The 144,179-nt window shown below is 33.8% G+C and overlaps 8 protein-coding genes across 10 annotated transcripts; 6 read left to right on the top strand and 2 right to left on the bottom strand.

Annotated features, from left to right (window-relative positions):
* The first annotated feature begins 8,442 nt into the window (after window positions 1-8,442).
* On the top strand, window positions 8,443-13,540 carry LOC105963220 (putative transcription factor KAN2). Its single transcript, XM_088818698.1, has 6 exons — window positions 8,443-9,615; window positions 9,733-9,809; window positions 10,671-10,716; window positions 10,819-10,972; window positions 12,427-12,493; window positions 13,058-13,540. The coding sequence occupies exons 1-6, from the start codon at window positions 8,958-8,960 to the stop codon at window positions 13,190-13,192; spliced, it is 1,137 nt and encodes a 378-aa protein (XP_088674824.1). The 5' UTR covers window positions 8,443-8,957; the 3' UTR covers window positions 13,193-13,540.
* Window positions 13,541-42,881: 29,341 nt separating this feature from the next.
* LOC105964708 (uncharacterized) lies at window positions 42,882-46,084 on the top strand. Of its 2 annotated transcripts, none has more exons than XM_012989223.2 (5): window positions 42,882-43,051; window positions 43,148-43,263; window positions 44,254-44,831; window positions 45,406-45,511; window positions 45,662-46,084. In XM_012989223.2, exons 1-5 carry the CDS (start codon window positions 42,977-42,979, stop codon window positions 45,717-45,719), a joined length of 933 nt encoding a protein of 310 aa, XP_012844677.2. In that variant the 5' UTR covers window positions 42,882-42,976; the 3' UTR covers window positions 45,720-46,084. The 2 variants fall into 2 exon arrangements, with proteins under 2 accessions (XP_012844677.2, XP_012844669.2); XM_012989215.2 differs by having other exon boundaries at window positions 43,145-43,263.
* A 2,729-nt stretch (window positions 46,085-48,813) lies between these two features.
* LOC148770479 (uncharacterized) lies at window positions 48,814-50,169 on the bottom strand. The gene is made up of 3 exons (XM_088818321.1): window positions 49,816-50,169; window positions 49,544-49,745; window positions 48,814-49,420 (listed from the first exon to the last, which is right to left on the bottom strand). Exons 1-3 carry the CDS (start codon window positions 50,167-50,169, stop codon window positions 48,897-48,899), a joined length of 1,080 nt encoding a protein of 359 aa, XP_088674447.1. The 3' UTR covers window positions 48,814-48,896.
* A 1,460-nt stretch (window positions 50,170-51,629) lies between these two features.
* Window positions 51,630-55,335, top strand: LOC105964502 (dolichyl-diphosphooligosaccharide--protein glycosyltransferase subunit DAD1). The gene is made up of 5 exons (XM_012989015.2): window positions 51,630-51,979; window positions 52,071-52,118; window positions 54,287-54,374; window positions 54,489-54,532; window positions 54,985-55,335. The coding sequence occupies exons 1-5, from the start codon at window positions 51,893-51,895 to the stop codon at window positions 55,066-55,068; spliced, it is 351 nt and encodes a 116-aa protein (XP_012844469.2). The 5' UTR covers window positions 51,630-51,892; the 3' UTR covers window positions 55,069-55,335.
* A 2,588-nt stretch (window positions 55,336-57,923) lies between these two features.
* Window positions 57,924-124,696, top strand: LOC105963211 (glycerol-3-phosphate acyltransferase ATS12, chloroplastic). 2 transcript variants are annotated; one of them, XM_012987599.2, is made up of 13 exons: window positions 57,924-58,387; window positions 60,429-60,526; window positions 62,325-62,411; window positions 62,528-62,625; window positions 63,428-63,485; window positions 64,044-64,145; window positions 64,243-64,304; window positions 64,399-64,509; window positions 65,769-65,847; window positions 66,181-66,300; window positions 66,376-66,489; window positions 67,249-67,413; window positions 67,618-67,885. In XM_012987599.2, exons 1-12 carry the CDS (start codon window positions 58,075-58,077, stop codon window positions 67,381-67,383), a joined length of 1,377 nt encoding a protein of 458 aa, XP_012843053.1. In that variant the 5' UTR covers window positions 57,924-58,074; the 3' UTR covers window positions 67,384-67,413; window positions 67,618-67,885. The 2 variants fall into 2 exon arrangements, with proteins under 2 accessions (XP_012843053.1, XP_088674821.1); XM_088818695.1 differs by lacking the exon at window positions 67,618-67,885 and adding an exon at window positions 124,464-124,696 and having other exon boundaries at window positions 57,943-58,387.
* Window positions 75,058-76,476, bottom strand: LOC105964484 (polyadenylate-binding protein RBP47C'). Its single transcript, XM_088818694.1, has 3 exons — window positions 75,870-76,476; window positions 75,511-75,801; window positions 75,058-75,421 (listed from the first exon to the last, which is right to left on the bottom strand). Exons 1-3 carry the CDS (start codon window positions 76,062-76,064, stop codon window positions 75,107-75,109), a joined length of 801 nt encoding a protein of 266 aa, XP_088674820.1. The 5' UTR covers window positions 76,065-76,476; the 3' UTR covers window positions 75,058-75,106.
* LOC105964493 (uncharacterized) lies at window positions 118,927-120,480 on the top strand. The gene is made up of 5 exons (XM_088818696.1): window positions 118,927-119,096; window positions 119,162-119,467; window positions 119,558-119,857; window positions 119,966-120,179; window positions 120,294-120,480. Exons 1-5 carry the CDS (start codon window positions 118,953-118,955, stop codon window positions 120,374-120,376), a joined length of 1,047 nt encoding a protein of 348 aa, XP_088674822.1. The 5' UTR covers window positions 118,927-118,952; the 3' UTR covers window positions 120,377-120,480.
* LOC148770478 (glycerol-3-phosphate acyltransferase, chloroplastic-like) lies at window positions 120,703-124,265 on the top strand. The gene is made up of 10 exons (XM_088818320.1): window positions 120,703-120,762; window positions 121,138-121,172; window positions 121,238-121,295; window positions 121,977-122,078; window positions 122,175-122,236; window positions 122,330-122,440; window positions 122,606-122,684; window positions 123,020-123,139; window positions 123,227-123,340; window positions 124,099-124,265. Exons 1-10 carry the CDS (start codon window positions 120,703-120,705, stop codon window positions 124,231-124,233), a joined length of 876 nt encoding a protein of 291 aa, XP_088674446.1. The 3' UTR covers window positions 124,234-124,265.
* Window positions 124,697-144,179: the final 19,483 nt, after the last annotated feature.

Below are 144,179 nucleotides of genomic sequence, written 5' to 3'. Positions count from 1 at the left end.
AATGCTATCTAAAAATAAATACATAGTGGTATTTGCTAATTTATTTATAACAGAGGGAATCGCACAATTCTAATTTTCAGAGGGCACTAAATACAATTCACTCTATATTATTGATTTAATCTAATTCAAATCACAAAAGTGTGGCTAAACAATTTATAATTATTATGTATTAGTCTTGTGCACGTGACTCACTCCTGTAAATAATATTATTATTTGGAGTTAATTGCAAATATCTCCCTTGTGAAATCTCTAATTGTCAAATACTCCGTAAGTTATATAAATTAAAAAAAAAAGAAAAAAAAAACAACAACAACAAACAAACAAACAGCTCCTCCTTGTATTACATGTTTCGAAGCTCACCCCACTCATTGCATTTCTAATCGTTGACCGTAACGGTGAAAGTCTGATGGAACGGATCGTAATTTACCTTTTCGGAAAATTTCTAATTTTTTTCGCAAGTTCAAAACTAATTTCAATCCTAAAATTTTCAGAATCTAGAAATTATTCCAATTCCAAAGGCTATAGAAATTTTGGAATTTCGAAAATTACATGAGTTTTAACATTGTTAAAAACTTCGGGAATGTTCATAATTTTTTTTTAAATAAGAACACCCACTTTCATAAATATGGGAGAATTATATTTATGGTCCCTCATGTTTGGCCTAATTCCACTTTTGGTCCCCATTGTTCCAAAGTGAACAAAGTTCATCCCCAAAGTTCAGTTTTAAACACTTTCCCGTCACATGTCCGTTATCAAGTAACATAAAATACTATTTTTGAGGTTAAAATTGAACTTTATAACTTTTTTGGGATGAAAAATAATTAAAAAATTAATAATAAAAAAAAAATTAACTAAACAAATTATTTGTAAAAATTAAAAACTCTCTGACACCATAAAAACAAATCCCCAAACTCAAAACTCCACAGAAACCAACCACGAAAAAAAAATCCCAAATCGAAAAAAAATTAATTAAAATATTTTTTAGGCTGCAAAATAATTAGAAATTTAAAATATACTACTTATAATTAATTTTTTAATAATATTAAGTATAAATGAATTTCTAATTACTTTCCAACCCAAAATATTTTTAATTGTTTTTTTTTTCAGTTTGGAAAATTGTTTTTTTTTTTTTCTTTTTTGGGGCAAATGACAAATAGGTCCATGACAAGAGACTTAAATGCACATATGTTCAGGTAAAAAGCAGTCTTGCAAATAAATCCATCCCCATAGCTTTTGTCTAAAATATTCTTCATAGTATAAGTTTCATCAACTCCATCCATTATATTATAACTTTACTAATACTGCACATTAACCCCGGATTTTAATAAATATATCACATTAACCTCCATTTTCATAATTTTTTTAATTTTCTTTTTTTAGAAAATAATTTTTGTTCTGAAAAAAAAATTCCGTTCAGATTGCGGCATTGGTTGTGCGGTTCTCCAGCGTTGACTTTTTTTCTTTCTTTTTTTTTCTTTCTTTTTTTTCTTTTTCTTTTTGCGAACTATTTTTATCCTGAATTTTTTTCCCAGCCGGTCTCCGACGTTGACTTCTTTTTTCTTAAAAAAAATTATTTTAATTAATACTACTGTCTTGGCTGCTAAATTACTGTCTTCAACATTAATTTAACTCTCAGAGACAGTAATTTAATTATCTGAGACAGTAATTTTACTGTTTCCGGCGCTGACTTTTTTTTATTTTCTTTTCTCTCTAAATTACTGTCTTAAGAACAAAATCATTGTCTGAAATAGTAATATGGAATACCAAAACAATAATATTACTAATATTATAAACAGTAATATTGTTAATATTACAGTAATATTATTGCATGAGACAATAATATTACGGTCGAAGACAGCAAAATCGCAGGCCAAGACGATAAAATTAATTAATACAGTTAAATGAATGTCTCCGATAGTAATTTAGCAGCCAATACAGTAATTTTAATTAAACTAATTTTTTTAAGGAAAAAAATTGATAAAAAAAAAACTCAACGCCGGATCAAAATTGAAATAAGGGTCAGAATTGATTAATTGGTGAAATTGGGCTAAATTGAAATGTAAATCATGAAATTGGAGTTGAATTAAGTTTCAAGGAATTGAAGGTAATTCTTTTACATACAAAAGAGTTTTCCTTATTTGCAAATAAGTTTGAATGAGCTCAAATTATTTTTAAAGACAAAAAAATTGAATACCTTTTTTTAGTTAAGTGCCCTTGTCATAAGCCTCTTTGCCATTAACCCAAAAACTTTATCGGTCGTGTTTCGATTAATAGTTGTTTAACTAGTTTATTTAGAATTATTTATTAGAATATGACTATAGTTATTTGTTTTATACAGTAAATGTAATTATCTTTCTTAGCTTGTCTGACAGAGGATACGGGGGTTTTCTTGTCTTTAAATAATTTTCTTGTGTTATTATTGGTTAGTTTTTCAAACTTGCATTTTCCATAGTAATTGCTAATTTTCATAGCAAATTAGCAATTAGTGATCATCTACTCAACCACTTAAAAATTGATGGGCTTTCAGTTTCTACCCGGTCCATTTAAATTAGCTTGGGCCTGCTCACATGCTTCTTACATATATATTACATGTCTCCACAAAGTACTCTTCTACTAGACATATTACAAGAATAATTGTATTGAAGTATAGAATTATAAATAATAAATATTGAAGAGAGCTAAATATAGAATCTTGGCCACCCGTTTAAAATCGATCCGACAGGTCACGGTTCAATTCCGGGTCGACTCGCACATTTTGAGAATCTTTAAGTGTTTTTTCTTTTTTTGAAAATCCGATCGTTGCATATTTATTTGAACCAACTGTTATACAGTAAGGTTTCGGTTCCAGCTAACCAACCCGTTGACACTAGGCCGGCTCCGGTTTGAACCAAAACCGTGGTCATGTCTAGGCATTAATTATTAGATGTAGGCTAACTATGTACCCATAAACAATAGAGGGTTTTGGTTGACTGGTTGGCCTTCCTGTGAATGTAAAAAGTGGGAGGCCCTTAGTTCCACCTATTTCTAAAGACGATTTTTGCCAAAACTGCATTCAACATTTCCCATTCTACGTTCTAACATTTATGGTTATGTATTTAGCAGTGAAGATTTGTTTTTTTCCTTTTTTCCTTTTTTTTTTTTATAAAAATCTGTTTGTTTATTTTGTTATTTTTTATATGTATATCTTTTTATTAATATTTTTTTTAATAGTTTTATTTTATTGTACTGAAAATTACTACATGTAATTGCAGTAAACTCTAGGTCATTGGTAGTAATGTTCTTTCTTTTTACTCCATTTTTTTAGTCGATCAATTATGTACACACACAAATATCAACGCTTATACAAAAGAAATCCATAAACACCAATAACAGAAATTCACAATTTAAATATTTATATCATAAGTCAACTCATAACCAACAAATACAAGTCGAAAGAAACAATTACATGCATATGTTACCACATGTTACTATATGTTATTAGTAATATATAGTAATGTGTAGTAATGTACACAATTTGCAGAACACTGTAACTTGAAGCAGATGTCAAAATCATTAAATTCGTCTACAACTTCAACCAAATTTTTTGACACCTTCAAGGAGAGGATCAATGGCTTCCATTAAACTACAATTGCAAAATCCAAACCAAAAAAAAGTGCAAATTAACAAAATTGAAGAAACATAAAAACACTAGAAAATCGACAAACGCTAAGAAAATGCTACGTATTTTAGACCAAACGGCCAATGACTCCTCACCCCAAGTGCCTCCTACCAAAACCCTAGTCGCCGCTAACCACCCAAGGTTCCGCGCTCGCAATGTAAAAAATTATACAAATAAATCAGACAATAAAAAAAATGAACGAACAGAATATAGATCTCAACGATGGGTAGCCCGTCAAATTCTGACTGTTGGAACACAAATTACACTTTCGGCAAGACCCACTATCGTCGAAAACAACTGTAAAATGATTGCAGAGATCCAAACTGTATGAAATCATTACCAAAAGAAAGAGCTCGACGAGAGAAATATAACGGCAGTTAAACCATCAAATTTCGACCACCGGAGAAAGAGTTATGACTTCAGGAAGCAACATCGCCGATTGGAAATGGGGGCGGAATTTTTATCTGAGAGTTGAAGTTGTCAGTTGGCTAGGGTTTAAATTGATTTTAAAATGACATTTTAGGTACTTCAAAGTGGTCAGCAGATATCCCAAATCAATATCAAAATGGAGGGTATGCACCAGGATATAATATCCTTCGTGATTATTTCAAAATATTTTCCATATGAGAGGATCCATCAAATAATCGCTTATGTTATTATCTTTTTGTGGTTAATTCGTAAATGTTCATTTGATTTGCAACATATTTTATTTATTTTCAATATCTTCGATTTTCTTATGTCATTTATATTTGCAATATTTATCTACAATATCTTTTTTTCTTCATATTTTAGCTTAAGATTACTTTTTGTTCACTTTCATTTTGACCACTAAACATAAATTTGTAATAATGAAATTCAAAGATAAAAAATGAAGTTAATTTCTACTTTTATCGAATAAAAACTATGAAATATTAATCTGAAAATTAGTTACTACATAAATGTTTATTTCCTTAATCAAATAAAGAAAAATCTGGTGATATATTTGATTATTTACTTAATCAAATAAAAAAAATATATATATATGAATGAAAATGATAATTTCCATTGGTTTTGGAGTCTTTGATGGAATTCCAGTTCAAAATCATTCGACTCATCAGCCACATCATCGACTTTATTTTTAATCTATTTATTTTTATATATTAATTATCAACTCATTCAACCAATTATTGAATTATCCGTTATAGTAGGTCATTGAACCAAAAAACTCAAATTTTGTATAGAATTAATATTATGATTTTTGAATGTGGTGGACTAAGTCTCTCAACTAGTAAACTTACAGGACTAAAACATTCATTTTGTCTTTTATTATTTATATAATTTTGTAGTATTAACTAAATATTATTTATTAATTGACTTGATCTCACTTTGCACCCTTGAAATATAGTCTTTTTGGCACTTACCCTCGAAAAAATAATAGTGTTTTGCACCGTCAAAATAAAATAAATCATGCACAGGAAATAAATTTCTAAGCTAATGAAGGTAATTTAATATTTTTACTCATATTTTTTAGGATGCCATATATCAAACCAATTCTTTTATCAATCCTTCAAGCCAATTTGAAAACTAAAAACAACATATTTGAAAATTATATTATTTTTCAAAGAGAAAATCCTCTCATAATATATTTTGTCATATTTGGAGGTGAACTAATAAGGTTTAATTCCACTTTGCACCCTTAAAATGTAGTATATGGTTAATGACTTAATTCTATTTTGCCTCCCCTACTGTTGTTAATTATGAATATATCACTTATCTTCTCAAAATTTCCTTGTTTAACCTTTTTTTTTTTTTGAAAACCAGACATCTTATTTGGCCACATTGGCCAGGATTGGAGGAAGGTACGAACCCTCATTACAAATACTGCTAAACGACGACTTAGTTATCGTATGAGCAAGATGGTTGCCCGATCGTTTAACAAATTGAAAATTAACCCTATCAAAAGAAGATGCAATAATTAAACACTCTTCTATAAAAGCACCGATTGAAGACGAAGCAAAATCTATCTTATTAAGCGCGTCAATAATCATGAGATTATCCCTTTCAATAATAATCCTTGACCAATCCTTTTCCCGCGCCATGACCATCGCTTTTAGTGCTGCATGCGCCTCACTCTCTACCGCTTTCACTCTCCCGTGAAATCTCTCCGACTTCCATCCGATACACTGGCCTTCCCCATCTCGAGCAACGATGCCAGTATAATAACAGCTGCCCCCTAGCGGTAAAGAAGAATCAAAATTAATCTTAATAAATCCATTTGGTGGGGGTTTCCAGTGTGCTGGGTGTTGGGTCTCCATATTCAGCCGGTGTCGTAAATGAGCAAGTTGGTATGTGTGAAGATAATCAGCCCCCCATTGCACCAATTGAGTTGAAGGGATGATATGCTCCCCATTTCTTTTCTTATTTCGATTTTCCGAGGCCTTCCACACAATGATCATAGCCAACGTAAACCATTGTGTGTTAAGTTTCTCCCGCGTGGTTTCCAGCCAACTCCCCAACGACGTAATGGTTCCAAAGCGAGAAAGAGAAAAAGGGCTTGAACACCACACTGTATTCATACCACGACAATTCAAAACCACATGCAAGATAGTCTCTGGTTCTTTGCCACAGCTTGTGCACACCGGAGAACGAATGATTTTCCGACGAAATAGTTCGGCACTAGTAGGGAGGATGTTGGAGCACATTCTCCATAGGAAAATACGATTTTTTTGGGGAATTTGTATCTGCCATAATTCCTTCCATTCCATTGCTATTGTCCCGTTACTTGACGCCGCATTCTGGACCCTAGGATTGCCCAGCATACTTCCTCTAGCTAATAGATTATGATAGCATGAGTTAACCGTAAACTTACCCGAATTCGAGAAATGCCAAATCCATCTATCTTCCGCCAACGAACTTCCAATCGGGATTGAACAAATTCTTTCGTGATCGATTGGCCATAAAACTTTTTCGATCATTTATTTGTTCCAAAAACTTTCTCCTGGGACGAGCAGATCCGCAACCGTATTTGGGTAGACCGAATCAATAGGCCTCTATGTAATGATTTTGAAACTCCCGTCGTCTTGAATCCATGGGTCCGCCCATATAGATGTACCTTCACCATTGCCGATTCTTTTTCGTAGTCCCATGGCCAAAGAGTTTCGGACTTGCCAAATGCATCGCCATGTATTTGAAGGTCGTGTCCCGATCGCAGCTATAGCCAGATTTTGTTTAACCTTTGTACTCATCATTTTTCACTTCACTCTTTTGTAATATTGTTATACCATTTTACGGTTTCATGAATAACACATTTTTATTTTTTCCTCATAAATGTTCTTCTTGATTAAATAATACTTAGTATTCATTAAATGAAATGCTATTTGCGGTCACAAAATTGCTATTCGCGGTTTATAACAAAACCCCCCAAAACTTTTAAAAATATCCAAAAACCCCCCAAAACTGCAAATAGCAAAACAAAAACAAAAATTCGAAAATTCGAAATCAAGCTTGAAGAAGGGTTGGGCTTCGATTTTTTGATGTAATTTCGACTCTTTTATGTGTAATATGCATTGGGTAGGTCGATTACGGAACCAATTTCATGTTAAAAAGCCATACAAATCGATTTGTAGGGCTTTTTTTTCGCAAAAAAATGTTCGAACGCCCAAGATGGGCGCCCAAGGCGTGTACGAACGCCCGTTCCCCGGCGTTCGTACACGCCTTGGGGGCCCATCTTGGGCGTTCGAACATTTAAAAAAAAAAAAAAAAAAAATTGCACTGGACGCCCAACTCGGGCGCCCAAATGCAGCTTGCACGCCCAACTTGGGCGTGCAGTGCATGAATGGGCGCCCAAGTTGGGCTTTTACGCGTTTTGGGGGGGTTTTTGGATTTTTTTTGGGAAGTTTTGGGGTTTTAGTGAAATAAAGTGTTTTTTGGGGGGTTTTGTTATAAACCGCAAATAGCAATTTTCAAACCGCAAAAAGCAATTCCCTTAATTAATTAATCATTTAAAATTTCATTCGGTTTTTTAAGATTCAAAACGTATCTTACTTTATATTATTGGCGAATAAATAAATAGAAGTTTCGATTTCCATCAATTCGGATCGAAAAAAAATCAATTTTGCATGGAACAAGTTTTTTCATTTTATTTACCAAAGTTTCAATATTCGATTCAATTTTCTTTTGGTACGGATGAAATTAGTTTTCCACTTTCTAAAACAAAAGAATTCGTAAATTGACAATTTTTCGATCAAATTCATTCGATTTACACCCATACATACAATCAATAAATCAAGCTCGTATGGTGTTTTCGTACAGGGAATTGAATAGTGTGGCGGATCTTTTGGCCAAACGAGGAACTACTATGCAACCGAATGAATTGTTGCATTTTGAAACTTGCCCTGAATTTATTCAGGATATTTTGTATAAAGACTTATCCTCTGTATTTTTCCGTTGTACTACAAAACCCTGTAACCGTACTATGCTTTTGACTATGTAATATATATGTAATGTTTTTTCTGTTAAAAAAAAATCAATTCCTTTATTGAAAGAAGATATTTGTAAGAAATATTATTTTTTTTATTCACAAGAAAACCCGCAACCACTCGAATTAGACTGGGTACACTTTGTTCTCACGTAACAGCTCGAAAACCGCACACGAGATGTGTATCACATTAATAACTAAGCTAGCAGTACGTTGACCGAGCTCGACCTAGAAAATATTGGCAAATAAATTCAAACCGAAATCGAAATAACACCACCCTCTCATAGGTTGAGTTGTTAAGAGACACAAATGCATACATTAAAAGCTTACACTAAAATTTCCTTTTCTTCACCAAAAGCATACATGAAAAAAGGAAGGAGTAAAAAGAAAATCAAAGTCTCAAAAATTATTTACTTTTCCTTTCCTATCTTTCCCACAACCAGAAAAAAAGTATTGCCACCCCACCCCCCCTCACCCCCACCCCCACCCCCACCCCCTCCAAATAGCTCTTCAAAGTGTCACTTTCTCACATATACTTCACACAAAAGAAACACCCATTCACTTCATATACTGTTTACTTCTCTCTCATCTCTCTCTCATCTCTCTCATCTCAAATCTCTTCAAGAATTCAACCACCTCTCTCTTTCTCTCTCTAGCTTCTCTCTCTCTCTAAATTCTTCCATCAAACCCCATCTAAAAGGGTGAAGAAAGAATTAGAAGAAGCCCACAACTTATAATTCAGTTCAAGAATTCTCTAAACAAGTTTATTACAACCCTAAAAAAACAAATACAATTCACAGAAGAGAGGGTTTACAGTTTACAGGCACACTAATTAATTAATTAATGGAGTTATTTCCAGCACATCCAGACCTTTCTCTGCAAATCAGCCCACCAAACAACGCTAGTAGTAAACCCTCTCCGCCGTCGTCTTCAACCGGCTGGAGAAGAACTTCCGATCAAGATGAGGTGGTCGATATGGCCTTCTGGCGGAGAGCTCTCGATTCAAGAAACTCCACCGCCATCGCCACCGCCAAGCCTCCTCCACCGGCCAACAACTCTAATTACTATTATTCCGACCGCCCATCCCCTTCTTCTTCCTCCTCAAATCAGTACTTCCACCGCCACCTCCTCCACGGCGGCGCGGGTTTCCTCCGGCAAGGGCTCTCCGCCGGGGAAGAGCTCGGTTTCTTGAGGCCGATTAGAGGGGTCCCGGTGTACCAAAACCCTCCTTCTTTCCCGTTCGCCACCGCCGCCGCCCACCACCACCATCACCATCATCAGCAGCAGCATAATCTGGAAGCGCCGCCGCCGCAGTTGATGGCGGGGGCCTCCGGCGGCGGAGGTATGAATCACATCAACACCTCCGCCGGAGTGCTGATGCGGTCGAGGCTGCTGTCGAGGTTTCCGGTAAAACGGAGTATGCGGGCCCCACGGATGCGGTGGACCACCACTCTACATGCTCGTTTTGTCCATGCCGTCGAGCTCTTGGGCGGCCATGAAAGTAATTATTAACCTTCCTCCATACGTATATATACATATACATACATATATACATACACATACATATATACATACACATTTGTTCATCACTTTCTGATGTTTGTATATATATGTATAGGAGCTACGCCAAAGTCAGTTCTTGAGCTAATGGATGTGAAAGATCTCACCTTGGCACATGTTAAATCCCATTTACAGGTAAATCACCATTTTCGCACTTTTATTTTCTTTTTATTTATTAATTAATTTTATATTTTTCAATTTATCCAATCACCTAAAATAATTATAAGCCATGAAGAATTGTTAGTAATTAATTAATTAATTACAGTCGTTTTTATTTTAATTGACATTACGAAATCAAGAATTTGAAACATATATACACATAATTATTTCAAATTCCAATGCTTTTTTTTCTTGGAGAGATGGGACTCATTTATGTGTGTGTATGAGAGAGAGAGAGAGAGAGAGAGAGAGAGAGAGAGAGAGAGAGAGAGAGAGAGAGAGAGAGAGAGAGAGAGAGAGAGAGAGAGAGAGAGAGAGAGAGAGAGAGAGAGAGAGAGAGAGAGAGAGAGAGAGAGAGAGAGAGAGAGAGAGAGAGAGAGAGAGAGAGAGAGACGGACAAACAATATAGCCAAAAAAACGAAGTAATAATAGACCTATCTTCCTGAAGAAATGGCTAGAAAAGAAAGACAAAAGTACAAAAAACACTATCATTACACAATCATATGCAAACCATGTTTGTGTTAATTAAGAGAGAAAACCCTTTTCTTCATCTGCCAAATTAATTCAAAACCCATGTTTAATTAATTAATTAATTTAACCTCCAAAAAGCAGACATGTATACATACATACATACATGCATGTGTATTATGCATGCATACATGGCATCTTCTTCAGTACTCTTCTTCTTTTTGTACGTTTTGACTTTTGACTAATATATATCCTACCTTTAGCGCGAGTCTATATGTATATATGTATGTATATATATATATATATATATGTATGCATGTATGTATATGTGACTAATATTGGCATGCATGATTTTGTGCTTTTTGGCAGATGTATCGGACAGTGAAGTCAACTGACAGAGCTCCAGCTAATTCAGGTTTATTTTTGATATATTTTTCCATTTTTTATTTTATTTTTATTTTTTGTAATTTCCTCATCTTTTAATAAGCTCTAATATATTGGAAATTATGTTAATTAGGACAATCGGACGTTTACGAAAACGGGTCTTCAGGCGACACATCGGACGATTTCCTGTTCGACATTCAAAACATGCAGAAATCCGATCAAATTAAGGGAAGACAAATCAATATTGATCAAGATGAATTTCATGGCATGTGGAGCAATTCATCAAGGTACCAAATTTAATTAATTATTTTATTCTTTTGTGCATTTCAAAATATATATATATATATATATATATATATATATATATATATATATATATATATATATATATATATAGCCTTTAATTTGAATTTAGTGTTAAAGTGGATAAAGTTAATGACATTTAATCACCCCTTTACATGTAGTCTTTATCGATCGACATAATTTGTTTTTTCTCTCTTGCTCGTTGGATTTTCTATCGTAGTTGGTACTCGACTCGTATTTAGTTTCACAAACACGTACACACCGTATATATATATATTTAGGGACTAGTGAATTTTTCACACATTCATAGTTCGAGCTCGGTTCACTAATTCTTACTTAATTATTTTGGCTTCAAAAGTCGTTTTACGTCGAAAAAATTGGTTATATATATATATATATATATATATATATATATATATATATATATATATATATATATACACACACACACATACACGAATGGTTTCCAAAGTATACATAAGATAATATTTAACTTTTCATTCTTGAAAATGTGTAGGTACTCTTTATATATATATATATATATATATATATATATATATATATATATATATGAACTTTTTATGTGAAAACCTAGCTAGAAAGAACTACTTAGGCAGGTAGCTAGACCTGGTGAACCCCATTGAACAGGGGCAGCATTAATCATGTCACAATAATTTAGATTTATGGTTGGTGGTAGAATTTAAAGAATTATTAATAAAGAAAAAGCTATATTTATAATTATATATAGACTTTGAATATTCAAAACTCCAATAATTTAAAATGAATTAATTATAGTAATTCATTGAAAGGAGCTGAGGGGAGGGACAAATAATTCACATATTCAACCATACTAGTAATTACGAATTAAATGAAACAGCATAAAAAGAAGTGGATTGAATATGACTGCGGAGTAAGTAATTAAATTAATTAATGTAATAATAAATTGCACATCTTCCAAGATAATTATTTGATTTCTTTGAATTCTTAATGATAAAATCCTTTTGGTTCGGATCTTGTGGGAAGCAGTGACGGAGCCAGAATTTTAAGTTCGAGAGGATCGAATGCATTTAAAAAAATTAAATTCGGAAAGATCGTAATTTGAGAAATGTTGGGGGTTACGGCCCCCGTTTGCTTTATACTGGCTCCGCCACTGCGTGGGAAGCTATTTGAATATAATGGGGCCTAATTAAGAAAACTTACTCTCAAAGCTTGACATTTTAGATGTGGAATTATTTAATATGGAATAATTTTGAGACTTTTTTGCTTTGTTAATTTATAAAAAAGTAATCAATTGTCACATGGGTGGGTTTCACTTTATTTTTTATTTATTTTTTTCTGTAGCAGAATAGAATATAATATATAATATATATTATATAGTGCGCATGGTTTATTGGTTTATTCTGTCAAAATTATATATTTGGTTCTGATTTTGTTGCAGTGGTGAAGCTGCAGCTTGGTTGCATGGAAGACCAAACGACTCTGAAAGGAACGTACAATCTCTTGAGGTACAACTTTTTGAACGTGAAATTACTAAAATACCCCTACACCCTCTTTCAAAATTCTTTCCCATGTCAATAATATAGTGTACTTTCATGCTTGTACATATATATATACACACATTGGATATATGTATATATATGGTGAATAAAGTGTTAATCTTTTCTGAGTATCTCTATATATACAAAAGTAGAGGGAGCCTTTTTGCACACACACAGAGTGTGTGTGTGTGTGTGTGTGGAATTAAAAGTCAAGTAAAAGTAAGGAAAAGATGATCTTGAAAATGTAAAATTACACCATACATAATGCATGTGTGTACCACGTACTTGATAAATCATGGTGTGTGTGTGTGTACTATTGTGTGATATATATAAATATATGTATTTTATGTATGCAATAATATTTATTCAGTTAAACCTCAACAAATTAATAGAATCAGGACTAGCAAAATTTTCTTAATTTAGCGAAATATTAAGTCATCGAACTAGTAGTTTAATATGTTTTCACTGAGTCAGGACTGCAATAAATTATTATTTTTAGTAATTAATTTATCGATGTTGTACTGGATGCAGAAGGAAACGGGAGAAAAATGCACAAGTTATGAGAGAATATCATCAGATGTGAGTTCATCAAGTATAGTAGAGACAAATATCAACCCTAAGAAGAAGAAGCCTAATTTGGAGTTCACTCTTGGAATAATTATTTAATTAAATAATTAATTAATTTCTGACTGAAGAGGAATCAGGTTCCCACTGAGGAAATATGAAATTAAAGGGGTGAAAAGGAAAGGAGAAAAGTAAAGGAGGGCTAAAAAGAAAGACAAAGAGACAAGAAAGACAGAAAGCAATATACAAAAGTGAGAAGGGCTCTCTCTCTCTCTAGGCAGCTATGAAAAAAAGAGATTGTGCTTTGCTTTCTATTCAACTTAGTATACTATATTTTTCTCCTAGGTATATATATCATCACAAAGAAATTAATTATGTATTTCTTTTTATTTGTATTATCTTCTTGTATTATTATTATTATTATTATTATTATTATTATTATTATTATTATTATTATTATTATTATTATTATTATTATTTAGTGAAGAGAGATTAAAAGGGAAAGACAAGATTTCATAAGTTATTTAGAGGATCTTATATATATTATATATATATATATATATATATATATATATATATATATATATATATATATATATATATATATATATATATATATAATACAGATATCTTCATAGTTACGCATTGTTTGTAGGTCACATGGTTGAGCCATGGTTTACCCTTTAAATTGTACTCAAAAGAGAAATATGCTTTATACTTTTCTGAACCCTAAAAAAAGGCGAAACAAAATGTACCAATATATCATGGACTGGTAATTTGGTAAAGGAACTGAAAAAAAAATAAAAAAAAAAAAAGGGTACGAACGAACCAAATAATTATATATTAGAAAAATGGCTTTTTATTATGATTTTTTTTTTTGGCTAAATTAAAAAGCTATTACAAAAGATATTTTTTACTATGGAACAATCTGGGAGTCGTAGTAAGTGTTAGGATTTGTCGTACTAAAAAAATATTTGCTACGGCCGTCTGCCGTATCAAAGTTTTTGTCACGCTCGTAACTGCTACGGGGCAATTCGTAACAAATGTATAGCAAAAGTCTTTTGCTATAAATTTGATATCTTTTGCTACGATTAATGGTCGCAGAAGCCATTATTTCTACTAGTGACATGAGATTCCAAAAAATATGTACAATATGAAGTGATTTAATTCCAATATTATCTACATGAATTAAATTCATTTTTGCGGTAGACATCTTCAGCAAAAATTGCACTCTATCGAATTGTTTAAGATTTTCTTTTTTTTTTTCCTTCTTATTATTGTTTATGCTTTCATTTATTTGTATAGAACTCAAGAAAGGCTAAATTTGATATATATTAAATTTTATCGGAACCTATGTGGGGATTGTTGAACTGATTCGTGAGATTTATACAAAGGATATTTTCAGTTGTTTCTTCTGTTTAGTTTGACTGAATTAAAGTCAGATTGAAAAAATTCTTATGGATCAACTAATTACAATTGCAATAGAAGAAAAGTTGAGTCAAGCATTATATGTATATACCAAACGTGTGTTTTAACCTTAATAAGTTTAATCTAAAGTTTTTCTTTTTTTTCTTATACTATCACAAATAAGCTTGTACCATGTTTTTCACATAATGTCAGGATTGGAATGTACTGTGTTACATATCATTGCAAGTTGCAACTATAGCCGGTACTAAATTTGGACTTGGATATAAATCAAAAGGAATTAAAATGCTCTACTTTTAGCCAATATTTTCATAACCGGACGGATATAGAACCGGACGACCATTTGGGTCATGGGTTTATATGGGATTTTTTTTAATATGCCATTATTTTATTAATTTTAATATTTTAAAAATATTATTTTCTATATATATATTTTTAATATCTCACTTATTATTTTCACTTTTATTTCCTTCACCTCACTTTTTATTATATTTTACTGCTTATACTCTATATTTTTCCATTTTTATTCTTCAAATCCGGCAATCGGCCACCCCTATTCAATCACCCATGATCATATCCGACAATCATTTGACCACTGATCATGACTAGATCCGGCCACCCACTACAATTCTGTGAAGGTTCGAGACGTTTCGGCCAAAAACCGGGTTCTTTGACTGACTCGTCGGTTGTCGGGTTTTACTCGGTCGAACCGGATTTTGGCCATTTGACCACGGTTTTTGATTTTTCCCGTTTTAGATGTCAGACCGGACCACTTTATTGCCGGGTCACGGTCGAACCGGTCCGACCGGCAACATTGCTTTTAGCTTATATGAATTTAAATTGTCCACTTATTTAAATAAAAGAAATTACAGTAATTGACATTATATCTGGAGTCTGAAATAAAATTGCTTACCAAAACTAACAGTAATCGTGACGAAGAAGTGCACAACTTAGGTATATTAATAAGCAAACAACTTAGTTAAAATAAACTGAAGACAAACGAAAATAAGAATAGATGCATTCCACAATACATACACAACTTATACAGACAATCTAGAAAACTTATTTACATGGCATAGTTACATTAATGAACTTATGAACACAAGTTTAGCAAAAAAAAAACATGTATTTCATCTATTTTTAGTTTTTTACTATGAAATTTGGGCTAATTATATATATTAGACAACTTAGAAAGCTTATTTGCATAGTTTAATTACACAACTTAGTTACATTGATGAGCAAAAATTTAGTTAAAATAAACTAAAGATAAAATTAAATCTATGGTGCCTACATCACCAGCAACATTGCCATCACAAGCACCAAACAATTCTTCATATTTTTCCATTTTGGTTTCCATGATTATTAGGTGACGGCGGATGGGAATGAGTGTGACCAAAATTGTATGCGTTTACGTATGTGTTTATGTAGCTATGTGCAGAGGCAAACCCATGGTTTTTTTCTTGGGGACTAGAATATGGGGTTAATCAAGAATTTTTTTTTTTATGGACTAAAGTGTATAATATTGAAAGTTTGGAAGTGAAAATGCATTAACTAATACATAAATAACTAATAAAAATAAAAAGAAATTGTTAAAAAATTTCTTTTTGGGGGGCGGGGCCACCCCATGGGTAGGCCCCTGGGTACATGATTCTGTATGTGTGTAAATATGTGGTTGTGTGGCAGAGCTTAGGCGATAGCAGCGCGGGAGCAGGGATGGAACAGATTTAATGAAGTGCAATGAGATTGGATGGAATCTGATGGATTGCAGCCAAAATAGACGGAATAAAAACGAGACTGAAGAATAAATAACTTTTAGCAAATTACTAAAATTCGATAATTCTAATCTGAAAGAGTATTAGTGTCCATATATATTTAGTAAATTACCCTATTATATGTAATGTACTTTCGAACTAAAGTTGAATTTGAGACATCCATTGGCACATGGGAATATTGACCAAATAGAATTTGGCAATATAATGGTCAAAATTGCCAACACAAAAGGGTCAATGCTTTCAAATGTATACCTAATTCATTAACTTTTCATGTTTTATTCTTGGAATTTTGATATGCCGCTTTAAAACCCAAAAATAGGTTTCAATTTTGCAACATACCAAAAATGACTTTAATTTATACGAATTTATTGGTAGCCATATTCTTGTACAACTTAACCTAGACCCTTAATCATATATGTGGATACTAGTGAAAGTAACGAGCATTATCCCGATAAAATAAATCAGGTGTAGCATCTCATAAACCGTTACTATCACGAGTCTTTTATTAATAGGGTAAATTACAACCACCTTCTTGAAGTATGGTCAACTTACGAAAACCCCCTCTTGTTTGGATAATTACAACCACCTCTCAACTCCTCAAATTTAGTGGAATCTTTGAGATTATATGGAATATTATCACTTTTGTACCCGTTTTATCCTATTCGAACTCCACATTTTGAAGCAAGATGATCATAATATGTGTTTTTTGGCATGTATATATCAGATTGTGGTGCATCAGAAACTGTATTTTTACACAAACGAGTACAAACTAGAGCACATTCCACGAAATCTATATGATTATGTTGAATTTGACAGGATGAGGGTGGAAGTGTAAGAAAAAATCATAGTTGAGGGGTAGATGTAATTATCCAAACAAGAGGGGTTTTTTTGTAAATTGACCATACATCGGGGTGTTTGTAATTTACCCTTTTCTAATAATAAGTTACCAAGCATAATAAAAGGACTACTAAAAAGTAAAAAGTTTTTACAAAAATAATTAATTTACAAAAAAAAATTATAATATACCTCTATTATTTTTGGAATATTCAATTTTGACGAAAATTCAAATAGTGGTTTAATCAGAGTTTTGACCCAGAAATAATAAATTTGGTGAAATTCACAGAGCAACACATTTACTCCACTTTCCATTTCCATTACTAACTCTACAGTGATTTATTTCAATTCTTTTCTTACACCCAAAAAGCAAAGCAAATGCATGTGGTTTGGTCTACGTACAAGAGAGTAAAAATTTAGACTGAACGAGTAGCGATACTAGTACTACTGTTACGTACTTCACACTTCAGTACTGCAGAGAAGAGAGAGAGAGAGAGAGGAGAGAGAAAAAAGTCAGCAACAGTAGTAAGAATGTCAAATTATTAAGCTATCATTACACTATCATTAACACTGGGCCCCACTGACCCTGACACGTGGCGCGATCGCGATGGAACCGCAGAATGGGACAAGAACCGTCAGATCTGATTGTGGACAGCGACTTATGATCGAGTGTGACTTTTTTTTCTATTTTTTATTGTTTTTTTTTTTATTTAATTTTTTTTTTCCTTGAATGTAATAAAGTAATTCTTTTGCAGTGAGATTGAGTAGCTCGAGGCACTTTTTGCATGGAGAAAGAAAGCTGAGGTTTTAAGTGGGCCCCAAAACCTATTTTAATGAAGCAAAAAAAATAAAGGAATGCGTTGAAAATAATGCTCCTTTGCAGGGTAAAGTTTTTATTTTTTGGTCCTTGGAGTTTTCACTATCTTCATTGTGATGCAATATTTTTCAGACAATTTCCATTTGGGTCCTTACTTTTTATTTATTTATCATTTTTAGAAGTCTAATGCCATTTTTTTTTTTCAATTTTACCTTCATTAATTGTGGACTGAAAAATGAGTATGTGATTAAAGAGAGAAACGTGTCATGATATTTAATATTGATGAAAATTAATTTGTATTAATGGTAAATGGAATTTTATTTATTTATTTATGTACCATTAAACGATAGACGAAAAATAAAGGAATCAGAACTGGAGAACAAGTAACTATCCTTCGTATTATATTTTATATGGAAAAAAAAAATCAATTTGGACATGCACATAAAAGAAAACACACACATTTATAATATAATATAATATAGTATTAAAATAATCTTCTACCTTAAACAAGTTGCATCAGTAGCTCTCACTTAACCTAGAAATTCCTTTAACAATATGATAAATACATTCATTAATGTGTCTCTTTTATTAATCTTTTTTAAGTTATCCCCCGGGTTGCCGGGCCCGGTTTGTATTTCAATATAAATATATGTTTAGTTTAAATTAGTTATAGACTTATAGTAGATACTAGATACACATTAAACTAATAAATTAGTGATAAATGTCATGAGAATAACAAATGCTACAATACCTTGTAAATTAAAGTTTAATTAGTAGCTGCTGCAAATTTTCTGTAAATGATGATTTGTTACTTCCTCCGTTCTTAATTAACTGTAGTTTTTAACTTTGCACAAGTAGTAAGAATCTCAATAAATGTGTATTGATTTTAGGGTCGGGGGAAAAACTCATTAGAAAGACTAAAATAATCTTAGAGGGTGTTCGGGTAAACTTATTTTAAACAGCTGATAAGCTCTTACGTCTGATAAGATGTTTTAAGGGTTGATAAGCTGTTACATCTTATTTTTATGATTAATTTTTAAAGTGTTTGGATGATGAGCTTATTTCCTATTTTTACTCATTATAAGATCGTAAATAAAAATGTGGGGTAGAAGTACTTTTTAAAAAAGATCTTATTTGCTCTCCAACAGCTTATTTAAAAAAAAATTAAGATCTTTTCTTAAAAAGTTACCAAACACTTTGGAAGAGCTTATAACCTCTAAAATATCTTATAAGTTCCTTTTAACATCTTATAAGCTTAGCCAAACACCTCCTTAATCGTTTAATGATATGATAAAATAGAGTTAATACTTAGAGTTGAGTTAATCAGGTTAAAACAATAAACAATGCAGTAATGAAAATCTAAAATAACATATAATATGAAACATTCTTTTTGAAAGACTGATCATTTAATGATGTGATAAGAGAAGAGTTAATACTTAGAATTGAACTAAAAAGATTGAAACATAAAAATTCACATTCACGCAGTATTGAAAATCTAAACCGACGGATCATTTAAATATATTTTTTTTAAATACAGTTATTATAGATCATATGTAGTTAATACAGAAAGAGTCTCCCAAATTAAAAATTCTTGGTAAGCCCACAAAAGTTTTGAGACGGCTCCACCAATTGAAAATAATTACTCCATCCGTTCCTAAATAGCTGTCGTTTTTCACTTTGGCACAAATCTTAAGAATCTCAATAAATATGTCTTGATTTTAGGAAAATAGATATTGATGGACCAAAATACCCTTGTTTATTAATTAATGCATGAAGAGTGCTATAGAGTTAATAAGGGTAAAATTGAAAAATAGCAATTAATGCAGCATTGGAATTGTAAAGTGACAGATAATATATATGGAACAAAAAATATTCTTAAAAGAGACAGATATATTATGGAACAGAGGGAGTATAATCTTAGAATATTTTTTTATTTTTTGAAATAATGATCTTAGAATAATTATGTAACCCTTGTTTGATTTGTTTTTGTTTTTTTATTATGTTTGGAATATGTAAGAAGAAGAATGAAAAATAATAATAGTATTTCAAATTAAATGACAAGTAGTAAAATGGTGAGCCCGCCTTGAATGCCGGGCAGACAAAGACAGGACTGCCTTTCGAGGGGCAGATTAATTAACATACGCAGTGGCTCTGTGGTGTGTGTGTGTGTGAGAGAGAGAGAGAGAGAGAGAGAGAGAGAGAGAGAGAGAGAGAGAGAGAGAGAGAGAGAGAGAGAGAGAGAGAGAGAGATATATCTTGAGAGAGAGAGAGAGAGATATCTAGAGAGAGAGAGAGAGAGGTATGGTCTGAATCAAGAGAGGCCATTCTTTCTCATTTCCCAAACGCAAACAGTAGTGTGTATATTAAAAACACTGTGTACTCATTTACTACTCATCACAATTCACAAACAAATAATATTGGTAACTCTGCTTCAGACAAATACTACAATATAAAAACTATACTACATACCATTCCTACATTATTATTATTATGCTTTTAAATGTCAGTACTCAATGTACTCACTCACACATCAACTACCTCCATTTTTTTTCATTTTTTTTCTCATTTTAATTTAAAGCAAAAATATCCAAATATTTCAGAAATTTAATTTTGAATTAATTATTTTTTTTAACTAAATTTGATATTTCTGAAAAAAGGGGTAAATTACATCCAACCCCTTGAGGTAAGGTCTATTTAAAAAAAAAACTCATTTTTTCATATTTACATCTACATTAACACCTTTTTGTAGGGGGTGAATGTAAGAAATTTACAAACTATAGGGGATTGGATGTAATTTTTCAAACAAACGAGGTTTTATGGTAATTACACTTGCCTCAAGGAAGTGGTTGTACTATGATTTTATTCATGTATCCAAATACTTCAGAAATTTAATTTTGATTTAAATATTTTGTTAAAACAAATTGCTATTTCTAAAAAACAGGATAAATTACAACCACCTACTGATGTAAGGTCTATTTACAAAAAAAAACACATCATATTTCCATAATTACAACTACATCTACAATTTGTAGATTTCTTACATTAACACCCTTTTGTAGGGGTGGATGTAAGGAATTTACAAACTATAGGGAACTAGATGTAATTTCTCAAACAAAAAAGGTTTGTTTGTAATTACACTTTTTCTAAGGGAGGTGGTTGTAATTTTTCCCCAAAAAAATTGTTTCAGTAAGTACCATGTAGTAAAATGGAAAGAATAAAGGACAAGAAAAAAAGAAGAAAGAGAGAGAGAGAGAGAGAGAGAGAGAGAGAGAGAGAGAGAGAGAGAGAGAGAGAGAGAGAGAGAGAGAGAGAGAGAGAGAGAGAGAGAGAGAGAGAGAGAGAGAGAGAGAGAGAGAGAGAGAGAGAGAGAAGGAGTGGGTATAAATGCATAGCAGTGGGACAGGTGAAGAAAGCATCAATCATAAAGCAATGGATTGCAAAATCATTGATTGATATCTCTGCTGTCTTTTTTTTAATAAAAATTAAATCATGTGCATGGGATTTTATATTTGTATATATTCTTTGTCTTTTTAACTGTTTAATTAACAATTCTATCATGACAACTCGTATGCTGTCACTCGTGTGTGTCTTGTTCATTTCCAACTCTTGTTTTTATTACACACTATACAACCCTTCTTTTTATTCCATCTATATATATATTTTATATTCTATATTTTTCTAACAAACATAAAATAAAAACTTAGGGGAATATATGTAAATGTACTGTTTTTTTTTTTGTTTTTTTTGTTTTTTTTTTTTTTCCAAAGTTCATATCCCTTCCCCTTTCAATTTAATTAAAATTTTGTATTTTTATTAGATAAATTAAAACTTATCGGGAATAGTGTTGCCGACTTCGGTGAACGGTATGGATACATCATTGGCCTGTTGAAATTCACTGCTAATTTGAAAAAAAATGGTTATCAATAATTTCAAAAGTTTCATGTCAATGCAATAATTTCACTGCCAAATTTTATAAATTCGATGCCTTTAGAGAAGTTATTGAACATATTTTACTAAAATACTCAATTTTTTAAAGTTCACTATCAATATTCATAAATTTACTGATATGTTTTGTTTAAATTCTGAACTTATAGAAGTTTATTGACAGTTTTCAAAATCCGCTACCAATTTTTTTAAATTGCCATAAGTTTACTATCATACTTTGTTAAAAATTTAAATTTCAGAAGTTCAGTGTCAATGTTTAGGGCATCTCCAACCTTGTGAGGTAAAAACACAAATGTTCTATCTATTATTGGTGGGGAACAGTGTTTTAGCAAGTGAATTTTAATTTTGCACTCCAATCATATCACCTATATTTATACCATTTATTATATTTAATTGCTTCTCAATTTTTCTATTATAATAGGTATTTATAAATTATACAATCTGCCAAAGAATTAATCATAAATAGAAATCAAAAAGTTATAATGTCAAATTCTCAATATTAATAAAAAATATTTAAATAATTAATTTCTAAATAAAATATTAGTAATAAAATATTATAAGCATGTATTAAGAATAAATATGTGGCACTTGGTAGCTGGAAGTTTCATTTCTTCTACAAACCAAAATTAATTTTTATACTTGGAAGTTTTCTTTTTTCCCACTGCTTTTGTTATTATTATTTTTTTATTTTTTCATTTAGCTAGCGTGAACAGGAGCTGGTATACATAGCAGTTGCACAATTGATTTTAACTGACCAGCTAAAATTTAGCCTTCCCGTTGGAGTTCAATTTTTCGTTCATAAATGGTATAATCATTTATTTTTAGCAGATAGCATCCCAAAAGTGGGATGGTTGGAGATGCTCTTATAAGTTTACTAAAAATATTTTGACAAAACAATTTGCATGTGTGAGAAATAATAATAATATCAATATATAGGTGTATAACTCTCAATAGTAGAGTTTATACTTTTGATTATTATTATGGTGTCTAAGAAATCTTATTTCTTCCCTATATAAAAAAATTTAATGAGTCGGCTGATAGTTAATTATCGGCCAAAAATTAATTTATGGATAAAAAGTGGGTCAGTTGTCGGATAAATAAAATCGACCCACAAACAACCCTAATTGAATTTATAAGGTTCTTTTAATACGAAGATTTTGATGTTGAACAACAGCTTCATGATGATCTCTATTGGGCTAGCCCAAATTCAATGGAACTCCCAAGCCCAACTATTAGTTTAGAAAATTGGGCCCTACATAAAATACAAAAACAAGCATGAAAATATCTAGAACCGGCAATTGAACCGGCCTAACCGAAGCCCGATGACTCGGCCCGATTATTTGAGCCGAGCCTATTTTTTAGTATGCCGAACCGAGTTTGAGCCCACCATGGCTCAATCCGAATAAGGCCCGACCGATTGTGTTTTAATGCTATGACAACATACAAGTTACGACCGTATACAATTGCTGCAGTTTATCACCGAGATTTGAGAATATAAAATGTTTCCAATAATAACAGTTACTAATCTTTTTTGTTTACTTCTTTCAGTCTTGTTTTTAAGTTTTTCCAATAACTTGCAAAGATCGTTTAGGATTTTTTTGGATCGACTTCAATGGAGGTAAATTTTGTTTGTCACTTATTTTTATAATTTTTTTCTACTCATTACAGTTATATAGTAATGGGCCCGATATAAATCCGGAACCCGAAAAAATACATAAGCCTAGCTTGAATCTATACTAATGAAACCCGATGGTATGTGAGTTTGAGCCTATAGTAACAAGGTCCGGTCGTATGTGAACTTGAACAGCTTGAAGCTCGAATCACATGACCCGATTACCAGCCCTAATGAAAATTTGAGTTTTAGAACATCAAAATAGAAATTTTACCATTTAATTTTCTATTTAATTCTTCCATTGAAATTGCTCTAAGGAACTATACATAGTGGCACTTTAATTGTCCTTGATAAAGTATTATTCTTTCTTTACAAATTAAACTCAAAAGTTACAAATCAAACTAACCAAATTGAAATTTTATGTGAAACATTTTTCAATAGATAACATTGTTAATTCACTTAATCAACTTTGACAATGATCAAACTAGAGAATGATCAAATACAACTTACTAATTTGATATTTATTTTTTAAACGTTTTTTAGCACAAATACAACTCAAATACCTCGGAATATTTATAAACAACAATCAAAATTCTTCAACAACAAATCCAAAATGACGCATCTACTTGTAGCAGCAATAAGTCCTAAAGAAATGCAAGCAACATTGTTAAGGTTTACTCCAAGATAAAAAGCATCTTACAGTTAAGACAATAATTCGATAAACCTAGACGATAATAAATTGGTTGTCTTTCGCAGTACTGGAAATCAAAAAAGAATAGAGTATTTTAAAAAAAATTGATCGTTAATGTTACAATTTTTAACGAGATAGTGCTCCGAACATATATGAAACACATACAATTACATGATTGAAGATTGCCCCGAAATTACAAAAATGCCAAAGAAGAGGAGATGATTATATATCAAGAAGAGGATACCATTAGATATCCAAAGATTCAAGTTTCAAAATTCTCTCCTCTTCTTAAGTTTTTATTCTCTCTAGAATAGTCACCTTTCTTTTTAGTAAATCTTTTGCAAAACCTTTGTGGAGAATACCGGTTCAATCCCTGCGATCTTACAATCATTTCGGTGATGCCTTCCGAACCATAACTCAGATCATGTCGACGATCGTATCTATTGTACTTTGCAATTTGTACACTCGAAATTATATTGACTAGTGGGATGAAAATAATATTTTGGTTTGGTCGTTTATATAATTAAATGTCTATAAATTAATAGAGTTAGGATCAACGAGATTCTATTAATTTAGCGAAATATTAATACATTGAAATATTTTTTTACACGTTCTCCTTGAGTCGGATCCGGATTTCTTCTATCTAAATGAGGTTATTAATTTATCGAGTTTCTACTGTACTCTAAAAAAAATAATGAGTTGCAAATACAATAAATAATATTAGGACATGTGGATGGTGATTTTAATATTTTAAATAATATTGGGGCCGGGATATTTTATTAATTTAGCGAGGTATTATTATATCGATAAATTAATAATTTATTAATTTAAAGAGGTTTTACGTATGACCTTTAAATTTCCAAGTCCAATGTACTAGTTACAAGGCACTTTCTATAAATGTACATTCATAGAATGTGAATCTGTTGCTAGATTATCCTGGTGAAAATAATGAACGTTACGAGGTTCAAAGTATTGAAGAAATTGTGGCGGATACCATTCAAAATCCGTCAATGGCGAAGTTGAGGATGATTCGATAGTTTTGGAACCAGTCACTCGGAGAGAAGCATTGCAAGCGGCAGCAACTCTTCACAATTTTTTGTTGCAATACGAAAAGATAATGCCCCAACTTTTTAGTGCAATGAGAAGATTTAAAGATGAACTAAAATATATATTTGAAGTTCAAAAAAAAAAAAACAAGTGACTATATATTCATTTTTTACTAGACAATCTTAGAATTTGGATTTTTTTATTAATTATTAATTTATAGTTTCGTTGAGCCCAATATATATATATACATTGGGATTTAAAAAAAAAATTTCTTATTATTTTATCAAATGGGGTCCAATTTTGTACTCGTCCCAAATTGGGGCTTGAAAGAATTTATGGTCCCGAATTCGTTTAATACAGAGATGTTGTCTTAAGTGTTATGACACTTAAATAAACATGCAGCGGAAAAATAAATATATAAAGACAATACTCAGATATTAAAATGTTCACAAGTAAGAACTTGTGAACTTGCCCTTTACAGGACGGAAAAATTATATTAAACAAACAGTATTCCAAGAATACAAATGGAAGATGTACGAAAACTTCTTCCTTATGAATGAATCATTCTCATGATCATTCTTACATTCAAATCTAGAAACAAAAAGAGAAATATTAAAAATTCTAGATTTCAAATAATGTACTCGTAAGGAGTACGTAAAGAACTTTCTTATGAATGAATCACTATCTTGATCATTCTTACAATCAAGTCTAGAAACATATATACTAAACAATCTAGACTACAAAGAATGTACTTATGAGAAGTACGTAAAGAATGTACTCATGAAGAGTACGTAAAGATTGTACTCATGAGGAGTACAACCAACCGATTATAAAACCACTCTAAAACACTCATGTATTCTTTTCAGCTCTCGGTTTTTTATTTCGTAGAATCGATCATTTCCTTGAGTCTTGAAGTCGGTATTTATAGACATTCCAAGCTTCCACTACTCAGCCCATGATCTGCAAGAAAACCAACCACAAGAGCACTCAAGATAATGGGTTAGTGGGTTAGTTTAATGAGTTAGAATAATATCCATAATTAAGACCACTAAGCACTACTTAGCCCACTAAGCCATATACTTGACCCACTAAGCACTACTTATTCCATAACTAAAATTTAGTTAGAAAATAAGAAAGTTAAAAACACAATGTGGAAATAATCCACGTGTTTCAAACTCCCCCTTTTTAACTTTCTGATCAAAACTAAATTTTAGCTTAACTCCCCTTGAGTCATTGCTTGAACTCCCCCTGAATTTGACAACCAACATTAACATAAATGTTCAGAGGAAAAATAAAAACAGAACAAAACCAAATATTGTTCATAAAAACAATTAAAGTAGAATATCCAAGGTCTCTTCAGCATCAGCTGTTGTTCCTCCATCACTAGCACTGGACCCACTCCTCCTTCAGCTTCACCCTCATTCTTTTCTTCGTCTTCATTAACTCCATGCTCTCTGCCTATGGCATCCAAGGGATGAGAATTCCCTGCTTCAACTTCATGACTAGCTTGAGACTAGCTTGTTCTCCCCCTTTTTGATCAGAAAGAGCTTTTTGGAGCATTTCCACCATGGAATGGTGATAAGTAATCTGAGCTAGAGAGTGAGTAAGCTGTTGTAACAAAAGATCTCGAGGAACAGAAACAAGATTGTCAGGGGTGTTGTCAACATGAGGAACAACACCTTCAGTACCAAGATTTTTTTTGACCTGATTCAGTTGAGAGAAAATTATCTCCATTCCAGGGAAGATCTTGGACATGAGGAGCTTTGAGAAAATTTTGAGAAACAGTTATCATGCCAAGTGGAGTGTGAAGATATTCTGATTCATCTTGGCCCAAATTTTGAGAAAGCAGAATGGAGTAGATGAGAGAAGGATAAGGAAAATGAGTGGATGATGAAATTTTCTGGGCAAGATGACCTATATTATTAAAGAAAAGTTTGCCAAAATCAACTTGTAATCCCATCCCCAATTTGTACATGAGTACTGCATGAGGTTTAGTAACCACAGAGACATTTTTGGATGGAATCCAATTCATCATTGTGAGTCTGAACAAGACAGAATAAAATGCAGTGAGTTGAGAAACTTTGAATTTTCTGGGGTGAGCAGGCCAACATTTTAAACGATTGCCAGAAAGATTCTTACAAACCTCAGTAAAATCACCATAATTATCCTCATCAATCACAGTAGGAGTTTGTAAATGAGAGTTGATAATTTTGGGAGAAAAGGGAGAAAATGGAATTTCGCACAAAAACTTTGCCAAAGTTTGGAGAATTTTTCTTTAAAAAAAGAGGTTTGTAAATTGGCATAAAATTCCTTCACAACAGAGGGATCATAAGGACAGGCAATCTCAACTAGACTAAGGATTTTTCTTTGATCAAGAAAATCAGTAATCCTATGTCTATCAAAACTCATCCTTGGAAATTTTCTTCTCCTCAATGAATTGGCAATTCATGATTTGAGGACTCAAATTTGAATCAGATTCAAAATAAAAGGTTGTACTGAAAGCATTGTTTACCACAAAAGGAGTTGACAGATCCTTCCCATCCAAGTCTGTTTCTTCTTCCTCAGAGGATTCCTCTTCTTCAGAGTCTTCAAGTTCATCTGGGATGTATGCTGGCTCAGGTGATGCAACACGTGGGGCAGCATCTTCCTGCATTTGAGAGGATTCCTCAGAAGAATCACTGTCTGACTCTGAGGATGGCATTTTTTTGCGAAAAGCAGCTAGAGGAACCTCCCAGCTGTCATCACTTTTTCTCTGGTTCTTCAGCCTGAGGAGGAGATGCATCTGCTTGAACTGCTGCTTCTGCCAGGGTTTCCAGAGGGTCTGCATGAGGTGCTGATGGTGTTTCTTCAGTAGTGGTGAAATCCTGAGCGTCAACAGTGGGAATGTCAACATGCTCTGCAGAGGACATCCCAGAAAAATCAGGCATTTCTTCATCCTGATAAGGAGCAGCATCCTCAGCAGCATTCTGAGGAACATTTGCTGAGACAGTGGGTGCAGCAGCATCTTCTGGAGCATGTGCAGCAACACCTTCAGAAACAGGATGTTGAGAGGCTGCTGCTGCCATGCTGGGCTGAGATGTCTCCCCCTGAGTTGATGCTGGGGGAGGTGAGTCGTTGGATGATGACTCAGATGAGCTGGAGGATAGAGCTTGAGCCTCTGGTGCTGCAAAGGTAGGATCTCCTTCTTCATCATCAGTTTCTTCATCCACCAAATGAAGGCCTCTTGGTGGATTTGGCCTAACCGGAGTACGGCCACCTCTGCCTCCTCTTCTTCCACCTCTGCCTCCTCTTCTGGGAGAGTTTTCTCCCCTCCGGCGTTGTGGCCCAGCAGTATTCAGATCTGGGAAGGGGTTCATGCGCTTGGACCGGCGAGTTGGAAATCTTCCGGCAGTGGAAGAGGGACCCACGAACTCGAAGTTGTCTGGGTCAATCGGATTCAGCTCGTCTCCGGGCTCAATGTAGCTGATTGGTACAGCTTCAAGGTTGACCGGATGAACGATGATGGCCAGATTTGGGTCTGCTGGTTCAGGTGCTGCAGCATCGTTGTGGACATCACCAACGGCGGCTGGAAGAGGATTTCTAGGAGGAGATGCCATGATACAATAGATAAAGAAAGATTGCTTCTTTGTGCTGTTGATTTTTGAGTGTGAATTTTCGAAAGAAGAAGCACAAATTTATAAGCCCTAATTTTTGCTGAAAAAAAATGAAGTGGAGAAGGTGAAGAAGTGGTGTGCGTTTTTCTTGGAGAAAGTGTGATTAAGGAGAATAAAAGTTTCTTTGGCAGTTTAAAGCAAACCGTGACACATGGCACAATAAGGAGTGGACTTAGTGGAAAATGAAAGACTAACCCATGTACCCCATGACCCATATAAATAGTGATAATTCAAAATAAAATAAGAATAAAAAATAGTAGCACTCACGAAATTTTTACAAAAATAAGAAACACATTTATTAATGATTAATAGTGTGAGAAAAAATAAATTGGCTAACAGGCATAGATAATTTTTTTTTTTTTTTTTTATAAAGTCTTATTTTCAAGTCAAACAATTCACATGGAACATGATCAAGTGTTCAGTTTGAAGGTTCCTCAGTTACTAAGATATGACTATCAAAATAGAGGAGTTTGACTTATGTGATTATAATTGTTCTCTGAAATATTTACATGAAGCATGATCACATTTCAAGGTGAAAGACTTCCAGTTACTTATTTAGAGAATAATTCATCACAGTGAAGTCATTATTTAAAGAAGCTAAGCTTCAGTAAATTATGTTGCAGCTTAAGATATTGAATGAGATGCTGCAACATATTTCAGGACATGTTTATTGAGTACACATCCCGAGAGATTTTCTAAGTTTAGAAAACCTCTCATAATCTAATGCCTTTGTAAAGATGTCAGCCAGCTGATCTTCTGTAGGAATGTACTTTAAGCACACTATATTTTTCTCAACTATATCACGAATAAAATGATGTTTAATATCTATGTGTTTAGTTCGTGAGTGTTGAACAGGATTTTTTGAAATGTCAATAGCACTTGAATTATCACAATATATGGTCAGGGTATCACTGGTCAACCCATAATCTCCCAACATTTGTTTCATCCAAATTAGTTGACCACAACATCCTCCAGCAGCTACATATTCTGATTCAGCTGTTGAGAGAGATACACAATTTTGCTTTCTACTAAACCAAGAAACCAGATTATTCCCCAAAAAGAAACATGCACATGAGGTGCTTTTTCTGTCACTAATATCCCCAACCCAATCAGAGTCACTAAAACCTATCAAATTTGTATTAGTGTCTTTGAAAAACTGAATGCCTAAATCTACTGTACCTGCAACATACCTAATAATCCTCTTCACAGCTTTAAGATGAGTGACCTTGGGATTAGCTTGATACCTGGCACACACACAAACACTAAACATAATATCAGGTCTGCTTGATGTTAGATACAGAAGGCTTCCAATCATGCTTCTGTAAAGGGTGCTGTCAACATCTTCAGCAACATCATCCTTGGACAGTTTCTGACTTGAACCCATTGGAGTTTTCATGTGCTTGGCTGACTCCAATTCAAACCTTTTGACCAGATTGAGAGCATACTTCTTTTGATTCACAAAGATTCCTTCACCTGTCTGTTTGATTTGGAGTCCTAGGAAGTAATTCAACTCTCCTACCATGCTCATTTCAAAAGTGTGAGACATAGAATCTACAAAAGACTGTAAGAGGTTAGCACAAGTAGAACCAAAAACAATATCATCAACATATATATGTACAATAATGATATGGTTATTTATTCTTCTAACAAATAGAGTTATGTCTGCTTCTCCTCTAGTGAATTGTATTTCAAGTAAGAAGTCAGTGAGTCTTTGATACCAAGATCTAGGAGCTTGTTTAAGACCATACAGAGCCTTCTTAAGCTTGAACACATGATCAGGTTTGGCAGAATCTTCAAAACCCTTGGGCTGCTCTACATATGCTTCTTCATTTAACACACCATTTAAAAATGCACTTTTGATATCCATCTGATACAATTTGATTTTAAGAAAGCAGGCTATAGAAAGAAGTAACCTAATAGATTCAATTCTAGCTACTGGAGCAAAGGTTTCATCAAAATCTATACCTTCAATCTGAGTATAACCTTGTGCTACTAACCTAGCCTTATTTCTAACAACTGTACCTTTTTCATCAGTTTTGTTTTTGAAGATCCACTTAGTTCCTATTACATTTGCATGACTTGGTCTGGGAACTAAGTACCAAACATCATTCCTGATGAACTGATTCAGCTCTTCATGCATTGCATTAATCCAAAACTCATCCTTCAGTGCTTCTGCAGTATTCCTTGGTTCGACCGAAGATACAAAGCAAATAGTTCCAGTTAGTGCACATTCAGAAGATAAATTTGCAAATCTTACCATATCTCTGTAATTCACTCTCTCTTTTCTTCTGGTCCTTATTCCATCGAAGATATCTCCCACAACTTGAGTAGAGGGGTGATTTTTCTGGATTCTACTTGATGGTTCCTTTCTGCAGACATCATGAGTTAGCTGCAATTCAGCTTCTGTGCTCTCTGTAGGATGTATTGAGTCAGATGTTGTAACACTTGGCTCAACACCCTATTCTCTTGAAACTGGACTGTTTATATCTGGAGCATCTGTGGCAGTAGTGTCTCCTCTGGTTGTTTCTCATTCAGCAATCAGGTCATCAACTTCATCTTCAGCTGTTTTACTGCGGAGATCAGCAAAATCATCAAATACCACATTTACAGATTCAATAATGGTTCGAGTTCTTAAGTTATATACTCTATAAGCATGACTGTTATTAGAGTATCCCATAAATAAACTCAAATCACTTTTTGAATCAAATTTAGCTAGATGATCTCTGTCATTTAGGACAAAGCAAACACATCCAAACACATGCATGTATTCTAGATCAGATTTTTCTCTTAAAAAATACACCAAAGTATATCTCGAAAAATCATCAACACACACAAATACATATTTTTTACCACCTAGGCTTTCTACCTCTATAGGACCCATAAGAGCCATATGTACATGTTCAAAACAAATGGTGGTACCAACGGGTTGTAACACTTTGTGTGGTACTCTAGTTTGCTTTCCCTTCTGGCACATTCCGCATATAGGGATGTCCTTGATCTTGAGATCAGGAACTCCTCTTATGGCATTGTACTTGTTGAGAAGCTTCAGATTTTTGAAGTTTGTGTGCCCTAGTTTCTGGTGCCACAGCTCTACTTCACTTACTCTTGAGCTCTTGCATGAGATGGTGTCACCTTTTTCATAACAATTATCCATTGACCTAGACCCTGTCAGTACACAATGATTTCTATTATCAAACACAGAACACCAGTATTTATCAAATTGAACACGTAGATCATCATCACACAATTGACTAATACTGATGAGATTTGACCCCAATCCTTCAACATGTAAGACATTTGAAAGTTTTGGAAGTCCCTCAATACTGAGTGTTCCACGTCCAACCACTTTGCCTTTAGCTCCTTCTCCATAGGTTACACGTCCTCCATTGAGTGTATGGTAGTTTGATAGAAATTCTTTTGTTCCAGTCATGTGCCTAGAGCATCCACTATCAAAGTACCATGAACCTGAAATGTTAGTATTTAAAGAAGTGTATACTGCTTTGCACAAAAGTTTACCTTTGAGAGTCCATATTCTACACTCATTTTTGGTAAATTCTACCTTTTTCTTGGAGGTGTTCCCTGGAGTGCTGTGACTCATCATGTACAACATTTTGTCACTACTTAGTTTCTCACAAAATGGACGGGTATGTCCTGGTGAGAAACAGTCATGACAAATGTATCCCCTTATTATGGACTCTGAAGTGGTGACTGTGGAATTTCTGCATTATTTTCCATTTGAACCCTTCTCTTTTACAAAGACAATCTCCTTCTTCTTTACTGGCTTGTGTTTCTTCACCTGGTTTTTGAACCCTAGACCTTCATTTTTGTTGTACTTCTCCAGTGACACAATCTCTTCGAGTTTAGTTGTGCCGGTCTTCATCCTCTTGATTGCTAGAGTTGCTTCTTTGAGTTCATCTTTCACCTTTGACAGTTCAAGATCTTTCTCGGTGATACCAACCTCCAAATGTGTGATTGTTTATTTAAGGGAAGAATTTTCCTGGTTGGCTGCATCTAGAGCTTGAGTCTTCTTCTCCAAGTCGCTGAACAGCTTCTTACACATTTCTTCCTCATTTCTAACTGCTTCTTTACTGTATTCTGCAGCATTCAAAGAAATAGAGTTCAAACATGTATAATGACTATTATCTAACTCAGAAATTTCAGTTACTGAAAGTGTCTCAGAAAGTGTTGCAGCATCTAGAGAAACTCCATGTGATTCTGTTTCGGGACAATTTTCAGTGATATATATGACAGAAAGAGCTTGTTTAGTGGGTTGCTGCTCCTCTGTCTGTTCAGGTTTCTCTTCTTCCTCATCGCTGACAGCACAAATCAGACTCATTCCTCTTCTTCTCAAGGTATTTGCACATTCATTAGCATAGTGTCCAAATCCTGAACATGCCCTGCATTTAATATGATCCAAGTTAGGTGGTTCAGAATTTGAACGAATAAATGAAGAATTTTTTAAAGTGTTTTGAGAAGATGTTTGAGGAAATGTTCTCTGTGGAATAGATCTGTTCCGGGGTTGAGTTTGTCGATTTTGTGGAGAGCCATCTGGAAATAACTGTCTAGGCTTGATTCCACTTCGTCTGTATGCCCTATTGAATTTCTGAATCTGAAATGCCACATTGTTGAGACATTTCTCTGCATCATCATCATACTCCGTAGCAACTTCTTCCTTTTCTAGTTATGCCTGGAGTGCATTTGATAGATCGTCCGCTGTCCACCGTAATTCTGGTGTTGGAAATACATCCCCATCCGCATCTGTGATAGTTGGTGGCTTCCATCCAGTAAGAATAGATCTCCAGGCTTTCTCATCAATGGCTTTGATGTACGCCCTCATCTTGACTTTCCAGTAGGTGTAGTTTGTGCTATCAAGTACAGGAGGTCGCATAGAAGCAGTCATCTGAGTATCCATTACGAATTCGTTTCTGAAAAAATAGGAACAAACACTTAGTATACGTCAAGTGTTGGCTCTTGATGCCAATTGAAAGAATTTATGGTCCCGAATTCGTTTAATACAGAGATGTTGTCTTAAGTGTTATGACACTTAAATAAACATGCAGCGGAAAAATAACTATATAAAGACAATACTCAGATATTAAAATGTTCACAAGTAAGAACTTGTGAACTTGCCCTTTACAGGACGGAAAAATTATATTAAACAAACAGTATTCCAAGAATACAAATGGAAGATGTACGAAAACTTCTTCCTTATGAATGAATCATTCTCATGATCATTCTTACATTCAAATCTAGAAACAAAAAGAGAAATATTAAAAATTCTAGATTTCAAATAATGTACTCGTAAGGAGTACGTAAAGAACTTTCTTATGAATGAATCACTATCTTGATCATTCTTACAATCAAGTCTAGAAACATATATACTAAACAATCTAGACTACAAAGAATGTACTTATGAGAAGTACGTAAAGAATGTACTCATGAAGAGTACGTAAAGATTGTACTCATGAGGAGTACAACCAACCGATTCTAAAACCACTCTAAAACACTCATGTATTCTTTTCAGCTCTCGGTTTTTTTATTTCGTAGAATCGATCATTTCCTTGAGTCTTGAAGTCGGTATTTATAGACATTCCAAGCTTCCACTACTCAGCCCATGATCTGCAAGAAAACCAACCACAAGAGCACTCAAGATAATGGGTTAGTGGGTTAGTTTAATGAGTTAGAATAATATCCATAATTAAGACCACTAAGCACTACTTAGCCCACTAAGCCATATACTTGACCCACTAAGCACTACTTATTCCATAACTAAAATCTATATATAATATAAAAAGAGAATCTATGCCCTCAATGATTGACATGTGGCAAATGATGATGTCATTTGTCAAAATTGCTTAGTTGGAGTTCAATTGATTAGGTGGATTCTGCAATTGATTAGGTGGCATTTTTATTTATGGATGTTTTTAAGTTTTTTCCTATTTTACATTTACACAATCATTTAATAATTACCACATGTATATATATTATTTCCAAAGTTAATATTTTACAAATTCGAAATAAAAAAAAAATCTTATTTATATTTTCAGTATTTCAAAATATATTTATTCAAATAAATTCATGAAACTCAATTGTTTTACGAATATTCAAATAATTTTCATAAATTTTTTTTTTAAATACTAAAATATTAAAATAAAGGAATATGTTTTTTTTTTTTTAATTTTCAATATTTTAGAATATTCGAATATCCATTCCATTAAAAATAATAATAAAAAATATTTTAGTTTTTAATTGAAGTATTTAATAAATATATTTTTAAATTTTCAGTATTTCAAAATACATTTATTGAAAAAATTCATGATACTCAATTTTTTAAGAATATTCAAATAATTTTCAGAAAAAAATATTTTTTTAATATTCAAATATCAAAATAAAGGAATACGTTTGTATCTTTTTTTTTTTAATTTTCGATATTTTGGAATATTCGAATATCCATTCAATAATAAAAATTATTGACAAAAATGTTTTATTTTTATATTGTACTGTTTAATAAATATATAATATTTTTGTTAATAATAATTTAAAAATTGCGTATTTCTATTATACGTTCAAAGAATATACTGGATTAATTTATAAAATTTATTTTTTATTAATACATTATTATATTAAGACGACGATTGTATGAATACATTATTATATTTTGAATTTTTTTAATTTTTCAGATTTCAAATTAAAATCGATTATTTTAATCTGAAATTGAATTTTTTCGGAATACATTATTATATTTTGAATTTTTTTTTAATTTTCAGATTTCAAATTAAATTGATTATTTTAATCTGAAATTAAAAAAAAATTGGAATACATTATTATATTTTGAATTTTTTTTTATTTTCAGATTTCAATTTAAAATTGATTATCTATATCTATATCTATATAATATATAAATGGGAATAGACAATTGAAGTTTTTACATCTTCAAATTTGATCCTACTTTTATTTACTTTCTTTTATTTTGGTTTACTTGCCTTTTGTATTATATATTCCATTGAATTTAATTATCATCTCCACAAAACCGAATCTTCTTTGTTTTTTCCATATATTTTAATGCTCAATATATTACACATTTTATTACATAATTTATATAGATACTTCCACCAAATTTGATTAACTTTACATTTTTAACAAATTTCTGATTTTATGTTATTTTTTATGCTTTTATTTCAATAAATTGTATTATATTTATTTATTTATTTTCACTATTTTGTAAATAAAACTCGATTTATCACTCTTTTGTATTTGATTTTATTTTCATTTTTTATTTCCATTTTTGCCCCACATTTTTCTAATATATATTTATATAATATATAAAAGATGAATTTTACTATCAATTTATTGACATTTGTCAATTTTATTATGTTATATATCCCGAATTTCATCCCATTTGTCAATTTGATTGGTGGGAAAAATAGCAAAAAACATGTCATCAATACATTTCATTTACATTCCACATCATTTTTTGAAATTAGTAGTATTACCATTAATTCAGCTCTATTAATCCAACTCTGCTTAATTATACAAATGATCATTCAAATCTTACCAATAAGGAAACCATATATCCATTTCTCTCTCTCTTTTTTTTTTCTCCGAGTAAATATGGTCATTTCTCATTTTCATTTATTTTAAATTACCAGCCAAGATATCAAACAATTATATCTATTTATATTGGTATAGTTAAAGAAAATCTTTGAATTTTATTTACCACTAACCACATAATACATGGGATAACATAACAAATAAATTTATCTATTTTTGAAATTCAAATTCCTTCCTTCCTTTACAGCAATCTTGCATTAATTATAATATTATTTTCCTTATATATAATTTCCACTCGAGCTATAAAATGGGCATCCGACGCCTTCACTTTCATCATTGTTCGTATCCGTTCCGTTTTATATTTGTTTATTCGTGTAATGTTATTTTTTTCTTTATTCTACATTCGTTACTTTGTTATTTCCCGTATTATGTATTTTACTAGACCATATACTTTAAAAAGGTGTTATTTTGATGAAGATTTGATCATGTTTCACCCTTGCAGATAAATGATCGAGGTCGAGAAACTAATAGGATCGTCTCACACTTGGGGAATGTTAATTCAATGTATGATATAAAAAGTGATTTTTTTTTTTTTTACGCGTTGACTTATTTTTTTCGTACTCCTTTGTCTTAGTTCGCTTCATTACTTTTTAATTATTGTTTTATCATTTTTTTTACTGTTTTGCAAATACCGAGATGAGATTTGAATTTTTTTTGCATCATCATCACATTACTACTACGGTGGTTGATTCACCTTTGCCATTTTTCTTAATATATGTTTAAAAAAAAAAAATTTTGATTTATTTTTTCAATTCTCTTTGTAGCATTTGAGTAACTCTTTTGTTAAAACTGCTGAATAGTAATTCTTTGTAGCATTTTTTTAATATATGTTGAAATTAGGTTTTAGTTTTTTTTCCTTTTTTCATTTTTATTTTCATATCGATTACTATACAAATTAATTTACGGTTTGATTTTTTATTTAGTTTTTTTATGCACATATAATAATTCAATTTTTGCATACATATCATTCTAACTTTGTTTTGTTTATGTTTTACAGATATGAGTTACAGTAAGTTTAAAAGATATTTCGGATGATAAATCAAATGGTATGCGCCATTCTATGATTTCCTCATTTTATTTTGATTTTCATTAGTTTATTATGTATATTTTTTACTTTTCTAATCACATATTATTCCATTTGGCTGTACATGATTATAACAATTGTTGTCTTTAATACATATGTTTACATCTTATCATTGAATATTGATTTTTTTCAAATTAATTCGATATTTTATATCTTTTATGTTAACATATAACTAACTCCATCTTAATATATGGTTACATCAAATAATTATTTTTGTTAAATTTTAGTGGAAGATTCGGTATCATAAACCATGGTGATTGTTGCCAAAATTATATCCATTCTTTTAAGAGGCTAGACTGTTAAGTACTGTCCAAACCTCATCTACTAAGTTATAGTGGAAAATTAATCAATAATCGTTTTTCTTGATTTCATTCAATCTTCATGATGTAACTTTAATATTAGTATTTCTTTTGGCTATGTTGTTTTTCATAACAACGACTCATCTTAAATTATTTTTACATGTTTTTATTAGTAAGAATTTGCATGTAGCTTTTAAAATTATGTTATACCATACTGTCATACATAATGGATTCTCAAATTCTCTGTTCTACCTCTTATTGGAACTAAATTATTTATATTTTGTCGCCATGCTTCCATATTTTTTCACTCTTTTCTATATTCTCTATTTTTTCGATTTTATAGATGGTACATCTGCTGAAATATACCGGACGATCTTAACTATTAATCTACACATAATATAACACTCGTGTATGTGTGCTTAATGATTGATTTTTTATATAGATCAATGTTTTAAAACTACCGGATGTGTTACACAAGGTCTAACATTTTATATACTATTTTCCCCTATGTTTCAATTTTTTCATTGCCATATCTTCTCCCTAATTTCTTCTATTTTTTCTCATTCTCTTTTTTCAGTTCCGTTCTCTCAAGCCCCATTTCTCTTATTTTTTAATTAGTTTTCCTTTATTTTCTGAAAAAAGAAATAATAATAATAATAATAATAATAATAATAATAATAATAATAATAATAATAATAATAATAATAATAATAATAATAATAATAATAATAATAATAATAATAATAATAATAATAATAATAATAATAATAATAATAATAATAATAATAATAATAATAATAATAATAATAATAATAATAATAATAATAATAATAATAATAACAATAATAACAATAATAATAATAATAATAATAATAATAATAATAATAATAATAATAATAATAATAATAATAATAATAATAATAATAATAATAATAATAATAATAATAATAATAATAATAATAATAATAATAATAATAATAATAAATTAACGTTTTTTTTCATTTTTATTATTAACATGCAATTGTTTTCTTATTTTAGCACCATATGGTTGGGTACAATTATGCTTATTTGTTTTTTCATTTATTGTAATAGATTAGTCATTTGCTATATTGTAACGATTTTCCTATTTACTTTGTTGTTTCCTTCATTTTTTCAGTCGTTGAATTAAAGATGTTATATAAAATACTAGGAATGTTATGTTTGATTAATATTAACGATTTGTTTTGCCATCTTTAAAAATTAATTTTTTTTGGTCCCTAAACACACATATAAAACCCTCATACTACCTCATTCATCCACACCATGCGAATTCCTTCACATCACGACTCAATTTATATATTTTTTTTCTCTTTCATTTTGTTCTTTTATTTTATTTCTTTATATTTATGTTCATTTTTACCCGGTCTTATACTGATGGAGATATAAAGCACTATGGACAAGTGGATTGATGTTACAAATGTATGTTTATGTGTTTTATGCTTATCGAATATTTTTTGTTCTCATGTTTTATATATTTATGTCTCATTCTCCCATATTGTTTAATGGTATGATTGTTTGTTTGTTTATTTATTTAGTGCATTGTTTATTGGTTGATTGATATAGCATAATCGAGCAATACGGTTTAACGTGTAATACTACTCATTACGAGGATTTATTATCTGACATGTACAAGGATGTAAGATCTAATAATATATATTGCCTATTAACTTTTACCGCAAACCGCAATATATTCTTCGAAATTAATCCAGTTGTCTACAAAAGTCATAATAAAATTGTCCTTTGCCATTACTTTTTGTATAAAACAAGAATTATAAATCACATTGGCATTGATTTTTTCTATTATTTGTTAGTTAATATGAATATCAATTAATATTTATATACTTGGTTGGTTAATATATACACTATTTTTGGATAGGTATAACGATACCTTATACTATGTAATCAATTAGTCTATTTTAAATATTACGTGTGTGTGTGTGTGTGTGTGTGTGTGTGTGTGTGTGTGTGTGTGTGTGTGTGTGTGTGTGTGTGTGTAATCTGCTGTATTAAATGGTCAATATAAATGTTACATATAGATGATACCCACATATTTTTTCTAGATCAAATAAAATATTTAAAGATACCCACATATTTTCTCGATACCCATTATACATTGATAGTTGTATTTCCAGATTTTTGTTTCATAATTTGCTATTTACTTTCTATTACATGTGTCAATCTTCTTCTTTTCCTTTTGCTATTTCATTTATGTTTAAGTATATAAATCGTAAACTTATTTTTATTATTTATCATATACTGAGAATAATAATTAGAGACAAAAAGAAATTAATAATGAATATTAATTGATATGATTCTATATAGAGTTTAAATGGAAACTATGTTTTTGACAAGTAGTAGTACCTACATTTGACACATGTTTTATGTATTTTCTTTTAATTTCTTTCAAATAATAATAATTTTTTTCAACTAACAGTAAACAAATAATCACTAATTTCATAATGCAGCAAAATTATTAAATTTAAACATTGAATTTATAATTATGTCAACATTACATACGTATGAGTATTAGTATTAGTATCAGTATTAATATCAGTATCAGTATCAGTATCGGTATTAGTATTAGTATGAGTATTAGTATTAGTATCATATCAATATCAATAATAGTATTAGTATTAGTAAAAGTATCAATATCACTATGAGTATGAGTATGAATATAAGTATGAGTATGAGTATGAGTATGGGTTCATATGAGTATAAATATGAGGATGAGTATAATTATAAGTATGGGTATAAATACCAGTATCAGTATCAGTATCAGTATAAATATCAGTATAATATCAGTATCAGTAACATTAATAGTATCAATATCAATATCAGTATCAGTATCAATATTAATATTAGTATTAGTATTAGTATTAGTATTAGTATTAGTATTAGTATTAGTATTAGTATTAGTATTAGTATTAGTATTTGTATTAATATTAATATTAGTATTAGTATGAGTATGAGCATCAATATTAGTATCACTATGAGCATCAGTATTAGTATATATTAGTATTAGTATAACAGTATCAGTATCAATATTAATATTAGTATTAGTATTAGTATTAGTATTAGTAATAGTATTAATATCAATATTAATATTAGTATTAATATTAGTATTAGTATAAATATTAGTATTAGCATTAGTATGATATTAGTATTAGTTTCAGTATTAGTATTAGTATCAATATCAGTATTAGTATGCGTATCACTATCAGTATTAGTATCATTATCAATAACAACATCAGTATCATTATGAGTATCAGTATCAGTATCAGTATCAGTATCAATATCTGATCAATATCTGTATCAATATTTGTATGAGTATTGGTATGAATATTGGTATTAATATTGGTATTAGTATTAATAATAGTATTAGTATCAGTATCAATATCAGTATCCATATGTGTATGTGTATCAGTATGTGTATTAATATTAGGATCAATATTAATATCCGTAGCAGTATCACAATCAGTACCAATATCAATATCAGTATTATTATCATTATTATTATTATTATCATTATAAGTATTATTATTAGTATTCGAAGTCATATTAGTCTTGGCGTTTTAGCACATTAGCATTAGCATTAGTCTTAGTATTAGTATTAGTATTAGTATTAATATTAGTATTAGTATTAGTATTAGTATTAGTATTAATATTAGTATTAGTATTGGCGTATTAGTATAAACATTAAATATTCGTATTATTATTGGCGTATTATTATTGATAGTAGTTTTGATATTAATATTAGTATTAGATTATTAGTATTAATCCAGTATCAATATTAGTATCAATAACATTATTAATTTAGTATCAGTATTAGTTATTAGTATCAGTATCACTATGAGTTAGTATCAATATCAATAACAACACCAGTATGAGTATGAGTATGAGTATCAATATCAATATTTGTATGAGTATTGGTATTAGTATTAATAATAGTATTAGTATGAGTATTAGTATCAGTATCAATATCAATATCAGTATTCTTATTATTATTATTATCATTATTAGTATTCGAATTCATATTTGTCTTGGTGTATTAGCATTAACATTAGTCTTAATATTAGTATTAGTATTAGTATTAGTGGTATTATTATTAATATTAGTGCTGATTTTTTTTTTTTTTTTTTTGAGTAAATTCAAGTCCATTACAGGGGGGAGTAGGGGAGGGGGGACTCGAACGCTAGACTTTTACCCTATTGGTAAATACTAGGTACCAACTCTCCTAATGAGTGTTGGTTAATAGTAGTGTTGATATTAATGTTAGTATTAGACTATTAGTATTAATCATCGTATCAATATTAGGATTAATATTAATATTTGTATTATTAGTGTTGATTTTAGTATTAATATTAGTATTGGTATTAGTATTATCAATGTTGGTTTTAGTATTAGTAGTAGTAGTATTATCAATGTTGGTTTTAGTATTAGTGTCAATATTAGGGTGGCATGGGCAATTGTACGCCGCAATGTCCAGAGTTAAAAGTAGATTTCAGATAAAGATATTTATCAATTCAAAATCGGGCGATATAACTAACTTTACGATCAATGTTGCATTCACAAAAAGATTTTCAGCGAATATGAAGGTAAATTACAAACAAATGTATATTTTGATTCAATAAAACATTTTTTTTTTGATATTATTTAAATGTATGTCAATTGTTCAAAGTTTTCGTTCGTTTTATTTTATCCAAAATAATTTTAAAAAAAAAATTGATCCCGTGCATCGCACGGGTGAATTACTAGTTTAGTTAGAAAATAAGAAAGTTAAAAACACAATGTGGAAATAATCCACGTGTTTCAGGGCTAAACAAAATATTAATTTTATCGAAGTTATTAATTTATTTATCGAGTGTTAATTTATAGAGGTTTTACTCTATATATTTAAATTATATATGTACCAATAAAAATAATTAAATTTATTATTATATAATCATTATTCTTTTTTTTTTTTTTTGGTTTTTGAAGTAAATCTCCATGTAAAACCCCAACTCAAAAGGGGGAAAAGGGTTTACAGCTTCCGGCAACTTCATCAAACAGTGCAGAAAATGGGGAAATCGGGAGACCTTTGGGACGATTCTGCCCTCCTCAAAGCCTTCGACGGCGCCGTTTCTAAATACAAGGTAACCCTAATTACTTTTACTCGTCCAATTTCATATACTTTTTGCAAAATTTTATGTCGATTTTCATTTGTGTTTTTATCAAATTTCATATAGAAGATGCATGGGTTGAGTGCGGTAACCGAAGGAGAAATTGTCGATAATAATACAGAGGAAAAATTGCCAACTGCTGAAGCTGATAATGGAAGCAGCGGATTGGTCGATAATAATACAGAGTAAGTTCTCACATTTCAAGAAATGTTGTTTATTTTCTAATTTTGTGTTTTTTTATATCGAAAAGTTCGTAATTTTATCGAGGAAGAGTCAGCAGTGGAATTGTGGTGGTGTAGTTTGGGTAGAGAAGTAGAAATCAGTTTATTTATTTATTATCTTATTTTATTCGGAGCTGGAAAATCAGTTGTTCGTAAGTTTAGGTTTTTGTGTGACAAATTAAATGTCCGTCTTTTTTAAGCATGGCAGATCATGTGAACTAACGGATGATGCGCGTATTGAGTTTTATGATTCTATAAATGCTGAGTGAATGTCTGATGTTAAGCATCGGTCGTTTTGTTTAGGATTTTTTCAACAAAAACACGAGCTTTATGCTACGCATTCGTTTTGATTTCCATGACAGAGGTATAGGCAAGCTTAGATTATCGGAAAAGTCTCTCGTGGTTATATTTTGGATCCCTTTTGATAGAGAGAGAAAAAAATCTTAAATCGTATAATTGAGAGTTCTGTTGGTATGCTGCTTCGTTAACCATAATACGTCACCTTACCGAAATTTTAATTTTGGATTCTTCAAGACTTTCATTAGTATCCTAAGGTCCCGTTTGGTTGGCAAGATAAGATTAGCCAAGATAAGATTAAATAATCTAATGAGACCCAATTATTTTATTGGAGCTTGAAACATCCAACAAAAAAAACTCGTTAGAAGGCAAGATAAGCCAAGATAAACCATGATTATATAATTTTGACGGGTCGACCGGGCAATTTATTGAGGATACCAAACATCAAATTAAGTCCAACTATTTAGTTAATCATGGCTTATCTTGGCAACCAAACGGGGCCTAAGGAATCAGAAAATGCGCCGAAAGAAACTTTTTAATGTCAATTATGAAAGATTTGTTAAGAGTATTGATGCTGATTTTTGCTGACATTTACGTCGATTATAAAAACTTGCCAAAATCGATTTCTGACTTTTGATTGCATCTTTGTTGATGAAGACATGTAAAGAAAAATGATGACAGTTACGCCGATGTGGAGACTACCGCCAAAATCGAAGAGACCGCTAATAATTTACACCTTTTACAAATCAATGAAAACCCGTCTTTGGAAATAGAAAATTGTGCAATGGAATCGCATAACGTACGGAGTCAAAACGAGGCTGCATGGGGTTCAATTAATCAAGAACAGTATAACCAGTTGTTGAGCAAATATTACGAGATTGAAGATCAGAGGCAAAAGATTCTTCAACAGCTTAACCAATGCAACAATTGGAATTATCAAAATCCAATTTCCAATACATCCACTTCTGAAGAGTATTATCGAGCATCTCTTCCTCAACAACCTTACGACACTGTTACCTGTTACTGTTCGTATGGTTGCCAAAATTGGGTTGTTCCATGCGACTCGTTAACAGCTTCGTGTCCCGATGCTATTTGTAAAGATGCTCGGAAAGGGCATTCGATTTCGCATGAAGAATCTGATGATATTGTTAAAATTGCAATGGATGCCGCAAAAAGAGCAGTGTCGTCAATAACGCAGGATGCTTCGATTAAAGCCGGTGTGAGTGCAAATGAAGGTGAGATAACTATCCCAGGTTTCGTATATATGCAGATTATTCTCGTTCTTTTCAGTGTATATACTGTGACTGTGATTTCACAATTATGAAAAATTCTCTTAGGTTGATAATAATATGGGTAAATTACGGCCACCTCCCCGAGGTATGACCAAATTACGAAAAAACCCCTCTTGTTTGGGTAGTTACAGCCACCGCCCTCATTTTAAATATTTTTACATAAAATTTATGTAATTCGGTTATTTACCGAACCAAATCGTATATTCAGTTCGGTAAACGGTATGAAATGTTGGCGTACTGAAATTTCGGTTTACCGATTTAACAATCCCCAAATTTACCTCTGGAGGGGTATTTTCGTAAGATAATACATAGTTGAGGTGGTGGCTGTAATTACCGGGAGGAGGGTTTTCGTAATTTGACCATAACTCAGGGGTGGCTGTAATTTGCCCAAATAGTATTGAATGTTTCCATTTAATTTAACAACATATATTGTACGAGTTAGAAATTCAGTCCAAATTAACGTAATATGATTTTTAAGCAATGATATCTTTATTTTCTTTGGTAAAAAATAATTCAGGAAATTCAGTCGAGATTAATGCTCAGTCAACGGAAAGCAGTAAGACTGAAACAGATCTTGCGGCGGTTCTGAATGCTTGGTATTCTGCAGGTTTCTACACTGGAAAGTAAGAATAAGGGGTGCACTTTTTCCGTCTTTTCGTATACATAATTATGATCAATAAATGCTTTTCATACAAGGCAATAGGTTCGTTGACGGACTTGTAAGTTTTATTAGAAGCTTACTCTCGAATCTGGTTTTGCCGACTGTGATGTAGGTATCTTTCGGAGCAGCAGTCTGTGGAGAAGAAGATAAAACGTGGCAATGGCCTTTGATCGAGCCTTACAATATTAATATTAATATTAATGAAGAGATGGGTAATTTCTTTTTAGTCCTAAATGGAATATAATTTATCTTCGAAGGAACGGAATTTTTCTCATGCAATGAACATATGCAAGAATGCTGAAGAGAGAATGGTATGCATAGATTTTTTACGTCTACCTACATATTACTTTCTTCCAGTCTTTTTCCTTGTTCTCACTTGGTGAAATAGAAATAGAGCTGTAACTTTTATGTTTTGCGAATTGCGACGTTTGAATTGCGAATCTTGGTTACGTATTTGTACCATAACTCTTATGTCACCAACTTTAATTGCGAGTCTGCAACAGTTCAGATTGCTTTGAAAAGCCATTTTATGAAATTTAGTGTATCTTCGTTGAACGACACATTTTAAGGTAAGCTTATACGATAATAAAATGACAATAAATTAAACCTAGAAAATGGTTAAAAAACCAAAATGACACAATAATGGTTTCTTTTTTTTATTTTCTTATGAACAAAGATATAATAACGATTTGAAACTATAAAAAGTAAAGTACTTGAACCACCAAGGCTTTACAGTTTACACTAAAATGATTTTTGTTCTCAAACTTTTGCACCTATGAAATTAGTCCCCAAACTCACTATTTTTTGACACTTTCGGTTAGGCTGTCAAGTTTCCCTATTAAGTTGAACGGAATCGTCACGTAAATGTCGAGTTGGAACTCTCTCAGTCTACTTGACCAATTAAACATGAGTGGAGTGACACGTCATTTTTGTATTATGAAATCCCTAAAGCCTACTAACTTCCAATAAACCCGTAAACCCTACCCAAAAATTCCCTATGCCAATCTTCCAATTCAGGTGAAATTCGGCAATAGCAGAATTGCCCAACTGTAATTTCTCAAATTTTCGAACGTTTGTGGAGTTGATACATGACAACCGCGCAACAATTTTTGAGTTTGGTAAGTTTCTTTAAAGTTGTTATCTATGAACTTCAATTTCGGTAACTTGGCAACTTTGCAGTTTCGATTTCATAGAAACACACTAATTATCTTTGCTTCTATAAGAGCTTAGAAGTGGATTAGCAATCTTGAACACTCCATTGCAATCCAATCTCGAAAAGATCGAAGTCCGACAATCTCGTCACCACCTGTAAAGGCTGCCATTCTCGTCGACTCTTGTCAAATCCTTGAATGGTTAAATCCTTCTTGCCAGATTTCTTGATTTCCACTCTCTCTCATCATTTGGATTTTGCTGAATAACTCACTGAGTTCCTTCAGCTCCCTTTCTTTGTCCCAATGCCCTTGCGAGAAACATCTCGGAGTTATTTTTCTCGGACGACAAACATAAAACAAGCCATTCAAAACAGATGGAAACGAAGACAAATGACCGATATCAAATTCCAAATGCTTCACCGCAACATGTCTAATACCATTACCACCATCGACGATGTCTTGACGTAGACCGTCTTCTTGAATGTGCACATTGTTCGTGGACCGTTGAACAATACTCAGAAAAATATTGGATCGACGTAAAGCCCTCTGAGGAACCATGCCCGAGCATCACGTACATCATCATCCCGAGTGTACAGTTCTAAAGTCGACCTCCCGGAAGTTGGTGTAAAAGAGATGGATGGGATAAAGTATCCCAAATAGTTAAAATAAATTACGTTCGGGGCATCAATACATAGCTTAGATTGTCGGATCAAATTACTAAAGATTTCCACCATTTGTAGCGTTAAAGACTTGAGATTACCGAACTTACGGCCGTGAAACCGAACCTTACTGCCGCCGATAATCCTGATTGTTTCGAGAGATGGGGCGTCGATTTCAACGTTGCATCCGACATTATAAACGGTCAAGTGCTTGAGATGTTTGTGAAGATTCTTTTGCAAGTTGATGGTTTCCAACCCCTTAGGGCAACTCCAACCGAGGCCCTAAATGAGGCCCCAAAAGCAATAACTGCCATTTTGATGGCTAAAGTCTGGATTTTTTTGTTCCAACCGAGCCATCAAAACAGGACCCATTTTAGGACCTCCCCATCTCTGCCATAAAAAATGGGGTCTGAAAATTGGGTAATCAAAAATTGGAGGGAAGCTCCCAACGGATCTATTTCCTCCCAACGGATACATTTCCACCCAACGTCTCTTTTATTTTGCAGATTCAACTTTAATTTAAAAAAAAATCCTATAAAGAAGACCATTTCGGTTTGAAAAAAATACATAATTTCAAAACTCAAAATTAAAAGAAAAACAACGAAAAAAAAAGGTAACCTTTTATGGGTTTCTGAGTTTCTGATTTTTCTTGTGAATCGGAGCACGAAAAAAACAGTGAAAGAAAGATGAGAGAAAAGGGGTTAGAAAAAAAAGAGAGAAGAAGATTGGGGGGAATGAGTGAGAGAAAAAAAAAAAAAAAAAGAACAAACAGAGGATGAAAATAAGAGAGAGGAGAGAATGAGAGAATTAGAGAGATAGAGAGAGAACATAGGAGAAAAGAAAAAGAAATAAGAGAGAGAGAGAGAGAGAGAGAGAGAGAGAACATATGAGAATAAGAGAGAGGGGTGTTGGCGGCTCAAAGTGGTGGGGGTGGGGGGATTAGGGTATATATATATTAGGTTAATTAGGGTTATTTACTTGAAGTGTTTATTTTTGTATATTATTTTTTATTTATATGCTAATTATTTTTAGGTTAATTATTTTTATGTGTATGCTAATTAATAATTATTTTCTTGCTTTTATAGATGGATGACGATATGTATCATTCTTACGCTGATTTGCTAAATAGCACGTCACCGGAGTTTGTGGAAACTAATCAACTCGACGAGATTTCTACACCTCTCGAAAGTGCAGTGGCAGGCCAAGTATTATCAAAAAGAGAAAAAAAAAATTCCCGCGATGAGGATATTATTCTTGTTTCAGCATGGCTAAATACAAGCAAGGATGTTATTATTGGAAATGATCAGAGAGCCACTACGTTTTGGGGAAAAATATATGATCTGTTTATGAGTCATGGCGGTGATGTGGGGCGTACCGAGAAAAGCATAAAACATTGTTGGGGACAAATTAATGCACGATGTGCTAAATTTGCTGGTTGTGTCAAATTGCACGTTGAGATAAACTGAAACATTATAAATAGAAATAAATTGAAACACTACAAATAGAAATATTGCCACAAATTGAAATAATACAACTATCAATCTTCTTGACCGTGCAAATTCCAAAGATGCTCAACAAGATCACGTTGGAGTTGGGAATGAGTACCCCTATCACGAATCTGGTGATGACTTTGAATAAACTCAACAAACTCATTTGTGTGCTCGTGTGACGGAATAACATCTGGAGTTGCATGGTCAAAATTCACATTACTTGCACCTTCTTTTTCATCCTCAACAATCATATTATGCATTATGATGCATGCTTTCATTATATTAGATAGGGTGTTTTCATCCCAAAACCTAGCTGGTCCATACACTATACTGAAACGAGCTTGAAATACTCCAAATGCCCGTTCTACATCTTTTCTAGCACCTTCTTGGAGTTTTGCAAAATGTTTGGCTTTAAAGCCTTGTGGTGCAGATATCGTCTTAACAAAGTAGCCCAAGATGGATAATATACCATCCGCTAGGTAATAACCCATGGAATAATTATTACCATTGACGATAAAATTGACTGGAGGAGCACGACCGTTGGTTAATGCTAAAAAGACATGAGATCTATCTAAAACATTTATATCATTAAGTGAGCCTGGCATCCCAAAAAAAGCATGCCATATCCAAAGATCCTAAGAAGCAACCGCCTCTAATACAATAGTCGGTGAACGAGAATGGCCAGTGTACATACCTTTCCAAGCAGTTGGGCAATTTTTCCACTCCCAATGCATGCAATCAATGCTTCCAAGCATTCCTGGAAATCCACGTTGCTCGTTAACTTGGAGCAGTCGCGATAGATCTGTTTCGGTTGGTGTTCTTAGATATACTTCACTGAAAATGACAACTATCGCTTCGACAAAATGACGTAAGCTATCAAGGGAGGTGCTTTTGACCTATGCGTATATGATCATCTAGAAGATCAGTTGGAATTCCATAGGCAAGTATTCTGAGTGCAGCTATTACTTTTTGAAGAGATGATAAGCCAGGGACCCCGATTGCATCATTTCTTTGTACGAAGTAGGGATCATATGATTCAACTGCATTTAGAATTCGACAGAAAAGAGGCCTCCGCATCCGAAATCTTCTTCTGGATTGATCATCAGAATATGTTGGATTATCAGAAAAATAATCCTGATAAAGCCTTCTGTGCCCTCCAGCTCTGTCACGATGAATTACCCTTCGGCCCGGAACAGAACCACGACGACGCCTATTTCGCCTTTCGCCTTCCTCATTTTGAGTTGCTATTAAAAGCAATTCAAGATCGTCATCAGACTCAGAAGTTAAGAAAGTGTTTAGCAACTCAAGATTTCGATACATGGTGAAATGATGAGACGAAAATTGCAAAATAGAGAACAAATGTTATAATATGAATAAGCTATTGAAGTGTTGAAAATTGCATCCTATGAACCCTCCCAAATAGATGTTGGGGGATGAAGATAAGATGTACGATATGGACACAAAATCTCATCAGAAATTTTAACGTCCTCTCAAAACTCGACATGTATCCCAAAAAATCTTATCGGCTAAAATGTAATAGTAATTTTGACGTCCTCTCAAAAATTGACAAGTGTTCCCGAAAATCTTATCAGATAAAATATGATAGTTGCAATATGTAGAATAATTCTTTAATCGACACCTCGACAAGATAAAGATAAGAGGTGTGACGTGACACAAATTATTTTTTTCGTATTATTTAATTTATTTTATTTTTATTTCATTTAAATTTAAATTTAAATATATTTATTGATTTATTTATTTCTAACAAAATATAGTTAGTTTTCATTTAAATAAAATAAAATAAATTAAATTTAAAAATGGGGCCCCAATTTGATGTTTGCCATTGGAGTGAAAACCTTTTTGTGAAGCCCAAAAACACTATAGCAAGCCCCAAATGAGTGTTTGGGGTCTTCAATTTGGGGTCTCCCATTGGAGTTGCCCTAAACAATTACACTCAAACCCCATAAGTCTATGTTGTCTCCACCACTAGCTAAAAATAATAGTCCGTTAGAACTATATCAGAATAACATATCCAATGCATTATCTCCTTAGAATTTCTAACTATATTTCAGGGGTGAGTGTAATTATCGATACCAGTAGGATCTTAAAGTTATTTAAGTATACCTCAAGGGTGTGAGTGTAATTTACCCTAAAATCTATTTAACTGCTAAAAAAACTTAATTAAAATTAAATAAAATTTAGGGTTAAATACACTTTAAACCCCTAAAGTATATTCTATGTAACACTTGCCCCTAAAGCATATTTAATTTGTATTTTAAGTTTTAGTTCCTTAAAATTTTCTCCTTTTATTGAAAAGAATAACTAAAAAGAATAACTAAAATTATATTAATAAAAATATCTATTAAAAAATACAATATTTTAAAATTTTAAAATGTTATATAAATTGCTTTGTGTACCTATTTAATAAATAACATATAACTGTTGTTGGACCAAATCGAATATATTCATATCGTTAAATTTTAAAAAAATCAATACATAATAAAATGTGATCTTAAGTATTTTAATTTATTTTTAGTTCATTAATATCTTAAAATGTATTTTCATGCATTATATATATATATATATATATATATATATATATATATATATATATATATATATATATATATATATATATATATATATATATATATTAGATTGTTATGTCATTTATTCTACTAAATAAAAAACAAATTTTTAAATATTGCATTGACCTTTTTTGATAAACTATTTAAAAATTATTGTCAATTAAATTCATCTAATGAAAGTGAAAATATAGTAAGATTATTATTATATTTTAAATTTTATAATTAAAATACAAAATAATATATTGAGGGGTAAGTCACAAGTGTTACAAATAATATTGTAAGGAGTAAATGTTAAATAGTCTATATTTCATAACCCCAAAATTTATTAAAATTCGATAAAGTTAATTAAAAACCCTTGAAATACCAATATTTATTCGGCTGATAAACAGTCTCCATTCTTACACTACATTCATAGAGAGAGAGAGAGAGAGAGAGAGGAGAGAGAGTAGTTAAAAATGGTGAAATCGGCGACGACGAAGGATGCCCAAGCTCTGATTCAGTCTCTCCGGTCTGCCTACGCCGCCACCCCCATTAATCTCAAGGTCCCAACTTCTCTCTATCTCTCTCTCTCTCTCTACAAATCTAATCTGTTAATTCCTTCAGCAATTAATTGATCGTTTCATTTCTTTGCAGATCATCGATCTCTACATTGTTTTCGCTGTTGTCACTGCTTTAATTCAGGTTCCGCGATTTCTAATTTTACATATATATGTTTACTTATTTATGTTTCTAAAATCTGATTCGGCACAATTTCCATTTGTTTGACGGCTCTTTTTTCTTTTTCTAGATTTAGAAATTATGGGTTTTTGTGTAGCAGTAGAAATAGGTTTAATCAATTTCAGTAGTTTCTATGATTTTTTTTATGTGGTTATTTGAAGGGTTTGTGAATTGTCCAGTAACGAAAGTATAAGATTTCATTGTGGGGTTTATAAGATCTTGGTTGTTTGTTCTTCCCTTGATAACTAATTTTTTATCGGTGCCATCCGGTTGACGGCTAGCTTTTTAAGAGTAATTTTTTAGGCTATAAGAGTTACGGGCGGTTGTAACTCGATCGCCATGTACAAATTTTTCAAATCCTCCTTCTAAAACACCTTAAGCCATGATTTTAGTTTGTCTCCCCGCGCAATGTAGTCAAAATCGTGATCTAAATCGTAAAATCGTCAGATTTTAAGATTTCACACACCGGAAAGGAGTAAGATCTCACTGAAATCGCAAGTGCCTTCAAATCGAGTAAAATCGCGTTCAAAATCGTTAATAATGCAATTTTAGTGCGATATTGGCGATTGGGCTGAAATTTTGAATTTGGACCTCAAAAACTCAGTTTTTTAACTAAAAAAAGTTAGCCATTTACCAAATAATCCGGAATTTGAAAAGTCCAGCCCTAATTTGCCCTAAAATAACAATCTATCGTCCGAGAAGAAAATACTTCTCTTACGATTTTACGTTTCCGCTTTTACTACCCCTCTCTGATTTCACTTCGATTTTGACTACCTTGACCTCGCGTATTACGAACGAACATTACTTTCATTCTCAAATTCTTCCTCGATAACAAAATGAAAAATATTCCCGGATCCCTTCGGAACAATGTTTCAGCTACTACGAGGAAGATGTCTTTCACGTCTTTTATGATTTTTTCGGAAGAACGTAATGAATGATATGTTTCTAGTGAGTTGTGATTTTTGGGGTGGGAATTAGGTAAATTATGTAGGTGGTTTTGAATTTGAGGGTTCTTACACATTCTTATAATTCTTTTCTAGTCAGTTGGCCTTAATCAGGAGAAGATACACATGGAGTATTGAGTGACCTTATCAGTCGTATTTAAGATGGACTCCATTAACAATTTAGCTTAAGATGCTGTAATAGTGAAGTCCAGATGGAAGATTTTCTTTGTTTGTGTGCTTTGTCGAGATATATTGCCCTTTGAAAATAAGGGCAAATTACGGCCCCCCCTAAGTTATGGTCAAATTACGAAACCCCCTCATGTTTAGGTAATTACAGCCATCCCCTTAACTATGTATTATCTTTTCTAGTCAGTTGGCCTTAATCAGGAGAAGATACACATGGAGTATTGAGTGACCTTATCAGTCGTATTTAAGATGGACTCCATTAACAATTTAGCTTAAGATGCTGTAATAGTGAAGTCCAGATGGAAGATCTTCTTTGTTTGTGTGCTTTGTCGAGATATATTGCCCTTTGAAAATAAGGGCAAATTACGGCCACCCCCTAAGTTATGGTCAAATTACGAAACCCCCTCATGTTTAGGTAATTACAGCCATCCCCTTAACTATGTATTATCTTATGAAAATACCCCTCCAGAGGAAAATTTAGGGATGTTAAATCGGTAAAACCGAACCGAAATTTCGGTACGCCAACATTTTTTACCGTTTACGGAACTGAATATACGATTTGGTTCGGTAAATAACCGAATTACATAAATTTTACGTAAAAATATTTAAAAGGAGGGGGTGGCTGTAATTACCCAAACAAGATGGGTTTTTTTTCGTAATTTGGCCATACCTCAGGGGGGTTGCCGTAATTTGCCCTAAAAATAATAACATACTAATTGCCTTTTGAGAATGAAAGATCAGTTTTCTTTGATATGGTCACGAAACTGAAGACTGTCTACTAGGTAAATAGATATAAATTATGTGGACGGGTTTTATCGTAGGATTTGATTTTTCGTAAATCAAGTGTTGTTTGGTTTTATCATCTAATATGATTTTTGACATTAGACTATGTTTAAAAAAACAAGCTTCTGGTTCTTCATAAATACAAAATTTTCGAAAAAATTCTGCTCTCTTTCTCGAACATGGTCGGCTGATGTTCTGTTTTATTTCTTCCGATATCAGATAGCCTACGTGGCCGTTGTTGGATCATTCCCATTCAACTCCTTTCTTTCGGGGGTGCTCTCATGTGTGGGGACCGCAGTCCTCGCTGGTAAGTTGATCGTATATTATTCTTTCCATTTTGCCAATATATTTAATCGAATTAGAATTTTATTTATTTTTTTTAATTTTATTTTTGTCTGACTGTTGCTTTCTTTGGTGACAGTGAGTCTTCGAATTCAAGTAAACAAAGAAAACAAGGAATTCAAGGTAATGCATCTCCAATTTTTCACTTTTATCAAGTTAGGTCTCGTTTGGTTGGATAGATTAGCCATGATTAACTAAATAATTGGATCTTGTTTCATTTTTAGTAAACCCAATAACTTCCCGGGTCGACCCAAATATATTATGTTATTATGTTTTATCTTGCCTTTTAGGAAGCTTTTTTGTTGGATGTCCTGAGATCCGATAAAATAATTTGAGTTTCATTAGATTATTTAATCTTAATTTGGTTAATCCTATCTTAGCAACCAAACAAGACCTTAATGGTCTGAATTTTTCAAGTTAATTTGTCTTCCTCATTTATCAAGTTCATTGTCTGAATTTTCTCACCCTTGTGTCGGACACCAGCAATATTATCATTAGTCACTTGAGCTTTTGTTAGCTTTTAAAAACATTGTTGTTTGGTCTTCGTCACTGATTTTGTCTCCAACAATTTGCAGGATTTACCTCCAGAACGCGCTTTTGCAGATTTTGTACTCTGCAATTTGGTACTTCATTTGGTTATCATGAACTTCCTCGGATAATAAGTTGATATTATGGAAAAGATACCACCTTTGTTAAGATTCCAATAGTGCACTTAAATTTAGAGTTTTACCCATTACTGAGGTCCGACACAAAAAAAATGCTATCGATTGTTCCGTCCATGTTATGTACTAGTGTAACAAAATATATTCGGTGGCGTGAATTTTGTTATCTAGACAGTAATCTTTTAATCTTTATGAGCGAAAGAGGTTGTAATAGATGCTTTTGAAGTTCTGGTTGGATATTTTAATCAACTTTTTTCTTGACAACTATTTTTATGTTGTTTATTTTTATTTTTATTTTGGGATTTATAATCTATTTAAAGTTGGGTTTTAAAAGTACCTCTAGAGCTAGGTGTTTTTTGATCTTACATACACCACTTACGTGAATAATTGGAAGTTGTGTAGGATTTATGCCCTTACTAGTTTAATTCAAGTTCACTTTATGATGACACTTGAAATATATTTTGTAAAACTATAATGAAAATTGAAGTTTGGAAATACATTAAGGTGGTGTTTGAAAAACTTTGGAAATAGATTACGATTTTTCTTACTCTTTTTTGGCTCATAATTTGTTTTTCTTTGCATGTGCAGTATATGCGTTCAGTAGAAGAGCCAAAAAATTTATGATAGGGCCGAGAACTTTTTTTAATTCATTCACATAAAATAGCACAAAATAACTACAAATTTATAAGCTTTACTCACATAATTTTTTTGGTGGGTGGACTAAAATAAATTACTTGAATGGGCTAAATTAAATTATTTGAGTGGATTATTTACATATAGCTATAATATGTAGTAGAAATTTTTAGAAATTCACAGTGGGCTGGAGCCCACCCTTGCCAAAGGGTGGCTCCGCCACAGTCTGCGTTTACTTATGTTCCTCACGAAATATGTCATTTTTTAATTCAACATGTAAATAAGTTTTTGCAAACACCATCTAAATTCTCTGTAAAATTGATTTTTTGGTGCATTTGCAATTTCCATCGGCTACTCAAGAATGGTTGTCAAAAATACATAAATAAATATATATATATATATATATATATATATATATATATATATATATATATATATATATATATATATATATATATATATATATATATAATGAGGTGTTTTGCGATTATTCAGAGAGCGACCTACATCGTGCCGAAATTGCAGATCAAGTCTCGTTCATATTTGTCCGGTTATGACAATTTTTTATACGGTAGGAAGTTTACTTTTTAAATTAGTTAGCCTTTTGCTCTCTAGATCATCAATAATCTTGTTGAACTCATCAATTTGTTCAAAGATTGATTTGTCATATGTAAGTGTTGTGTAAGTATATGTGTAAACCTGATTTAACTCACAAGGAAGTATTTAATTGGTTTCATATTCACACTGTATGGTACTGTAATATGGTGGAAACCCAATCTTCAATCTGTTGTTGCCTTGTCTACAACAACATTAAATAATAATATATCAACAATTATTAATTAATTTTAAATACACAATTTAAATTATTAGCAATATTCAAATAATTATTAAACGTTTATTAATTTTTTAAAGAATTATTAATTAATTTTAAATACACAATTTAAACATTGTTAAGCATTATTAAACAATTATTAATATTTATACAACATAATCAAACATTTATTAAATGCTAACAAACAATTACTCCATCCGTTCCTAAATAATTGTCACTTTTCACTTTTCACAAAGATTAAGAAACACAATAAATATATCTTGATTTTAGAAAAATCATATAAAAATGACTAAAACAACCTTTATTATTAAATGATTTATAAGAGAAAATTAATGAATAGAGTTTCATTAATAAGGTTAAAAGAGGAAACATACATTTAATGCAGTATTGGAAGTATAAAGTGACTGACAATATGGAACAAAAATATTTTAAAAAAGAGACAGTTATTGTGGAACAAGGAGTATTATATTTGAGTTAAAAAAGATAGAAACTCGTCTCCTAACATGATAATTCCCTGTTTAAATGGTTTTAATTTTAGAGAGAGAAAATGACTAATTTTTGTGCGAGATTCAGTAATTTTAGTGTAAGATTTAACATTTCCGTAAAAACTAGATAAAAGTGTAAACCGGCATTCTAGGGGTGGAAATCGGACGGAATGGATTGGAAATGCCTTTTTCGGAAATTTTCCAATTTTTTTCGGAAGTGAAAAATAGGTTCCAATTTCCGTTCCAAAAAAATCGGAATTTCAAAATTTATTCCAATTTCGGAATACCTCGGAATCGGTGGAATTTCGGAATTTTCGGAAATTGCATTAATTCTTAATTTTTTGTTCCAAAATCGGAAATAATAGTAATTTTTAGTATTTCGTGTTAATATTTTCATAATTTTCTGGCAAAGGGCAAGAATCCAAAACAAAGGTCAATAAGATGAAATGTAAACACTTGTAAAAACAACATAATCGGTTTATCAAAGCAGCCATAGTTCTTGAAAATTTTCAAAAAAAGAAAAAGTAAATATAATTCTTGCAAAACATGAATAGAAAAGCAATTCAAAAATAATATATATATATATATATATATATATATATATATATATATATATATATATATATATATATATATATATATATATATATATATATATATATATATATATATATATATATATATATATATATATATATATTTCGGAAATACAATCGGATCGGAAATCGGAATTTCCAATAATTTTATATGTAATTCCAATTCCGTTCCAAAAATAATCGGAAAAATTGGAAATCGGAATATTGGAAATTGGAATGAAAAAAAGTATTCCAAATTCGGATATTTTCGGATAGGAACTGGCGGAATTCGGAAATTCGGTTCCAATTTCCACCCTTACGGCATTCCCTTGAAAACTCCACGGACGAAATTCACAATAAAGACCTTTGCCAAACACTACCTAAACCCTGTTTCTTTCTTTTGTATTGTTTTCTCCACACAAACCCCACACCCACGCGCGCACACGCACACACACATACACACACTAATGAAACTACAATGATTCTATCTATTCCTTCTTCCACGAAGCTCTGCACCTGCTCAACTGCACCTAGGGTTTCAGCTCCACATTCTATTCCCAGAGTATCCTACTCCGTGAAATCTGGATACGCCGGCGCTCGGAGGCGGAGTCGCACTTTCAGTCCCCTTTTCTGCTCCTCGAATATGTGGGGAGTGGCGGAGATGCTCGACGATAAGAAGAGTTCCTCGAGTAGCGTCGCCGCTGCCGCGGCGGTGGTTGCCTCCAATTCCGCCTCGAATCAGCACGACTTATCGCCGCCTCGAACATTCCTTGATGCGCGCACTGAGCAAGGTTCATTTTCATTTTTGTTTCTTATTTCAGCTGATTTTGATTCTGTATCTGCATTATCTTTCAACTGTTTTTTTTTTTCTATTGTTTGAGCAAGTATGTTTCAAAATGATATCATCATTTTTTGTTTAATGCTTAGACTCTGGTGTGTAAAATCGACGACTTTATTGCTATGTCATGTTTGAATGTAGGAAAAAGAAACATACATCTACTTTATTCGTGTAGCTGTATCTGGAAAATTATACTCGTTATCATCCTTTGTTATTGGTCATAGAATTTGGATCTTATAGCCATTTTTCTGTATTGGTGACTCTTATTGGTCAATTCCTTCTCTTTCCTAGTCAAGAGAGTTTTAAGAACGGAGTACTATTTGTTTATTAAGGTGTATTGGATAGTTCAATTTCATTTTCCATTTTTCAGCAATTGCTGATGTGTTTGGGGGTATTAATTTAATTTCTAAATCTAATCGGCACGCTGCTAAAGTTTCACGACTACTTGGATTTATCAGATTCCCCGAATAGTGTCTGGAAGAGAAATAATAATCTGCTCAAGTTGATAATGGGACTGATTTAGCAATTAAAACATTGAAGAAGCACATGCCATACCCTTAGTAGCAGGTTGATGATTGACCGAATATAATCTTATGGTTTCTGTAATTTATTTGCTATCTTTGTTTGTCACATAAGGAAGATGAGAACTCAAGTGTCTAGAGGTTGATATAGGGAGAAACATGGAAAGGTGGAGGAGAGCTAGAACACTGAAGTCTTTATATTGGACAAGGCTGCTGAACTAGCAAGAAGCCCATTTCAATTATTCCATGCCCCCAAAACCTGTTTTTTTCTTTTTTTTTTTTTTTCTTTCTTTCAATCTTTCCTTTTTTTGCCAAATCAAGGCTCGAGGTCAAGAAAGATACGTTCTCTCGCTTCCAGCTCGCAGATCAATGTAGTCAAAGAGGGATCGAATTGGTTTAGTAGAGATAGATTCGAGTAGATATGGCTGCATCTTGTACATTGTTATGTTATCACTTCCAATCTCTCCCATCCTGAGTATAACCTTCTCTAGTAAATGATTATCTGCTGCTTCCAGGACATCTGAAAAGAACATTAATAGACTAACATGCTCCGGAAAGTCAGTTATGCATATTAAATCTGCTTTAGTTTTGAAAAGGTTATACATAGCTTTCAGCAAAGATGATTTAATAAAACATGTGTCCTATTGATTACTTGCGTCCTCTTTGTTTAATTTTCTTCATCCATGTGGTATAATGATCTGCCACAGTTTTATATAGTTATTGCATCCATTCTTGTGTGTGTGTGGGGGGGTTATGTTTTAGTTGTTGCCAGTTCTTTTTAGCCCTACGGTATACCAGACACAAGTTTTTAGTTGGAGTAGAGCGAAGTTAATGAGATGTGTGTAAACTGCAAAAACTATTCTTGAGATTCAGTAGGTGCAAGTTAAAACTGAAATACCCCTTCAGTAGGTGGTGTAAGTTAAAACTGAAACAAATGTAAAGGGGTAATTTATAATTTGATTAAAAAAAACAAAAATAGGCCAAACCTTAAGGGTAGTTTCTACAGTTTACACAATGAAAGTTGATGTATTATGAGCTAATTGCAACATTACTTTCTCCAGTGTAATTACCAGCCTCCTTCTTTATTGATGATATTGTCTTGTCGTTGTGGTGATTGAAACACACAGTCTAACATATTCCTAGCTATTAACAAGAATCATTGGAAGGGCAAAGTGGTTTTCATAATTTAATGTGTTCATTAATTGATTTTTTTTTTTGTCTTTTGTAAATTATCACTTCATTCTAACATCCATTTTAATGTGAGTATAACCTGCACATGTAAATGGTTTGTTGGTAGTTTCTTCAATTTTAATGCCATATAACCTGTAACGTGTGCTTTGCGATTCGATCAAATCTTCATGTGTCACATATTCCATCAATATTTCTCCTAGCCAGTCAGTATATATACTTTTTAGGATTTCAATATATCTGTATTATTTTTCCTTTCTCCCTTACATGAATTTTATTTTTCAGACCTGCTTTTGGTTATACGGAAAGAAGTTGAAGCTGGAAGATTGCCAGTAAATGTAGCTCAGGGAATGGAGGAGTTGTATCACAATTACCGAAATGCAGTAAAATAATCTTATCCTGCTCATGGTGTAATATTGTTTAAAAGTAGTGTTAACTGAAAACTGGGCCTTTTATTGATGAACCTGTAGTTGTGTTTGTCTTGATATTTTCTCATGATTTTTGAATCACATGTTTCTTGTCTTACAATTCATATCTCAGAGATTCTTTAATCATGAAAGTCCATCAAACTATCTAACATAATAAAGCTTGGATATCTTATATGTAGAGTTGTGGAAATCATCTCTCTCAAACATATGTTCTTGCCTAGTCAACAAGGTAGGCTTGTAGTCCAGTCTCAATTGACAACTATGATGTAATCTGGTACAACAGGGAACTCTTATGAGTGGATGTATTAGGTTTCCTTGAGTTTGTTAGTTTGTTTAATGAGAAGAATCAATATTTTCCTCGTTATGTCGACATCTTCTGCTACTAGGCAATCACCTCACTCTGTCACCAGTTGTGGGTTTCTAGTTTTGCATTTGAGGCAAGTAGAGTGAAAATGTTCTGAGTGCATTGCATAAGTTATATCGTTTATATCATTTATATCATTAGATCTGTTACAAAAGAGAACTTATAATCCTGTCGTTGGCTGGGGATGCATGAAGGTCTCACTCATTTCTGGAGTAATTACTATGCCATTTTTGCATCTTTGTGTTGTCTAACATCTTTGCATGTGGAAAAAGTTAAACTGTACCTGTAATCTGGCGAAGTTCTTTGCCTTACTCCTATCCCACTGATGATCTCCACTATAATATTTGTGTGTGTATGTGTTGTTGCAGTTTTGCTGTGTGCCCTGAAAAGGTTGTAGATATGTTGAAAACTCCCTCCCTACAAGCCAAAAACTTGCTAAATTATTTTCACCGAGATATTTAATGCAGCAAATTCGGATGATTATTGAACTCTATCTCTGAGACTGTGCATTGCACTTTTAATGGGTAATAAAGGTGAATAAGCAATATAAAGATTATGAAGCATAAGTGAGTGATGCTGTGTGCATCAAAGCTTTTGTCATTGGAAGAAGGTTTGACTTCAAACTTTAAGATGTTTTACTAAAAAAATTTCTGAAAATATCCCAAATGTTTACATATTGGTGAAATGAGTCCAAAAATAGACTCAAGGTTCCCTTGTGAGTTTCCACTTGATCACAACCAAAGAGAAGTATTAGTATTCGACACATATAAATTTTTATTGAGTTTGTGGTAGTCCCATTTGCATCAGGTTCAGTTTGAATGTGAAATGTTGTTGCTTGCTATATTTACCATTTCAAAGCGGAAACTTGATTTGTTAATTGACAGCGCCTTTTTTTTTTTTGTAAGCACAGGCCACCGCATAGTTATATCTGTGATTACACCTGCTTCTATAAGTACACATTAGGATTCTGTTAGTAGTGGCTGATATGATTGTTAAGGGACTGTTCAAATCTAAATTGGAAATGTTGGTCGAGTAAGTGTTAGTGATGACTTGTCTTTTAGAAGCTAACCAAGACAATAGTGGAACAACCTATGTTTACTGTTTTACATTTGATGATGGCTTCCTCTGGATGATTGTGAGGTATACTACCTTTGATTTAACACTATTTTCTAGTTGGATTTTTCGACTTCCTCTCAGGGTTTTGTTAGTTCCAGTTTTGTGTTCATGTTCAGCACATGCTTATAGACTCCCAATTTTTTCTCTAATTCCTTGGGTAGTATGTCCTCTTCATGCGAGAATTAAGATCATTGTTTTTTCTCTTGCCATTTTGTGCATGTTTTCTGGGATCCTGAATCATTTTGTACATTTCATTGTATTCTCAACATCCAGGTTCTCCGAAGTGGACATCCCAAAGCCGATGAGATTGTTTTGTCTAATATGGCTGATGTATTAGACCGTGTTTTCTTGGATGTGCTGGTAGTTACTCAGCTATTTTTATCATCTCAATTTTTCACATTTGTGTGGTTATCTAATTCCGAGCTTTGGTTTCAAACTCTTTGGTTTTTCCTTTAATGTGAAACAAATTTTTCTAGGACCCGTTTCAATTCTCACCATATCACAAGGCCATTCGAGAACCTTTTGACTATTACATGTTCGGTCAGAAGTATATCCGTCCTTTGCTGGATTTCAGGTTAGTTATCTATACTGGGTTCAATTATCTTTTTAGGAGTTACTATATCTTTATGAACTGATTCTGAGTGGCAACTTATGTAGATTGTGCTGGTCTAAATCTTAATTTTGAATGTGTCTGGCAACCAATTTTACATTAGCTAGGGTTGAATTTTGAGTTCACTCACCAGAATTAGTTTGTCCCATAGAATATAAAGAGGGGGGGGGGGGGGGGGGGGGGGGGGGGGGGGGGTGGGGGTGAGTGGTTGTGGGAGGGGGTGGAAATGGGGGTTAGAGTCAGTTTGATTCAGTTACAGCTGCAAGGTCAAAGTTGTAATGGATGTATAGATTTAACTCTGATTTTTGATTAAATAAAAAAATCTGATTTTTGATAAAAGAATCTGATTATTGATGTCTCCTTGTACTTGGTCAGTTATAAGATCAGCAAATAAGCGGCTTTAAAAATTCGGATGAGTTAATTACTATTAATGTTGCTATTGCCTATTTTACATTTTTAAAGGATATAAAATAACAATGTGTTGTCAAACTTTGAAACATTTCTCATATCTCTATAAAAAAATGTTTTTACCTAAGGTCTGCTCCAGAAAGAGATTATGACTTGCAGCCTTTTGTAGAGGATCTCGAAAAATGCGTCACAGTCTTATGTTTCATACATTACTTCATTACTAATATTAGTCATGGATTTTCTTATATCCCCTTGTAGAAATTTCCTTTATCCTTCAGCAATGTAGCTTCTAGGTATTTGTAAACAGAGCAAATAGATTTACGGTGTGCCTCTAACCTTAACCTAATTTCCATTTCAGAAATTCATTTGTTGGCAATATCTCCGTGTTCAATGAAATCGAGAAGAAGCTTGAGCAGGTAAACATTTTTAGTGCTCAAGTCTATTATTTGTTTCTTCCTATTATCTGACGCACGATGCATATAGTAAAGGTCTCTTCATATAGCACGAAGAGATCTGTAAGATAAGTAAATTGATTACGTCAAAGAACCCTACAAATCCTCATAGTAAACTACTATCGGTTACAAAATATACTGTTACAAAATAATAACAATAAAATTAGGAAGTAAATCTTAATAATCAGGACAAAGATTGATATTTTCACACGATTCCTTAATGAACCCGCCTTTTCAGCAGAACTAGTACTTAAAAAGAAATTCCTTAATCTCGAGTGCCTATCCATTCCCTTTTCAATCTACTAATGCTTCTAAATATGAGGATGTGATTCGATCTTGATAATTTATTTGAGAGCTTTGAGTGTAATTTTTCTCTTTCACTCCTTTTGCTGATAGGATGACCTCATTGTTTGTTTCATTCTCTGCACATTTGCTTTACGAATATTTTGTTTTTATGCTTTATTTCTCCTTAGTAAGATTTGACATCTGTTTCTAAGAGTACGTCATTTTCTTAACTGTCAGGGTGAGAATGTAATTTTGATATCCAACCACCAAACAGAAGCAGATCCAGCTGTTATTGCTTTGTTGCTTGAATCCACTAATCCATTTATTGCCGAGAATTTGGTAACTACAATATGGTCTAGCTATAAACGCCAACTGTGATGTTTATATATACATTGGGTACTCTATCAGTTTGCCAATATGTGTATTCATATTGCAGATCTATGTGGCAGGAGACAGGGTGATTACAGATCCTCTTTGCAAACCATTTAGTATGGGCAGGTGTTAAGTTTAATATTCTTCAATATTTTGATTTAGTGATGTATGCCTTTTTATTGAGAAGTGAACCCCACTTTTTGAATTTTGAATTGTTCAGGAATCTCTTATGTGTCTACTCAAAGAAACACATGAGCGATGATCCTGATCTCCTAGATATGAAGAAAAGAGCAAACACAAAAAGTTTGAAAGAAATGTCGCTGCTTTTGAGGTACATTTTTATTGCGTTTTATAGTTTTAGATTTCTCGTTATATAAGAATCATGAGAGTCCTATTGTCTTTTGGTAATATAAAAATCATGAAAATCCTGTCCTGGCTGTATTATATAATTTTTGGTCCCGTTTGGATGAATTTTCAGTAATCCGTCTCTAGGTCCACTCTGGTTCATGTACTCTCAGATAATTGTGTTCTTTGTCTTGCTCTGTAATCTAGTTGTGATACCTCACCACCTCTTCACTTCAAGACAAGAATCAACAACTGTACTCTTAATTTAGTTTTCTTTTTCTTTTTGAGGTTTGTTTCTAGGCCAATGACTTTGTAACCGGGGTCTTAGATCCCACAAATGATTTTCTATGCAATAAAATATAGGTTTTAGAAAAAGAGATAATAAGTGAGTGCACATTCTCCAGATTAGGTACCCCGAAGATAAATGCTACTAAAAAGATCAAAATGCCCCGACTGACTTTCCAAAAACCAGTCAATGGCGAGAAATTCTCATGAAGCGCATATCAACTGATTTTTTTGTTACGAGTGTACAATATGCTATTAGTTTTTTTTTGGGTTTAAAGTGCCAAAGCGCTAAATTTTGGGAGTGAAAGTGGGATTGAGCCAATCTATGATGAGAAAACGTGAAAGTGTGTTAGGTGCTGGAGAAAAATGATAAATATAAACAATAAAGCAGAGGATGAAAAAAGGGTCTGTAAATTGACTGAGAAGAACATAAAAGATATAAACTAGTATAGCCACTTGGCCTACAACCACAGATAAAATGACTGAAGGGCCAAAACAATTAGGTCTTGTTTGGTTGGGGACATTAGCCATTATTAACTAAATAATAGGACTTTGTTTGATGTTTGGTATCCTCAATAACTTGCCGGGTCGACCCGCAAATATTATGTTATCATTGCTTATGTTGCCTCTTAGGGAGCATTTTTGTTGGATGTTCCGGGGTCCGATAAAATAATTGGGTTTTCATTAGATTATTTAATCTTATCTTGGCCAATCTTATCTTGGCAACTAAACACGGCCTTATACTGTTACCTCGTACTACCGCAACCATTTATTTTGTATGTGAATTAGACTGAGAATAATGATAAATGGAGGAAACTACTCAAATACCAAATCATATAAAATCAGTGATACATCAATAACTTATCAATTTTAATTGTTACAAAATTTATTCTATCTTCCATATTACTGATGCTTTTAGTTTTTCTGGAAAAGATTCATTGTTTACTTTCATTGTTAAAGGGGTGGATCAAAAATTATTTGGATTGCCCCAAGTGGTGGAAGGGACCGCCCAGATCTTGCTACAAACGAATGGTATCCAGTATGTGTTCTTCCATATTTACTTAGTCTGCTCATATAATTTTATGTCTATGAAAATAAAGTTACGTAAACGATGGATGTCAATGGTATTTCATTGATTTTATCTTGTCAAATCAGGATCTCGTGTTTCCTTTTCGCTGGTATTTTGCCATTTCTGCATTATAATATTTCTTTGTTGGAGTATTGTAACCTCAATTTTTGTACTACATTAATGATTATCAAACAATCCGACAATTAAACTTGTTCTTTCCTGTCTGCTGCCTAGCATTTGGCCAACTCCCGTTTTTTCTTAGTCTTAGTTTTGACCTATTCATACTGACATTAAGATGTACAGGCGCCGTTTGATGCATCCTCAGTGGACAACATGAGAAGGCTTGTGGAACATGCTGGGATTCCTGGACATATATACCCCTTGGCAATGATGTGCCATGAAATTATGCCCCCTCCAGCCCAGGTAAAATATGAATTTATCATTTATCAACCCGTAATTTCTTTACTTATCCGCATCTAACAAAAGTTTGTTTGTTAGGTTGAGAAAGACATTGGGGAGAAAAGAGTAATTTCCTTTCACGGAGTTGGATTATCAGCCGCACCCAGTATCAATTATCACGAAATTGCTTCAGATTTGAAAGATCCTGAGAAGGTTACCTCTCAACGTGTTGGTTATCTGTCATTCTTTTTCTGATTAAAACCATATGAAAACATAAATCGGGATTTTGGTCTAATTTGGATTAGAATACTCTTAACTAGAGGCCAATAAGATTATAGGTCCAACTCAATCAGTTCAACTCTTATACATGTCCAAAATTCTGACATGTTTGACATACCGATTGAGATATTATTGCATAGCCTAGGTGCTGTCGTTTGAACATCAAGGATAAACCTAAGTTTAAGCTTATAAACGGAACCTTTACACCTTGAGAATTTCTTCGACTATGAACTTTACGTAGACTAGCCACTCATACATAGCTTTGTTCAACACGGTACGTTTACACATTTCATATATTTCAGGATGTTTTTTTCTGAGGGTTTCTGTCGCCTCCTCTACCAAAATCTACTTTTAGCATGGAGTCTCCAAAAAAGTCCGTAATTAGACAATCGTGCTTAATTTCCTTAATACTGAATTTGGTTTTTTTTTTTTTTTTTATTGAGGAATGAATATTAAGTTAATAAAATATGCAAAATCTGGGACCGTAATGGAGTGATCTAGTAGAAGAGCCTATCTCGATCTAAAAGCTTGCACGTAGTTCTATAGGATATAAGAAGTTGATTATTAAAACGATTATATTGAGTCTATACTAGTAGGTATTTTAAATATATGCAAATGGTGCACATATATATATATAAGAATTATACGTTTCTGGAGGAGTTATATCACAGGTGTACAACATACGTATTGCAGGCAAAAATTGCATACACAGAGTCAGTATATTCATCTGTATGTGAGCAGTACAATGTGCTAAAATCAGCAATACAAGGCAAACAAGGTCTGGAGGCATCAACTCCTAGCATCTCATTGTCGCAACCATCGCAATAGTTGCATTCGATTCTTTCTGCTTTATCACAGGTATTTTTTTCTTCTTTTCGTCTTCCAGTACTTTCTTGAAAAAATGCAATTACCCTGTGTACTGCATTCCTTTTGCATTGTCGATCGGTTTGATTGGGATTACTCTACTTTTTTTTTTCATATTGTTCTTGAATGTTCGAATGTGGATAAATTTTATTGTCGTTTGCAGTAAAAAAAAAAAAAAAATTCTGTGATCTTTTGCAGGCGAAAAAATCTCTTCTTTTGTGGTGAAACGATAGAACCCGCTTCAATTACTAATTTTGGTCCTCAACAAGCAGTCTTTTTTTTTTTTTTTTTAATTTAATTTTTATTATTTTTCTTCCCCCCCTTCTCATTTGGATAAAAAAAAAAAAGAAGCATAGAGATGAGATATTATTGGAGTTTCACACCATTTGAACATTGTATAGTACTTTAAATTCTTGTAATAGGTTATACTATTAATATTTTAATCAATTACGTGTATATTGGCAAATAGGTTTAGAGCGTTTGACATTGATGCATGAAGACTGAATTAATTGCTTCTGAGTTTAATTGACATTATTTTCATGATAAAGTTGTTTTACTACTTATACTCTTCACACTAGTTCTGTGTGCGCGGAATGAGAAACAAAGAACAAAAAAAAAAAAAAAAATGAATGAGAGAAATAAATCTTTTTTGCGTTTGCTGTACAATCGTTCGCTCGTTATAAACAATCGGAAAAACATAACTGAATAAAGGGAATTAAATTAAAAGGTGGTAAAAGTGAAATATTTGTTACTACTTACAAGAGGCCAAAGCAAAGAGCAAGAGTATATCAGATCACCAATGGTAAAAAGTAGCTGAGGGCCGGGGGTGTTGGTTGTAATTATTTAAATAAAAAGAATTTTTTCGTATGACTTGCCCTTTTCATTATTATCCATTTTTTTTTTGTTTTTTCGCTTTTCTTTTGTGAAGCTAAATCCGCTCTAAAATGAAGAAGTATTCAATGAGAGAGAGAGAGTAGGGCCGGTTCTGAGGAGAGGCGAGTAGGCGGTCGCCTAGAGCCCCCTAATTTTTACGAAAATTTAGGACCCCAAATATTTTTATATACACTTTATATATAAGTACTTATTTTTAAAATGGCTGCGGCTATATGCAAGACTAAACCCACTTGTGCAAGACCAAATTAAAATTTTCAATATATAAATACTATAATACCCTTACTTGTTAAAAAAATAAAAAAATCAAAATGTGCAAGACCAAAAATTCAAAAACACAAAAAACCCTATCACAAGACCACAAAACCACAAGACCAACTTTCATCTTCTCCATCTTCCAAAAACCACAAGACCATTCTCCTTCCTCTTCCATAAACCCACAAAACCTAAACATTCAAAATCATCAAAACTCAACAAATCTTACAAAGATGGAAAGTATGGAGTCAAAAGACATCAAAATAGAAGATTCTACGGTGGAAGAACCCAAACAGGTATGCATTTATGGGTTTTCAAGCTAAAATATCGTTTTTCCAAAAAAAATCCCGCGCAAACGAATTCAACATGTACAGGTCGAATTTTATGGGTAAAAATCGACATCTAGATGTCGATTTTGAGCTATAAAATTCGACATTTGGACATGTCGAATTTGTGCTATAAATTCGACATGTCAATGTCGATTTCTGCTTATAAAATTCGACGCTTAAGTGTCGATTTGTAGCGTAACTTTTCGACACCTTGGTGTCGATTTTTACCAGTTTCAAATTTAATTTGTTTTTCCTCTTTTCGGCGGCGTTGCTGGGCAGGTTTGGATCACTCGTGATTGTGAGCGGCGGGGCTGGCGGCGACGGCGATCGGTGGTGGAGCTTGGCCGGCGGAGCTTAGGCGACGGAGCTTGGGCGGCGGAATTTAACGGCGGAGAAGGTGGGTGGGTAGGGTTTGAAGGAGGGTGTTGTTTCAATTCACGCAAAGTTTTTTTTTTTTTTTGTTTTTTTGTTTTTCTTTTTATTTTTTTGGTTTTTTCTTTTTGGTTTTTTTTTTGTTTTTTTTTTCCTCATTATTTTTGGTCTTGTATGAGAAAAAAAGGGCAAATTAACTTATGGGTATATTTGTCATTTCATCTTAATAAAATAGAATCTTTTGAAATCTTTCTTTAATTTGGTCTTGAACAAGTGGAATGAGTATTGCATATAGCAGCAGCGTTTTAAAATTTATTATATATAATATTTGGAACATCAATTCTAAAATATATATAAAATAAATTTAAAATTAATGATCAAGTAGATTTTTACAATTTTCTTAACCTTGGGGCCCCTAAATAACAAATTTATAATGTCTTAAATACTTATTTTTATTCATAAAAATTTGAATAAATTTATAATGTCTTAATTACTATTTTTATTTATAAACAATTGAATCAATATTCATTGGTTTATTCAAGTTTCTTTTTATAAAATATTTATGAAGTCTATTTGCTAATAATATTATGTCACGGTAGGAAGTGAACCACCAAATCATTTGGTTAATATTGAAAATTTTCCATATTTTTAATTATTTTATATTCATACATTTCAAAATAAATTGGGGCACTGCCCCCAAACCCCCGTAGGCCGTAATCTTTTAATCCATCACTTTTATGAAATGTTATTTACTTTCTTTTAGTATATTCAATTTCGTACCCCTTTATAAACAAACTATGTTTTTCAAATAGGGGGCCGTTTTGAGTTATTCTTTAAATCTCGCCCTAAGGCCCCCGAATTCTCAGAAAGGCCTTGAGAGAGAGAATTCCTTAGGAAAACATCATTTTTGGTTATCGAATTTGAGAGAATCTTCTAACCTTAGACTTTAAGAACTTGTTTTAATGCTCCCTTAAAACCATTATTTTCGTCGGAGATGTCATCATTTATGTGTAGATTGTAATAACACACGAGAGAGGGATTCCCTAATTCACCATAGGGAAAAATTAGGGAAATCGACTCTACAAACTTTCATAACTCGAACCCGCGTACGTAATTCTTGTGTGCATTTGCGATTTCAACTTGAGATAAAATATATACTTTGTAATTCACGCACAAGCAGATTTAGAAGAAAACACACACATGAAGTAGACTTTCATTTATTCATTCATTTATTTATTTTTAGTTGTGAGATTTGGTTCTACACATAACTAATGCATAATTGATTTCATCTTCATTTGCATGGTTTTCTACACAAACAACGACGTCGTAAACCTTCACAGTCTCCATCGGAGAAACCTTCATTTAAACAAGCCAGCCTGCAAGTTTCGTCGAGCACGCAAATTCCTTTGAAAGATGTACTCTTCGATTCACATATCCTATTCTTCTTACCCATGGCTTCCTCTGCAAAATCACAACCATTACTTTTTACAATTAGAAATAAAATCTTGAATAAGGAAAAAATATTTAATTAAAGAAGGTAATTATTTTATTACTCACGAGAGGCCAAAACAATGAGCAAGAGCATCACAAACCCAAATAAGTAATTAGTTTTCATATTTTTATTCTTCTAATTTTTTTTTTTCTTTTGATTTGCAGTGTTGTATAGTGGGTAAGTGCCTTATTTATACTAAGTATTGGATTAAAGAGAGAGAGATAGGATGTGTTCATATTAAATGCTGCTTTTTGAATAATTGTGTGCTGCATAAGTCCAAATTTTGAAATTTTGTATACATAGTGTTTATGCTACATCAATAACATATATACATAGTACTTTTTTCTATCTTTAATGTAGACACAATCAGACTCGTATAAATGTGGATGTATGTAAAATTGTATGGATGTGGTTTATATTTTTCGTGGTTTGATAGCTGTTGCACAAGATTTAGCGTTTAGCCAAAACACCTTAGAATTGGAAGCCGTTCCTTAAAAAAAAAAAACTAAGAATATGTCTATGTTTTAATAAATGGACTTGATAAACGCGGGATGTGTTTTTTTAGTAAATGTAAGGGTTTTTTGGGTTTTTGGATTTTCGAGTTTCGGGTTTATTTAATAAATTAAAACTTAGCACCAACACATCTTTTTCTTTTAAACTTTTATTTTGCCAGAATACAACATTATTAATTATCAAAACACGAGTTTATTAAAATTTGAGCAAAACTCAGACTATTATCTACCATAGACGCCTTTTTTTTTAGAATTTGTGAAGCTTTCCTATGTCAAATTTTCCACCATTTGTTGTGTTTTTAATCCACAAAAACAGCCAAAAAAACTCTTTACTCTAAATAAATCTCTCTATTTTTTTTTCAATTTGAAGACAAATATATGGACACGCATTTTTTTTGATTTATATGATTTTCCCCAATTTAATTCTAACAGTTAAAAAATATAATTTAGATTTACAAATTCAACAACACTAAATGTAATAAATTAAGAGTATGTGCTATTTTCCACCGACTTAAACTCTCAATTCACCACCGTAATTTAAATATAATAATCAACCATATATATACAAAATCTAACATGCCTTAAATCATATCATCTTCGTCATCTCTTTTCATCTTCGTTCCTTCTTAAACTGTAGGTTATCTTCATTTCAATTGTCTGACGATTGAACATACAAAAGCAATAGTAAAAATCAAGTTTGTTTGGGTATGAATTTCTGAAGTTACACGTGTTTATGGAGTTCTTATTTTCGATTCTCTAATGTGTGCTTGGGGTTTGTCATTCATGCAATTTATATGTATGTGTTTGAGATGTAGTACTGCCTATGTTTGGTAAGCTTTTGGGCTTCCGATTCCATTTTATTTTGGGGAAAGATGTTTTGGGAGAAGAATTTGAAAATAAATTAAAGTTTGTTTGTGTTTTGAGAGGAGACAATTTGTACTGTAGCAAGTCAAATCATGTCTAAAAGGTGTTGGAAAAAATTATTTTGGAAGAAGAATTTGAAGAATAAAGTGATTTTAGTTTGTAATATACTGAAAGACAATTTTCACTGTAGCAGTCGAATCATGTCTGTTAGAAAGAGAAAAATTTGAATTTTTTTAATTTTTGGGGAAAGTTTTTGAAAATATTTCAGAAAGATAATTTTATTTTGGGGAAAGAATGAAAAGAATTTGAGAAGCTCACCAAACATAGATATTTAAGTTTCTGTTTGTATTTCATACGGGTAGATTTTATAAATGCATTTTATTGAATTTTTTCTTATCTTTTTTTAAGCACTTATGGATTTTAGATTCATAATTTCTTTTACGGCATTTTAGAATTTATTTTTACCGCATTTTAGATCTTAGGTCTGTATATATGTGTATTTTTATTATTTTTAAATTAATTTAAAAAATATTTAAATAATGAGCTTATAAAATATTTTTACTCATAAGACCATGTTGATGTTATATTTTATTTTCTTAAACATGATACTAACTGATTATAAGTTATACAAGGAGGTTGTACTTTTCATTACTGAATAAAACGGTACCAAGAGATTAAAGAGTTTGTAGTTTGTAATTGTTTTATCTCATGATTAGGACTACGGGTATACAACTATAAACATTGGTTTATGAATGTTCGTATTTAGGTAATTTTATGTTACTACAAAATGCATTTAAATGAAATGCATTTTTCAGTATTTGTATACCTATTTTTAATTAGTTTTGTTAAAGAACTAAATAACGGTGTCGTCAATTGTTGGAGTTGTAGAATACATGTATGACACTTTATTAATTTTTGCTTTATTTAATATACTTCATTTCTTTAACGGTCAATATTTATCATGACGATTTAAGTTCATATAACCTTTTGTCAATTTAATTTTACTAATAATTTTATTATATATTGTTTTATTAATATTTTTATTGATGACGTATTTAAATATTTGTCTTTTTCACCTTTCGAAATGCTATCCCGTGCATCGAACGGGTGTAGTACTAGTATAATAATAAAAAGGCCTTTCAAGGGATTGTAATTATGTCATTATACAATGGTTACCTAGTATGATTTGGTTGGATAATTTGGTTAATTACATTAAAACCCCGACGGATCCAAATGGGGCCACGGCCGAATCCGAATCTCGTGCCTCCCCACCACCACTCTGCTACCATCTCCAGCGGCGAAGATATTACTCTCCAGCGGCGGGGCAGCGGCGCTGCTGGAAGAAGGTAAAGTTGCTCGGAGTGCGGTGTATATGGTGGAGGTGGAAGGGGACGGGGTGGTGGCGAATAAAAAGTTGTGATTTTTTATTTTTATTTTGAGTAAGAGTGGGTGATTATTGTACGCAATAAAATTAGGGTTGAATAAAAAAAAAGTCAATGCCGGAGACTGGCGGTCAACGGTGTTTGACCGTCCGGAAAAAAATTCAGAATTTTTTTTTGGGGGGTTAATGTGATATATTTGTTTAAATCCGGGGTCAATGTGTAATATTAAGGAAGTCAGAGCATAATGGATGTAATTGATAAAAAATATATTATGGAGGGTATTTTGGACTAAAGAATCAATTATTACTTTCACTTATAAATACCCATAATTCAATCTTTACAACTTTCATTTTATTTAGTTTATGTCTCAAAGTCTTAATCGCTTCATTTTTTTTCTAAAATTGTTGAGTATTTAAATTCAATTTTTTTTTTTAATTTTGAATTTAAAATTAATCTCATATTTTTTCAACTTTCTATATAAGTTTTTTTTTCTTTATTGTAAAAAAATATAAAAAAAAAAAATTTGAAAAATCGGGTGGACCCGAACCGGACCCGGCCCGGACCTGGATGGACCCGGGTGGACCCGCCCCGAACCCGGACCCGGACCCGCCTCCCCGCGGGTCGGTTTCGGGTCCCCTAAAAGTCGGACCCGGACCCGACCCGGCCCGTGGCCATGTCTAATATATCCAACAATATTCGAAAACGGATTCTCTAGTTTTATTGTCTATCCTCAGCATGAATCAAATACATTATAAGGATTTCCATTCTCTTCTTGTGTAGTCGTGGAGGTTATTACATGATTTTGAAGCACATCTGACAAAGTTTGGATACATAGAGGTGAATGGAGTGCAGTCCAGTGTAGCCCCCCCCCCCTCAAATTTTAATTTTTTTTATTACTATACATGTATGTGTAGTTTCTTTAGCATTTACATTCTCCTTCTATAATAAACATGACATAGGCACGTCATTGAGTGTATCAAGCTATTCCTAATTGAGATTATTTTTTTTTTTTTGCTGTATGTATAATTGCTAAAAGATTTTACTTTCTTGGTTTGAGTTTGAAGTCTGTATTTAATCCGAAGAATTTCTCGAGGGTTAGGCTGAAAACCGATTTTCTAAAATCTAATAACTTTTGTATATAAAATATTCTTGCAGAAAACCATGGCATCAAGAAATAGATTCAAGTATACCTTTTCTTTTTAATTGCAAATCTAACCTTTCACATATTTTTACCAAAAAATAAACTAAAAAGCAATTTGACTCACATTGATGATTTCTCCGAATTGCGCTCAGGGGAAGACACATCCAGGTGGGACAACACATTCAGGTGGTCCAGAATCAGCAGAAGAAGCCATCGGACTTTGAAGACCGCAGGGAAAGCCAGGAAACCGAGACCCTTTAACGGTGATAGGGTGACGGCCAATCTTCTTCCCGTTCATATCCTCGATAGCTTCTCTCGCCGATGTCTCATTGTCAAATACGACGGCACCAATATTCTCTCCGGTACGAGGATCGATCTGAAAAAAATCAACACCACCACCACAAAAATCAATAAAAAAAATAAATAAAAAGCAATAGACCGGCGACATCTTAGATAGACAAACAGACCATCAAACTGACGATTTCTCCAAACTTAGAAAAGGCACGTCGAAGGGACTCATCGGTTGTGCCCAACGCCAAACCATAGATGAGACATCCAAGTCGTCCAAAATAAGCAGAAGAAGAAGCCATGGGATCAATTTGAAGACCGTCGCTGGGAAAGCTAGGAAACCGAGACCCTTTAACAGTGATAAGGCGACGGCCAATCTTCTTCCCGTTCATCTCCTCAATAGCTTCTCTCGCCGATGTCTCATTGTCAAACACGACGGCACCAATATTCTGTCCGGAAGGAGGATCGATCACAATCTGAAAAAATAAACAACACCACCACAAAAATCAATAATAAAAAAAATAAAAAGCAATAGACCGGTGGCATCTTAGACAGATAAACAGACCGTCAAACTGACGATTTCTCCAAACTGAGAAAAGACGCGTCGGAGGGATTCATCGGTGGTGCCCAACGCCAAACCATGGACGAGACATCCAAGTCGTCCAAAACAAGAAGAAGAAGAAGCCATCGGATCGATTTGAAGACCGTCACCGCAGCGGGGTAAGCCAGGAAACCGAGACTCTTTAACGGTGATATGGTGACGGCCAATCCTCTTTCCGTTCATCCCCTTGACAGCTTCTCTCACAGATCTATCATCCTCAAACAACACGGCACCAACATTATCTTCGGTCGCAATCTGAAACCACCACAATAAACAATAAAAAAATAAAAATAAAAACTAAAAAGCAATTTAGAAAAACATACCATGACACTGTCGATTTCTCCAAACTGAGAAAAGGCACTTCGAAGGGACTCATCGGTCGTGCCCAAAGCCAAACCATAGACGAGACATCCAAGTCGTCCAAAATAAACAGATCCATGTCGTCCAATAGAAGCCATCGGATCGATTTGAAGACCCAAATAACCACCACCACCGTCACCGGAATAAGATGCCGCCATTGTTGTCCGAAGTGAAAATGTAGAAGGCCGCTGGTTAGGGTTCGGAATCCACCCCTTAGGAAAATTTCCGACTTTTATCGGAAGTGAAAAATCGATTTCGATTCCGAAAATTTCGGAATACAAAAGGTCGTTCCGATTCTGATTCCGAAAAAAAAAAAATCGGAATTTCGAAATTTTAGGAAACGTCGTTGACTATGCCCGGCGACTGAAGCAGGGATGAAAAGCAACGGCCAAGGCGGAGATTTATAGGGAATAACGGCAGCAACTCCGGCGATCTTGAGAGAAAAATGATTGTGGTATTTTGCAGTAATTCCAGCTTCTGGTTAGTGAATGCAACGATTAAAGATATGAAGAAGAGTTGCGGTGGAAAGAAAAAAAAAAAAATCAGAGGAGGGAGATGTGAGCGGCGAAAGAAGAACAAGGAAGAAATTAGTGTTGTATTAGAAGTTTGTAGTATTTACTGTTTAGTCCCTAAAATTCTGAATATTTAATATTTGGACTCATCAGTTTGCTTAAGTGGGCTGCCTTGCTAAAGTGGGCTTTTTAAATCCTAACCATAAACAATATATATAAATTAGTAATGAAGAAATATTAATAATTTTCGGAAATTTTCGGAAATATTTTCGGAATTACATTCGTTTCGGAATTCGGAAATTCCGAATAATTCTTATACAATTCCGATTTCGATCCGATTTTTTCGGAAAAAATCGGAAATCGGAATTTCAGATTTCGGACTACAAAAAATCGTTCCAAAATTGGAAAAATTCAGATCGGATTTGGCGGAAATTAGAAATTTCATTCCGATTTCCATCCCTAAAAATGTCATTCATTGTTGTTAATCCCCGACAATACTTAACAGAAGTGTCAATACAAAGGATGACATTTGAGAGATGGGGACTATAGTGGTGCATTTGAGAGATGAGAGGGACTATAGTGGGATAAAACCTAGACATGAGAAGGTTGTTGTAATTATGTAAAAGTTGATAAAAATAAGAAAATGCTCTTTACGGTTTAACAACTGCTATTTACCGTTCAAAGTAAAAAACAGTTTATCTCTCTAAAACCCCTAAAATTCTAAACTCTCTCCAAAACCACCCCATTCCAAAATTTTCAGAAATTTTTTTTTTTTTCGAAAAATATCGAAATCAACCAATTTCAGTGCTTGGGCTTCGATTTTTTCAGGTAATTTCAACACCTACATGTGTTATATGCAATGGGTAACTCGATTTTGCAACCAATTTCATGTTTAAAAGCCCTACAAATCGATTTGTAGGGCTTTTAAAATTTTCGGAAATTTTACCCGAACGCCCAAGTCGGGCGCCGGCTGCCTGAACAGACGCCCAAAGTGGGCGTCCGTTCAGGCAGCCGGCGCCCGACTTGGGCGTGTAATCAGTTTTTGGACGCCCGGTTTGGGCTTTTCCCGGGCGAACCGGCGCCCGGTCCAGGCGTCGGTTCGCCCGGGAAAAGCCCAAACCGGGCGTTCAATATAATTTTTTTTTTTTTTTTTTTTTTTTTCTGATTTAAAATAAATTTTTTTTTTTCTGAATTAAAATAAGTTAGTAAATTTAATATAATTTAGTTAATTCAATGAAATTATAATAATTTTATGTTTACAGGATGTCTAATTGGGCGAAAAAATTCGGACTGGGAAAAGGGAAAGGACCCCTGATTCGTCCTCCTGCAGATCCGGTGGAGGAGACTACTGCGGAACGGGAGGGAAGGACACATAATAGAAATGTTACCAGTTCAGGACCTGATACTTAGGTGTTCAGGACCTGATTTTCGTTTTTTAAGCTAAATTTATGTTTAATAAAATATGTTGTAACCATAACCTGATTTCCATTTTTATTATTATTATTATTATTATTATTATTATTATTATTATTATTACAACATAATATAATATAATAATAATAATAACATACTAAATCAAACACTATTAAGAATATCCCACATTTCACGTCGACTCCGCAACGCCTCTGGTAGATATGCAACACTATTATTGCTATACCTCGCCCACTGTCTATCAAACGGATGAAGCGGACAATTGTCATTCATCTTCATATACACAAAGTGACTTCCTAATTCAAGAAATAGTATAGTCATCTCGTAAGATAACTGTGAAACACCTTCGGGAGCCCAAAGTGGTAAATAAGTCTGATTGCCCAAGTTGATGGACATTCTCGGGCGCGGGTCTGAGTTAGTTGATGGACATTCTCGTTTCCCCCCGTATAGGTCACAAGTCAAAAAAAACTTTTTTTAGGACTGCTTCTTTTTACTATTTTCACAAAAAGACCTCTTGCAACGAACCTCACCCAAACCACTACCTCATCCTTCGAGTCAAACAACTGAGTAGTGGTAAAATAATCGGTATGATCAACTTCAATAGTAGACGTATCGTCCTGAAAAAAACGTAAAAAAATTGATTTAAAAAAAAAAAAAAAAAGGGTTTAAAAGCCAAAAGCCCAACTCGGGCGCCCGACGGTGCAGTGCACGCCCATGTTGGGCGTGCAGTTGGCGTACAAACGCCCATAATGGGCGCGCAAGAGCCAACTGCACGCCCAACATGGGCGTGCACTGCACCGTCGGGCGCCCGAGATGGGCTTTTAAACGTTTACCCCATTTTTTTCGATCGAAAAGACGGAATTTTTACCTCACTGTGTCCGCTATCCAGATCTTCATCCGATGAACGCATTTATGTTCGTATATCACACCAATAAGAATGATTTGTGATGAAATCGTCTTGCGAGCGATTTTTTTAGAGAGAGAGAGAGAGAGTCTTTGAACGGTAAATAGCAATTTTCAAACGGTAAAAAGCAAATCCCTAAAAATATAGTAGTGACTAGGGGTGCAAGTTGGAACCGAATTTCCAATTTTCGCCGGTTCCGATCCGAAAAGTTCCGATTTTCGAATTTTTCCGACTTTTTTGGATTAGAATTACAATTATATAAAATAAATTTGGAATTTCTGATTTCCGATCCGATTTAATTCCGAAATTAATTCCCAAAAATATTCAATTTTTTTTCCGAAAAATACACCTAAAAGTATTTTTTTTTTATTTTGACATAATGAATTGTTGTTAGAAGTTTTATTGGATATTATGTTGTGTTTATTTTTTTATTTATTTTCTTGAACTGAAATTTAGTAGTTATTAATTTTACTTTTATCGACATGGATGTTCTTATTTTTGAAAAAAATATGAATATTGTAGAAAATTTAGGCTAAGTTTTGAAATTTTAAAGTTTTGTTTTTTTTCCGAAATTCCGAAATTTCCGGGCCTTTTGGAATTGGAATGAATTTTTAGATTCCGAAAATTTTGGAATTGGAATTGAAATTGATTTTGTACGTCTAATTTTTTTGAAAATTTTCCAAAAAAACTAATTCCGATCTGATCCATCCGATTTTCACCCCCCTATACCTACCTTACGTTGACAAACTACGAATTTTTAGATTACCAATGTCTTAATACTTGATAAAATCATCAGATTCGCAATCATAAAATAAATTGTACGAATTTTTAGATTACCAATGTCCATTTATTGATTTTCAAGTTTTGATCATCGTCGGTAACTTAGAGCTGGATATTTGAGTAGATAAATCGTAGGTATAAACATCTCTAACTATCTTCTTCAATGATTTATTTAAATCATTATAACATGAAATAAAAATCTAAAAACATAATAAAAGATATGTTAAGTACATAGCATAATTTAATAAAGCAAATATTATAATCTTGAGAACACGTGGGTTGGAAATATAAATATGGACTAATTTGACATAGACCCACAAATTCAAGTTTCACTATAAATATGTCCATCATTTAACTTTCATTTTAAACTAGTAACTCACCCGTGCGATGCACGGGGATCAATTCTAAGTACAATTTTTTTTTATGACAAAAACATGCCAATGAGGTAAATCAAACACCTTTATGTATGAAAAACGAAAGGTGTAATATATGGGGGTAATATAAAAAACGAAAAAATATGTTTTAGATCAAATTATCGAACGAAAACTTTGAATAATTGATAAATAATATGATATAATCTAAAAAGTTTAAAAACAAAATGAATTCCATTTGATTTAACTACCGATATAAAAAAAATGATAAAAAGAAAATATAAAATACAGAGATTGTGATATGAAAAATAAGATACATTTTCAGACCCAAACGGTACAACTATCTTGTCCAATACTTTGTATCGTTAACAGAAACTTAATTATCAAAATAGTGTTTTATAGCACATGCATTGACATCGTCTAACACTCTTTGCGAGTAACATGCACATTTTACATTGTTCAAATGCAACAAGTGGTACACATTACTGAAACATAATCAACTAAAAGTGTACAAAATAAATACATTATGTGCTAAATCACCTTGTTTTAAAAAAACAATTCAGTGGAGTAGACAATAAAATTGGCATAAAGTGAAAATAAACTAACACGGTAAAATAAATATACATGTAAAAAATACAAACAACAAATGTGTGTCATATACAATTTTTATGTACATTTATATACCCTGAAAATCTTCACAGTAGACAATATCGCAAGTAATATATTAGTCGTCTATTCCGACTTGATGAATATATTTATGCCACCTCTACTCTTAACTCTCTATATTGTGACGTATAATAGTCCGTGCCACCTCTACTCTTCACTGTCCATATTGCGACGTATAATAGTTCATGCCACCTCTAATACTAAAATTAATATTACTACTACTACTACTACTATTAATACTAATGCCAATACTAATATTAACACAAAAATCAATATTAATACTAATAACAAAATTAATATCAATACCAATACCAATATCAATACCAATGTCAATGTCAATACCAATACTAATACGAATATCAATACCAATATCAATATCAATACCAATGTCAATATTAATACTAATACTGATACGAATATCAATACCAATACCAATACCAATACCAATACCAATACCAATACCAATACCAATACCAATACCAATACCAATACCAATACCAATACCAATACCAATACCAATACGGCAATACCAATACCACTATCAATACCAATACCAACACCAATACCAATACCAATATCAATACCAATATGAATACGAATATGAATACGAATATGAATACGAATACGAATACGAATACTAATACGAATACGCATACGAATACTAATACGAATACAAATACTAATATGAATACGAATATAAATACGAATACGAATACTAATACGAATACGAATATGAATACTAATACGAATACTAACATTAATACTAATTCTAACATTAATACTAACACTAACACAAACACAAACACAAAACACAATTATGCCTATGTGAGCTCTTCAAGAGCCTCACAAGACTAAGTCATTCATATATAAGATAAATGAATCATTTGATTATTCATTTTGCTAATATGGTATTCACTAAAGTGACTATACCAACATAATTATTAATTTGTGTATGGATCATCACAATGGTCTAACTCATGAGACCTTTTATTATATGCTACAAGCATTATATTTTCAAGAATTTACTTCATTGTTATTATTTGATGACCCATATAGGTATGCGGTATTTGTATACACATGTTGTATGTCAAGTCATTTGAATACCGAAAATTGATTGCATCGTTCTCATAATAAAATATTTTCAAATAAGGTATTCAAATGTACCGCGATAATACTACCCACTTTTGTACTAAAGGCTCCACAACTTCATATGTGTTAACTTCAAGTCAATGTGCAATTTATTATCTCATTTCTAATTTCAAATATTCATTGCCATATACATTTTCTAACTATATGGCCAATTGGATGTCGACATGCATTTACATTTATGAGATACAAGTTCTTCACTGTTTAAAAATAATTGCACACACATATTTATCAATAATATCCTGCGTACTCCCCATTTTCTAGATAATCAAGCCATCGCTTGTTATTTCACTTTTCCGGTGCCGGATTCTCCTCGGAGAATTATATTCATACAAATGGGGATTGTAGCCTTCGTGGGTACGATCTCTTCTAGAGATCTATATTTTTCATGTACCATGTATTTTTCTCTTGTAGAGAATTTTATATCTTACAACCAATAAAGTTTTCATAATACTTTATGTGCTTGAGCTCATTATTCTTTCACGAAATGTCCGATAAGGACTTAAACGCGCGCTTTTGAGTTTCACAATATGGAGGGAGTAATAAGGGACTATAGGTCCACTATATTTTCAAACTCAATATTAACAAAATCACTTTGGTACATGAAAATCAATTCAAAGATATTCTAATTCTTCAAAATGATAGATTGGTACAACAAATACTTGAGAACTACTAGTCTCAAATGTCTCTCTATTTCATTTAGAGAGCAAGCTAACCATGATTTATTTGCCAAACTCTTTATTGGCACTTCGGTTCGATTGTAAATGATTTCGGTATCTACCGTATAATCATCAATGAATTTCTCATCCAAATATAAATTTGATTTATGCCACCGTAATTGGCAAAGATTTTCAAATCATATTAATGGATATTGGTGTTGAGGCGTCCCCCAACATCGTCTGTAAGACGATTCCCTTCATCAAATGGGATAAATAATAGGATGAGATTACAATGCTACTAGCGCTAGCAGACTTTTAGTTAAACGATATTCACCCATTTCTTGAGGTGCTAATCATTCGAACCAACATAAATATATCCCCCTCTTATATGCATAAATTATAATTGGTTAGCTAGTGTACCATATTCACCCTTCAAGGGACTTCTCGATGCAATCACAATGTACAACATGTCCTTCTCGGACATTCTCTTTTCACCCTTCTAGGGTATTTATTTGCAACACATTTTTCAATCAATGCATCTCGCATTTTACTTTGCAATGTATTCTTTTGTAATGTGTGTTAATTCTTTGATGCACAAACCAAGATGAGACATATTATATTATATAATTTCACGCCGTTCCATGTAAATAAATCGGCTTCTAATCTCCCCCTAACGGCGGGAAAATTGTCTCATATAAACAAAATTGACAAAGTATGTCATATAATTATCTCCCATTAGGGATTATTTAATCGCATAAATAATCGATTGTAATTTACATGTAATAAAACATGCGATAGATATGCCATGTCCAAAATGTGACACAATTTTTTGTTATTTTTTTTTATATTGGTGCTTGATAAAACTTATCAAAATGTTTTATCATAAAATGGATTCATGACCAACATTTTTCATATTTCTCATCTCTCTTCCACTTCTAATGATGAGAGAAAAAATGTGATAATATAAGCACCAAAATATCTATTAATCACAAGATATCTCTTTAAATATTGAATAGTTGTTGTATCCACTTCAAGGAATAACAAAACTTGAACGAGCTTTGCAATATTTCAATTTTAGCTCCCAAACTCGAATAAAAATATGATATGCCATCATATTTTCTTGATATTCATACTATATGAGCAACTTTAGTTGTTATGTTGCTACTTCATAAGCATAATATATATCCATAATATTTGCTATTGATGGAGTATTTCAAGTCACATATATTGGAGAATACTCTCTTATATCTCCATAAGTAACTATATTTTGTTACTTTTACTTGTTTGTGCAAGACACATGCCACCAATTTTTATTTTCATGACACAAAATACTTTGTTTGTGTCTTGTAGCCACATTTAAGTACGAAGTATGTGTCTTGTGACATCAAAACATATATCACCAACATGAAATAGTTTATGTTTTCATGACACATAAATGGATCTTCAACTTAAATGATCCATATCTCATGTTTTTTTGTTGTTGAACATTCAAGATAATTTCAAACCTCGTGATATTTTTCATATTATTGAATCACCAACAAATTATCTTTTCGAGTACATATATGAGGTTTATAACTTGACTTTGTGTACTCGATGTAGGCCTCAAGCCTATATATATATGATTTAGATCATCATAGTACTTAACCATAGAATAATGGTACTATGAATGAGAAATACATATCAACTCAAATCTTAAGTTTGAGTATTATCGCATAAACTTTGAGTCTATCATATTCTATTGAGACTTATAGTCTCAAAATGTGATCTAGGCTTCAAGCCATAAATTGATTATGATCAATTATCAATTTTCTCATTTCAATATTTTGTGGACTTAAAAAATGTCCACTAATGACAAATCTGTCATGTCTGAGTAATTTGCTTGTATCTCTCTCATTCGAGATCGTATTTCAACGATTCAAGGTGCTGTGAACAGCCAACAGAAAGTTCTACAACTTTCGTGTTTTACATTTTATCAAATTCGGACAATATCAGGTCCGAAACTGGACTCAAAATCTGACCATGTAAATTGTGCGAAAATTCACCTACAACAAAAATGAGATTGTTATTATTTTCGTCAACTTAAAACAACAAAAATATATGTGAAATAAACTCCCTTTTCAACGCTGAGATGTTCGCCTTCTTTGGATCATCTTCATCAAAAATAAAATAGAACAATCGTGCTGATAACGTGTTAGAAAATGAAGAAGAAGACAACATAACAAAGAGAACATAAGAGAGTAAATAGAGAGAATGCAATATGTATTTCTCTTCTTCTTCTTGTGTATAAAATACATTTACATTGTGTTGTATATATAGTACAAGAAAGACCTCTCAAAGGTCAAGAGTTACAACACTTTTAATGATGAATAATGGTGGAGATGATGGTGGGAGTTATGGTGGTGGTAGTGGGAGTAATGGTGGTGTAATGGTGGGCATCCACCACTTCAAAGAATTCATAACAATTTTCATTTTTTCACGGTTTTTCTTTTTTCTTAATTTCGATTTTTTTTAAAAATGGTTTTTTTTATTTTCTTTCGAGTGTTTTTAAATAAAAACCACTATATATAAACATGAAAACCACTCTTTATAAACAGCTATGTAAACATGAATATCACTATGTATAACAACTATATAACATGAAAACCACTTTGTATACCAACTATGTAAACTTGAAAACCACTATGTGTAACAACTATATCAACATAAAAACCACTCTGTATATACTGATATATAAAAATATGTACAATAATTATTGAAAACTACTATAATCTTTGTACAGATTTTATAGTGGTTTATGTAAAATATTAAAAACCACTATAAAAATCTGTACATAATTATTGAAAACCACTATAAAAAATCTGTAAATAATTATTGAAAACCACTCCACCTTTTTAGGCACAAATTATTTGAAAACCACTATGTGGCAAGCATATGTGAACAAGCATACTCCAAAATCCATTATAGAAAAAAAAAAGTTAAGGAAAGATAATCAAGAGTTGAAGATTAAGGAAATCATAACTTATGAAGTGATACCAAAAGAATCGAACATTTTTTTAGTGGGCAAAAAGAACCAATTTGAGTTTGATGATATTATTAGAATTATGGAAGCAAACAGTAACTTTATTGTGTTCCATTCTCAATAGCCTTTAATGTCGGGGAGAAAATAAGGAGATCAAAATTACAAAAAATTATACTATAGGCCGAGAGAATCAACATCTTACATGTCGATCTCTCCCGCCGCACGGCCTTCACAACCCCGAAATCAAGCAGCCCGTCATCCATGCCACCACCTACCACGATTCCTCCTTCGACCGCCGCAATTATTTCTGATGCAAGGCCTCCGTCGTCATGGGGTGCTAACAAACGGCGGCGTCCGCCTGCAAAGGACATAAAAAAAAATTGATCTCCAAAGCAGGAATTTGAAATCCACTACTATCGCATCGCTACCCACTATAAAAATATCGAAATCCACTAAAATATTAACATAATTCAATACGAAAAACAATTACAAGAATTACGTAAATAGAAAAAAAACAACTACATTGCCCACATTCACCACTATACAGCCACGCATCCACCCACATTCACTCAATGCGCACACAAAGTATAATTTACACATCCAACAGATCTTTAGTCTCTCACTCTGCTAATAAAATTAGGAACATCTTCAATGGTTTTTTAATATTCTCTTTTGCCTCAACCTTGACAGAATGATAAAGATTAAATCCAAGATATAAATTCAATTACAAAATTAGCAATAATCAATCAGCATATAAAAACAAATATTCAATTATGTGTTCTGACCATCACCCACCTATTTCATCGTAGAGTACCTTTAATCTCATATGGATTAAATACATTTTATTTTTCCGCCCAAAAAATAATATAGTAATTAGCGTATTACTGTTCTCCCTCATCTCTTTCACGATTCTCACTATCTATCCTCCAATCCCATTTTCAACCAAATAAAGAATTCCTGAATCAATTTACCTTTGCGGCCAAAGAAGGAAAATGTGGTTGAGAAGATCGAAATCAGCTGTTACCGTCGCCGCGCGGAAACCCTAGTGTGCGCTTGAGCGAATCAACCGTCGTCAACAATGCAACCCTAGCACCACCCTTGACGAGAGGATTCTAGGGGAGAAGATTGCCCCGAACTTCCGCCGTCGTGGAGGAAAAAAAATCGCAAAAAAGAAAATGAGTGAGAGAGAGTGATAATGTGTGGTGGGTTAAAAGAATGGAGCGAGAAAAATGGGCAGAGAAATATAACAGGTGGAGGAGAAATATAGACAGAGATTGTGTGGGAGGTTAAAAAATTGAAAAGGGTATTATTGTGAATTTGTATTATTTATGGTTAATTAAAAATCTTTTGGATTTATCTTAAAAAGAAAAAAAATTGGACCCATCCGAACTAGAGGGGTTTTCCCATATAATCCCTTTCTTTTAATCCGCTTGCTCTAAAACGACGTCGTTCAACGCCCCAGTGGCCAACAATTGTTGACCTCCGTCGTTCGTGTCTGCCGCCACCGCCCCACCCGACTCGACCGAACTCTGTATTATTTCTTTTCGCTTTTCTTTCTCGCTTTATTTTCCCCTTCTTTGGTGCCCCTCTCACTCCACGGCAGTTGCTGGTCGGCGTCGTGCCGCTCCATCCCTCCAATCGTTCTTTTCCTTTTTTCCTTCGATACCTCAGCCGACTCAGGTATCGAGGTTCCCTTGGGCCATACATTCCGAGATGTAATCCAATTCTTTGTTAATGGATTGAATTGGCTTTCATTATGATGCTTACCCATTAACAAAGAAAGCCATTTCTCTTATTTCTCCTCTATTTCAAATCATTCCAAACCTAAAATTCCAAACTCCGATGTCTCTAAGATTGCCTGTATCAAGAGAACCACCAGCAGCAGTCGTGTGCCCAGGTAATTTCATGACTCCTTTATCCCTTTTGAGATTAAGATTTTGTTTTGCTTTTTCATTACTATGTATGATATCTTTGTGCTATTATGGTGAGTATTTTTTTTCTTTTTTTTGCCAATTTATGTATTTGGATATCGTGAATTAATGTCTCGGCAGGGCAAATTCCTCAATCTTTCATGGGTTATGAAGCTGTTGCTATCATGGAAATAGCTGTTGGTAATCAAACAGTAAGTGCAATAGTCTTCTCCTCCAATAGCCTTTATGCACCATCATTCTCACCTCATGTATTTCGGCTTCTCTTATCTATTCTGTGCGATTATCAAATTATTTATATCCAATCGATGGTTTTGGGATATGTTTCACTCGAAATTACTCATATCAAGTATCTTCACCTTAACAAATGAATCTCATATAATAGCTTGCAGAGAGAGCACGTGCGTCAACCAGGGAAGTTAAGTCTGGTCTTGTGGTGAGTCTATGAAGTTCCTTGCTTCTCCATTTTTTTTCATCGATGTTGTGCACGTATGCTTATATTGAAGTTCCTCGGGATTGAACTTATGTTGGTTAATTAGAAAGCTTTTTGCTAAATAAAACTCATAAAATATTTCTTGTTTCTTGATTGATTTCTCTGAGAAGTGGTGGCAAAACCATACACGCAGAATTTTCTGCGTAAATTAATAATGGAAACCGATGGATGGATCAAATAATTTCGGGATTTTTCCTCTTTGTTTTCTTGACATGTCCCTGTTAGAATTTATTTCGTGCAGATTAAATTATTTGTGTCAGATTCAATTTTTCGTTACTGTTGCGTGTAGTGTTGCAACAGTTCGTGAAGCAGTTCGTAAAAACAGAAATAAACGAGACACAAATTTAATGTGGTTCGGATACAATTGTACCCTACATCCACGGGGACCTGCAAATGAAATTTACTAATTTTTAGTTTTACGAATACAATATTAGGACTTAATCAAAATACAAAGACTCCCTCTTTGTTGACGCCGTTCTTGTATACTACGCTGAATTATAAATCTTCAATTTGCAGCACGTCCCTTGCTCCGCACGGTTGAACTCCCTTCAACGCTGAATCCCTCAGTCGGCGGATCGATCTCCTCCCGAGATCTGTTTAAGCCCTCTCCCGAAGAACCGATCTTCTTTTTGTATAGAAGAAGCAAACTTGTGATACTCCTTGAATCTTGGTGTCTTCACCACAAAGCCTTGAAGCCGGTATATTTTCTATGAAAATCACGTATCAAGATGGAGCAATAAAAACGAGAGAAAAAAAATATTTTCTCTTGACTTCTCTCGATAAACAAGATGCTAGAAGAGCAGCATAGAATAAGAACAGAAAAATATAATTTTTCTTCTCCAATAAAAGGCGTGAAACCTATTGCTGAGGTAGCTCTCCTTTTATATCCTACGCCATAAGATCCCTATACAAGGAAAAGTCAGAGACCACAATCTTAAAAATACAAATCACGTAGGAATCTAAATCTTAGAGATATAGGAGATTGCTTTGCCTTAACAATAAATAATTCCCATATCTATTAAGACTCTAGAAATATATGACAATAAAATATAAAAAAATAAGTATGCTTGTATAAGGATAATTCCCACTATTAATCAATTAATGATAAAATAAAGAATTAAAACACAAGGAAACTCCCCTTCTTATATTACGGCATATCTAGACTTGTGGTACAAGTCTTTTACACGTTTCCTTGCGAAGTCAGAATCCAAAGGATTCTAACAATCACGATCCCATGCTGCTCTCGTATATATGCTCTCCTACGTTTTTTGATTCACTGTACAACAAGGAAAACCAGAGTCCATTAGGGTTAGGAAACTCTTAATCACGTAGGAAATAAGAGTTGTGTGATAAGGAAATTCTTTGTCAAGGGAATAAGAATTTCCTTGTTAACACATGACTCACAATATTAAATAAATTAATGACAAAATAAGAGTTTAAAGCATTAAGGAAACTTCCCTAGCTTTAGACACACGTTTTCCACACACGTGCTGAAAAACCAAAATTAGAATCCTCTCGGATTCTAACAATCTCCCCCTTTGTCATCTATTTATTATAATCAAGTCCTCCCCCTTAGTCAAATACCTGAAAATAAAATAATTAGATGATGGACGAAAGCAATAAAACTGTGGATCATCATCAGCATTAAAGGAACAGCCAAGAACAAGAGTGGCATCAACTGCTGCAATAGCAAGTGCCACAGTTTCAACAACTGTTCCAACAGTAGTGGCTTCGGCAGGTGGTTCAAAACGGAGTCAGCTTCCCATGCATGTGTTTCTCCCCCTGTAGATGATCCTTGGGCAACTCCTCTTGTAGATGACTACATTCTTCCCCTTTGCTTACTTGGCTTGGTAGACTTGGAGGGCGGTGGAGGGCGACGTGGTAAATCATCCACGTGATAAAAGACTCAACAAGTAACGTCAGCATTAGCGCCCTCTTTTTATATTCTTGTGAACACCTAAACCAATTAATGACAATAAACACAATATTAAAAAGGTGAAATTCTTTCTATATTGGATATACACGTTCAGGTGATTAACATGAAGAGATAATTTTATTTCTTCTCAAATTATCTAATGAGATAACTAAGTAAAATATGTTCCTCATATTAATACACATCTCCATAGAATTCCACTTGGCGCTGTGGACTTAGAATCCCACAGAGATTCTAACACTCTCCCCCTTTGGCATTGATTGGTCAGAACATTTACTCCCCCTAAATATATGATACATGCATGAACAAGGGTTAGCAAATTCAAAATAACATCTGCAAATATAAACTGTTGCAACAGTTCATCGAACTGTATGAGCTCTTAGCAAGAATAACCTAGAAAAGCAGATACTCAAAATGGTTCAAATAAGCAGGGAACAAAAGGATATGCAGTAACAAAATCAACTTCCCACAAAAAAGATATGAAGTAGTAGAATCAACTTCCCTTCACAATACTCGTCAACTGTGCCAATAGTTGAATGAATTCCTCATGAATTTCTGCATTATTCCAACAGCTGTCTGTTGCACTGTCTCAACAGTTGTCTGAACTCCCCCTGCATTCATGTACTGTTCCAGCAATTGTCTGATGCACTGTAGCAACAGTTTTCGGAACTCCCCCTGTGTTCATGCCAGCGTTGCTGTTCTTTTCTCCCCCTTTCTGGGCAATCACCATGCATAAATAAATCAACATGGACTAATGATCTCGATGTGTCGAGCAATCTGTTCAAACACTTAACAAAAAAATTCAAACGAATAGAGAATCTTGAACGCAAGTGAGAAGAGTCACCAAACATAACGTGTACACAAAGTCACAAACTCACAACTCAATACCACACGATAATCGCAATGCGCAAATCAAAGGATAATGATATCAATTCCAACATTAAATAACAAAGACTACAGACTTTGCCAAACTTCATACGAAAACGAGGAAATGTGAGTAGTAGGCCCAATAGATCCGGTTGCAATAAGAATCAAATTTAACCGGCACATGAACAAAAATCCCGTTTCTCTCTCTCTCTCTCTTTTTTTTTTTTTTTTTTTTTTTTTAAATAATGCCTACTGCAAGACAAGAAGTAAACATGAGAAATAAACATGAGTGAAGAGACATATGTGAATAGGATACTGCATGGACAAACAAAACATATGGAATTTATCTTCACATTCACGATAAGCGCAATCCCCAAAAATCCGACTGCCAATGCAACCAATAAACTTAATAATCCCAAGTCAAACACAAAGATGCTCTTATTAGGTAGCGTACACACACGTCTAATGGTAGCTCTTTCTCATGAAAAATAGAGCAATTAAAAGGAACGAGATTATGGTGGTCGTGCAATGTGTAGTCCCCTGGGCTTTCTAATTGAGCCTTGTAGTGAGTGTTCGGTCAAGTGGTTTACTGGCTCGACTCAACTAGGCTTCGAACTATTCACTGACCAAATGGTTGTAGATATATATATTAGTAACAGTAGTACAAGAGAGCTTTCATTCATTAAAAGAGGCACCTTTTCCCTATAAAAACATCCAACCATGACAAGACTATTCAGAGAAATAAATAAGTTGGAGCCTTTTAAGTAATCATTTTGGGAATTGGTGAAGTTCTACTCCCACAAAGTTTAGAAGAACACGAAATATCAAATTCACATTTGTCTCAATCATATGCAGTATGCTTAATGCAAGTCCTATATAAGATGCAAAAACATATGAAGTGTCCTACCACTAAAAGTTGCAAGTCTGGACACACAGACTGTTGCAACAGTTCATGCAACTGCATCAGATTAAACAACATAAATTCCCAGCGATTTTCGCAAGGAATCAAATTTCTGTGCATCAAGGGTTTTTGCAAAAGCATCAGTTAATTCATTCTCTGTTGCAGCATAATCAATTGAGACAACCCCCTTTTCAACCAAGCCCCTTAAATGACAAATATCAGTAAGCTTAGTTCTCGAATGCTGAATTGGATTCATAAACTTATTTTTCGCATACAAATTATCACAATTCAGATTATCAAGTTTTTTATTCCCCAAACTAGCTTTGTCACCAGAATTGTTGGAACAGTTAATACTATCATCACATGATTTTAAAGAAGTAATGGCAGATAAACAGTTAAGATCAGATTTCTTTACCCAGATTTTTTGTTGAGATTTATTCACTAAATCAACCTTTATCTTGGGTTTTTGAGACGACACAAAAGTGTGATCAATTTTAGCGGAAAGTGGTGAGCGGGCCATTATTCTTTTAACCATTTTCAAGTACTTAAAACACCTGGGTCGTATATGACCAGGAACATGACAAAAATGACAGGTAGGGACAAAACGTTTTCTTTGAGATGACTGTGTTGATGCAACTGTCGCAACAATTTGAGAAACAGTGGATTGTTTAACAAAATTGATTTTTCTTTTTGAATCTTCTTTCTGTTTCAATGCATCATTAGATAGCTGATTACCCCCTATACCTATACGACAGTAATTCGGCTGATTTTTGTTCAAAATTTCATTCAAGGTTACTCTACCAGTATTAAACTTAGAAATAACATCTTGGGTTTGAGCAAATTTAGCCTTCAAGCTATCTATTTCTCTACTAGAAGAAATAACATTTTGTTCAAGAGTAGAAATTCTTACCTTCAACACTTTATTTTCCTCTATGAGAACATGCTTATCCTTTTCAAGGCCCTTATTTACCTCAGATACTTCAAGCCACTTCCGGTACATTTTTTCATATACATCTTTCACCTCTTCGAGGGTTGGCTCTTCATCATCACTACTGCTCTCAGATTCACCTGCAAAATTAAATGGTGAAGTCAGACTATTGTCCTTATTTAAAGATAATTCATCATACCTAAAATCTGTCGGACAGACAGTTGCAACAGTTCCCTCGGTTCTGCTCATCGAAGTAGTACCACTGAATGCCATAAAGTTAGTGGTTTGATCTTCTTTATTGTTCTCATCCTCATCACTGTCCTCTTTATCACTCCAAACAGTGGCGAGTGACATCTTGTTTTTCTTTAAAGTGTTCGCACACTCGGCCTGAATATGTCCAAAACCCCCACACTCTCGACATTGCATTCTCCTAGACTTTGCATCACCAGAATAACCATTATTAGAAAACTTTTTAAATTTGTTAGGGTTAACAGACTTACCTGATTGAGAGGAATTTCCTCTATTCTCAATTTTTTGACGCAGGCTTTCGAGGTTATTTGACATAATTGCTAAGGATTCTTCAACATCAATGTCATACTCATGAAATGTTTGTCCTTGTGAGATGCCATGGAAGCTTCAGCCTGGAATGCCACATTCTTCACCTTTTTCTTTTCTCGAATATTTGCTCTAAAATTCATTTCTTGGGCTTGCAGTTTACCCATGAGTTCATCTAGATTTAGCGTATTGATATCTCTCACTTCTTCGATTGCTGCAACTCTGTAAGCGAATCTTTCTGGTAATGAACGTAGTGCCTTTCTTACCAACTTTGTTTCCGAGTATTGTTTACCTAATGCATACGATTCATTTGAAATATCACACAGCTTAGCGTGGAAATCAGCAATCGTCTCGTCCTCCTCCATATGAAGACTCTCAAATCTCGTGGCTAGCATCTGCAGCTTAGATGTTTTAACAGTTGATGTGCCTTCATACGTCACTTGTAGGATCTCCCATGCCCTTTTTGCTGATTCACACGATGCTATCAGTTTGAACTGATTATCACCAACGCCACTGAAAATTGAGTTTATCGCCCTTGAGTTGTAATTGGCAAGTAATATCTCTTCATTAGTCCATGCTTCTTCTGGTTTTACCGTTTGCATACCATCCGTTCCTTTAGCCATGGGCGGGGTCCAACCAGTCACGATAGCACGCCAAGCTCGTTCATCAACAGACTTGATAAACATCTTCATCTTCGATTTCCAGTAAGAGTAATTTGATCCATCCAAGAGAGGTGGTCGTACTGTAGACGCTCCTTCACGATGAAGCATATCTGCACAAAACAAATAAAAAATTAAATCCCAAAATCTCACTAAGTGTATCTAGTGACAGGCTCTTGATGCCAATTGTTAGAATTTATTTCGTGCAGATTAAATTATTTGTGTCAGATTCAATTTTTCGTTACTGTTGCGTGAAGTGTTGCAACAGTTCGTGAAGCAGTTCGTAAAAACAGAAATAAACGAGACACAAATTTAATGTGGTTCGGATACAATTGTACCCTACATCCACGGGGACCTGCAAATGAAATTTACTAATTTTTAGTTTTACGAATACAATATTAGGACTTAATCAAAATACAAAGACTCCCTCTTTGTTGACGCCGTTCTTGTATACTACGCTGAATTATAAATCTTCAATTTGCAGCACGTCCCTTGCTCCGCACGGTTGAACTCCCTTCAACGCTGAATCCCTCAGTCGGCGGATCGATCTCCTCCCGAGATCTGTTTAAGCCCTCTCCCGAAGAACCGATCTTCTTTTTGTATAGAAGAAGCAAACTTGTGATACTCCTTGAATCTTGGTGTCTTCACCACAAAGCCTTGAAGCCGGTATATTTTCTATGAAAATCACGTATCAAGATGGAGCAATAAAAACGAGAGAAAAAAAATATTTTCTCTTGACTTCTCTCGATAAACAAGATGCTAGAAGAGCAGCATAGAATAAGAACAGAAAAATATAATTTTTCTTCTCCAATAAAAGGCGTGAAACCTATTGCTGAGGTAGCTCTCCTTTTATATCCTACGCCATAAGATCCCTATATAAGGAAAAGTCAGAGACCACAATCTTAAAAATACAAATCACGTAGGAATCTAAATCTTAGAGATATAGGAGATTGCTTTGCCTTAACAATAAATAATTCCCATATCTATTAAGACTCTAGAAATATATGACAATAAAATATAAAAAAATAAGTATGCTTGTATAAGGATAATTCCCACTATTAATCAATTAATGATAAAATAAAGAATTAAAACACAAGGAAACTCCCCTTCTTATATTACGGCATATCTAGACTTGTGGTACAAGTCTTTTACACGTTTCCTTGCGAAGTCAGAATCCAAAGGATTCTAACAATCACGATCCCATGCTGCTCTCGTATATATGCTCTCCTACGTTTTTTGATTCACTGTACAACAAGGAAAACCATAGTCCATTAGGGTTAGGAAACTCTTAATCACGTAGGAAATAAGAGTTGTGTGATAAGGAAATTCTTTGTCAAGGGAATAAGAATTTCCTTGTTAACACATGACTCACAATATTAAATAAATTAATGACAAAATAAGAGTTTAAAGCATTAAGGAAACTTCCCTAGCTTTAGACACACGTTTTCCACACACGTGCTGAAAAACCAAAATTAGAATCCTCTCGGATTCTAACAGTCCCTACCAATAGCTGAGATCAATGTGCAGGCTAAGGTATATGTCTTCCATGCAAAAGTTAGGTATTTGTTCTTACAAGATTGCCTGATCAAAATATTGAAAAAGCAAGATTGATTGTTTTCTGGAATAACTATTTTTTGGCTTTAATTTTCTGCTAAGTCAGCATATTATATTTTCCAGACAAAATGCCTGCTAAGGAATATCCATATATGATTCTGGTGAGAATTCAACCAATCCTCTGCTGCATTGTGCTGTTAATTTTTTTTGGGTTTGGGTTTGGGTTTACGGTTTGTTCGGTCAAACTTTTCCCTGTTATTGATATTTCAATTTCTCTTTACGGATTGGATTAGTTTTACGGCCATTTTGTTAGTCACTTTTATGTTTTTCTACCTTTCTGAATTCCTTTTTTATTTGTTGGTAGAATTAACTTAGGGGCTGATATTTTACACTATTTTCTTTTGGATTTGGCATTTGGCACATCAATACTTTAATTATTACAGAAATCCGAGGTTCTTGAAGACACCAATGATTGTTAACGGAGCTAGGAATCGTCACCGCGGAGGGGAGAAGGCATTTTGCAGTCCAGAATGTCGGTCTAGGCAAATCTCGATTGATGAACAGAGCGAGAGATCGCGTCGCTCTGCGGCGAAGAAGAAGATGGAGTACTCTGTTTCGCCCTGCTCTAGTAAACTTGAATTTATAGCAAAAAATGTAATAGAAGATTCAAATGTTCCACTATTATATTGATGTTTCCGGGGACTATTATATTGATGTTTCTTGTTGGCATTTATTTTTTACAGCTGCTTTTATTCGGGCGACTGAATTCTGAGATGGAGATGGGTTCGGCCACTTCTGTTGATGGCGCCACTCTGATGAGTAGCTTTGTGCGTCCGACGACTTCGTCAGCCGTTGGAGTTGTTTATATTTGTTTGATTTCTGCCTCGTATATTTCTGTTTTTTTTTTTGCGATTTATTTTGGTTCGTTTAGGTTTTCGTATCTGTTTTGCTTATTTGAATTTAATGCCCTTTTGCTATTTAGATGTTTGTAGAAATTGTACCGAGTTCCGGTGAAAAAAAAATAGGGGGAGCTTGTTTGAGCGCCAGGATTTATAGACCTGGGATTCTCATTAACTTAATGACTTCTTGTTTATGTTACTCTATGTATTTTATTTGTATTGAATCTATTTTTTTCAGTTCCGAGATTAGGGATGTTTATTGTGCTCAAAATTTTGATGAGTTTTTTTTTTCAAAATATGGATGCCGATGTTGGTTTCTTCGGCAGCCACCATCAGGTTCGCTCTGATTCAATTTTTATCCACATGAATTTTTTCTTTTCGTTCACTTTAATCAAGCCCTATAACATCCCTCTATAATTCTTGAATTCCGTACTCCTTGTTGAAGTTTTTTAGCGGTGCAGGCCAGGTCCCTGACCGGCGCCATATCTTCGGCCCATCTCGATGCATATGGGTGCAACTTTCACTTTTGAGTACCAATTCATAAAAATGCAGAACAAATGCATGTTTGTCGTTCTCTGTGGTTTATATAAGAAGTTTATTATTTGTTTGTGTTTACCTTTTCATTTATCATAGGTTGCTGATTGAGTTTAGGCCTTTTTTAGTTCTGCGGGATTTTTACAGAAATTTTGGACCGATATACATTTATCTTTGGATGTCTATAATATTAAATTTGTATTAAAATTCTAGGTTGAAATTTTTGAACACTTTTGTAAAACGCACAAGAGAATTTCCAAAGGGGAGAAAAGAGGCACGAAGAAAGCGCACGTATTTATTATCTTTTAGAGCATTATGTTATTTTATTTTTTCCATTTTATGTGATACTTGTGGTTCCTTCATTACATTTTTGCAGCCTATTATTTTGGATTGACCTGTTTTCCTAAAAGGATTGGTATGACGTTAATGCCTCATCTGTTGTTTATAATTATTTGGTTTCTTTATCACATGAGGTTGGTTTTTTTTTTATTATTTGTGGAATAGTCAACTCTTGTTCAGTTTGATGCAGGTGCTTTTGTTTGTTGTCTTTCTGGAATGAAAATTCAGCAGGAGTCATTTGAGTAACATAGATGTTTTGTTCTATAAAATATCTCGGTATATTTATCAAATCAAGTCCAATTGAATTTATTTCAGTAAACATTTGCTAATTTATGATGTTTTTATGTGGGCAATGCAAAAGAACCAGTAGCTGACGGGGAGAAGAAACTTGTCGATCTGCTTGTCCGGGGAGCAGGAATGAGGTAAGTGAGAAGTTATATGTGTGGATGATCAACTGCTTTGGCGTTTGTGCAGTGTGATGTTATTTTTTGAAATAGGATACAGGTGAGAAACTTGGTCTTCCTATCGTAAATTATTTCTATATTGTAAGCATTCTCCTTATCTCATGTGTTTGGTTTTTGTTTCGGTTTCAGTTCGGTTTCGGTTTTAGTTTAGGCGATGTTATGTGATTTGTAGATTGGTTTAACTTCGGTGTTGTTTAGAAGCGAACATATGTTTTTGGCTCTGTGTTTCATGTCTACTTAAATTTACGCAAAAACAACTTTTGTTGGATGCCATATATGCCTTCTTTTTAATATGTAACTTGCATAAATACACGCTGGAAGTTATTTTTGTTTTGTAAGCATGCTCCTTATCTCATGGTTTCGGTTTCGGTTTCGGTTCGTTTTTGGTTTAGGTTCATTTTCGGTTTGCTTTTCACCTGTTGCCCGTGGTTTCTCCCTTCCCCTTTTCTTCTTTTCGTTTTCATTATATATATAAAAAGATTTGCGGTTTTGAGTTCTTTTGTGTGGGTTACGTCTATGATGGATTTTCGTATGTGTGTGTGTATGCGGCTGTAGATTTGAAGAAGGTTTTCTCCACTTTAATTTCTTTAACAATGGTTACTTTATGGGAAAACATTTATTTAATATATGCAGAGTAATTCTTCGGCTTACCAGGACTTTGTGGGTAGTTTCATTTCACTCGTTACAGACTCGTAACGCGGCATTTTCTGTGTGCAGGCATATTACGTCGTCCAGTTACAGAGATTTGGAAATTGTCTGTTTTGCAGAATGGTCCATTACAAGACAAATTCCTGCAGTACCCCTTCACTAACTTCGTAGCTAAAAAACGCCACAGCTATATTTATTTGTTTATTTCAAACATTAGGCTACTGTTTTCATAAGTATACCTATTACCGTTAATGTCATATACAATGGTTGCCTTCATTGACAAAAATAGAGTTTAGCGTAAACAGGTTATTTCTCGTCCTTTTACAATTTATACGAAGTAATTTGGGTATTGTAAAATTGTCTTTATTTCTTAAAACCTCCGAAATATTTTCCGTTTTTCTCTGTTACTCTTCTTTGTGATTTGCAAGACCACAGGTTGATTTAGCTTTCCATTCCGACTGGGTTATCTTCCTTTCATACATTGCGCTGGCCTTTCGTTGCTTATTTTTGTTTTCCATAAGCTTGCACCTCTACTTTGTCCTCTACTTCATCTTTTAGGGTGTTGCGGGTATTAATTTTCTCAACTTATTTTGATCGAATTATCGTCGCTGTTTGTGGCACCACTTCTTTTCATCTGTGTATCATGTGCCTTATTGTCGATTTTAGTATACCCTTCCTTTAGCAGCTCTACCTTTATTTCCAGATATACAAATTGATCCCCACTTGGGGGTATTACTGGTTTAAGGACCAAAATTAAAAACTATATATAATATACGGAACAAAACTGTAATTATCCCAAGTTTATTATAAATAATATAATAAATTAATGTTTTCTTAAATCGTAAATTGTAAAATTTGATCGATTTGTTGGTATTGAAGATTTATTTTAACATTTGAATCGACATAGGTAAGAATGAAATAAATCGTACGATTTTTAGGCTCAATATTGCGATTTTTCGTAAATGAGTTACACATGGTTACAGCTGAGGAGGAGTCGAAGCATGTTGCGTTGGTAGCGGATATTTCGGATATTGCAAGAGAGATCCACTTCGGGGTCAAATTTGCAATTTGGGTAGAGCGGCTGAGAAGATGGAGTAAGTATATGGGTAATTCTGCAATTTTCTGAACTTTTTCCGGCTGAGAGGTGGATTGCCACAAATTATAAATTATGTGCACATTTCTGGTTTAAGAACCAAAATTAAAAATGGTACATAATATAGGGACCAAAACTATAATTATCCCAAGTTTATGATAAATAATATAATAAATTAAATGTTTCTTACATCGTAAATCATAAAATCTGATCGATTTGCTGGTATTTAAGATTTATTTTAATATTTTAATCGCCTTAGGTATGAATGAATTGAATCGTGAATCATAAGATTTTAAGCTCGGTATTGCGAAATTTCCTAAAGGAGTCACACGCGATTACAGCTGAGGATGAGTCGAAGCATGTTGTGTTGGTGTAAAATTAGATTGATTTATTGCAAAAGAGATCCAATTTGGGATCAAATTTGTAATTTGGGTGGAGCGGCTGGGAAGATAGAGTAAGTATATGAGTAATTCTGCAATTTATAGAACTATTTCAGCGAGGGAGGTGGATTTTCCGAAATTCCAAATTCAACCCCACTTGGGGGAGTTTCCGGTATAAGACCAAAATTATAAATGGTATATAATATATTAATATAGGGACCAAAACGGTAAACACCCAAGGTTTATTATTTATAATATAATAAATTAAAGTTTTCTTAAATCAATAATTGTAAAATTTGATCATTTGGTTGATATTTAAGAGTCATTTTAATATTTGAATCAACTTAGGTATGAATGAATTGAATCGTAAGATTTGAATAGTAAATCATAAGATGTTAAGCTCGGTACTACGAATTTTCGTAAATGAGTCACATGCGAGGAGGAGTCGAAGCATGCTGTGTTGGTGGTTGATATTTCGGATATTGCAAGAGAGATCCACTTTGGAGTAAAATTTGCAATTTGGGTGGAACGGCTGGGAAAATGAAGTTGGTATAGGGGTGATTCTGCAATTTTCAGAATTGTTTCAGCCAAGGAGGTTGATTACTAGAAATTAAAAATTGACCCCCACTTGGGGGCATTATCGGTTTAGGGACCAAATTAAAAATTGGTATATAATATAGGGACCAAAACTGTAATTATCCCAAATTTATTATAAGTACTATAATAAATTAAAGTTTTCTTAAATCGTAAATCGTAAAATTTGATCTATTTGCTGCTATTGAAGATTTATTTTAGCATTTCAATCGACTTAGGTATGAAAGAAATGAATCGTACGATTTGAATCTTAAATCATAAGATTTAAGGCTTGGTATTGCGAATTTTCGTAAAGGAGTCACATGTGATTACAACCGAGGAGGAGTCGAAGCATGTTGTGTTGGTGGCAGATATTTGGGATATTGCAAGAGAGATCCACTTTGGTGTCAAATTTTCAATTTGGGTGGAGTGGCTGCGAAGATGGAGTAATTACATGAGTTATTCTGCAATTTTCAGATATGTTTCAGCAAGGGAGGTGGATTTCCAAAAATTACTAATTTACCCCCACTAGGGGGTATTTCTTGTTTGAGGAAAAAAATTAAAAATGGTATATAATATAGGGATCAAAAAGATAATTATCCCAAGTTTATTATAAATAGTATAATAAGTTAAATGTTTCTTAAACCGTAAATCGTAAAATTTGATCAATTTGTTGGTATTTAAGATTTATTTTAACATGTGAATCGCCTTATGCATTAATGAATTGGATCGTGAATCAAAAGATTTTAAGCTCGGTATTGCGAATTTTGTTAAAGAAGTCACACGCGATTACATCTGAGGAGGAGTCGAAGCATCCTGCGTTGGTGGGGGATATTTCGGATATTGCAATAAAGATCCACTTTGGGGTCAAATTTGCAATTTGGGTAGAGCGACTAGGAAGATGGACTAAGTATAGGAGTGATTCTGCAATTTTCTGAATTGTTTCGACCAGGATGTTGGATTTCCAAAAAATACAAATTGACCCCCACTTGGGGGGCATTTCCGGTTTAAGGCCCAAAACTAAAAATGGTGTATAATATAGGGACCAAAATTATAATTATCCCAAGTTTATTATAAACAATATTATTAGTTTTCTTAAACCGTAACTCTTAAAATTTGATCGACTTATTGGTATTTAAGATTTATTTTAACATTTGAATCGCCTTAAGTATTAATGAACTGAGTCGTGAATCATAAAACTTTATGCTCTATATTGCGAAATTTCCTGAAGGTGTCACACGCGATTACAACTGAGGAGGAGTCGAAGCATGCTGCATTTTCGCGGATGTTTTGGTCCCTATACTATACCATTTTTTATTTTGGTCCTTAGACAGGAAATGCCCCCAAGTGGGGTCAATTAGTAATTTCTGGAAATTCACTTCCCTTTCTGAAACAGTTCTGAAAATTGCCGAATTATCCTTGTACTTAGTCCATCTTCGTAGCCGCTCCACCCAAATTGCAAATTTGACCCCAAAGTGGATCTCTCTTGCAATTATGCCCCCAAGTGGGGCTCGATTTTTAGTTTATGGAAATCCACCTCCATGCCGAAAACAGTTCTGAAAATTGCATAATCACCCATTTACTTAATCCATGTGTGACTTATTTACGAAAATTCGCAATACCGAGCTTAAAATCTTATGATTTACGATACAAATCTTACGATTCAATTCATTCATACCTAAGTCGATACAAAAGTTAAAATCAATCTTAAATATTAACAATCAATCAAATTTTACGAGTTATGATTTAAGAAAACTTTAATTTATTATAATACTTGTATTTAACTTGGGATAATTACAGTTTCGGTCCCTATATTATATACCATTCTTCAAACTTGGTCCTTAAACCGGTAATGCCCCCAAGTGGGGGTCAATTTGTAATTTCAGGAAAACAACCTCCTTGGCTGAAACAATTCTGAAAATTGCAGAATCACCACTATACTAATTTTATCTTCCCAAACGCTCCACCCAAATTGCAAATTTGACTCCAAAGTGGATTTCTCTTGCAATATCCGAAATATCCGCCACCATAGCATCATGCTTCGACTCCTCGCGTGTAACTCATTTACGAAAATTCACAGTACCGAGATTAAAATGTTATGATTTGCGATTCAAATCTTACGATTCAATTCATTCATACCTAAGTCGATTCAAATATTAAAATGACTCTTAAATATCAACAAAACGATCAAATTTTACAATTTATGAATTAAGAAAACTTTAATTTATTATATTATTAATAATAAACTTGGGATGTTTACAATTTTGGTCCCTATATTATATACCATTTTTAATTTTGGTCCTTATACCGGAAATTCCCCCCAAGTGGGGTTGAATTTGGAATTTCTTAAAATCCACCTCCCTAACTGAAACAGTTCTATAAATTGCAGAATTACTCATATATTTACTCCATCTTCCTAGCCCCTCCACCCAAATTGCAAATTTGACCCCTAATTGGATGTCGTTTGCAGTAAATCGATCAAATTTTACGAATTACGATTTCAGAAAACTTTAGTTTATTATATTATTTATAATAAACCTCGTATAACTACACTTTCGGTCCCCATATTATATACCATTTTTTATTTTGGCCCTTAAATCGGAAATGCCCCCAATTGGGGTCAATTTGTAATTACTCGAAACCCACCACCTCCCTGGCTGAAACAGTTATGAAAATTGCAGAATTACCCTGATGATGCTAGAGATAGATCACCTTAGAGTGTTGAAGTAGGATGAGCTGGAAGAGCAGAGTGGATCACTGGCTCACGAGCTTGATGACCTTGAGATACCTGCAATCATAGAACACGTGAACTAGGCCGGCGGTTGATCCCGCGGAAACCCCTCCGACGCTCAAGTCAGACGTGCGGATAGTGGAAATAGTCCAGAGAATACAGTTGATAGTATTGCTCAGTTAATAGGACGTACCTTAAGGAATGAGTTCAAACCTTTATTTATAGCTTAGTTGAGATTGTCGGGCCCAAACCTTACTTGAAGGTGATTGGGCCTCGGTGATAGTGGTCTTCGATATTGGGCTCGTGGCCCAGTAGGTAAATAATTTGTAGACCTATTGGGTTGGGCCAATTAGGCATATCACACCCCTATACTTACTCCATCTTCTCACCAGCTACACCCAAATTGCAAATTTGACCCCAAAGTGGATCTCTCTTGCAATATCCAAAATATCCATCACTAACGCAGCATGCTTCGACTCCTCCTCAGCCGTAATCGCGTGTGACTCGTTTACGAAAATTCGTAAACCGAACTTAAAATCTTATGATTCATGATTCAAATCTTATGATTCAATTTATTCACACCTAAGTCGATTCAAATGTTAAAATAAATATTAAATATCAACAAATCGATCAAATTTTACCATTTACGATTTAAGAAACATTTAGTTTATTATATTATTTATAATTAAGTTGAGATAATTACAGTTTTGGTCCCGATATTATATTTCATATTTTAATTTTGGTTCTTAAACCGGTAATGCCCAAGTGGGGGTCAATTTGTAATTTCTGGTAATCCACCTTGTTGGCTGAAACAGTTCTGACAATTGCAGAATTACGCTTATACTTACTCCATCTTCCAAACCGCTACACCCAAATGGCAAATTTGACCCCAAATGGATCTCTCTTGCAATATCCGAAAAATCCACCACCAACGCAGCATGCTTCGACTCTTCATCAGTTGTAATCGCTTGTGACACGTTTACGAAAATTCGCAACATCGATCTTAAAATCTTATGATTCACGGTTCAAATCTTACGATTCAATTCATTCATACCTAAGTCGATTCAAATGGTAAAATACATCTTAAATATCAACAAATTGATCAAATTTTACGAATAATGATTTAAGAAAACTTTAATTTATTATATTATTTAAAATAGACTTGGGATAATTATAGTTTTGGTCCCTATATTATATACCATTTTTAATTTGGTCCTTAAACCGGAAATGCCCCCCAAGTAGGGGTCAATTAGTAATTTCTGGAAATCCACATCCCTTGGTGAAACAGTTCTGAAAATTACAGAATCGCCCCTGTACTTACTCCATCTTCGTAGCCGATCCACCCAAATTGCAAATTTGACCCCAAAGTAGATCTCTCTTGCAATATCCGAAATATCCAGCACCAACGCAACATGCTTCGACTCTCGATCAGCTGTAATCGCTTGTGACTCGTTTACGAAAATTCGCAACAACGATCTTAAAATCTTATGATTCACGGTTCAAATCTTACGATTCAATTCATTCATACATAAGTTGATTCAAATGCTAAAATACATCTTAAATATCAATAAATTGATCAAATTTTACGATTAATGATTTAAGGAAACTTTATTTATTATATTATTTAAAATAGACTTGGGATAATTATAGTTTTGGTCCCTATATTATATACCATTTTTAATTTTGGTCCTTAAACCGGAAATGTCTCCCCAAGTAGGAGTCAATTAGTAATTTCTGGAAATCCACCTCCCTTGCTGAAACAGTTCTGAAAATTGCAGAATCGCCCATGTATTTACTCCATCTTCGTAGCCGATCCACCCAAATTGCAAATTTGACCCCAAAGTGGATCTCTCTTGCAATATTCGTAATATCCGCCACTAACGCAGCATGCTTCGACTCCTCCTCGGCTATAACCGTATGAGACTCATTGACGAAAATTCGCAATACCGAGCTTAAAATCTTATGGTTTACGATTCAATTCATTCATACCTAAGTGATTCAGATGTTAAAATAAATCTTAAATATCAACAAATCGATCAAATTTTAAAATTTATGGTTTAAGAAAACTTTAATTTATTATATTATTTATAATTAACTTGGGATAACAACAAGTTGTGTCCCTATATTATATACCATTTTTAATTTGGTCCTCAAACTGGAAATGCCCCCAGTGGGGGTCAATTTATAATTTTGGAAATCCAACCTCCTGGGTGAAACAATTCTAAAAATTGCAGAATCACCCCTATACTTTCTCCATTTTCCTAGCCGCTCTACCCAAATTGCAAATTTGACCCCAAAGTGGATCTGTCTTGCAATATACGAATTATCCGCAACCAACGCAACATGCTTCAACTCCTCCTGAGCTATAATCTCGTGCGACTCATTTACGAAAATTCGCAGTACCAAGCTTAAAATCTTATAATTTACGATGCAAATCTCACGATTCAATTCATTCATAATACATATGTTGCATGCTTCGACTCCTCTTGAGTTGTAATCGCGTGTGACTCATTTAAAAAAATTCGCAATACCGAGCTAAAAATCAAATGATTTACGATTCAAATCTTACGATTCAATTCATTCATACCTTTGTCGATTCAAATGTTCAAATAAATCTTATATATCAACAAATCGATCAAATTTTACGATTTTACGATTTAAGAAAACTGTACTTTGTTATATTATTTAAATAAACTTGGGATAAATCAGTAGCATCCATCGCAACAATGAGTCCCACAATGATCATGTACAAACATTCTATTCTTTACATTTCAAAGAATACTAGCTTGTATGACATCAGCTCTATATCATTAATAAATATAATTTTTGATCCTTTACCTTTTTACATATCAATATTATCTCTTATTTCATAGCCCGTCTCACAATATACAATGCTCTGTTTTAATGTAATCCTTATATTCAGTCTTCTAATATTGATCGAGATATGGGAGCAACTTTGACGTAGCATATCATCAACCCGTTCAAACTCACGCCAACATAAAAACACATTTTGCAAATATATAAACAGGGCACTGGCACCGCGCATTGCGCGGTGCTCCTCACCTAGTGTGTGTGTGTGTGTGTGTGTGTGTGTGTGTGTGTATATATATATATATATATATATCATACGCATGATTTTATATGATACGTGTGAAATTAAAATTGGTGTTGATTTGTTAAATGTGATATGGATGTTTTGATTGGTAATTTCTATATATACAAATTAATATTATATATAAAGTTAATAATTATTGTTAATGACATGTATAATTATATAAATGATGACGTGTTTTTTGATTAATTTTCTTAACCAATCAAATGGACACATGGGATGAATTTAAGGACATGTAATCATTTGAAAATTGACAAATGTCAATCAATTAGGTGTGAAATTCAACTTTAATTTTATATAGTATATAGATTATCTTATGATAAAATAATCAATAATTTTAATAAGTTCTTGTCAACAGTTGAGGTTAATCGATTTAAATTAATTGAAATGAGTTATAATCTATTTTTTTAAATAAACATCTTATTCTATTTTTCATTTGATTTTTCACACTATCGATTTTAAAAACATAGGTGAGTTTGTATTAAGTCAACGGGTTTGTTTATATATTGAATTGATTCAATAGTTTATATTTTTCAATAGTAGAGATTATATTGATATAGTAATTAATAATTGATGTTTTGAAGTATTGAACCGTGATTCTATATATTTTTTATATTGCATTTGTTAATAATTTATTCAAGGGGTCTTTATAAATAAGTCCATCAATGGGTACTTATTTATAAAGCGATCAAGACAAAAAACTCGTTTACCAATAAGTCTACACATGGTCCTGATTTTTGTAAATGACTAAAATAACCCCTCATACTTTAATATGCTCCAATTTCATCCTTAACTTAATTTAACCTCAATTTGACCCAAAATTTTACAAATTATTCAATATTGACCCAAAACTTAAAAAAAAAAAAAAAAATTCAACAACTTTTTTTTTTCCCACCGGATTCTGGCGTTGACTTTCCATTTTTTTTTTCCCACCGGATTCTGGCAGCACATTTACATAAATGTATTGTCAACGACAGTACAATTACGTTAATTAACTATCAATGACAGTATAATTACGTTAATTTACTGTCAGTGACAGCACAATTACGGTCAAAGTTTAGCGGCGGGCGTGAACAAAAAAAAAACAAACCAAGAAAAGAAAAAAGCAAAAAAACAAAAGTCAACGCGGAGACCGGCGTTGACCGCCGCTGGTCAACGCTGGAAACCAGAGAAAAAATCCGAAAGAAATTTTTTTTTGAAAAGTCAACGCCGGAATCAGGCAGCAAAAAAATATTTTTTGAAAAAAAAAATTTGAAAAGAAAATGTTTTGGGTCAAAATTGAATAATTTGTGAAATTTGGGGTCAAATTGAGATTAAGTTAAGTTAAGGGTGAAATTTGAGCATATTAAAGTATGCTCCAAAAAAAAGTCAAAATTCAAATTTTGTGGTCAAAATTGGGGTTTTGTGGAAAAATTGATTAAATTGGGGTTAGAATTAAGAATTGGGTATAAATGATTGAGGGTAATACTGACATATATAGATGAATGTTTTCTTTATTTATAATAAATATTAAAGGGATGAGCTTACTGGTGAAAGAGATGTAGCCCGTAAACCTAGAATAATAAACATCATTGGTTGAAGACTTATTCACAAAAACCCATTTATTTAAAATTAATTTAATAATAAAATTAATATGAAAATTAATAATTTATTTAACATATTTATCATTTTTTACACCAGTGTTTTGTATTATATATATTTATTGTCAACTTTTAATCAATTATGTTGGTTGACCAATGATAAGAGTTGTTCATTCTTCCGAGTAATTGAACCCCCTGCAAGTTTTTGGACAAAAAAAAACCAGAAAATCCGGGTTGATCCTGATAAAGATAATACTTAAGAAAGTCAAAGGAGGAAATCAAGGCTATCAAACAAAGGATAAAATCATGGGAATTCAAATTCAAAGAATCCGTATGAAATTATTCTAATTGATTTAATCAATTTAATATTGTAACTTATTTCCTATTTTGAACATTTTATAATCTGTATATATATTCCCTGTATTGATGTAAATGAAACACAATTCATCTTCTTCTAATCTCTTCATGGTATCGAGCCAAGGGTGATCCTTGGTTATAAATTTTTTTTTTGTTTTCCAGCACAATTTTCAGCAAACCCATCATCCAAATCTTCATTTCAATGGCAACCGAGACTCCCCAAATCACTATTCCTAATACCCAAGAGCCCACAAAACCACTAACCATGATTACCATCCACAACTCAATTAAACTCACACCAACAAATTATCTTTCTTGGAAAACCCAGATGGAAGCCATTCTTATTGGCTATGACCTGCAAAAATTTATTGATGGGTCACACCCTTCTCCTCCTACCACCATCACTACGAATAATGTCATTTCTCCTAATCCTCAATATCTAACATGGCTCCGTCAAGACAAACTATTGTTTGGAGCTCTTGTTGGCACTCTCTCCTCCTCTTTAGTACCTCTCATCACACAATCTCAAACCTCCTATGAAGCCTGGAAAATACTCGCCAACACCTATGCTCGACCATCTCGTGGTCATATCAAGCAACTCAAAGATCATCTTAAAAACATCACCAAAGGATCTCAATCCATTACCGAATACATGCAGTCCATCAAAACTCGAGCCGACGAACTTGCGGCCCTTGGCAAACCTCTCGATCTTGAAGATCTGATAGAAAAAGTACTTGAAGGTCTTGATGAAAACTATCAATCCATCATCGATTCCGTGAATGGGCGCGACTCCACCATTTCATTCGATGAACTCCACGAAAAACTCATAAACAAAGAACTCTCTCTCCGCAACAAAATAAACTCCTCCACCATACCAGCATCTGCTTATCTTACGAATGTCCGCTCGGCTCATAGATCCACAACTAATACCACCCATCGTCTTCCTGGGTTTACATCTACACCCACTCAAACCACCACTCGAAATTTCTCCTCAAACACTCGTGACAGTCGACCTCCTTCTCGTCCATTTCTTGGTCGATGCCAATGGTGCAATACTCAAGGTCATGTAGTCTCCCGTTGTCCCACTTTCCGACAACAATTTCCACATGTGCAGCCGCCCCCTCGTTTGGGAAATTCATCTCAATTCCGTCAATCACCTGCCTGGCAAATGCAAGCTAATGTTGCAACAACCAATCCAAATACCAACAAATGGCTGCTTGATAGTGGAGCCTCACACCACGTCACCACTGATCTAAGCAATTTGGCTCTTCACAATCCTTATGAAGGCACCGATGAAATTATGATTGGTGACGGCAATGGTCTGCCTATATCCCACACTGGTTCAACCCTACCTACTACTCCATCTCACTCATTTACATTATCTAATGTCTTATGTGTTCCCACCATGAAACGCAATCTCATTTCTATTTCCCAATTCTGCAAAGCTAACAATACTTCTATTGAGTTCTTACCCTATGTATTTCATGTGAAGGATCTTCCTACGGGGGCAATCCTACTGCAGGGTCGGACTAAGGATGGTGTATACGAATGGCCAACCTCCACCACTCAGTCACCCTTAATCGCATTTTCCAGTGTCAAGACCACTTCGTCCGAGTGGCACCATAGACTAGGACATCCTTCCTTGTCGGTTCTCAAAAATATTGTGTCTTCATTTAATTTAGATGTCTCTTATTCCTCCACCGTCGGTTTTAATTGCAATTCGTGTCAATGTAATAAAAGTCACAAGTTACCATTTTCTACTTCTACTCTAACCACATCTTCCCCACTTGAAGTACTCTTCACTGACTTGTGGACATCACCCGTCCACTCAGTTGACAACTTCAAGTACTACGTCATCTTCGTCGACCATTACACAAAATACATATGGCTTTATCCCCTTAAACGCAAATCTGACACACATGATGTCTTTGTTCGCTTCAAAGCCCTAGTGGAAAAATTCTTTGGTCGTCCGATCATAACACTTTACTCTGACAATGGGGGGGAATTTCAAGCTCTATCTTCATTCTTAACAATTAATGGGGTCTCACATCTTACTTCTCCACCTCACACACCTGAACACAATGGGTACTCTGAACGCCGTCATCGGCATATAGTCGAAACTGGTCTTTCTCTTCTCACCCATGCATCTATGCCTCTATCATACTGGCATTTGGCATTTTCTACTGCCGTCTACCTCATAAATCGTCTTCCCACCCCAACCTTAAACCAACTATCACCATATTTCAAACTCTTTGGTAAATCTCCCAACTACTCTAAGCTCCGAAGCTTTGGATGTCTCTGCTATCCTTGGCTTCGCCCATACACATTTCACAAACTCGAACCACGTTCTTCTCCTTGTGTATTTGTCGGATATTCTCCCACTCAAAGTGCATATTTGTGTCTTGACACATCCACAAACCGTCTATACACATCCCGCCATGTTCGCTTTGTTGAGTCCATATTTCCATTTAGTGTGTCTCACTCTTCCACTCCTCGTGTCACTTCATCGGTTCTCTCTGAGTGGTGCTCCATGACATTGCCCGTGTCGGCTACACCATCCCTAACCACCGACCCTGCTCCCTCACCAATTACTACCACGAACTCAAACCAACTCCAACAGCCAAATGATCCCACCAACGAAACACCCACTCCAGAATCTAACAGTCATTCGACAGTCCAACATAATCCCACTCAACCTGACCTCATACCCGCATCCCGTGTTATAATCACCCGCTCCAAACACAATATTCACAAACCGATTCAAAAACTTACCCTTACTGCTCAACTCCAAGAACATACCCTCGAACCCACTACCGTTACCCAAGCACTCAAAGAACCCAAGTGGCGGAAAGCTATGTCCGATGAATTTGATGCTTTAATCCGTAATGGGACATGGGAACTAGTGCCCTCTCACCCAACTCAAAACTTGATCGGATGTAAGTGGATATTTCGAACCAAATATTTATCTAACGGCTCTATTGACAGGTACAAAGCTCGCTTGGTCGCAAAAGGGTTTCATCAACGCCCTGGCATTGATTATTTTGAAACTTTCAGTCCAGTCATCAAGCCATCTACTGTTCGTCTTGTTCTCAGTCTAGCGGTCAGCCATGGATGGTCACTTAGACAACTTGATGTCAATAATGCATTCCTTCAGGGAACACTTAATGGGGATGTATTTATGTCTCAACCTCCGGGTTTCATCGATCGTGATTATCCTCATCATGTCTGCAAACTACACAAGGCTATATATGGCCTAAAACAAGCTCCACGGGCCTGGTATAATGAGTTGCGCCAATTTCTTCTCCAATCCGGTTTCACCAATTCCATTGCAGACAGCTCCTTGTTCATTTTCACCAACCACGGCACCATCTTATATCTTCTAGTCTACGTCGATGACATCATCATCACTGGCAATAATGTCGAAGCCGTGAAACTCTTCATCAAACAGCTATCCGAACGATTCTCTTTGAAGGATCTTGGCCCCTTAACATACTTCCTTGGAGTTGAAGTAAATGTTCACAAAGATGGCCTTTTCTTGAGTCAACGAAAGTACATTGCTGATCTTCTTGCAAAAACTCACATGACTGCAGCCAAGCCAGCTCGCACACCACTTGCCACTAGTCCTGTCCTCACGTTACAATCAGGCAATCCTTTATCTGATCCAACTGAATATCGGACAATTGTTGGTAGTCTCCAATATCTCTCTCTCACTCGGCCGGACATTGCTTACACAGTTAACAAACTCTCTCAATTTATGCATCAACCAACAAGTGATCACTGGAATGCAGTTAAACGTTTATTGCGCTATTTGTGTGGCACCTTAGATCATGGCATTTCTCTTCGTCAAAAATCCCCACTTACACTTCATGCATATTCAGACGCTGATTGGGGAGGTAACAAAGATGACTACACTTCTACTAGTGCTTATATAGTCTATCTTGGTCAGAATCCTATCTCTTGGAGCTCTAAGAAACAACGTACTGTAGCGCGCTCATCCACTGAAGCTGAATATCGATCTGTAGCCTCTACAGCTGCAGAAATTCGATGGATATGTTCTCTCCTCACTGAACTTGGTGTACATCTGCCTCAGTCTCCTGTCATTTACTGTGATAATGTTGGAGCAACAAACCTTTGTTCGAATCCGGTCTTCCACTCACGCATGAAACACATTGCTCTCGACTATCATTTTGTTCGGCAACTGGTTAAAAATGGTTTACTACGAGTATCACATATTTCTGCACCAGATCAACTAGCTGATGCTCTTACTAAACCTCTTGCTCGCTCTCAATTTGACATTCTTAAAGCCAAGATTGGACTTGCACCACGATCGTCCATCTTGCGGGGGCATGATAAAGATAATACTTAAGAAAGTCAAAGGAGGAAATCAAGGCTATCAAACAAAGGATAAAATCATGGGAATTCAAATTCAAAGAATCCGTATGAAATTATTCTAATTGATTTAATCAATTTAATATTGTAACTTATTTCCTATTTTGAACATTTTATAATCTGTATATATATTCCCTGTATTGATGTAAATGAAACACAATTCATCTTCTTCTAATCTCTTCAGATCCGACGGGTCCTCAGGTCCCGTACTTGGTCGGATCCATGGTTAATTTGAGAAGTCACCTATTGATCTGAAACTTCATCTGAAAATTCGCCGCCGCTAGAATCCGCTCCCAAGTATCTGAAGCTGATTAAACATGTGTTGTACTCAAAAGGGTCTGGAAGAGGCCTTAACGACGCCGTCTACTACTCCGGCGAATGCGCGTGTACAATTATGGTCGAGGAATTCTTTGGAAGGTGGCATTAAGATCGTAGCGAAGCATTTGGGAAAAAGTCGAACGGCCCCGGTGGTCATCCTGGGAGAGACGATTTGCTGATGGAACAGCAAGACCGAATCCTACAACTCCTCATCTGACAAAGGTACACTTCTCCCCAAAACTGTATGTTATATTAAATTTAATTTAATTCTCGCTTAACATTTACTTATTGAATTTCCCTAATTCATTCATTTTGTACTTGTTTCAGAATGAACTTTGGCCTAAAATACTAATTGTTCCTTATGTTTATCTTCTTAAGTAAGCTCCATACATTACACCGTACCAGTGTGCCTTGGACTAAAGGGTAGGTGAAATCTTGTTGACTTTAGGATCGACTTTCGTAATTTACAGACCAAACGATAATCAGTTTAGGCATCTCATGATGAGGGACTTTCGTGCCTTTTCTAAGAATGCAAGGGAATAACACTACCGAAAAATTGTCTTGCTAAGAAAATTTATGTTTAAATCATTTTAACATGTTATATTTTATTGGTATAAATCTTTTTATCAATGCACTTTCACGTTTTTGTGTTTTGAATTGAGTGAAAAATATGAAAATACTATATATAATTGTAGCTACTTGAGGAGTCTGAGATATGTTGAACATTACTCGTGTTGCCAATAGTTGGATTGAATTTTGTGTTATATAATAAATAATAGTATGTGGATTTTTCTCGCAGGTTATTTCTTAATTATTTGTTGAACTTGATTATACCCTTAATTAGTTGACTTCCTAGATTGAGTTTGTTAATTAATTTATGTTATTTAGATGTAAACATCTCTATTGACATCATCTATTTGTCTAAAGAAGTGGCCTTATGTCAACTGAAATATTTGTTATTAGTTTATTTGTATGTTGCTTTTGTCCGATAATAATTTCATCACACCAGTGAAATGCATTTTTCTAAGTTATTTGAATGTGTATTGGATATGTGAAAGTTGAATATATGTTTACTTTTTTTTTTAACATGTTTTTACCAAAAAATAAACTAAAAAGCAATTTGACACACAAACAGACCATCACATTGATGATTTCTCCGAATTAACTAAAAATATTTTTTTCAAGAATAAAAAAGTCAATTAACAGTTAAATTACTGTCTCCGACAGTTAAATAACTGCTGGAGACAGTAATTTAGCAACAAATACAGTAATATTAATTAAAAGTATTTTTTTTAAGAATAAAAAAGTCAATTAACAGTTAAATTACTGTCTCCGACAGTTAAATAACTGCTGGAGACAGTAATTTAGCAACGAATACAGTAATATTAATTAAAATATTTTTGAAGAAAAAAAAAAAAAAAAAACAGTCAATTAACAGTTAAATTACTGTCTCCGACAGTTAAATAGCTGCTGGAGACAGTAATTTAGTAGCCAAGACAGTAAAATTAATTAAAATATTTTTTTTAAGACAAAACAAAATTATTAAAAAAAAAAAAAAAAGTCAACGCCGGAGACCCGGCGGTCAACGGCCGTTGACCTGCCGGAAAAAAATTTCAGGAAAACAAAAATTCAAAAAAAAAAAAAAAAAAAAAAAAAGTCAACGCCGGAGACCGGCGGTCAATGCCGGAATCTGGCCGGAAAAAAAAAATTCAGAAAAAAAAATTATTTTCTGAAAAAAAAAGTTTTGGGGGTTAATGTGATATATTTGTTTAAATCCGGGGTCAATGTGTAATATTTAAGAAGTTAGAGCATAATGGGTGGAATTGATAAGAATTAGGGTTAAAATTGGGGTCAAAATTGAAATTAGGGTTAAAATTGGTTAATTGATGAAATTGGGATAAATTGGGGTGTAAATCATGAAATTGGAGTTGAATTGGGTTTCAATGAATTGGGGGTAATTTTGGTATATATAAAGGAATTTTCCTTATTTGCAAATAAGTTTGAATGGGGTGGATTTATTTGAAAGACAAAAAAGTTGGATGTCCCTCTTTTAATTAAGTGCTCTTGTCATGGGTTTTTTTGTGATTACCCCTTCTTTTATACCATTTATTTATTTTTTTATTTCAATTTTCATTTAAACTAATTTGAATGATATTTTAATTCTAAACAAATTACGTTTTTCAAGGAATTATCCTGATTTTCTGGCTACATTTGTCATTTAATTATTTTTTACTTTTATTATTTATTTCTTACTTTTATTATTTTATTATTTCAATTTTCATTTAAACTAATTACGTATCTTTTAATGATATATTATTGTGTGGTGAATTCTTTTATACCATTTATTTATTTTATTATTTTTTTATTTCAATTTTCATTTAAACTAATTTTAATGATGTTTTAATTCTAAACTAATTACGTTTTTTCAAGGAATTATCCAGATTTTTCTCCCACACCAAATCTACGTATCTTTTATTATTTTATTATTTTCATTTTATTAATCTTATTAATAAAAGGAAGGTTGCATTGGTAAACACTAGGGCAATTTTTCCCGCTTATTTGAATTTTACAATTATCAATTACTTTTATTATTTTATTTTATTTTATTTAGTAAATTAAGAATCAAGAATTTATATTGTTATGCTTAATCAGTGAAAATTAGGTAGGCCGAGGAAGCTACTATTGGTTCTTCATATTGTTTTATCTGTTGCAATATTGTGCTTCCAACTTTGATTATTGTCTGCAGTTCGTTTAGCAATTATTTGTTTATTTGTTCAACGGGCGTGTTCAACGGGCGATTTCTGGCAACAATCCAAATTCGTTCTATTGGATTCGTAAAGAAAAAAAACGACCACAAGGTACGTATTGTTTTCTTAGTTTATTGTTTGTTAAACTCTCTCCAAATCTAATTTTATACCCTCTTGGAATTTAAATTTTAATGTGTAATTGTCGGTATTTTTTCCATTAAGGATTTATTTGTTTCACTATTATTATTTGTTGGTGGATTAAACTATTTAAGTGCTTGCAAATCAAAATTTGGGGGATAGAGATTTTAGGGAATCAAAACTTTTCCAGTTAGTTATGTTTATTCGCATGAAATTTAACCAATATTTGTATCCTTTATGAACAGTGTTCTTCTGAAAATTCTTTTATTTATGTATTGAGAGTTTCCTTCAAAGAAAAGATGTGTATCGTTTCATTTGTAATTTCTTAACAACTAAACGTAAAAATTAATTTAATTTCGTCATTTGCATCATTAATGTCTACCTATACTAAATATTTTTTTCATGCGTTTGTGTTTTTACTGGGCATGTTTTTTTATAAAAGATTGATGAAGATTAAAGAATACTAGCTAGCTGACAGCAGTTTGTAAGGTTCCCACAACTAGCAAGTGTTAGGGTTATACACTCAATGTATTACTCCAAAGTTGTGGCGTATAACCAAGCATCTTAGTCAAATGGTAATATGTTTTCAATATATTTATGTATCTTTTATTCTGGACATCTAATATGTTTACAAAAATTACATTTCAGTTTTATGAATAAGAATATTTTTAATTCATTTTTTTTTTGTATTCTTAAGTTTTCTGGCCTGGTTGACATAATAATAATATCACTGCACTAAGTCATATACAAAATATTTCAAGAAACTTTGAAAATTCGAATCGTGTACATTTTTCATTAATTATATTAAATATTTTTTTTCCATGTATTTTTATTTTTATGTGTTTCTTTTTAAATAATCTCTAAAAATACAAAAATTTCGTGCATCACAAATCTAAAGTTAGTTTTGTGTTTACAGTTAAGCATCTCATTTAAATGGTCATATGCTAAGTCTATAAAGCTAACTTAAGTCAACTCCCATACTCCAATCCAGTAGCATTTGAAACTGTACAACATTTTGTCATTAATTATTTTGAATGTTGACTAGGTTTATGAGATTCTACACCCGATGAAATACACCATATAGCTTTAAACCGTACATCTACATAAATAACTATCCACTAAGCGCACATACATATGGACGTGTGTGTTATTATGTGTAGATCTACGGTTAAAAACTACATGGTGTAATTCACTAAGTGTAGGTTCTACACAAATTCAACCCCTAAAAATTATATTGGTAGTGATAGGGACTACAAGTGTACAACCAAGTGATTGTTACTGTGTTAATTTTATTAGATGCATTGAATTGTTGTTGCATGCTGGGAAAATAATTGACAATATAATATAATTATGCAATATTGGTTTTGCTTATTATGATGTATCATGAAATTTGACTAGAAAAGTTCTTTATTTCCATTTTTTTTATGGTCTTCCTGCAATTAATAATATAAACTATTCTAATTTTGACACCTTAATTTTATGATATAAACGAAATATTATTTTGCATTAATTTTATTCTAATCCCGTGCATCGCACGGGTGAAATTACTAGTATATATAAAATTAAGAATTTTGGAATAATTTAGATTATATAAAATATTAAAGGAATGGTAAATAAATTAAAGTTGCAAATAGCAAAATATTTGTTTTATTAGGAGATTTTGATTTTTTGAAATATTCAAAAATACCCACATATTCAAAATTTTTGAAAACAATTGAAATATTATATGTATTAGAAAAAAAAAAAAACAAGCATATATGTCATATACAAGAATTTTGGAATAAAATAAATAAAAAAAACTTTGAAAATACAAAGTAGAGGGGCTCATCAAAGTCTCGAACTCTGCACCTCTTTGTATTTGTAGGTACAACTTTACCAGTTCAGCTACAACATCTCATCCGCAAGTTATACATTTACAGTTAGATAATATATAAATATATAGGGAATATTTTTTTTTTTAAATCAAGGGTGTGCAGTTGCACACCCTAGGACCACATTGGATACGCCACTGACCACTTCTGAGGTATGGTCAAATACGAAAACCCCCCTTTTGTTTGGATAATTACAACCAACCTTCAACTCATCAAATTTAGTGGAATCTTCGAGATTATATAGAATATTATCACTTTTAATTTGTACCCGTTTTATCTTATTCGAACTCTACGTTTTGAAGCAAGATAATCATAATATGTGTTTTTTCGCTTGTATATATTAGATTGTGGTGCATCAAAAACTGTATTATTACACAAAACGAGTACAAACTAGAACACATTTCACATAATCTAGATGATTATGTTGAATTTGACACCATAAGAGTGGAGATGTAAGAAAAAAATCATAGTTAAGGGGTAGATGTAATTATCTAAACAAGAGGGGTTTTTTCGTAAATTAACCATACCTCAGGGGGGTGTTTGTAATTTACCCATATATGTAAATATAATTTCGGAAAATATAGGAATTCATTTCGGATCGGAATTCGGAAATTCCGGATATTCTATATCAAAATCCGATTCCAATCCGATTTTTTCGGAAATTTCGGATATCGGACTATACAAAACTGCTCCAAAATCGGAAATATTTGGATCGAAATCGGTTCCGATTTCCACCCCTAGGCCCACCATATTATATAATTTAAATGCAATTTTTAGCAAAAAAAATAAAATAAAAAACATCAACGGGAGTCAGCTACAGTAGTAGCCAAACAATCCTCACCAATGATTTTAATCAAGCCAGACAGCTAACTGGGTCACGGTTGGACCCGTTCAACTGGATTTTTTAATTTTTTATTTATTTAATTATTTATATATATTTAAAAATAATTATTATATTTTTAAATTATTTATTTATTTATGATTATGATCAACTAAATATTTATCTAAAGATCACAATTCTATTTATTAACCACCCGAATAAAATATAAAAATACACAAAAAAGCACAAATTATAGAAACTACATAAAATTGAAAAATAAATCAAATTAAATCAATTTTTGAAACATAAAAGCATAAACCCTACATTGAAATAACACTTGCGCCGTCAACTCCCCTCTCTCACATCTTCTTCCTCTACCCATTTTCTTAAATTTCCTTTCTTAATCATCCTTCTTCCTCCACTCGCCCACCAGCCACAACCGCATCACTCTCAATTTTCTTGTCAACCCAGTGAAGAGGTAATCGATTTTTTACTTTTCTTTTTTTTTCCTCGTTTTGATGAAAAACCGGGTTTTTTCTGGTTCCGGGTTGGCGGTTCAACCGTGGGTTTTCCGGTTCTTCATCACCTGACCCGGTTTTTAGGCATTTTTGGGTTTTTACATCCAACCGGACCGGACTTGGCGGCGGTTCGCGGTTAAACCGGTCGGACCGGCCGGTCCGGTCCGAGTTTCAAAACATTGGTCCTCACCCTCTTTCAACAATGGCGGCAGGTCTTCAAATTGATCCGATGGATTCTTGTGCTTATATTGGACGACTTGGATCTGTTTATTTTGGACGACTTGGATGTCTCGTCTATGGTTTGGCTTTGGGCACGACCGATGAGTCCCTTCGAAGTGCCTTTTCTCAGTTTGGAGAAATCAACAGTGTCATGGTATGTTTGTCTAAATTGCTTTTTAGTTTTTATTTATTTTTTATTGTTTATTGTGGTGGTTTCAGATTGGGATCAATCGTCGTACTGGAGAGAATATGGGTGCCGTGTTGTTTGAGGATGATAGATATGTGAGAGAAGCTGTTGTGGGGATGAACGGGAAGAAGATTGGCGGTCACCGTATCACCGTTAAAGAGTCTCGGTGTCCTGGCTTACCCCGCTGCGGCGGCGACGGTCTTCAAATCGATCCGATGGCTTCTTCTTCTTCTTTTTTTGGACGACTTGGATGTGTCGTCTATGGTTTGGCGTTGGGCATGACCGATGAATCCCTCCGACGCGCCTTTTCTCAGTTTGGAGACATCGTCAGTTTGACGGTCTGTTTATCTATCTAAGATGCCGCCGGTCTATTGCTTTTTATGTTTTTTTATTATTGATTTTTGTGGTGGTGTTGTTGATTTTTTCAGATTGGGATCAATCGTCGTACCGGAGAAAATATTGGTGCCGTCGTGTTTGACAATGAGACATCGGCGAGAGAAGCTATCGAGGAGATGAACGGGAAGAAGATTGGCCGTCGCCTTATCACTGTTAAAGGGTCTCGGTTTCCTAGCTTTCCCTGCAGCGGTGAAGATCTTCTAAGAAATCCCATGGCTTCTTCTGCTTATTTTGGACGACTGGGATGCGTCGTCTATGGTTTGGCGTTGGGCACGACCGATGAATCCCTCCGATGCGCCTTTTCTCAGTTTGGAGAAATCGTCAGTTTGACGGTCTGTTTGTCTATCTAAGATGCATGCCGGTCAATTGCTTTTTAGTTTTCAATTGCTTTTTAGTTTTTTTATTATTGATTTTTGTGTTGTTGGTGTTGAATTTTTCAGATTGGGATCAATCGTCGTACTGGAGAAAATATTGGTGCCGTTGTGTTTGACAATGAGACATCGGCGAGAGAAGCTGTCGAGGAGATGAACGGGAAGAAGATTGGTGGTCATCATATCACCGTTAAAGAGTCTCGGTTTCCTGGCTTTCCCTGCAGCGGTGAGGTTTTTCAAAGATATCCCATGGCTTCGTCTGCTGATTCTGGACCACCTGGATGTGTTGGTGAGGTTTTTCAAAGATATCCCATGGCTTCGTCTCCTGATTCTGGACCACCTGGATGTGTTGTCCCACCTGGATGTGTCGTCCCACCTGGATGTGTCTTCCCTTGAGCGCAATTCGGAGAAATCATCAATGTGATGGTCTGTTTGTCTGTCAAATTGCTTTTTAGTTTATTTTTTGGTAAAAATATGTGAAAGGTTAGATTTGCAATTAAAAAGAAAAGGTATACTTGATAAATTTTCTTGATGCGATGGTTATCTTTGAAGATGCAAGAATATTTTATATACAAAAGTTATTAGATTTTAGAAAATCGGTTTTCAGCCTAACCCTCAAGAAATAAAGATAAATTCTTTGGATTAAATACAGACTTCTTCAAACTCAAAACCAAGCAAGTAAAATCTTTTAGCAATTTTAAACTCTTAATTTTGAATGTGTCTGGCAACCAATTTTACATTAGCTTGGGTTGAAGTTTGAGTTGACTCACCAGAATTAGTTTGGGGGGTTATGGGAGGGGGAGGAAATGGGGGTTAGAGTCAGTTTGATTCACTTACAGCTGCAAGACAAGGTTAAAGTTGTAAATGTATACACTTAACTCTGATTTTTTATTAAATAAAAAATCTGATTTTGATAAAAAAAAATCTGATTTAAAAAAAAAAGAATCTGATTGTTGATGTCTCCTTGTACTTGGTGAGTTATAAGATCAGCAAATAAAATTCAGATGAGTTAATTACTATTAATGTTGCTATTGCCTATTTTACATTTTTAAAGGATATAAAATAACATTTCTCATTTCTCATATAAACAAATATGTTTTTACCCAAGGCCTGCTCCAGAAAGGGATTATGACTTGCAGCCTTTTGTAGAGGATCTCGAAAAATGCGTCACGGCCTTATGTTTCCTACATTACTTCATGACTAATATTCAAGTCATGAATTTTTCTTATTTCCCCTTGTAGAAATTTCCTTCATCCTTCAGCAATGTAGCTTCTAGGTATTTGTAAACAGAGCAAATAGATTTACAGTGTGCCTCTAACCTTAACCTAATTTCCATTTCAGAAATTCATTTGTTGGCAATATCTCCGTGTTCAATGAAATCGAGAAGAAGCTTGAGCAGGTAAACATTTTAGTGCTTAAGTCTATTATTTGTTAACTTCATGTTATAGTTCTTCCTATTATCTGACGCACTATGCACATAGTAAAGGTCTCTTCTTATAGCAGGAAGAGATCTTTAAGATATGTAAATTGATTACATCAAAGAATCATACAAATCCTCATAGTAAACTGCTATCGATTACAAAATATACTGTTACAAAATAATAACAAGAAAATTAGGAAGTAAATCTTAATAATCAGGACAAAGATTGACATTTTCACACGATTCCTTACGGAATCCGCCTTTTCAGCAGAGCTAGTGCTTCAACAGAAATTCCTTAATCTCGAGTCCCTATTCGTTGCCCCTTCAATCTACTAATGCTTCTAAATATGAGGATGTGATTGGACGTTGGTAATTTAATTGAGAGCTTTGAGTGCAATTTTTCTCTTCTACTCGTTTTGCAGAATGGATGACCGTATTGATTTTTATGAAATTAAATATTGAGGTGCTGCAATGCCTATTTGTTAAGCATGTAAAAGCTAATTCTGGTAGCAGTATGACAACATACTACCCAGTTGTGACCTCATTGTTTGTTTCATTCTCTGCTCATTTGCTTTACAAATTTTGTGTTTTTTATGCTTTATTTCTCTTTAGTAAGATTGGCATCTGTTTCTAAGAGTACATCATTTTCTTAACTGTCAGGGTGAGAATGTAATTTTGATATCCAACCACCAAACAGAAGCAGATCCAGCTGTTATTGCTTTATTGCTTGAATCCACTAATCCATTTATTGCCGAGAATTTGGTAACTACAATATGGTCTAGCTATAAACACAACTGTGATATTTATACATACATTAGGTACTCTATAAGTTTGCCAATATGTTTATTCATATTGCAGATCTATGTGGCAGGAGACAGGGTGATTACAGATCCTCTTTGCAAACCATTTAGTATGGGCAGGTGTTAAGTTTAATATTCTTCAATATTTTGATTTAGTGATGTATGCCTTTTATTGAGAAGTGAACCCCACTTTTTGAATTTTTAATTGGTCAGGAATCTCTTATGTGTCTACTCAAAGAAACACATGAGCGATGATCCTGATCTCCTAGATATGAAGAAAAGAGCAAACACAAAAAGTTTGAAAGAAATGTCGCTGCTTTTGAGGTACATTTTTATTGCGTTTTATAGTTTTAGATTTCTGGTTATATACCAATAAATTGTTATTTCAACGTATTAATTTTGATTGTTACAAATTTTATTTTGATCTTTCTTATTACTGATGCTTTTATTTTTTTGGAAAAGATTTATTGTTTACTTTCATTGTTAAAGGGGTGGATCAAAAATTATTTGGATCGCGCCAAGTGGTGGAAGGGACCGTCCAGATCCTGCTACAAACGAATGGTATCCAGTATGTGTTCTTCCATATTTACTTAGTCTGCCTCATATAATTTTATATCTCTAAAAAGAAAGTTACGTAAATGATGGATGTCAATGGTATGTCATCGATTTTATCTTGTCAAATCAGGATCTCGTCTTTCCTTTTCGCTGGTATTTTGCCATTTCTCCATTATAATATTTCTCTGTTGGAGTATTATAACCTCAATTTATTGTACTACATTAATGATTATCTAACAATCCGACAATTAAACTTGTTCTTTCCTGTCTGCTGCCTAGCCTTTGGCCAACTCCCGTTTTATGTTAGTCTTAGTTTTGACCTATACATACTGACATTAAGATGTACAGGCGCCATTTGATGCATCCTCGGTGGACAACATGAGAAGGCTTGTGGAACATGCTGGGATTCCTGGACATATATACCCCTTGGCAATGATGTGCCATGAAATTATGCCCCCTCCAGCCCAGGTAAAATATGAATTTATCGTTTATCAACCCGTAATTTCTTTACTTATATGCATCTAACAAAAGTTTGTTTGTTTGTTTGTTTGTTAGGTTGAGAAAGACATTGGGGAGAAAAGAGTAATTTCCTTTCACGGGGTTGGGTTATCAGCTGCACCCAGTATCAATTATCACGAAATTGCTTCGGATTTGAAAGATCCTGAGAAGGTTATCTATCATTCTTTTTCTGATTAAAACCATATGAAAACATAAATCGGGATTTCGGTCTAATTTGGATTAGAATACTCTTTAACTAGAGGCCAATAAGATTATAGGTCTGACTCAATGAGTTGAACTCTTATACACGTCCAAAATTCTGACATGTTTGAGATACCGATTGCGATATTATTGCATCATACCCCTAGGTGCTGTCGTTTGAACATCAAGGATAAACCTAAATTGACGCTTATAAACGGAACCTTTACACCTTGAAAATTTCTTCGACTATGACCTTTACATACACTAGCCACTTATACATAGCTTTGTTCAACACGGTACCTATATACATTTCATATAATTCAGGATGTTTTTTTCTGAGGGTTTCTGTCGCCTCCTCTACCAAAAATCTATTTTTAGCATGGAGTCTCCAAATATTTTGAACGTGTTCCCCTTCTAAGACTTTAAAAAGGTCCATAATTAGACAATCGTGGTTAATTTCCTTTTTTTTTTTTTTTTTGAGGAATGAATATTAAGTTAAGTCAATAAAATATGCAAAATCTAGGACCGTAATGGAGTGATCTAGTAGAAGAGCCTATCTCGATCTAAAAGCTTGCACGTACGTCTATAGCATATTAGAAGTTGATTATTAAAACGATTAATATTGAGTCTATACTAGTAGGTATTTTAAATATATGAAAATGGTGCACGTATATATAAGAATTATACGTTTCTAGGGGAGTTATATCACAGGTGTACATGTATTGCAGGCAAAAATTGCATACACAGAGTCAGTATATTCTTCTGTATGTGAGCAGTACAATGTGTTAAAATCAGCAATACAAGGCAAACAAGGTCTGGAGGCATCAACTCCTAGCATCTCATTGTCGCAACCATCGCAATAGTTGCATTCGATTCTTTCTGCCTTATCACAGGTATTTTTTCTTCTTCTTTTCGTCTTCTAGTACTTTCTTGAAAAAATGCAATTACCCTGTGTACTGCATTCCTTTTGCATTGTCGATCGGTTTGATTGGGATTACTCTACTTTTTTTCATATTGTTCTTGAATGTTTCGAATGTGGATAAATTTTTATCGTCGTTGCAGTAAAAAAAAAAAAATCTGTGATCTTTTGCAGGCGAAAAAACCTCTTCTTTTGCAGGCTAATTTTGGTCCTCAACAAGCTGTCCTTTTTTTTTTTTTTTATAATATTTATTATTTTTCTTCCCCCCCTTCTCATTTGGATTAAAAAAAAAGCATAGAGATGAGATATTCTTGGAGTTTCACACCATTTGAACATTGTATAGTACTTTTAATTCTTGTAATAGGTTATACTATTAATATTTTAATCAATTACGTGTATATTGCAAATATGATTAGAGCGTTTGACATTGATGTATGAAAACTGAATTAATTGCTTCTGATTTTAATTGACATTATTTTCATGATAAAGTTGTAACTTTTTCAAAATGAAAAGTTGTTTTACTACTTGTACTCTTCACACTAGTTTTGTGTGTGCGAAAGAGAAACAAAGAACAAAAAGAAAAAAATGAACGAGATAAATAACTCTTTTTTGCGTTGGCTGTACGGTCGTTCACTCGTAAACGTGAAAAAAAATTGAATAAAGGGAATTAAATTAAAAGGTGGTCAAAGTCAATTATTTGTTACTACTTACAAGATGCCAAAGCAAAGAGCAAGAGTATATCAGATCACCAATGGAAAAAAGTAGCTGAGGGTTGGGGTTGTTGGTTATAATTATTTAAACAAGAGAAATTTTTTCGTAATTTGATCTTACCTTAGGAGTATATAGTAATTTACCCTTTTCATTATTATCCAAACTTTTTTTTTTCTTGCTTTTCTTTTGTGAAGCTAAATCCGCTCTGATATGAAGAAGTATTCATTGAGAGAGAGAGAGAGAGAGAGAGAGAGAGAGAGAGAGAGAGAGAGAGAGAATTCCTTGTTAGAACTTAGGAAAACATCATTTTTGTATATCGAATTTGAGAGAATCTTCTAACCTTGGGGCATCTCCAATGGAGTATGTAAAATAGGTCTCTAAATATGAGTTTAGAGATCCAGTTAGAGACTCGAGTCTCTTAAAAAAAAGTTCGTCTCCAATGAGGAGTTCTAAAAAAATAATTTTATGTATTCATTTATAATTTATTTCTTATTATAACTAGATTATAGCTTAGTTTTGTACATTAAATTTTTGATAGTTAGTTTTTATTTACATTATCTTAATTTTTTATATATATCTCACTTAGGAAAAAAATCAAACTTTTTGTTTTCGTATTTTCAACAACAAAAATAAATATTTTGACCACAAAAATAAAAATTTAATTTTCTTAATTTTTTTTTATTAATTTACCCTGGGACATTAAGTTAGAGTCTCTATATGCAATACCAAATATAGGAAAATATTTAGAGACTTTAGGAATAGCCTCTATTTTAGAGACTCTTTAGGACCTCCATTGGTGTTGAGATTTTTACCAAAGTTCCTAAAATATGGAGACTCATGAATTTTAGGGACTCCATTGGAGATGTCCTTAGACTTTAAGGACTTGTTTTAAAGCTCCCTTAAAACCATTATTTTCGTCCGGAGACGTCATCATTTATGTGTAGATTGTAGTAACACCCGAGAGAGGGATTACGATCATTTATCGTCTGGGCTAGTGTATTGAGAATATAATAATTCACTGTATGGAAACATAAGGGAACTCGACTCTAGAAACTTTCAAAACTCGAACCCGCGTAATTCTTGTGTGCATTTGCGATTCAACTTGAGATAAAATATATACTTTGTAATTCATGCACAAGCAGATTTAGAAGAAAACACACACGAGAAGTAGACTTTCATTTATTTATTCATTCATTTATTTATTTTAGTTGTGAGATTTGGTTCTACATATAACTAATGCATAATTGATTTCATTTTCATTTGCACGGTTTCTGTTAGAGAATATTATATTATAGAACTCTTGTAATATTAGGATTCTAGTATGATTCGGTTACCTAGATTAGTTATGATTTAGTTACCTAGTCAAACTCTATTACCTTGCAATATTTCTCTATATATATTCCATGTAATCAACCCATAACACAATGGGGGTTTCTATTCTATTACGTATAATTATTTCTCTCTTTCTCCTATTCCTTTATGGTATCAGAGCACCAGGTTTTTTAACCTAGCCGCCATTTCTTCTCCATGGCGGTGACCACCCAATTTTCTACTAATATCATTCTTTTATCTTTCTTTTTCTTTCTATGAACACCACCCGAATTTTCTCCCTCGTTTATTCGTTTTGAAGTTTATTCGTTCCGACTGCGGGAGCGTGCTAGCAAGTGATTGTCCAGTCTTCACGTTCGTCACGTTTCGACTGCGGGGGCGTTTCGACTGCGGGGGCGTGTTAGAGAATATTATATTATAGAACTCTTGTAATATTAGGATTCTAGTATGATTCGGTTACCTAGATTAGTTAGGATTTAGTTACCTAGTCAAACTCTATTACCTTGCAATATTTCTCTATATATATTCCATGTAATCAACCCATAACACAATGGTTTCTCTATATATATTCCATGTAATCAACCCATAACACAATGGGGGTTCCTATTCTATTACGTATAATTATTTCTCTCTTTCTCCTATTCTATTCTTCCTTTAGTTTCCTACACAGACAATGACGTCGTAAACCTTCACAGTCTCCATCGGAGAAACCTTCATTTAAACAAGCCAGCCTGCAAGTTTCGTCGAGCACGCAAATTCCTTTGAAAGTTGTACTCTTCGATTCACATATCCTATTCTTCTTACCCATGGCTTCCTCTGCAAAATCACAACCATTAATTTTTACAATTAGAAATAAAATCTTGAACAAGAAAAAATATTTAATTAAAGAAGGTAATTATTTATTACTCACGAGAGGCCAAAACAATGAGCAAGAGCATCACAAACCCAAATAAGTAATTAGTTTTCATTTTTTTTTTAATCTTCTGTTTTGATATGCAGTGTTGTATAGTGGGTGCGTGCCTTATTTATACTAAGTATTGGATTAAAGAGAGAGAGATGGGATGTGTTCAAATTAAATGCTGCTTTTTGAATAATTGTGTGCTGCATAAGTCCAAATTTTGAAATTTTGTATACATAGTGTTTATGCTACATCAATAACATATATACATAGTACTTGTTTCTAACTTTAATGTAGACACAATCAGACTCGTATAAATGTGGATGTGTGTAAAATTTATATGGATGTGGTTTATATTTTTCGTGATTTGAAAGCTGTTGCACAAGATTTAGCGTTTAGCCAAAACACCTTAGAATTGGAAGCCGTTCCTTTAAAAAAAAACTAAGAATATGTCTATGTTTTAATAAATGGACGTGATAAACGCGGGATGTGTTTTTTTAGTAAATGTAAGGGTTTTTCGGGTTTTTGGATTTTCGAGTTTCGGGTTTATTTAATAAATTAAAACTTAGCACCAACACATCTTTTTCTTTTAAACTTTTATTTTGCCAGAATACAACATTATTAATTATCAAAACACGAGTTTATTAAAATTTGAGCAAAACTCAGACTATTATCTACCATAGACGCCTTTTTTTTAGAATTTGTGAAGCTTTCCTATGGGCTATGTCAAATTTTCCACCATTTGTTTTGTGTTTTTAATCCACAAAAACAGCCAAAAAAACTCTTTACTCTAAATAAATCTCTCTATTTTTTTTCAATTTGAATATAAATATATGGACACGCATTTTTTTTCATTTATATGATTTTCCCCAATTTAATTCTAACAGTTAAAAAATATAATTTAGATTTACAAATTCAACAACACTAAATGTAATAAATTAAGAGTCTGTGCTATTTCCACCGACTCAAACTCTCAATTCACCACCGTAATTTAAATATAATAATCAACCATATATATACAAAATCTAACATGCCTTAAATCATATCATCTTCGTCATCTCTTTTCATCTTCGTTCCTTCTTAAACTGCAGGTTATCTTCATTTCAATTGTCTGACGATTGAACATACAAAAGCAATAGTAAATATCAAGTTTGTTTGGGTATGAATTTCTGAAGTTACACGTGTTTATGGAGTTCTTATTTTCGATTCTTTTATATCAAGGAGGTTGTACTTTTCATTACTGAATAAAACGGTACCAAGAGATTAAAGAGTTTGTAGTTTGTAATTGTTGTATCTCATGATTAGGACTACGGGTATACAACTATAAACATTGGTTTATGAATTGTTCGTATTTAGGTACTTTTATGTTACTACAAAATGCATTTAAATGAAATGCATTTTTCAGTATTTGTATACGTATTTTTAATTAGTTTTGTTAAAGAACTAAATAATGGTGTCGTCACTTGTTGGAGTTGTAGAATACATGTATGACACTTTATTAATTTTTTGCTTTATTTAATATACTTCATTTCTTTAACGGTCAATTTATATCATGACGATTTAAGTTCATATAACCTTTTGTCAATTTAATTTTACTAATAATTTTATTTTATATTGTTTTATTAATATTTTTATTGATGACGTATTTAAATATTTGTCATTTTCACCTTTCGAAATGCTATCCCGTGCATCGCACGGGTGTAGTACTAGTATAATAATAAAAAGGCCTTTCATGGGGTTGTAATTATGTCATTATACAATGGTTACCTAGTATGATTTGGTGGGATAATTTGGTTAATTACATTACAACCCCGACGGATCCAAATGGGGCCACGGCCGAATCCGAATCTCGTGCCTCCCCACCACCACTCTGCTACCATCCCCAGCGGCGAAGATATTACTCTCCAGCGGCGGGGCAGCGGTGCTGCTGGAAGAAGGTAAAGTTGCTCGGAGTGCGGTGTATATGGTGGTGGTGGAAGGGGACGGGGAGGTGGCGAATAAAAAGTTGTGAATTTTTATTTTTATTTTGAGTAAGAGCGGGTGATTATTGTACGCAATAAAATTAGGGTTGAATAAATAATAAAAGGGTATAATGGTGAAACCTAACCTTTTTTTAATTAATAAAAGACCTTTTAGATTTATTTTAAAATTGAGAATTTGTTTTGGACCTAATGTAATTGGACTTGTGTAATGAGGGACTTTTGTGAAATAATCCCTATATTAAAATTGGAAGTTGTTTTTTTTCTTTTTTTTTTTTTGTTTTTTTTTTTGGTTCGAACTCAACTTTTTGTTCAGTGGAATTGAATTTTCTCGTTTTTGTGCTTACATGGATGAATAAAATAGGGCAAATGGCAAATATGCCTATGACAAGGGCACTTAATTAAAAGATGGACATCCAACTTTTTTGTATTTCAAATAAATCCAGCCTATTCAAACTTATTTGCAAATCAGAAAAAGAGTAAAAAGCAGTTTGCATCCTAAACTAAGGGTCGATTTGCACTTTACCCCCCAAACAAAAAAAATTTACACGTTTTGACCTGAACTCGTTAATTCGTTGCACGATACCACCTGAAAAGTTGGAATATTCCGTTTAGGAGGCATCGTGCAATGAATTAATGAGTTCAGGTAAAAACGTGCAAATTTTTTTTGTTTGGGGGGCAAAGTGCAAAACGGGCTTTAATTTAGGGGGCAAACTGTTTTTTACTCTAAGAAAAATCCCTTTATACATACCAAAATTATCCCCAATTCATTGAAACCTAATTCAACTCCAATTTCATGGACCGGCGTTGACCTTTTCTTTTTTTTTTTTTGAAAAACTTTATTTCCCTAAATTTTTTTTCCGGCCGGTCAACTGCCGTTGACCGCCGGGTCTCCGGCGTTGATTTTTTTTTTTTTTTTTTTTTATAATTTTTTTTTTTCTTAAAAAAAATATTTTAATTAATATTATTGTCTTGGCTGCTAAATTACTGTCTCCGGCAGTTATTTAACTGTCGGAGACAGTAATTTAACTGTAAATTGACTTTTTTTTTTCTTCAAAAATATTTTAATTAATATTACTGTATTTGTTGCTAAATTACTGTCTCCAGTAGTTATTTAACTGTCGGAGACAGTAATTTAACTGTTAATTGAATTTTTTATTCTTAAAAAAAATATTTTTAATTAATATTATTGTATTCGTTACTAAATTACTGTCTCCAGCAGTTATTTAACTGTCGGAGACAGTAATTTAACTGTTAATTGAATTTTTTTTAAAATATTTTAATTAATATTACTGTATTTGTTGCTAAAGTACTGTCTTTAGCAGTTATTTAACTAACTGTTAATTGACTTTTTTTTTTTTTTTTTTTTTTTTTTTAATTTTTTTTCTTAAAAAAAATTATTTTAATTAATATTACTGCCTTGGTTGCTAAATTACTGTATCCAACAGTAATTTAACTGTGTTAGACAATAATATTAATAATATTACTGTTCGGGAAAATAATATTCATAATATTACTGTCCCCAAACAGTAATATTACTGTCTGAGACAGTAATTTAGTAGCCAAGACAGTAATATTAATTAAAATATTTTTTTTCTAAGAAAAGCAAATTGAAGAAAAAAAAAAAAGTCAACGCCGGAGACTGGCGGTCAACAGTGTTTGACCGGCCGACAAAAAATTTCAGGAAAAAAAAAGTTTTCAAAAAAAAAAAAAAAAAAAAAGAGAAAAGTCAACGCCGGAATCTGGCCGGAAAAAAATTTTCAGAAAAAAAATATTTTGGGGGGTTAATGTGATATATTTGTTTAAATCCAGGGTCAATGTGTAATATTAAGGAAGTTAGAGCATAATGAATGAAATTGATAAAAATTATATTATGGCGGGTATTTTGGACTAAAGACATAGGGATGGGCTTAATTGAGAGACTATTTTTTTTGTGGACTAAAATGCATTTAAGTCCCATGTAATGGACCTTTTTAACTAATGCAACTCGGCCCCGATATCCTATTGAACTGTTGCAAGCAACTCGTTTATTTTTTAGGTATTAGAAGCATAATAAAAAAACCGGTTTCCTTATTTTTGTATGAACACAGACGAAAGAGAAAAAGAATCTGATTAAAATTAATTTGGAATGATAGGGGAGATGAAACACGATTATTTAAACAAAATACAACTTTGCAGGGGTAATATTGTCAATTACTACAACAAAACAATCAATATGAGAAACCTATCACAAGATGGTTACAACTAGACCTGACCACCGGGTCGGTTAGAACCGGAACCGGAACCGGAACCGAACCGGGGTCAACGGTTTTAGAACCGAACCGGAACCGGAACCGGAACCGAAAAAACCGGTTCGGTTCCGGTTCCTCATTTTGGAACCGGGAACCGACGGTTAGAACCGCGGTTCTAACCGTTTGAACCGTTTTTTTAAAAAAAAAAAAAAAAAATTAATTCTCTCTCTCTCTCTCTCTCTCTCTCTCTCTCTCTCTCTCTATACATATATAAATATATATACAGATATATATATATATATATATATATCTATCTCTGTATGTATATATATATATATATCTATATATATATATATATATATATATATATATATCTGTATGTATATATATCTATATATATATATATCTGTCATGCATATATATATATATATATATATATATATATATATATATATAAGTATTAAGAAAAAAATTTACGTATTTAAAAAAAAAATTAAGTTATTTAAAAAAAAAATTAAGTTTTTTTTAAGTTTTTTAAAGTATATATATATATATATATATATATATATATATATATATATATATATATATATATATATATATATATATATATATATATATATATATATATATATATATATATATAAAATAAAAAAAATTAGTATTAAGAACCGGCGGTTCTACCGGTTCTAACCGGGAACCGAACCGGAACCGGTTAGGAACCGAACCGCAAAGAACCGGATTTTTTCGGTTCGGTTCCGGTTCCTCCAAAATCGGAACCGGAACCGGCGGTTCGGAACCGGAACCGAACCGAACCGTGGTCAGGTCTAGTTACAACCAGGCTTCAATCCAATATTAGAATCACATCATAAGATTTAAATGAATTAAGTTCAAGTCCCCTCAATTTCTTTTATTTTTTTAATTATATTATATTTGTTAATAATTAATTAAAATTATTTAATAAATAATGAATATCATAAAATGCATACATATTTACTTTTGAAAAATATAAAAAAAATACGTTTTAATGTGAGAAAGATTGAATTTTGATTTTTTTGAATTTTGAAATTTTGAAAAAAAATTCAATTATTACTTTCACTTATAAATACCCATAATTCAATCTTTACAACTTTCATTTTAATTAGTTTATGTCTCAAAGTCTTAATCGCTTCATTTTTTTTTCTAAAATTGTTGAGTATTTAAATTCAATTTTTTTTTAAATTTTGAATTTAAAATTAATCTCATGTTTTTTCAAGTTTCTATATAAGTTTTTTTTCTTTCTTGTAAAAAAATATAAAAAAAAAAAATTGAAAAACCGGGTGGACCCGAACCGGACCCGACCCGGACCCGGATGGACCCAGGTGGACCCGCCCCGGACCCGGACCCGCCTCCCCGCGGGTCGGTCTCGGGTCCCCTAAAAGTCGGACCCGGACCCGGGCCCGACCCGCCCCGTGGCCATGTCTAATATATCCTATTTTAGTCCAACAATATTCGAAAACGGATTCTCTAGTTTTATTGTCTATCCTCAGCATGAATCAAATACATTATAAGGATTTCCATTCTCTTCTTGTGGAGTCGTCGAGGTTATTACATGATTTTGAAGCACACGAGACAAAGTTTGGATACATGGAGTGCAGTGGGAAGCCAGTGTAGGGCCGGGGGGCCATGCCCCCCCCCCCCCCCTCAAATTTTAATTTTTTTATTACTATACATGTATGTGTAGTTTCTTTAGCATTTACATTCTCCTTCTATAATAAATTCGTAAGAAAGCAACATGACATAGGCACATCATTGAGTGTATCAAGCTATTCCTAATTGAGATTAATTTGTTCTTTTTTTGCTGTATGTATGTATAATTGCTAAAAGATTTTACTTTCTTGGTTTGAGTTTGAAGAAGTCTGTATTTAATCCAAAGAATTTATCTTTATTTATCGAGGGTTAGGCTGAAAACCGATTTTCTAAAATCTAATAACTTTTGTATATAAAATATTCTTGCATCTTCAAAGAAAACCACGGCATCAAGAAATAGATTCAGATATACATTCCATCCATGAAAGTTTAGCATTCAAGTTCCAAGATAGGTAAATATAAAGCAAACCAAAATAAATAAAAAATACTCCAAATTTGACAGACAAACAGACAATCGCATTGATGATTTCTCCAAATTTGACAGACAAACAGACAATCGCATTGATGATTTCTCCAAATTGCGCTCAGGGGAAGACACATCCAGGTGGGACAACACATCCAGGTGGTCCAGAATCAGCAGAAGAAGCCATGGGATTTCTTTGAAGACCGTCACTGCTGCAGGGAAAGCAAGGAAACCGAGATCCTTTAACGGTGATAGGGTGACGGCCAATCTTCTTCCCGTTCATCTCCTCTACAGCTTCTCTCGCCGATGTCTCATTGTCAAACACGACGGCACCAGTATTTTCTCCAGTACGACGATTGATCCCAATCTGAAAAAATCAACACCACCACCACAAAAATCAATAAAAAACTAACAAAGCAATTGACCGGCGGCATCTTAGATAGACGAACAGACCGTCAAACTGACGATTTCTCCAAACTTAGAAATGTTAGAGTAGGTGACCAACAAGCCAACTTGTGGCTGTGGTCTTTCGTATTTATTATTGTAATAAACGAACCTTTATTCGTATTAATGATAAAACACCTTGGCATTCTATATCTTTGTCCCTTTGTCACAAGCATAGATATAGTCCTTACAGTTATTACAAGTACTAGTAATTGATCGTTAGGATCGTGAGATATTTACTAAGTATTATAACTGTTAAACGTGTTCCTAGTCGAAGGGTTACGCCACTAATGAGGATATCGGCCTTTCCCATTAAGACTAGCACTTAGTGTATGTGTACTGCATCTCATCAGTAAACGGTATTGTGATATCGGCATGCATAAGTGGGTGCTCGTAAGTTGACGAGTTCACTGAACTCCCTCACCCTAGAAATCTCTAAGTGGTTCCCAATAATCGAGTAGAGATATCTATGGTATAGTTGTACACCATTAGTCCTTATGACCTAGACATCACCGTGACTTCACTAGAGGACCAGCTGTATCGTGACCTGTCCCTGAGTTCCACCGAGGACCATCCCAAGGGCCAGTGTTCGTGCAGTCCAAAATCTAGTGGGAGGTCTGTGCATTGTAGTCGGGGATTCGATCGCTAGAATAGTCTTGGATGTCCTGTGTGTTCTGATAGTTTGTAATCATTCTAAGTCTCTGGCCAGAGCTGACTAAGTGATGATTAGAGGATTCGATTCTCTAAGTCATGCACGTGACGATTACAATACTTAGAACGATCGCACCGTCATTGAACATATAAAGAGGTCTCGATGAACCAATGCCTCTAGTTCGATCGGGACATATGCATCGAAGGGACCGTACTGTACGTTAACTATATCTGAAGGTTCTTGCAGGCACTTCATTTGTATCTAGGGAATCATGACGCGTAGTTGCTAGACGCCAATCTTGATTCGTTGGGTGATTAAGGTGAAACGAGCTTCATCTTAATCGTAACTCTAAGGGACGAGTTTTGACCACAAAGAGTTGTGGGCCCACGGCTAGCTTACACCTGAACCATCGAGGGTCACACTGCTCGTGCACATGAGATCTTTGAATAAACGGTCAGAGATAAAATAGTTTATCTTTGCATGATTGGAAGTCAATATGATTGAGTCCAACATTCGTAATTTGGAATTATGAATGAGAATAAGAAAAGGAAAAGAATAGGCGAACGTATTAGTGAACTTTCTAAATCGGGAAGTTTCCAAATTTAGAAAGTCCACTGAACTAGGGTTTCCACTTTTGGAAAGTTGGAAAATAAGAGATGGCACTCGTAATGACGAGGAAATTATAATGATTCCGAAAATGTAATCGTTGCAATTTTTCAGTCATTGAATTAAGAGAGACGAGCAAGTGAAAGTACTAACGGACTTAAGCTGTTGGGCCCGGTCCAACTTAAGCCCGCTAGGGTTTTATGCAAGGGACTATAAATACATGATTTATAGGCCTTGCACACATACACAAAAACCCTAACCCTAGCGGCCGTCCACCTCTCTCTCTCGCCCTCTCTCCCGCGCGGCCACCTCCGCCGTTGGCGCCGCCCCGTCGCCGGAATCGGCCATCCCTTGGCCGATCCATTTCGGTATTCTTTTCTCCTTTCTTTTTCTTCCGTTAATTCTAACTACTTCGTGTCTAGTGCCACGTTTTAGTAGATCGAAGTATACGAGGTGAAATCCGAGAGGAGGAAGATCGTAGATCGAAGAATCGAGGAGCAACGCACGAGCCGAAGCCGCACGCTGCCCCACGCGCCGCCCCGAAGCCGCGCGTATACCGCACGCGCCGCCGTGACCTCACGCGCCGCTGCTGCCCCGATTGTACGGATTGGTTTCCGTAGCAATCTCGACGTGTTAAACGCTCCTACCTCACGCGTCAAGAGGTAAATACATGAAACCCTAGTTTCGATTCGATTAGGTTTAGACTATGATTTCATGTTTGTTTCGTATGATTTTATGTGATTATGTGTAATCGTTTTAAATCATTACAAGCATGTTATTTGGTTTAAACGCGAGCATGTTAATTGATTTAAATTTGGTTAAATTTATTAGCATGTATGTTGTTTTTAATTTCGCTGGAAGCGCAAAGGTACGCAATTAATTGATTTAATTTGTCGGGCATGTAATTGTGTGTTTTAAAGTCGTTTAAATCACATTAAATTTTTGTTTTCCGCTGCGTATGCGTGCCCGAAACCCAACAGTGGTATCAAAGCTCGTTGCGCAATTAATTGCGTCGTTTAATATGCTATGATTTTATGCATGTTCGATTTATTAAATTAGCGATTGTTGTATTATGTAATTGGGAGTTTTCGTAAGTTTAAAATATTTTTGAAATATTGTTTAGAGTTTTTCCAGCTTTAAAATTGTTTAAAATTGGAAAATCGGATCTGAAATTGTTTTTAAAACATCGGTTTTTGTTTAATCGGATCGAACCGGTCGAACCGGCCGGTTCGATGGTTGTGTGCGATTTAGTTGACCGAATCCAAGTGGATTCGGGTCGGTCAGACCGGTTCTCGGTCCGACTGACCCGGCCCACTGATTTGGGTCAGCTGGACCGGACATAACCGGACCGCTTCGGTCCGAACCGGTCAGACCGGTTGGGCCGAACCGGTTCACTGAAAATAAAAAAAAATAAAAAAAAAAAAAAAAAATTATTTCAGATTTCTAAAATTAAACTTAAAACAAATTGATTTTAATTTTTGGAAAATTATTTTCAATTAATCCCAATTAGATAATTGGATCGACAATCATCTATTTTAGTAAATAGGTGTTAGATTAATTAAATTGATTTAAATTGTTAAATTGATTTCAATTAATAGAACACATATAATATTGATTATAAATTCAACTTAATTAGTAGTACCTCAACATTATTTGAATGATTTATGCTAGTTGAGGTTCTATAATTATTTTGAAAACTCGATAATTAATTAATGTAATTAATTATGAAATTAGGTCGTATGTTCCTCTTAGGACAATATGCGCTTCCATATACCTTTAGAGAACATAGATGTAGGAATCACATAAACCAATCCAAAACCTTCTGATGAGATAAAACTTTTTAATAAAAATCCCTCATTCTTAATTCAATTAAGAATCATTTCAAGCTATAAAGAAAAACCCAATCTGTTGAGTTATTTCTTTCCTTCTGCCAACGGTTGGATTATGTGTAGCCCTTTACTATAGTGCAGTAAGCCGTGTTAGCGGGGAGTGCTATGGTAGAGTAAGCTGTAATTCAATTGACATAATGATGAAGGTAGCCGTAGAAAAGGGTTATGTTGAATTAACGTGGTCGGCTAGATTAACTAGGGACTGCATTAGTTTGGCATAATCAAGTTCTATGAGCATCTTTGATTGGTAGGTTAGACTTGACACACGACGATTTTGATATTCGCGAGATTAACTTAGGTCATTATCAAGTGTGAGGAAAATTAATTTAGGGTCATATTGTGGATATGATTGATTGTGATCTACCTTTGGGCAAATATAATCGGGCTAGATTAACTACGGGTTATATTTGTCTATTGGACCTAAAGCCCATTAAGAAAAATCAGTTTTCTCGTTTGTCTACTAGAGGGAAGTGGAATTCGATAAAATTAGTGGGAGAACAATTAAATAACATAAGTCCAAACATTTAATTGTAACAATCATTTAACGCGAATCTCTAATAATCCTCTTCTCTATATGTCTCAGATAATTATGTCTAAGAATCCCATAATGTCAATCCTCGACAATAAACTCAATGGCCCTAATTACCTAGATTGGTTGCGTAGTCTTAAGCTTGTGCTAACTGTTGAGGGGCGTCTCTATGTTTTGAACGAGAGGCTTCCCGCCACTATACCTGCCACAGCGACTGATGCTGAAAATGAAACTTATGAAGTTTGGAAGAAAGATGACACTCATGCTAGGTGCTATATGATAGCCGCCATGGAGCCCGCGCTTGCGAGGAAATATGAGTCTCACTTGCATGCTTTCGATATAAAGGCTCATCTCGATAGCATGTATAGTGAGAATATTAGGGCATCGAGATACGCTGCTACAAAGGAGTTGATCACAGCGAGACTGCGCGAAGGGACTTCGGTCCACGAGCACTGTCTCAAAATGATCACTCTCCTTGAAAAGCTAGTGAATCTTGATGTCACCCTCCCGGCCGAGCTCTCGTTGGATTTGATCCTGTTGTCTCTTCCTAGTTCCTATGAATCGTTCATAGTGAACTTCAACATGAACAAACTAGATCCTCCCTTGGATGAGTTAATGAACATGTTAGTCAGCTTCGAGTCCACCATTAAGAAAGAGAAGTCTGTTCTCATTGCTGCTACTTCTGGAAAGAAGAGTTCTTTCCAAAAGAAGAGAAAGGAAAGAGTTCCTTTCCCAAACAGCAAGTTCGAAGTGGGTGAAGGTAGTGGGGGCCCCAAAGCGAAGGTTAGCAAACAAGTTGATGATGCTTGCCATCACTGTGGAAAGAAAGGACATTGGCGCCGCAACTGCAAGGCTTACCTAAAGCAGAAAGGTTCTGAAAAGGGTACGTATTTCATTGACGTAAATTTGTCTGTCAACTCTTCTTCTTGGGTATTGGATACGGGCTGTGGCTCACATTTGTGCAATGATTTGCAGCTAATGACAAGAAGTCGAAGACTTAGAGCGGGTGAGACCTACCTAAGGATGGGGAATGGAGCAAGAGTTGCTGCTGAAGCCATTGGCACAATTTACTTAAATGTTTTGGATTCTAGTTTTCCTATTGTTTTGAACAATTGTTTATTTGTTCCGTCGCTCATTAGAAACCTTATTTCTATTCCTGTATTAGATATTGAAGGTTTTACTTTTGTTTTTGGAAATTCGATTTGCATTATACAAAAGAATGAGAATCTAATTTGCAAAGGACGACTATTAAACAACTTATATGAACTAAATCCAAGTGAAATACCTATTAACGTTATATCAGCAAAACGTAAGGAGATAGATCAAAACCCCGCACAACTTTGGCACGCTAGATTAGGTCATGTCTCTTTAAGAAGGATGAACGATTTTGTTAGTGAAGGATTGTTCTCTTTGGAGGACGTGAAATCACTACAAACTTGTGAATCTTGCCTTAAAGGGAAAATGACCAAGTCACCCTACAAAGGGGTAATGGAACGAGCCGAGGGTCTTTTGGATTTGATCCATACAGACGTATGTGGTCCACTAAGTGTTAGTGCGAAGGGTGGATATAACTACTTCGCTACCTTTACCGATGATTATTCTAGGTATGGGTATGTATACTTGATGAAGTACAAGTCTGAAACATTTGAAAGGTTCAAAGATTTTAGACACGAAGTAGAAAAGCAACTCGGACGAAGTATTAAGAAGCTGCGATCCGATCGTGGTGGAGAATACTTGAGCATCGAGTTCATTGACTATCTAAAAGAAAATGGGATACAGTCCCAGTGGACTCCACCGGGAACTCCTCAACTTAATGGAGTATCCGAACGTCGGAATCGAACTTTATTAGATATGGTTCGATCAATGATGGGGTTCACAAACTTACCGGCATACTTGTGGGGTCATGCACTCCGTACTGCCGCGTATTTGCTGAATAGAGTTAACACCAAGGCAGTTAAATCCACACCTTATGAACTTTGGCATTCCCGAAAACCCAACTACAAACATATTAGGATATGGGGTTGTCCCGCTTATGTGAAGCGGTTAGTGGGAGATAAGTTGGATAGTAAATCCGACTTGTGCTATTTTGTGGGGTATCCCGAAGACTCGATGGGATACGAGTTCTACTATGTCAAAGAAGCAAAGACGTTTGTTTCGAGAAATGCCACCTTTTTGGAAAGGGAGTTTCTATCCGATAGAAAGGGCAGCATGATAGAACTTGAAGAAGTTCAAGAACCACAAAGTGAAGTTCAAGCGCAAGAACAAGTAAACGAACCAATACAACAAACCACTAACATACCTCCTGAACCTACGGTACGTAGATCCGAAAGAGTTCGGAAAATGCCGGATAGGTTATTCCTCCTCGAAAATGATGAAGATCATGTTGATCTTGGACGAGATCCAAGAACATACAATGAGGCCGTATCGGATGCGGACATGGGACATTGGCTAACTGCCATGAAATCCGAAATGGACTCCATGTACTCCAACAAGGTGTGGACCTTGGTAGATCCACCTAAGGGAATCGTTCCTATAGGCTGCAAGTGGATCTATAAGAAGAAAATTGGAGTGGATGGAAAGGTATCGACCTATAAAGCTAGATTGGTAGCGAAAGGTTACACTCAAAGGCAAGGCGTTGACTATGAGGAAACTTTTTCGCCAGTCGCGATGCTGAAGTCCATTAGGATTTTGCTGGCCATAGCTGCGTGGTACGACTACGAGATATGGCAAATGGATGTGAAGACCGCTTTCCTTAATGGAGATATTGAGGAAGAAATTTACATGGCGCAGCCGGAAGGCTTCATATCTTCTGGAAGTGAGCAAAAAGTTTGCAAGCTCCAGCGATCCATTTATGGATTGAAACAAGCATCCCGTAGTTGGAACATTAGGTTCGACTCAACTATCAAAGAGTTTGATTTTGAGAAGAATCCGGAGGAACCTTGTGTATACAAGAAGGTTAGTGGGAGGGCAGTAATATTTTTAGTGCTTTACGTTGATGACATTCTACTCATTGGGAATGACGTAGGAATGCTGCAACAAACGAAAGCATGGTTGTCCACACGTTTCTCAATGAAGGATTTGGGAGAAGCATCTTACGTATTAGGAATACGCATCTATAGAGATAGAGCAAGAAAGATGCTTGGATTATCCCAAAGCCTGTACATAGACACCGTTATGAAACGGTTTAGCATGGAAGAATCCAAGAAGGGATTCTTGCCAATGTCCCATGGGGTTCGTCTCTCGAAGTCTATGTGTCCGCAAACACCTAGTGAAATCGAGGAGATGAAAAGGACGCCCTATGCTTCTGCCATAGGAAGCATAATGTATGGCATGCTATGTACGAGACCCGATATTGCGTATGCTGTGAGTGTCACAAGCAGATATCAGTCTAACCCCGGCCCGGCTCACTGGAAAGCCGTGAAAGATATCCTCAAGTACTTGCGAAGGACTAAGGATATATTTTTGGTCTATGGGGGTGCCGAGTTGAAATTAGAGGGTTTCACTGACTCTAGTTTTCAATCGGACGTGGACGACTCAAAGTCGAATTCTGGATTTATATTCACGCTTAATGGTGGTGCCGTGTGTTGGAAGAGTTCCAAGCAAAGCACGACGGCCGATTCCACTACCGAAGCAGAATACATTGCAGCGTCTGAAGCTGCAAAAGAAGGGACTTGGATAAGGAAATTCATCCAAGAGTTGGGTGTCATTCCTGATGCTAGTGATCCAGTACCATTGTACTGTGATAACACCGGAGCCGTGGCGCAAGCTAAGGAGCCACGATCTCATCAGAAGTCGAAGCATATTCTGAGGAAGTATCACGTGATCCGAGAGATCATTGATAGAGGTGAAGTTAAGGTAGAACGAGTCACCTCGGAAGAGAACGTAGCGGACCCCTTCACGAAGCCTTTGCCGAGATCGGTCCATGAGAAACATCGAGAGTCGATGGGATTGCGATTTATGGGTAGTTGGCTTTAGGTCAAGTGGGAGATTGTTAGAGTAGGTGACCAACAAGCCAACTTGTGGCTGTGGTCTTTCGTATTTATTATTGTAATAAACGAACCTTTATTCGTATTAATGATAAAACACCTTGGCATTCTATATCTTTGTCCCTTTGTCACAAGCATAGATATAGTCCTTACAGTTATTACAAGTACTAGTAATTGATCGTTAGGATCGTGAGATATTTACTTAAGTATTATAACTGTTAAACGTGTTCCTAGTCGAAGGGTTACGCCACTAATGAGGATATCGGCCTTTCCCATTAAGACTAGCACTTAGTGTATGTGTACTGCATCTCATCAATAAACGGTATTGTGATATCGGCATGCATAAGTGGGTGCTCGTAAGTTGACGAGTTCACTGAACTCCCTCACCCTAGAAATCTCTAAGTGGTTCCCAATAATCGAGTAGAGATATCTATGGTATAGTTGTACACCATTAGTCCTTATGACCTAGACATCACCGTGACTTCACTAGAGGACCAGCTGTATCGTGACCTGTCCCTGAGTTCCACCGAGGACCATCCCAAGGGCCAGTGTTCGTGCAGTCCAAAATCTAGTGGGAGGTCTGTGCATTGTAGTCGGGGATTCGATCGCTAGAATAGTCTTGGATGTCCTGTGTGTTCTGATAGTTTGTAATCATTCTAAGTCTCTGGCCAGAGCTGACTAAGTGATGATTAGAGGATTCGATTCTCTAAGTCATGCACGTGACGATTACAATACTTAGAACGATCGCACCGTCATTGAACATATAAAGAGGTCTCGATGAACCAATGCCTCTAGTTCGATCGGGACATATGCATCGAAGGGACCGTACTGTACGTTAACTATATCTGAAGGTTCTTGCAGGCACTTCATTTGTATCTAGGGAATCATGATGCGTAGTTGCTAGACGCCAATCTTGATTCGTTGGGTGATTAAGGTGAAACGAGCTTCATCTTAATCGTAACTCTAAGGGACGAGTTTTGACCACAAAGAGTTGTGGGCCCACGGCTAGCTTACACCTGAACCATCGAGGGTCACACTGCTCGTGCACATGAGATCTTTGAATAAACGGTCAGAGATAAAATAGTTTATCTTTGCATGATTGGAAGTCAATATGATTGAGTCCAACATTCGTAATTTGGAATTATGAATGAGAATAAGAAAAGGAAAAGAATAGGCGAACGTATTAGTGAACTTTCTAAATCGGGAAGTTTCCAAATTTAGAAAGTCCACTGAACTAGGGTTTCCACTTTTGGAAAGTTGGAAAATAAGAGATGGCACTCGTAATGACGAGGAAATTATAATGATTCCGAAAATGTAATCGTTGCAATTTTTCAGTCATTGAATTAAGAGAGACGAGCAAGTGAAAGTACTAACGGACTTAAGCTGTTGGGCCCGGTCCAACTTAAGCCCGCTAGGGTTTTATGCAAGGGACTATAAATACATGATTTATAGGCCTTGCACACATACACAAAAACCCTAACCCTAGCGGCCGTCCACCTCTCTCTCTCGCCCTCTCTCCCGCGCGGCCACCTCCGCCGTTGGCGCCGCCCCGTCGCCGGAATCGGCCATCCCTTGGCCGATCCATTTCGGTATTCTTTTCTCCTTTCTTTTTCTTCCGTTAATTCTAACTACTTCGTGTCTAGTGCCACGTTTTAGTAGATCGAAGTATACGAGGTGAAATCCGAGAGGAGGAAGATCGTAGATCGAAGAATCGAGGAGCAACGCACGAGCCGAAGCCGCACGCTGCCCCACGCGCCGCCCCGAAGCCGCGCGTATACCGCACGCGCCGCCGTGACCTCATGCGCCGCTGCTGCCGCTGCACCGCTGCACCGCTGCTGCCCCGATTGTACGGATTGGTTTCCGTAGCAATCTCGACGTGTTAAACGCTCCTACCTCACGCGTCAAGAGGTAAATACACGAAACCCTAGTTTCGATTCGATTAGGTTTAGACTATGATTTCATGTTTGTTTCGTATGATTTTATGTGATTATGTGTAATCGTTTTAAATCATTACAAGCATGTTATTTGGTTTAAACGCGAGCATGTTAATTGATTTAAATTCGGTTAAATTTATTAGCATGTATGTTGTTTTTAATTTCGCTGGAAGCGCAAAGGTACGCAATTAATTGATTTAATTTGTCGGGCATGTAATTGTGTGTTTTAAAGTCGTTTAAATCACATTAAATTTTTGTTTTCCGCTGCGTATGCGTGCCCTTAGTTCTGATTGTTAAAGTATTAGATTAATTATTTATATTAGATAATTAATATTTGTTTAATATTCTTCTTTATCCAACAGGTATCACTTGATTATGTCAGCTGCAGGGGGTGGAGGGGGAGGAGGGGTAGCAGACATCACAAATCTTGCTAGGACTAGGTCTGCAAATGCAAGACGACTGAATGCGATGTATGATTTCTGGCTCCCAAGAGCAAGAAGTCATCCACTTGTCCCGATAGTAAAAGAGCTACCGGGACACCCACTCTTCAATCCCCCGGTGGTTGTGAAATGTTGTTTTCAACAACAATTACAATATTAATGACAATCCG

The sequence above is a fragment of the Erythranthe guttata genome, chromosome 5, assembly GCF_056151865.1.
Source record: "Erythranthe guttata isolate IM_541 chromosome 5, IM_541, whole genome shotgun sequence".
NCBI lineage: Eukaryota > Viridiplantae > Streptophyta > Magnoliopsida > Lamiales > Phrymaceae > Erythranthe > Erythranthe guttata.
This window is presented reverse-complemented; position numbering and strand designations above follow the sequence as displayed.

What these genes read in the sequence shown, in the direction of transcription:
- LOC105963220 (XM_088818698.1), top strand. Translation starts at nt 8,958, where the DNA reads ATGGAGTTATTTCCAGCACATCCAGACCTTTCTCTGCAAATCAGCCCA. An exon ending in ATGTTAAATCCCATTTACAG is followed by an intron (nt 9,810 to 10,670) that starts GTAAATCACCAT and finishes GCTTTTTGGCAG; the next exon opens with ATGTATCGGACAGTGAAGTC. An exon ending in CAGAGCTCCAGCTAATTCAG is followed by an intron (nt 10,717 to 10,818) that starts GTTTATTTTTGA and finishes TATGTTAATTAG; the next exon opens with GACAATCGGACGTTTACGAA.
- LOC105964708 (XM_012989215.2), top strand. Translation starts at nt 42,977, where the DNA reads ATGGGGAAATCGGGAGACCTTTGGGACGATTCTGCCCTCCTCAAAGCC. An exon ending in GCGCCGTTTCTAAATACAAG is followed by an intron (nt 43,052 to 43,144) that starts GTAACCCTAATT and finishes AATTTCATATAG; the next exon opens with AAGATGCATGGGTTGAGTGC. An exon ending in CGGTGTGAGTGCAAATGAAG is followed by an intron (nt 44,832 to 45,405) that starts GTGAGATAACTA and finishes AAAATAATTCAG; the next exon opens with GAAATTCAGTCGAGATTAAT.
- LOC148770479 (XM_088818321.1), bottom strand. Translation starts at nt 50,169, where the DNA reads ATGTATCGAAATCTTGAGTTGCTAAACACTTTCTTAACTTCTGAGTCT. An exon ending in GCTTATCATCTCTTCAAAAA is followed by an intron (nt 49,746 to 49,815) that starts GTAATAGCTGCA and finishes ATATACGCATAG; the next exon opens with GTCAAAAGCACCTCCCTTGA. An exon ending in TTGCCCAACTGCTTGGAAAG is followed by an intron (nt 49,421 to 49,543) that starts GTATGTACACTG and finishes TAAATGTTTTAG; the next exon opens with ATAGATCTCATGTCTTTTTA.
- LOC105964502 (XM_012989015.2), top strand. Translation starts at nt 51,893, where the DNA reads ATGGTGAAATCGGCGACGACGAAGGATGCCCAAGCTCTGATTCAGTCT. An exon ending in TTGTCACTGCTTTAATTCAG is followed by an intron (nt 52,119 to 54,286) that starts GTTCCGCGATTT and finishes TTCCGATATCAG; the next exon opens with ATAGCCTACGTGGCCGTTGT. An exon ending in AAGAAAACAAGGAATTCAAG is followed by an intron (nt 54,533 to 54,984) that starts GTAATGCATCTC and finishes AACAATTTGCAG; the next exon opens with GATTTACCTCCAGAACGCGC.
- LOC105963211 (XM_088818695.1), top strand. Translation starts at nt 58,075, where the DNA reads ATGATTCTATCTATTCCTTCTTCCACGAAGCTCTGCACCTGCTCAACT. An exon ending in CATTTATTGCCGAGAATTTG is followed by an intron (nt 64,146 to 64,242) that starts GTAACTACAATA and finishes TTCATATTGCAG; the next exon opens with ATCTATGTGGCAGGAGACAG. An exon ending in GAAATGTCGCTGCTTTTGAG is followed by an intron (nt 64,510 to 65,768) that starts GTACATTTTTAT and finishes TCATTGTTAAAG; the next exon opens with GGGTGGATCAAAAATTATTT.
- LOC105964484 (XM_088818694.1), bottom strand. Translation starts at nt 76,064, where the DNA reads ATGGCGGCATCTTATTCCGGTGACGGTGGTGGTGGTTATTTGGGTCTT. An exon ending in GAGAAATCGACAGTGTCATG is followed by an intron (nt 75,802 to 75,869) that starts GTATGTTTTTCT and finishes TGGTGGTTTCAG; the next exon opens with ATTGCGACCGAAGATAATGT. An exon ending in GAGAAATCGTCAGTTTGACG is followed by an intron (nt 75,422 to 75,510) that starts GTCTGTTTATCT and finishes TTATTTTTTCAG; the next exon opens with ATTGTGATCGATCCTCCTTC.
- LOC105964493 (XM_088818696.1), top strand. Translation starts at nt 118,953, where the DNA reads ATGGATTCTTGTGCTTATATTGGACGACTTGGATCTGTTTATTTTGGA. An exon ending in GAGACATCGTCAGTTTGACG is followed by an intron (nt 119,468 to 119,557) that starts GTCTGTTTATCT and finishes TGATTTTTTCAG; the next exon opens with ATTGGGATCAATCGTCGTAC. An exon ending in TGATTCTGGACCACCTGGAT is followed by an intron (nt 120,180 to 120,293) that starts GTGTTGGTGAGG and finishes TCTTCCCTTGAG; the next exon opens with CGCAATTCGGAGAAATCATC.
- LOC148770478 (XM_088818320.1), top strand. Translation starts at nt 120,703, where the DNA reads ATGGGGGTTAGAGTCAGTTTGATTCACTTACAGCTGCAAGACAAGGTT. An exon ending in CATTTATTGCCGAGAATTTG is followed by an intron (nt 122,079 to 122,174) that starts GTAACTACAATA and finishes TTCATATTGCAG; the next exon opens with ATCTATGTGGCAGGAGACAG. An exon ending in TTATGCCCCCTCCAGCCCAG is followed by an intron (nt 123,140 to 123,226) that starts GTAAAATATGAA and finishes TTTGTTTGTTAG; the next exon opens with GTTGAGAAAGACATTGGGGA.